A 120,687-nucleotide genomic window follows, 5' to 3' on the forward strand; every position below is an offset into this window, starting at 1 on the left:
TGCTCCGGTTGGGGATGATGCCCTTGTCCTGCTCCTGCAGGTCCCTGCTCATGCGCACAGCCAGCCAGCTCCCCAGCCTGCCCTGGTACATGGTGTCCAGCACATGGAAGACGTCCCCACGGACGAAGCTGAGCCCCGATGGTGTGTCCTTCTCAAAGTCAAAGTGTGTCCGGATGTAGAATGAGTCGCCCACGTTGGACGAGATCATCTTCCTGTAAACTGGAACCCAGGGTGAGAGGGACCATCAGGGGAAGAGGTGGCCGAGAAGGAAGATGCTGGAGAAGAAGGTTCTGGAGGGATTTGGGAAGCTGGAAGCCAGGCTGACCAGGAGCCTCTACAGTCGGCCTTGCTGCTAAGGAGGGCATTGGGGACACCTTCTCCTCCCATGGCTCTCTCAGGCATATCAGGAACAGCAGGACCTGACCCCCCAGCACACATCAGCCTCTCCAGGCTGAGCCACGGTGCTAGAAAGCCCCTGTGCTCCAGGATGCTGAGGCACAAACAGGGCTGGGATGGTCTGGTCCCCTCCCATCACCTCTCTGGAGGAGGAGGAGGCGGGTGTGGGGAAGGAGGACCACCCTGCTGGGGCAGAAAGGGCCGTGGCAAGTCCAGCAGCTCTGATGCTTGCTCAGAAGAGACAGAGGATGGAGAGGCACAAGCCCAGGGTGAGTCCGGTCATCACTCACTGTCCTGCTTGCTCTGGGTCCACAGCGTGATGTCCTCGCCTGGTGGGAGCCTCATGAGATACTCCACGGCCTCCTCGCGGGTCAGGTTCTGAAAACTGGTGTTGTTCACCTGCCGCAGAAAAGCGCTTAGACGCGGCCGTGCTGGTGGGACAGAGGGCACGGGTGCCAGTGGGGGTCCCAGGGACAGCGGTGCCCAGGGCAGGGTGGGAGAGGTAGCTGGTCCCTGTCACCCAAATGCCTGCCACAACCCCCAGTAATGCTGGGGAGGGCCTCTGGGCCAGCTGAGGTGGTGCCTGGCCCCTGTTGGGTGTTAGCACGGTGCCGGCAACAGGACCGTCCCCTCGGGCACTGCCCGCAGAGCCAGCCCAGTGGGTACAGGCCATGGGCACCAGCACTGACCCAAAATGATACCCAGCAGGAGAAATCCAAGCCCCGGGGGGGTAACAGACCCAAGAGAGATGGGACCAGTCTGGGTGCAGAAGCATTTGGAGCCATTCCCAGCCCCGGGTACCTGCAGGATCTGGTCCCCTTCCCGGATGTCCTGGCTGTCGGCTGGGCTCCCCTCCTGCACGCTCGACACGAAGATGCCCACGTCGTTCCCACCAGCAAGCCTCAGCCCAACACTCTTGGCCTTCACGAAGTGCACGACCCTGGAGTCGGCGCTGTACCTGCCACGGGGGAAGTCGCGGTCAGCCCAGCGGTGACATGCTGGGGACAGCACAGGGGATCACCAGCCCTGTGACCCCAACCCTGGGCTGGAGTAGCTCCCCATCTCCCCCAGCCCTTCCCCACCGCCTCTCGCAGACGCACCCGTCCTTGCGGGCAGCTTGGGCAGCGGGGCTGGTGTGGGGGTTGTGGCAGCCATCCCCCTCCACGGCTTCCAGCAGGTCTGCGGGGAAGAAGGGCTGGTCCAGGAGGTGGCACTGGCTGCACCGCTGCCGGGGCAGCCAAGGCACGGGTAGAGCCAAGGCACGGGGAGAGCCAAGGCATGCCAGGGGAGTTCAGGCAGTGGAGACGCACAGGAGCCGGGAGCTCCCTCAGTGCCCTTAGCTCCCCCGGCCAGATCTGAGCTCACTCACCAGGGCCCCGAGCGTTGTCCACGATCGTGTCGACCGCAGGGTCCCTGTTCGATCGTCTCCTCTCCCTGGAACAAAGTTGGGGCAGGATTTAGGCAGGTCACAGAGGCAGGCGCTGGATGGGCATGGGCAGGCAGTGCCAAGTGGGCAGTGCGACAGTGGAGCAAGCTGGGGACTAAATGGCAGTCCCACCTCCAGGGTGAAACGGCTCAAGGATGGAGGAGAACCAGCCCCTCCAGACAGGCAGAGAACGCAGGGGGATCTGACGGGGGAAAGCGGGGCTCATAGGGACAGAGCAGGGCTTACGATGGTGAATTCATCCCGGCACCAGCTGGAGGTTGCGGGGAGGTCTCAGGGGATGGCAGATGGGACAGTTCAGAGTCGATGTCAGAGATATCTGCAGCAGCAGGAGAGAAAATGCATTAGTGACTGTCCAGTCCCTGTGCTGTGTGTTTGGTCCCCGGCCCCGTCACCATGTCCCCTCACCATCCATCCGGGAGCTGTCGCTCTGGTCGTCTTCTATGTCGGGGATGTTAACCAGGAACTGACGGTGGTCCCGGAGGATGAGCAGGGTCAGGGTCCCCTCCGTCTGCTCGATGAGCTGCTGGGTGTCAGCCAGGGACATGTCCTCGCTGGCCACCCCGTTGATCTGGAGGGGGCAGAGCGGGAGGCCTCAGGGCGCTCGCTCCTGGGAAAGCCGCCCCCAGGAAAGCCCCACTCAAAGGGGATGCTCCGACCGCGCCTTCCTGGTCCTTTCCCAGCCCCTCCAGCCCGGCCCCAGCTCGCACGGCTTGGCCTGTCCTGGGCTGCGTTCCCGTTCCTGGCTGCCTCCCAGCAGGGCCTCATCCTGCACACAGGAAACAAATTAGCGAGGCTAATTAACTCCCACCTTCAGCTGCAGGGGGGCCCTGCACAGAGGCAGGAGCTGCAGAGACCCACTCAGACGCTGTCTGAAGCTCAGTTTTACTTTGACCTTGGCCCAGTGCTGTCCTTCCACGCACCAGACTGGTGCCAGGGAGTCAGGCCCCAAGCAGACCATGGGGTTGTGATCTTTCCGAGGTGCAGCGGCTTTTCCCACCAGATTACTGGGATGAAATCCCTCCTGTTTGCCCCAGAGCCGCTTTGGCCCCAGTTCCCAGCAGCCATGGGTCTGCCCAGCCCAGGTGCGCAAATGAAGCATCTCCCTCCCTCTATTTCCTCCTCCCCAAATACTTTAAGCATCATTTCACCTAACATACCCTGAACACCTGAGCTCCTTGGGTGGACTGCTCCCCCAGCGGGGACACGCACACGGCAAGGGACCACACGCCCTGGGGACAGCGGGGTGGACGCGATCCCACTGTGGCAGCAGGACAAGCCACCGTCCCTGATTGAATGCCACGGGGCTGCCTCAAGCAGACAGCCTCGGCACTGCAGGGAGCCGGTCCCCGAGAGCCCATATGGGGTCCCTGGTGACGGCTGGGGAGGTGGGGCAGGGTGCGGGCACCAGCCGGAGCTGCCTCCAGCCAAGCTGCCATCCTTTGCAGGCAGCCAAGAGAAGCACGCTCTTGGCTTGTCCCCTGCAGTGACACTAGCCAGGGATGAGCCACCCTAAGATGAGATCCCCAGCAAGTGCCGTGCGCCCTGTGGGCCTCTGTACCTTCAGGATGAGGTCTCCCTCCTGCAAGGAGCCGCCCTTCGCCGCCAGCCCGCTCTCCACTATGTGCTTGATGAAAAGCTGACTTCCCAGCTTCAGGCCATACTCTGCACCAAAGAGCCCGTGACAATGCCGGAGCCAGGCAGATGCAGGACCCCCTCGGGGTCTCCCCTCGCCACCATCCCCACAAGCCCACCCCGGCTCCCCTTGGGCACTAGCAAGCCCCAAAGCTGAGCTCTGCAACCCTGGGCTGAGGCCAGGCGTGTTTGGTGCACCCAGCACGGCAGGCACTGCCCAGTGCACCCAGACCCTGGCACCAGCCCTGCCATCGCCTCCTCCCCGGGGGACGTATGGCCACAAATCAGGCGACAAGACCCAGGGACAGAGGAACTGGGAGGGCCTCACCTTCGTTCTGCTTCCTCTTCACCAGGACTGACGTGATGGGCTTCATCGGCACATCCTGGTGCGGCAGACGCTTGAAGCCCGACACCAGGGCCAGCCCATTGGTGTCCCCTTCATGGCCGAAGCCATTGGCAGAGTGGTGCCGGCTGTAGCCCCTCCGATCTGAGCCGCTGCCGGGGCTCTGCCTCCAGTGGCTGCTGTCCTGGCTTCGCCTCCGGTTCCGGGACACCGACTTGTGGTGGCGGCGGTCGTCCCGGTGGTGGCCAGAGCTCCTCTCGCTGGACGAGTCCCCGTCGTAGCCCTGGCTGTGGTCCAGGTCATCCCGGGAGCGGTGCAGGGCTGGATCCGCACCATGCAACCCGTAGTCCTCGTCCGAGTCATAGCGCCTGGGCGTGGTGGGGGACCCGGGGCTGCTCTTGCTTATAGGGAGGTGGACTTTCTTCGGTCTTTTCAGTGTCTGCAGGTGGAAAGTGAGAAGGAGAGGATGGTGGGTGCAGCCCTCTCTGCCAGGAGATGTTTCTACAGCAGCAATTTCCAAGCCCCAAATGGGAACCCCGGGGTGTGTGGGACAGGGGAGCCGGTACGGGGACAGGCACAGTGTGGTCCCATGCATAACACCGGACCCGTCCCACCACAGGGCACACTCACAATGTTGGCGATCTTGCCACAGGTTTTAAGTGTCTGGATGGCAAAGGAGGACGAGACGTTCTCCATGGAAAGGCCATTCACCATCACGATGTGATCCTTCCTCCTGGGAGGGAAAATGCAGCCGTGGCTCTGCCCCAGGTGCAGCCCCCAGCCAGGGGAGCTGGCGGGGTGGCGAGGGGACCTTTGCCCCAGGGGGACCCCATCCCAGCTGGGCAGGGTGGCAGCGGTGCTGGCCCTGTCCCAGCAGAAGCAATTTGCTGCCCTTCCCGTCCCCACTGGCAGCGAGCACCCCCCATGTCCCCACGTCCCCGTGCACTCACTGGAGCCGGCCCACTGCTGGTCCCCCGGCCACGACATCCGAAACGACCACCGCTGTGTCCCCGGTCACCCTGTTGGGACGGTCCCGGCCTCCGGAGACAGCAAAGCCAAAGCCCCGTTGAGGGTCCTAGCAGGGACGGGCAGAGGGGTCAGGCAGAGCCAGCCCCACAGACCCCCATTCCGTCCCATGGCCACCTCGGGCCGCACTCACCTTGCTCAGCGTCACCGTCTGCTGCTCCCAGATCACCATCTCCTCCATGGTGGCCACCCGCCAACGCAAGCGAGGGAGGGCGACTGTGGTGGCCAGCTGGCGTGGCAGCCCCTGCCCGGCGGCCGGGGGCGCGGACTGGCTCCGCCTCCTCTTTGCAGCCTCTGTCCCCCTCCTCAGTCCCACTTCAGGCTGCAACAAAGAGCAGAAGCAAAGCTGAGCCGCAGGCACTGGGGACCACGAGGGTGCAGGGGACAGAGCCCCCCACGGTGCCCGGGCACCCACCAGGGGCACCAGGATTTGCAGTTGTGCGCCAACCCCGCGTGGGAGCTGGCTCTGAAACCCAGAGCTGCCTCCATGCAGCGTGAAATCCCCCCCTCGGGAGGTTCACCTCCATCCCCTCAGACGCGTGTCCATGGAAGGGGAGGTTTTATGCAGGGCAAGCAGGTCAGAACCCATCTCCGTGGCTGGGACCACCTGCCCACACTGTTCTTGTGGTCCCACTCCCCTCCCTCCTCCCAGGAGCCGGCAGACCCTGGGGCACTGCTTCGGGCAGCATTTCGGTGCCCTCCCGCCCACCTGCTCTGGGCTCCAGCACGATGGCAGAGCCGGCAGCTCTGCCAACTGCTTTGGGAGCACCAGTGCCCCAGCTTCACCCTTTGGTTTCCTCGGGTTTTCCCCAAATCCAGCGTTTTCCACCTAGGACAGATGAGCCTGACTGACAGGGTGACATCCCGTCCAGGCTGAAATGCCTGGGATGGGCACGGGGGTCCTCTCCACCGGCTCCTGGCTCGCTGGAGAAAACATCAGCGTGAAGCTGGAGAGACATGGGATCCCTGCATGGGGGACAGTGGCCCAGAGCCTTCCGCGACTTCCCATGGGGCAGGACAGGAAGGAGCCGGTTTGACCAGGGACTCAAAGGGTCCGGGTTTATCTGTGCCATTGCATATGCCAAGGGAACCCCAGTGAGACCATCAGGTCATTCCCCAGGGCGATGGGGACGGGAAAGCCAACAGCCCAGTGCGATGCCACCACCACCGCCAGCTCCTCACCGCTCCAACCGGTGCAGGGACCGGGGAGGACAGACCCACACCAGCCCCGAGCCCACGGCTGGAGGGAGGTGAAACACCCCCCCAGCCGGGCTGCCCCCGACGGCGCGTCCCACTCCAGCCCCGGGCACCCCGGGGCTGCCGGCGCCCATCCTGGCCCCACCCACGGCACAGCACAGGCGCAGCACGGCCACGGCCACGCGCAGGCATGGACACGGCCCATCGCGGGCATGGCGGGCCGTGGCCACGCCGGCACTGCCAGGTCTGGTGCAGGGCTCCCTTGTGCCGCCATCGAGCGCTGGCCAGCAGCTCGGCTGGGGGAGATCCCCCCAGTGCTGATTGGCTGAAGCTGAGGCATGGGCACTACCCCCTGGCACTGATTGGTTGGCAGCTCTGCCATGGCAGGACCCCAAGATCCAGCTGGCCAATGGCTCTGCCACCACAGGTCTCTCCGGGCACTGATTGGTTGGCAGCTCTGCCATAGTAGATCTCTCTGATCTGCGATTGGCCAACAGCTCTGCTGTGGCACATCTTTGGATTCTGATTGGCTGATATCGGTACCATGATAAGTCTCTCCAGGATCTGATTGGCCAATGGCTCTGCCACAGCAGATTTCCAGGGTCTCCGATCGGCCAATGGCTCTGCCGCGGCAGATTTCCAGGGTTTCTGATTGGCCAATGGCTCTGCCGTGGCAGCAGCCCCCAGTCCTGGCCGTGCTGGCCCTGCTGCCCACACACCCTGTCCCGTGGCACCCGCACCGCCCCGTGGTGCCCGAAGGCTCTGGGACAGCTGTGCCGGGGCCATGCTGGCTCCCCAGCGCAGCTTGGCCCCCCCCGAGCCCGGCCAGGGACCCCCACGTCGGCACCAGGGAAAGCTGGAAACCTCCACAGCCCCTTTGGGAATCGGCCGTGGGGCAGCTTCGGTGGGACCAGGGGGCATCAGAGACGAGCGCTGGCGCCCCGCAGGCGATGCCATAGGCAATGCCGAGCAGGGACCCCGTGGGGAAGCTGGGGCTGGCAGGGGGCAGCCAGCTCCAGGGCAAGCACGGAGGCTCAGCCCCAGCACAGGGGCTTTCCGTGGCCAGCCCCCAGCCGGAGCCACACCGAAGCAGCCGTCTGGGTCCCCAAAATGAGACGCAGCTCACAGCAGCCCTGGGCAGGGATGGTGTAATCATTCACCCGGGCCTCAGAAATAGCCCCAGCTGGCCAGGCTGCAAGCTGCCGAGCACGGAGGGCAGAGTCCGGGTTTTCACTCTGCATCATGAGCCACCGAAACCAGCCCAAGTGCCCACCCGCTGCTGCTCGACACACAGGGACACGTGTGCCCGGGGTGGCTGGGGCTGAGCAGGACCCCGGTGTGGTGGCACCCACAGTCCTGTCCCGGTGCTTGTAAGACTGGTAATAAGCAGCAGACCCCAGCATGTGGCGGGGTGGTTTCCTGCTGGATCAGTGAGCTGAACTGGTGGGTCCCATCTCAGCCATGTCACCAGTGTCACCCGGTGAGTGCTTACGGGCTCCCTGGACACCCGCAGATGACATGACGTGAGCCACAGGTCCCAGAGACCCCGATCATGGGGCAGCCAGAGCATCCCCCTCCTCTGTGCCAGACCCGACCCCACTGGCACCCAACACAGCCTCTCACTGTCCCCAGCCAGCTCCCACTGCTGTCCCCTCACCAGGCACCACGAATCGGCCACGCACCTGCGTCCCACTGCTGCCCGTGGCTCTCCGTGGGCAGCAGCAGCAGTCTGGAGCAGGGGGGACAGCATGGGGACGGCAGCAGCTCCCGTCTCGCCAGCCGGCACAGGCAGCGCCCACAGTGCCGCCAAGCCGCAGTCCTGTCCCCGGCCTCCCCCGGGGAACCTGGCGTAGGGCCTGCCCCAAGCCAAAGGCCGAGGCTGGCAGCCGGAGGAGCCGGCTCAGCCGGTTTCCAACAGAAACCAGCCCGCACCCGAAATGGCCCCGCCGGGAGAGGCAGTATCTGGGCAGAGCTGACTGCAGCCCAGCCCGACGCGCCTGGCACCGGGCACTGGCAGCACGGGGATCCCCACACGCCCCACTCTGCCCCACGCGTGCACCGTGGCTGGCATCTCCCAGAGTTTTTAATGCCAAACAAAGCCCAGGCTGTGCCAGGGCAGCTCATCCTACTACAAGGTCCCTGATTCGGGGCTGTGCCTGGCCCCGGGTGACACTGCCGGCAATGCCCACCCTGCAGAGAGCAATGGGTGAGGAAGGAACACTTATCGGAAAGCGACGCACCCTGCCCACCCCAGCCTTGCCCCACGGCCATCCCCACCACCCATAACCTGTTTCCCAACCCCCCTGCCAACGGGGGTCCTCAGTCTGGGACCCCAAAGCCTTCCCAGGATCAGCGAGGTCTCTGGTCTCAGCCAGTGCTGCAAAAACCACTCGTCCCTTGTCTGGTCCTGGCCATGCAGGACCGGGGTCCCAGATGCCCCCATAAGCTCCTCTAACCCAACCCCACCCACATCGTGATGGGTTGATCCTGACCCCCTGCTCTGGGAAAAGGGTCTCTGGAAGGTCTGACCCAGCTGGGGTGTAAATCAGTGGGAAAGGAGGCATGGGGACGGAGCCCTCGGGGCATGGAGCTGTGACAACAGAGTCCCAGGATCCCCCCCCCGGGTCTCTCCCCGCCATCGGGGCAGGACTCCAGGAGGGTCACCGGGTCCTGCAGCTACCCAGCGAGGGACAAAGCATGGCCGGTCCCCCAGGTGAAAGCAGGGCTGGGTCCCCGTCCCCAGACGGGAAGCGGGGCCAGCAGATCCCAGAGGACAGGGTTAGGCACTCACCAAGCCTCCGATCCGACCAGGAAGGAGCTGAGCTCCCAGGCTGGTGGCAGTGGTGTCACTCCAGGGTGCCTTGCGTAACCCTTTACGGGCCAGACGCTGCCTGCAGGAGGGAAGGAGGAGGAAGGGGGTCCCGGGACAGCTTCCCGGGCACAGCGGGAGTCACGGGGCCTGTCCCTGTTATCCTCCATGGTGCTGGTGGTTCAGCCACATCCACTTGCCCCCCACCCAGCCCTGGGCAGGGACAGGCTCACAGGATGCTGAGGGTGGTGGTGCCTGGGGACAGGGATCCTTCCCACCCAGTCCAGCCCTCCCCAAGGAGCTGGGGGGGCTCTGCAGCAACACACACTGCCCCGGACCCCCAAACCCTCCCAGCAGCCCTGCTCGGGAGTCCCCGGGAGGACCAAATGGCTTCACCCAGTGCCCCAAGAGGAGATGGGGATGGCAGCCAGCCTGGGGCTCCAGGTCCTGGGGGTGTGGGGGAGAAGGTGACCCTGCTGATGGCTGCCATCCCCTCTCCTCCCCTTCCCCTTCCCTCTGCCCCCCACCTGGGGACCAGCCCCGCGTCATTCCTCTTTCCGTGGGGTCGCTTTCCTGCGGTGACGGAAATCAGCTCCACGCCTTGGCTCTCCGCCGAGGGTCGGTACTGCTGCCGCAGGAGGAGGTCACAGCCCTGCGGCGGGGCGTCACGGGGGGACCAGTTCCTCCTGAACCCCCCCGCCGCCAGCCGCCACCCCGGAGCCGGAGCCATGGAGCCGCCGCTTTCCCCACCGCTCGTCAGATCGGCAGCAAGCGGCTCCTTCTCGCCGAAGCCCCCCGCCAGTCCCGAGGGGAGGACGGGGCAGCTCCCACCCGGGCGGCCACCGCTCCGCGGGCCCGGCCGCAGCCTCCCCAGCCGCTCCGGGGCCACCGGCTGCCCTCCCGCGCCGGGACGCGGCCGGGAGCACCCGGGGCGGGGGGACGGGGACGCCGCCGAGCAGCCTCATTAGGGCCGCCGGCATCTTCCCCGGCCGCGCCGAGGGCTGGGCGTGAATGCCGGGCTGCTTCCCCGGCTGGGGCTGCCCTGCCCGTGACACCTTTGTCCCCCGGGGCCGGAGCACGCCGGCGTGGCGGGATGGGCCCGGGAGAACCGGCGGGGCCGGCCGGGCTGACCCGCGGCCGGGGGCCCACCGCAGCCCGGGGCCGCCCCGCCGGGCGCCGCGGTGCCACCAGACGGTGCCAGGGGCCGGGCCGCCGCGGGGCCGGGAGGAGCCGGGCCGCGGCCCGGGGTGGGGAGCGGCGGCGCCGAGGGGGCCGGGGTGGCCCAGCCCCGGGGCCTCTCGGAGGGAGCGCACCCGGTGCCCCGCGGCGAGGCGGGCCCGGCCCGGCCCGGCGGCCTTCGCGGCTCCCGAGGGATCTCGCTGAGGGGGAGGGCGGGGAGGCGGCGCCCGGCGCCGGGAGGGCCCCGCTCCAGAGCGGGGGGCACCGGGGCCTCCGCCGCGCCGGGGGCGACCGGGCCCGGGGTCTCGTGGCCCCGCGGTACCGGGGTCTGGGCAGGCCCCGCCCCCGCTGCCATGGCGACCGGCGGGCCCCGCCCCCGGCGCGGCTCTACGGTGTCTCCCGCCCGCTGGAGAGGCCGGGGCTGGCCCCTTCTCTCCGCCTCTCGACGGTGCGCGGGGCCCCGGCCCCCTCCCCGCGCCTTCCAGCCGGGAGCGGCCCCCGTCCCGCAGCCCGCGGACTATCGCGACAGCCGGCCCCCGCGTCGTGATTAATTCCGGCGGAAGGCGGCCGCTCTACTTCCGGTGCTGGCCGCGGCCCCTTCCGCCCTGCGGCGCTGGGCGTGTCTAGCCGCGGCGCCTCCCGCGCTCTATGGTCCCCGCCGTTCCCAGTCTCCTCAGCGGCGGCGGCCGGAGCCGGGAGGAACGCGGAGGCGGCGGCGGCGGCGGGGGGCGCGGGCCTGTCCTGCCCCGGGCCTGCCCTGCCCGCGGCCTTCGTGGCGGCCATGGAGCTGGAGGCGCCCGAGGAGGCGGAAGGCTCGGCCGTGGCGGGTGCCGGTGCCATCACCCCGGAGGCCGGCGGAGGGGGACTGGACGCGGCAGGAGGTAACGGGCTGCGAGCACCGGGCGGCCGGCACCCTCGGCCGGGCTCCCCGGCGTGTGCCCCCGGGGGAGCGCTGTGCCTGTGTCCCGTCCCCCCTCGGGCCCAGAGTGGTTTAGTCCAGTTGCACCCCCCGGGAGGGGGCTGAGTGGTGCCTCCCGGCCGGGCCCCCCGCACTGTGCCTTGTGCCCCCCGGGGGGGCTCGGAGTGGTTCAGTCCAGGCCCCCCCCTCCCCGAGTGTGCCACCCCCGGGGCACCAAGTGGTCCCGTCCAACTGCCGCGCCCCCTCCCCTCCCCCCCCCCCCCGGGCCCGGAGTAGTTCCGCCCCCGGGCTCCCGCCCCCCGCCCGCCCCGGCCGGTGCTCGCTGGGGGGGGGGGGGGGGGGCAGCCGCGGCCCCGGGGCAGCGTGCGGGGCACCGGCCTGCCCGGCTCCGGGGCTTCTCCCCGCCGCCCTCCGGCCCCCGGTACCGGCCCCGGGCGGTCGGGGCGGGGGCTGCGGCACCCTCGGGAGCGGGTCTCCCCTGCAGCCCCCACCCGCCTGCCCGGCCGGCGAGCAGGGCCCCGGGCCGCGCTGCCCCCGCTCCTCTCCGGGGCTGGGCCTCGGGCGTCCCCGTCCCTCGGCGGGAGGGGGCCGGGGGGTTGCGGGGCGGGGGTCCCGCTTTGCTTTGGCGCGTTGGGGGCTGCGGCGGCTCCCGGCGCTCCCCCCGCAGGCTGGGGCGGCCGCTCGGAGCGGGAGGGCGGCTCTGCCGCCGGGCCCGGGGCCGCCGCGGCGGCGGGGGGCGAAGGGCGCTTCTGGGAGGCAGGGAGCGGGGCCCGGGCCGAGCGCCCCGCCGGCAGCCTGAGCGGGGGCTGGGGGTGTCTCGGCCCGGGCCGGCAGCCTGAGCGAGGGGCTGGGGGTGTCTCGGCCCGGGCCGGCAGCCTGAGCGGGGGCTGGGGGTGTCTCGGCCCGGGCCGGCAGCCTGAGCGAGGGGCTGGGGGTTCCTCGGCCCGGGCCGGCAGCCTGAGCGAGGGGCTGGGGGTTCCTCGGCCCGGGCCGGCAGCCTGAGCGAGGGGCTGGGGGTTCCTCGGCCCGGGCCGGCAGCCTGAGCGAGGGGCTGGGGGTTCCTCGGCCCGGGCCGGCAGCCTGAGCGAGGGGCTGGGGGTTCCTTGGCCCGGGCTGAGCACCCTGCCGGCAGCCTGAGCGAGGGTTGGGGGTTCCTCGCCTGGCAGGACCAGGTACGCAGGGCTGTGCAGGCGCACCTGCCCCCGCCTTTGCCGCCCAATAATTTATAGCTCGTTAACAACCTCAAAATTGCCAGCTTTAGTTTTGCACGTGACAAGTTCCTTTGTGGGCCTGACGCGAAGCTCCCGAGCGCCGTCTGAGCCTGAAGTTTATTCAGAGCCTGCTACGACGTAGATGGGTTTTGGCCGTGTAATGACAGCAATCTCCTTGTCTTCGGGCCTTTAAATGAGGATCATTAGATCTTCTAAAAGCAAACAGATTACAGCGGAAGCTGTGATTATTTCGAAGGTGTCATCTGCCGCGTTGGGGAGGCTGGATGTAACGTGTAATTTTTGGTAAGGTGCTGAGATTTAGGCAAGTGGCAAGCTGTCCCCAGCCTTCCTGCTTCGGTTCCTCGGTGCTGCAAGGAAAATGGAGGGGCTGGCTGCGTGCAGCTTGCCTTTCCCGAGGCTGCTCGCGGCGCTCCCCACCCACTGCTCGGAGCTCTTTTTCGGGAGCACGCTCCCAGCACAGTGTGGTGTGGCTGGTGGACTTCGAGCCTGTGGTGCTGAGGGAATGAAAGAGAGAGCCTCTTGCTGATGAACAATTAAAATATTGTTTATCCTTCTGATTTCTCTGTCACCTTTCTGCTTTTTGGGGAGGGTAGAGGGTTGTCGCTCGGGACAAGACAAGGTGTCTGCAGGGACTGTTGCTCAGGAGGGGTTTAAGCAGGGAGTGTGTGTTTTTCTTCCCTTTGCAAGTAAATCTGAATTTACGAACCTGTAGGCTGTCTTACCTTACGCTGGTAGTGAAAAAGATGAAACAGAGCCAGTAATCTCACTGATGCTTTGATTTTTCGAGTCAAGTTGCTTACCCCTCACTTGGGTAGCGTCCAAATTGTGTCACTCGGCCTCGGCCACGCTTGCAACTGGAGCTCCCAGGAGGGCTGGGGACAACATGCACGACAGCTGACGAGTATTTTCTGGAGGAGAACAAAACCTGGGGGGACTGGAGGTGGCCCTCGGTGGGCCGTGCACAAAGGCACGGCTACACCCGCGCAGGGTGGGCTGTGCTGCAGGTCTCGGGTCGGGACTGCCAGCTGACGGAGCACGTTGATGTGCTCTGTGGTCTTCCTTGCAGCAGACGGGAATACTGTACGCCAGAGCGATGTGCCTGGGAGCAGAGGGGGTTTGTGCTGAACGCCGTCCTGTTTTGTTGGCTGTTTCAAAGCTGATGGTGACAAACCCAATTTAGCACACGCAGCGCTGATGCCTTTGCTGCTATTTGGAGCAGCGATGGAGATAGTGAAGTACTTTGTGACCCACCTACACAGGTGCTTTGTGCCACTCACCTTAATGCTCGTGCCGTTGATGAAGGATCAGCAGTGTAGCCGAAATCTGCTCCCCGGGCCTTTGCCAGACAGCGAGGATGGCTGTGTGCTGTGCTCTTACTAAACAAACGTGGTGGGGTTAATCCAGACCATGGTCAGGTCGGCAAAGACCTTCCCTAAGTGCTCAGTAAACATCGAGAGGGGAGCTGGTTACTCTGGTACAGGAGTAAAACTGGATGGAGGAGAGGGGCTGAAAGTCAGAGAAACCTTGACAGTAGGTTGTCTTAAGGCATGGAGAGTCTTCTGAAGGGAGCTTTTGTAAGTCTCATAATGTGCTTTGAGGGAGAAAATCTCATTTAGTGCCAACAGCTGGGCACATACATGAACACACAGGCCCAATTCGTCCCTTTCCGAGAACCGAGCTTTGAGGTTTTTAAAAATTCTGTAACCACCGTGGTTGAAAAGGGATTTTCAAAATGTGACGGGTGTAAATGGCTGCTGTGCGTCCTCCCGGAACCTGCATCCCCTTGACCTGGGAAGGGGCTGCAGGGAGCGTAAGGGGCGGAGAGCAGAGCTGTCAGCAGGAGTGGTGCCTCCCACCGCGTGTGTGCGGGGCGAGAGGCGAGCACCAGCATTGTTCAGGCTGGGGTGCCCCGACCCCAGAAACGGTTGGGTGAGGAGAGGGCGCGTCACCATCTCTCTACCTGGGTGCAGCCCCGAGGCAGAGGGCCTTGAAACCCCCTTTTATCCAAGGGGGCTCAAGTTGCTGGAGAGCTGTTGGTACAAAGCTGATAGCAGAGCTGGTCTCCACCATCTCATTGCAAAGGTGGAAATTCACGGCCCAATGGGGAAGTAGAGCTGATATCCGACTTCCATTTCTCACGTCTCCTGTTATCTGGGTTGCGGTCTGCCCATCATTTATGGTTTAGAGCCTGGGCAGAAGCCTCCAATGTGTTCTTCAGGGTTGAATTCCTCTGCTTTAGGGAGCTGAAGTGATTTAACAAGTATTTATGCTCTTGTTCAACAGTTGTCTCACTGTACCCAGAGCTGGAGATAGCAAAGCAGAGATCCTGGCCCCAGCCAGCAGTGCCGAGGTTGCTGGATGCTGGCGGCACCTGTAAGGCCATCTGCAGAAAGCACTGGGAGAGCGTTGATTGCGGCAGATGAAGAATGGTATTGCATCTTTGCAATGATAACTTTGAAGTGACTTTTGAAGGGTTGCTGGAAGCAATTTTTTCAGTGAGCAGATTAGAGTTAAGAGAAGAATTCCACCCCGTGGGGCACGAGCAGTTCAATCCATACCAACGTGATGGAGAGGAAAATTGGAGAGAGCTTATCAGCTTGAGGAAAAATCAAATGTAAACATCATCCCCAGCATGATTATGGTTCACAGCTTAGTTGGATGTCACATGCCTCTTTCCCGTGAAATGGTGCTAGCGAAGATGATGACAGAGGGAGTCAGCTAGGCAAAAACACAGAAAAACACCCTGCGCCTTGAACTTTTAAAGACCCTGCAGTTACTTCACAGTCAATAAGTCACAGCTCAGCTGCAGGGAAGGAGGAAGGTAATGAAAATAGAATTCAGGCTGCTCTGGCAAAATAGTTGTCCTTTAAGACGTGAATCGGCTGGAAACGAATAGGGAAGCTGGGATTATGGGGCCTAGGAGCTGGAAAGGGCAGTATTTGTATGGCAGGGAGATCTGGGCACTGCCCCGAAGGACGCTGAGTCCGTCTGTATTGGTGTCAGGGCAGGCTGGAGAACGAACCCCCGAGAACCCAGGAAGAAGAAAGATTAATCTAATTTTCATTAACTAGCATTTGGCATTGACCTGTATATAATAGCCCGTTACGCCGCTGCTGGATCTGCGGCTGGCAAGGCTGCTGCCGCTGCCGTGTCCCACTTGGGAAGCTCGCTGGGCCTCTCCAGAAGGGCTCCTCAGGGAATGACCTGAGTGGATTTAGTATGAGCAGTGCGTAATTTGGGAACGATTATTGAAGTGATTCACTGACATGACCATTATGGGCTCTCGCCAGATGCACAATCTTATTAAATATGATTTTCCCATATAAGGTGGTTGCAGCCTGAAAAGCAGCAGCAGGAATTCCAGTGCTCGCTTTCTTCATGAACGTGTCTTTCAATTGCAGCCGGTCGAGTCCAGAAATAGGTCTGCCACGGCTGTGCAATACCCTTACAAAAGCTCGGAGAGCCCTTCTCATCGCACGCTGCTTACATCTTTGTCACATTTGATTGTTCCCGTCCATCTTCTCAGGCTGCCAAGCGTATTCCTGTAGACCAGGATTAATCTGTAGAGGCCTGGCAGGTGCCTCGCTCCTGACATGGATGCGGTACCCGTGTGCTCTCTGGGACCTTACCGGCATGAGATCGGTTCCCATCTGTGCGTATGGGAACTGCAGACGTTACGTGGGTATAATAAACTTGCGGCTCGCCAGTCAGAAAATGTTGCACCTTTTGCACCACACTGGGGGATGTCAGAAGCAGCGTTGGAGGGGGAAATGTTTGGTAGCTCCCAGTGCAAGGAGGGTTTGGCTGTGTTTAGGTGGGAGCGACCTTCAGCAGGCTGGTTCACATGCTCCACTCCCACCAGCAGCGCCGGGACAGAGCTGCTGCTCGTGTCGCTTGCAGGACATGCTCCCTCTTGCAGCCTGGCTGTGGGAACACAGGAGCCAAAGTGGGTCTTGCCCTCCCCGGATGGTCTGATCCCATGGGTGCGCCTTCCCTGATCCCCCCCGGAGCCTGTGGTGCTGGGGGAGCTGGCAGGAGCAGCAGATATCAGAGCAGGCTGCCACTTCTGAGGCACGCTCTCTAGACCCTGGAAAGTTTAAAGTGGAGGCCTGGGCACCTCCTTTTCTCAAAGATGCTTGTGTGGGGAGAGGGGTGACTGTGTATGTTTGAACTCAGAATAGCAGAAGGCCTAGGTGGGGTTTTTTGTTTCCTATTAAGTCTTTCCAGGCCTCTAACCAAAATTTCTGATAGTCCCCTTTAAATTTAATTTGTTTAATAACCCAGTTGACAGTGTCGCCTTCCTTCAGCTATCCCCCGAGCTGTTGCCTTCTAGGCCTGCAAGCTGGGTCGCCTTGTGAATGTGCCCATGAACAGAATTTCTTAGTCACGTTGGACTGGATGTCTGTGATCACATCCGTGGGGCCGGGCAGAAGCTATTTTTAAAGCATTATGCAGATGCAAAGCCCTAGTTGTTTGGTGTGGATTCCCAATGAGTAGCTATTTTTGGGGCAATACCTCCGTGTGGTATTTTGCCATTTCTAAATCCATCTGTGGCTGGTGCAGACACTCAAAGGAGCAAAATACTGTTGTTTCCTGTAAGTCTTCAGCAAAGCAGAACTCCTGCCACAAGCACCCTCGCTGCGTTTGCTGCCCAGTGATGGTGCACCGCTCCACGTTTGTCCCACAAACAAGCGCAGCTGCTTGCATTTTCCTCTAACGGGAAGGATGCTGTGAGGAAAACGCGTGCCGTGCCCTGCTGAGCCCCTGCCTGCCCGGGGCTGCCCATCCGTTCTGCTGCATGAGTGCACTCACGGCAATGAAACGACAGGAGCGCAGCAGAAAGGTAAATCAAGGCACTGGAAACAAAAGGCCATTTAATGCTGGAAGGAAACAACAAAAATGCAAGAAAGAAGAGGGTCATGTAGAAAAAACAAACTGGTGGCCTGTGTGAAGTGAGTTTTGCCTTGATCCTTCTCAGTGCTGACCTTCTCAGCAGAGCAGCCTGGCGTTGCTCACCTGCCTGCCTGGGGAGCTGTGTGCCAAAAGGAGAAGCATCTGCTGGCTTTCCCAGGCTCTCCACCTCCTCTCTGGATAACTAGCAGACTGAGTCCCTGGAAGCCTGGCCTTTCCAAGCAGCCCTAAAAGAGCCAATGATAGCAAGGTAACGTTGGGGTTTTTCCTTCTTTAGGTAGGTCTTAGAAATACTCTGTTCCTAAGCAGCTTGGCACTTGTTTGTTTGAGTTTTTCAGTGTTGCCAGTAGCTGAGTTAACCTCAGGACTTTCTGGGGAACATTTTCTGTAATTAAAAAGCTAAAAGTGAACGGAGCAGCTTTTCTGTCACTTCGTCTCTTCTCACCCACATATTAAGCAGAAAATGCTGTCAACCCCTAATTAAGTGTCGTCTTCTTCCATCATGTGCTCTTGTGGCTTCCCCAGCTTACGTGTGGGTTTTTGCACTGGCTTGCGGTGAATAACCCAGGCTGAGTCAGAGTACATGCTGTGGCGGTGAGGAAATCTGGAGGCTTCAACGTGTTCGGTTGCCCCGGTGTTCACGGCCTGTCCGATGCCGCTGGTCACTGCTAACCGTGGCTTGTTTCGTCATCTCGCAGTGCTGAGGAGAGGCTGTGAGGCTTTCACCGTATGAGTTAGTCCCTTTGCTTCTCTTCCAGCTTTCTTTGAATACAGCATGCCCACCGCTTTCCCTAATTCTGTTTAAAAAATACAAATGCGTACAACTAGAGTTGTTAGTATGAGTTAGCCCCTTTGCTTCTCTTCCAGCTTTCTTTGAATGCAGCAAACCCACCAGGTTCCCTAATTCTGTTTAAAAAATACAAATGCGTACAACCAGAGAGTCTGTGTCTAATATGAAGGGTTCTCTTAAATATTTACTCTAATACAGAAACAGGCTGGAATAGTTGATATTTGAAGAATGGTGGCATTATTTTATAGCATGGAGATTGCATATTCTGTACAGTTGCATCTCTGGCAAATGACTGTTACTAGAGCTGTCCTGCTGGATAATTGCACGGCTTCGCAGCCGTTAGATCTGGAGTTGTGGAAAACAAACCTTGCAACATCCAATCACTGCCTGTATGGTTTGCGTTCAGCGTCAGGAGTGTCAAACGCTTTCCAGACTCATCAAGGGGGCACAGTCCTCATCTCCTCTGTAATTAGCAGAATCTGCATGTTCTCTTTACAGAATTTGCTATTGGAGAGGGTGGGGAAGACTTCCTGGGAGAAAAGAGAAGTTGGAAACGGGCCGTTTGCTTCGCTGGTGTCTTCACTGTGGCAGACCTGCCTGTTGCATGAGTAGCATTTGGAAAGGAAGGGCCTGTGCTCCTGTAGCACACCTGCAGCTGCTCTGCTGCACGAGGCGCTGGTCGATCCCGCAAAGGAAACTGGGTCACAGCCCGGGGTTTGTCACAAGACCAACCTGGGCAAATACGTTGCCGTTTCTGAAAGGGCCTGGAGATTAGCTGAGCATGGGAACACCACATGCAACAAGCTCGTGTCTTTGTTCTGTGTGAAATAGCTCAAATCTCCTGAATTTGGAGGAATTAACAGATTATAAGATGAGGGCAGCTTTGCCTTGTTTGCAGTCATTAAAACGTAGCAGTGCGCTGTTGGGACAGTGCTGTTAGTGACGTGCGCTGTTGGGGAGCCTGGTACTGGTCAAACTCCAAGTAGCTCAAACGCTGCTTTTGACTTTACTGCATAACATTAAATCTCTCCCAGCCGTGCAGGGGAATGATGTTTAATTCAGCTTCTGCCTTGTGCCCCAGCTGCCACTGTTAAGACTTTACTGCTTCTGTGTTCTGGATTTGCAGTGGTCCCATTGGTGCCTGTGGTAGCTGTTGCTGAGCGATGCTCTCACATGGGGCTCGGTGGCTCCTGCAAAATTAGTTCTCTGTGCTTTGAGGGTCCATGTAGCCAGAGTAGCTGTTAACTCTTCACTGAAACTTGGCGAGACTTTCTCTGATGAAGCTCTGTCAAACTACTGACTCTTCAAATTCTCTGTGTTCCTGTACCATGGTAGACGCCTCCTAATTTTGTCTCCAGAAGATCTGGGAGCTCTTCAACCTCAACCAGCACTGAGCTTGTGGAGGAAAGGCAGCTCATCAGCAGAGGAAGGGGAGTGCTGGGCTGGGAGCCAGTTGGGTCCCTACTCTTTCACTGAATTTAGTAATTCAGAGTGATTCCACAGCTGTTTCATGTTTTTTCTGTAGGAAGCAGAGCGACCTGCTGCTTTTGAGACCACGTAGCTGGGCTCATGCAGTGGTTTGGCAGGGCTGGTGTTGGAAGCCTGTCCTTAATGTAACTCCAACTCTGGACACATTGGGATGCTGCCCTTCCAAATGAGTGTCTTGAATGTGTCAGACCATGCTAGTGACCACGTTATGATTCTGCAAGAGTAGAATTAGTCAAGATTATTTTGCCCTTTCATTTGCTGCCTGGCAAGATGATGTTTAAATTGCCAGTTATACTTTTCTTCCCCTTGGAGTTTGCCATTCTCAGTTGCTGCTTTATATTCTGACACCCCAAGTAAGTTAAGGTCCAGATTGCCAGTGGCTGAGACGGCCACTGAGACCAGTGAAGTGCAGCCTGATGGAGGTGAGGACTGGTAGGAAAAACGCTGAGGACTGACACAAAAAACCGCACATAATCTCCCTTAAAAGAGCATCACTTGCAAAGTCTCTTGTGAGTTCAAGCTTGATGCACAAACTTACTTTCTGCCTCCTTGGTTAAGGCTGGGCACACTCCACCTGCGTGTGTGCCACCTGAGCAGACGCTGTCTTGCTCAGCCCCACGTGGGGCAGGAAGGATGGGGAGGAATGAGGTAGGTAGAATAAAAGCCATGCTACCTTATATTTAAAGCAGGAGTGATGTAGGTCATCTTAACCTGCTCTCCCTCCATCCTGCGGGAGGGGAGAGAGTCCCAGCCACGTGCGCTGCAGGGCAAGAGTGAGGTGGGACAACCTTCGCTTTGCTGCTTTCTACCTTTGGAGCATTTTGTGATCTTTGCAGGCTTTTCTACTAGTTCATTACCTACAAAAAAAAACCCCAAAACAACCAACCCAAAAAACCCAACAACTCTCCAACAGTAGAGCAGAATAGTGTTCTTTCTGTGCATGAAATGAATGGCTTCAAGGTGTTCCCAATTATTTTTTAAGGTGGAATTCCTGATTTGTGGGTGGAACTGATTTTGTTTAAAGGGCAAGTTAACAGCATCCTCCTGAGCTCTTGGATATTTACTTGGGTTTTCTTCAGTTGAAATTGGGCAGCAGCGCAGTTACCGTACTGCTTCAGTTATTGTGTGAATACCTGCATAAACACTTTTCTAATGCTAGTCCTTTTGGCCCTCCAGTGATCAGACTTTGGTTCAGAAGGGCTGCGTATGGATTCTCATTTTGCATTCAGGGCTGTACGAGCTCAGGTAATTAAGGCCACTTTTCTCCAATCTGAGCAACTTGAGTGTTGGGAGCAGTTTTGGTTGGCATGTCAATACAGCTCACAAAGGGTTTGGGGCACTTGAGAAATATTTTTATGTAATTGGCGAGTTTTGAGAGATTTTGTGAAATCTTTCCAAAGCTCAAGACTCACCTCTGAAGTACTGCAAGGTTCACGGCAGTCCGCTGTACCTTAAAACGGACAATCTTCTCAATGCGCACATCAGCAATGGAAACACCGACACACCGACACCGACGGTGTGTACCGCTCGCTTGCTGTGTTGACGCAGTCAATAAGATCTTGGGGTTTACAACAGCTGAGATGAGACACGGCTGGCTTTTCTGTTCTTGCAGCCTGCTTGGTTTCGTTACTGCTTTGTCCAAAGTGGGTCAGCTTCTGGCACCCAGAAGCTAGCAGCCCAACCTTGGCGAAGTGTCGTCTCTGATGTCCATTGATTTTGCTCAAGCTCCTGAAGAGCTACAGGATTGAAGAAAAACCTTCAGGCTTGGCATAAGGCCTAGAAACACAGGTTTCCATTTTCCAAAGTAAAATGGGATCTGGAGTCTCCCATTGCCACCGGTCAGGTGGCCTGGTTTCTTCCTGCAGGATGCCCGGCCCTCTTCTGAGCGTAGAGTTGGGAACTGAAGTTCACACTGGCTTTGCGACACTGATGGCGTTTACCCTGCTAGTTAATGGGTGGAGAGGGAAGACTAATGCAAGGCAGAAGCGATGGTACTTTGCTAACTGCTCTAAAAAGACGGGGAAAATTTGCTCAGGTCTTAACGCTTGCTTGTCGTGTTTGGCGCTTTCCATGACCTGGGCAGTAGCACAAGCAAAATATTACCAAAGCCTCTAGTGTGGGCAGGATACAGCAGCTGATGACAAAGATGCTGCAGTAGTTTTCTTTCTATAGTATCTCTGCACATCTGATGGACCAAATTTTGTGGATTTTTCAAGGCAAAATTGTCCATTACTGCATTTTTCAAAGGGAGGCAGCTGGCTAAAATAATCATCTGGCTGAGTGCTCCTTCCCTGAATGTGTGCCTGATGGCACTTCACATAGTCAGTCACTCCATTTAGATGCTGATGTGAAACTTGGTTCTCTCTCCGATTTCTTGATTTCGCAGTTTCTGTCCATGCAGCCAGTTCTGCAGCGCGTGCATCCCCACGCCAAGAGGAAGGGGTGATGCGATCAGAAGTCCTACGCGCTGCCGAGAGGGCAGATGTAATACCTGAAACCGCTTGTCTTCTCTTTAAATGTCACTTTTAAATGGGTGTCATCTTTAAAATGGCAGTTTTCCTTTCTGTATGTATTCGGTGCTGCTCTCACCATCTGTCTGGATGCGTGTTGATGGGGGCAGCGTACAAAACGGCATAGAATTTGCTGGCAGAAATGCAAACTATAGAGATGTAAAATAGTCCCTAACTTCAAAGCTGGAACAAAGACAGCAGAAAATTATACCGTCTTGAAGCTGTACTTGTCAACGTTAAATGACATGCTCTTCAGTTACAGGGCAAACACTTGCCTAGGTGGAATCCAGAAATAAGGCAAAGTTTTGCAGTTTGGCCTAACAGGTGGTGATTATTTGTGGGTTTAAATAGCACATGTTATGGGGATAATTTTTGTGTTGGTAAGGACTGTTTGTTCAGTAATCAGAACTGAAATCTGGAAGGCTAACAATTGCCTTTGCTTAATTTACTACTTTTTTTCCCAGTAATGCTAACTTATGTTACACGATAATTAAGTGTTTCCAGGGGGTGCATATTGTGCTGCATTTTGTAGCTTTTGATACGCATACTGTTTTTTTTTTAATTCCAGGATACTTCCTCTCAAACCGGCATCTCTTCAGGCTTAAATTAATTTTGATGGAAGAGAAGTGATGACATAGTGTTTCTCCACCTTAGTCTCAGAGGGTTGGATGTTTGTTTTCATTTCGGTGTTAAGTAGGAGTCACTGGTGGATTAACTATCTAGGACGCTCTTTTGAGAAAGAGGCTTCTAGACTGGTAATGCCAGAAAATGCTTATTAAAGAAATTGAGAAACTGAAGGAGTGAACATCCTGAAACTACTAATTGCTTCTGCGGCTTGTTCGCGGACCGGCCCCATGCGTTTCCTGTGTATAATGGCAGTCTTTGCTGCAGCTCCCTTGCAGGGAGCCTCGGAGTCCTGATAAATGTGGGTCTATCTTTAAAACAAAGCAAAAAGGACTGTGTGCTTTGTCAGACAAGACAGTGATATTTCAGTTAAAGACAGCAATTGCCTTACCTGTCTCACTTTGGTGTAATAAACCGGGTTGCCCATCATATACCAGATGCAGAGCTGGCCAGTATAGGATGGTATTAAATTGAAGACCATCCCAAGATGAAATGCTGGTAGTGGACTGCTGGTCCGGACTCTGTCAGCTGCAAAGAATGTGGCAATTTGGGAGGAACTCCATTTAATACATGCAGGCTCTGGTTTTGTATTGGTACGATGGCAATGCATGAGCTTCCATGAGGTACTAAGATTTAAGGTTTATAACTGATCTTGGAGAGATGCTATGGCTTCCCAAACTCCCAGGTTTTAAAACACAGAGATTGGTTTTATTTTGAATCTTTTTTTCTAAACTGAAAAGCAGGAGTGCAAGAAGGCTGGAAGTGACCAGCATGAAGAGCAAACTGTAACCTAGAGGCATGAGGTGGGTTTTTACAGTATCTGAAGAAATGACATGTAAATGCAAGTTTTCCTGTGAGGTGGGATGAAAAACAACTTAATCTGTAAGGGTGAGGTGGGGTGAAAAATGACTTAATCCAATGCCTGTGGGAGGGATAAGATGTGCCTGAGTGGCAGCTGTTCATCTAAAGGAAAAAGGAATATATTACAGGCAGAAGTGGCAAGTGCTGCCTGTTACTTAATGGTTTTCTATTAGAGCTCCTGCTCTTGGTTGCTTTGACTTGCCAAGATAATGGTCTCCAAAAGTCCTTTGCCTTATGGCTGGCCGTTAAGTTCTGGCAAAACCGACGCGACCGTTTCGGTGAAGAGGAAGCCAAGAAGTATTGCCCCATCCAGAACTTCAGAGCTTGGTCAGGTCCATCCTTAAATGGTGTTGCAGTATCTGCAGGATGGTTGTACTTCATCAGATCTGCCTTTTCTCTTCCCCTGGAAAGCCATCGGCACCTGACTTTCTAAGCCTTTTCTAACTTCCATTTTCTGTGCTTTGTAAAAATAACTCGCCTGTTAAAATCTCCCTGGGCTCACCGGTGAGGCTGGAGGAGTCCTGCTGCTCAGTGGGTGCGGATCGATAGGCTTGAGCCATCTGGCCTGGAAGAAGATTAATGGGTTGGGAGCCAGGAAATGCAGAGTTTAAGCCATGGGACTTCCCATGTCAGCCCTGTGTATCTTACATTGCCCATCGAGAGCTGTTAGGTCGCTGTTGGCCAGCATTACTGTACACCTCTGCGTCTCTTCCTCCTGCCCCACAACACCCACCACCATCACAAAACAGAGCTGGCAGCTCCCAGCTGAGTTGGGAGGGGAAACCTGAGTGAGAGGCTGGGTGGTCTTCCTGGAGATGCTTTTCAGAGTGAACGCGTGATGTGTGCATGCCGGGCTGTGGTTTCTGTTTCTCTCCAAAAGCAGGAGCAGATTGTGCTGTCCCCCGCTCCTTTGCAAGTCAGTGGCAGTGTGTGTTTGGCTGATCCAGCCTTGCAGTGTTTATGGTTCAGGGAAACTTCTTCATTTCTGGTTTTATTAAAGTCTTGGCAAAGACTATTAAAGATCCTGTGAGATTCTTCTGTGTAGTTCAGAAATGCTAGTCTGAAGTTCACTCGATGCTGCTGTCTTGAATTACTTTATTCTATACCTGTTCTTCATAGGGCATCCCCAGTTTTTCCTTGTATCGGGCAGATGTTGAATAAAGCCCTGAGAAGGGCTCAGGAGTTAACTTGTTCCTGGTTCAGGACTCTGGTTCAGGACCTGTGTGACCAGAAGTTGTTCCCAGCTGCACCTCTAGCTTACGCAGTTATATCAATGCATGCGTATGAGCCATGTGGCCAGCCGGACCAGGCTCTTCCCGAGATGCTCACTTGTCTTTGCAGCCTGATGTTCTTCAGTTGTAGCTTTCTGTGTTTAATGAATGCCTTTCATTAAAGCAGGGCTGGTCTGAAACCCACAGCCCAAGAGCTGGGGGCTCTGGAAAGCTGGGAAAAGAGCTGCCCCAGCTGGCTGTGGTTCGGCTCCATGCTAACTTTGTTTTCTTTCACCTGGTAACAGTCTGCTGTCAAACACATCCTAGAAACCACAAAATCACCTTAGAAAGACCTTGACCACTCCTATATCCCGTGCAGGTGGTGTAAGTGCAGGGTACAAAGGGTAAGCACAGCACTTGCCCGGTACGCAGCTTGGCAATGACCGTGGTCTCCGTTCTTCTGAATCCCAAACAGTGCTGCTGCTTGCAGAGGGGCTTGTGGCTCAACTGGGTGTGAATGTGCGGAAATCTGAAGTGTCCTCAGCACCTGGGGTGCGTTCGGGAGTTTGGTGATAACTGGTGCCTCAGTTCTGCCTGCACAGCACTTTGGGAGCCTGAGTGCTCTTTTGGATTTTGCTCTTTGTTCTTTTGCGTCTTTAGTTTGGACACGTACCTGTACAGAGTCTGGAGCAGAGCTTGTTCCCAGATGAGTAAATAAATGGACATAGCTGCACTTGGTTAAATAGAAGTAATAAATGCCTGGCTCAGCCTCCAAGTGACGATCCTCCAGGCTGGGCTGGAGAAGCTGCTTTACTGACCTACCTTTTGAGCAAGCTGCAGATCTGTGCCAGCAGCCTGTCCTTCAGCTTGTGGTTACCTGCACTGGAGGAGGCTTTCTGTGATCGTCACTGCAGTGCAGCTGAAACATCCTTGTAGCCCAGTGCGGTTCTCTCTTCCTGCCATCTATCCGTGTCTCCCCTGTTTGTATTTACTACTAAGAACTCTAGAAGTGTTTTTAAAAATTTAATCATTTTTTTAGGTAACTTATTTTCAGCTGATAGCTGAGTCACTAGCTGCCATGCTACAACCAGGATCCCAGGGAGAGAAGAGACTACTTGCTGAAACTGAGTTACGATTTTTGGCAGCACACTTCATCTTAGAGCTTGTTCTGCTGTGGCTTGTTTTGTTCCATCTGTTCAGGTGCCTTTGTTAGAGCAGAGCAGGAGCACCCAACCGAAACAGTCTAATCACAGAGCAGAAGTGGCCTTAACAAGGCTGGTGGGTAAAGAACCTGGTGGTGAGCAATAATTTAAATTTATTCTTAACCTACAGCCCCCCATGCCTTGCGGCAGGAGCTTTTGCCCTCGAGGTTTTCCTCAGTCTCACAACACAGGTACGCGGTCTGTCTAGAGCGGCTGCTGCTGCGGGGGACGTTTGCTCACAGAGCCCTGATGGAGGAGAGGAGGACTGGAGGCTTGGTGCCCCTCCTGGGTACCAGCCCCCTCGATCGCGGGGAGAGAGGAGGTGTTGGCACATCCAGGGAGGGATAAGATCCACCTGGAGGAAAGGATTTGCAGTAGCTGGGATGGATTAAGCAGAGTTTGCTCCTAAAGAGCTGGCTAGCCCTCACTGTGGCTTGCCCTAGGGTTTGGATGGGTTGTGCAAGATCTGTGTTGCCTGTGCAGGAAGAGGGTGCAGGCAGCGCGGGTGGCAAGGCGCTGTGATGAGGGCAGAGGACACACTGATGGGAAGCAGCAAAACGCCAGCCAGACCTGGCCTTCTGCCACATGTGAGTTGGGGTGGTTAATTTTGAATGAGCCCAAGAAATCACTGATAGCTTGGTGCCTAACAAGCTCAGATGAGATATGCATGCAGCTGGAGAGCTTGAATTTCTAGTTGTTACAGCAGCAAAAGCTTAGATTTATTTAGAAGCAGATCTCTCGAACAACGATGTATCACTGGTCCGCTTTTCCTGTCGTGTCTTTTTAACTGCATGTTTTTAGTGTGACCTGGTCAACGTGAAGACTACGTCTGAATTGCATAGAGGGCGTGCTCTTCGAGGGGCTGTATCACAAACCCATGCTCTAAAAACAGGTCCAGAAATTCAACCTGATGCTTTTACCTTGACATCTGTTTTTGAAACAGGTAGAAGTTAGAGATGTCCCCCACCTCCTCTCCCGCCCAGACCTTGTCCTCAGCATTGTGATGCAAATCTGTATGTACTTGTGCATGTTGCAGTGCTGTCCACAGCACCCATGGCAACCTGGAAGTGTTTCGTGAAGGTGAGTTTACTCAACCTGATGTGAACAGCCTAGCTTTATACCCAGTGACACATGTTGTACATGACCCCCTTCTGAAATCCCCTTTCAGGTCTTCAGTGTTTGAACACTCCTGGAAAATCTGTCAAGTGACATTAGCAAGAGCGGAATTAAATCTTAGAGGATTTAGCCGAGCAGCTTTGGCTACGGAGTAAATCAGGAAATACCCCACTCATTAAACATTCAGGTGCATCTTCAGGATGACTTGTGAAGGGTGGCCTGCAGACAAAACAACTGTTTTCCCTTTGGAGTTTGCTGTCGGTTGGGATGCTGAGCTCCCACAGGCTTAAAGTTGTGCTTTCTGTGGTAACTTCTGTATATCCTGGTGTTGTGGTAGGTGGTTATTGTGAAACTTCAGCTAGGTTTCTTTACCTGCTGTGACTGTAGTAACTGGACTTCAACATATCTTTTAGAAGGCCAGAAAATGGAAAACTTGGAGTCGGATAACTTTCTTGAGTTGTATTCTTCTATTTCAATGTAATTTAGTCTGAGAGTAATTCTTGATGGTGAATGAGCAAGGGGAGTAAGCTCTCCGTCAAGTAGCATCTATAGGAAGATACTTTTAAATGGTGGAAGAGATAAACAATCTGGCCCATCCCTCCTGGATCAGAGGTGCCGACTTTGTTTAGCTGCAGAACCCTCTGTGAGAAAGGGCTGAGAGGTAAAATAGCGGGGATAGTTTGGCACTGTCTCCTACAGCTTGCAATCCAGCACTCTTTGTATCTGCTATGCTGCTCCTACAAGCAGCTTGAATGATTTTTTTGACTTGCCAGTGCTCTCCCAAGACAGGTTGAGGTCCTTCGGAGGGATACCCAGAGAAGCAGTATTGCAAAGGGAACAAAGCTGACGTTGTGCCAAGGCATCCTCCTGCTCTGTAGTTAAAGGGGTTTTGCCTGCTCAGTGACAATATCCTGTGATATTTATGAGCTTAAGAAGTTTTGGGATTGGCTACAGTGAAATGGCTTTTTCCAGCCACCGATTCCTTGTCCTGGGACAAGGAATGTGCCAGGACCAGCCTTGCAGGTATCCTCGCAGAGATGGCGAGTTGCAAAGGGAGCTCGTGAAGGTTGGATGGTGGCAAAGAGCCTCCAGCAGCGCTAATCCCTGCCTGGCCGGGGGGTGCTGGGGTCTGACGTTAAGCCTTGCGCGGCTAAAGCACTGAGCCATGCCACACTGCAAACCCGGTGTGTTTGGGGCAAAATAACTGCTCTGGCAAGCAGTGTGTAACCTCGGATTAGTCAGCTCGCGCTTCTCCCCCTTTATTAGTGGCACTTGGAGGGTTAGTGGCATAATGGGGGATGCAGCTGAGAATCCTTCCCCTGCACAGAGGTAGGACACTGCATGTGTTAAAAGTGCTGAAGCCTGTTTCTAGGCAGGAGCCTGCAGGCAGGGAGATGGCGATGCTCAGAAAACAAAGGAGGGAAGTGAATTCTGGACCCAGCTTTCGCAAACCTGTCGTGTCCTTCTCTGACCGGGGGTTGGAAAATGGCTCTCTGGGGCCTTTTGGCAGCTGAAAACTCCATCTGAACACACAAGAAGAGTCCCAGGGGCTGCCTGGGGTCATGTGCTACGTTCAGGTCCCCAATGTTTTTTCCAAAGCGACTAGAAAGGCAACAGGTTCTCCGTCGTCTTGCTGCTGAACTACAGTTCTCCCGGCAGCCAGGAGATGCTCCAGTGAGCACTGTCGGTGGGTTGGGACCCTCTAGTAGGGGATGCGAAGCTTATCCTACCCCTGAGCAAAGGTAAGGGGGCAACTGGATGTTGCTCTAGCTCTTCTGGATGATTGTGAGGAACGTGACTTCAAAGCCCTTCCGCCATTTAGGGCCCCAGTCTAAATTGGCGTCGTGGTTTTAATGTGGTGCCACTGTGCCTGGATGTTGTCACAGGCGCGGAGAGCTGGCCCTGTCCTGGAGAGGTTACGCTTCCTGCTGCGATGTTTGCTGCCTCTAATTAATCCTCATCAAGCTTTGCTGTGAATTCTGGTAGGCAGATTTGGACTTGTAGGTTGTAATAAGGAGAGAAGCCAGAGGCTAGGAGGAGGCTGGCACCCCTAATGCTGCTGTCAGGGTCCCTGACCTTGGGACCATCTCACCTTTCTGCCTCCGCTGCCCACGCGGGCCGCGGGGATAGCGCTCGGCCGCTCTGGACGTGCTGGGGAGCGTGCGTTGTTCCGCTCCGCAATCCTCCTGTGACCGGCGGCGTGGAAGGGAGCAGGAACACTGTGTTCAGATAAGACTGCACCTTTCCCATCTAGCAGATGTTCGCCTGAACATCCCACTGGATTGCATAATTACAGAGTTGAACGTGGAGCCGAATGGCTGCAGCCTTTTCCGCTGCTGGGTGTCAGCTATTGTGTGCTCCTCTTGATGAGATTTTTGTTTTGCTTTTTTTGTCAGCTGTGTCACACAGTTCAGGCTAGGCGCTCCGAAATTGTCCTTCTTTCTACACGCAGCTGATCTGAGACAAGAAAACAAATCAGTTCTTTTTAAATTTCATTTCCCCGGTCTTGTCCTGCTCATTCCCCACTGTAATTGGGCTTCTGTGCTGTAAGCGCTTTTCTGGTGAGTTGTCAAGGAAACGTTTTAGCATGGCATGTCCTGGCTCAGCAGCGTGGCTCCCCGAGGAGGGATGCACCCAGGATGCGGTCCCGCACCTGCAGCTGAGGGAGGAATGCGTTAACTCCCCGCCTGCGTCTTCAGCTTCTGCCTTGCCTCCTGAGCTGGGATAAACAGATTTATTTCTGAGGCAGAAAGAGTTTCTGCATGAAAAACAAAAATAAAATAGGCTGATAAGTGCCTTTACTGCAGAATCATCCCTTTGTGGCAGTTCGCTCGCAGTGGTGATGCTCCCGAAGCCGGATGCTTCGCTTTGAGCAGCCCTAGCTGGGCTCTGTAATACAGGGCATGAATTGCTTGGTCCATGGGGAGGTGCTGGCAGGGGAGCAGCGAGAGCGCTTCTGGGGTTTGGGGTTCAAAACCCTCAGGCAGAAACCTGGAGGGGGTGGCTTTGTACAAGGCATGCCATTCCTTTCCCTAACGGGTTTATGCTCAAATAAACAAGACAAAGGGCATGGGAAAAGAGCGCAGCGCATGGAGTTGGTGCGGCAGATCATGGTTTGCAAATGTCATCCTCCCTCCGCGAAGTGGAGGTGGTTCCTGTGTGCTTGAAACGGCAAAACGAGGCGCAGAGCTGGTGTGGGTGGCGAGCGGGAGCCAAGGACGGGGAGGAGAGCGCGGCGGCCAAGCTGGGATTAAACGGGATTGCTTATCGCTGGCTGCTCCTCGTAGTCCAGTTTGAACACTGCCCAGCGCTGCCAGCATTTCTATCTCTGCAAATAACTGCTGGACTTTGGATGGTGACTAAACTGTCCTGCGGAACGTGGAGCTACCTGCGCTGCAGGTGCATCGGTCGGAGCCGGGCCTCTCCTCCCTCTTGCTGTGCTCGCCCGTAGGGATGGGGCGAGCCTTGCCGGAGCACTGGGCTGGACGGGGCTAGCTGGTGGAGAGAGGGCTTAGGCTGTTTGTGTTCAACCAGCGCGAGTTTGTGTAGATGATCCCCAAAATCATTCATTCAGTCAGCAAGTGCTCCATGGAAAAATGGATATGTTTTGGTATCAAAGGCATACATAGAATCATAGATTTTATACAACAAGCAGAATTTACTCAGATTGCTTTATTTCCTTATTATTTCTCCAAGCTCTCCAATGGCAGAAGCAGCTATCTGTGCCCAGGGTGCAGAGCGGTTGGCTGCAGCTCTTTCTGCTGAGAGGTGCTGCATTTAAGGGGGAAAAAACCCAAACTTTTTATTGAGTAATGTGGCTCACTTGACGTTTCTCATCCTAATCAAATTGTGGTGTTTTATAGGAAGAAAATGTGTTTAATGATCAGAAGTAGGTCATCCTGGATGCCTGGGAAGGGCAGGTTGTGAATAGCTGCCTTCTCCAGGAGCTTGCTGAGAGTCTGGCTTCTGCTCCCTGTCGTGTCTCCTCCTCTCACGACCGCCCGGGGCTGCTGTCCTGCGTGCTGCTCGCTGGGAGCTGAAGCCGCGTGTTCCGAGTGCGAGAAGAAATTCGAGGTTGCTTTCTGCCTTTCCCTTTTGATACGGCCTGATGCTTGTGCCGGCTCCTCGGGAAGCCCCGGCTGGCTGCCTGCGCTCGTTCAGATGCTGCTTCTCAGCTGAGATGTGTTTTCTGGCATCTTCTATGAATTGCCTCCCTACCCCCACCCCAATTTTAATTTCTTTTTATCAGCAGTCCCTTATGGGAAGTAACAGCTGTCTCTTTTGATGGATGCGTTTCATTTCCAGCCTTTCTCTCTGTATTTTGACTGGAACACATCTGCTACATGAGTATAGCCTTTAACTTTTACAGCTTGTGCCTTAGCACTCTGTTTCTTAATGCTTTTGCACATAGTGTATTGACCGGACGGGGCTGCGTTTAGAGTGGTCTGATTGAACAATAAATCATAGCATCCTGGTTGCAGTCTTCACCTCCTCTGATCGTCAAAATGAGTTGCTCAGGTGTGTCATGTTGTCTTGTTCTCAATCAAATAAGGGTAAAATTAGATCCAGACCTCCTTCGGGGTGCGTGTGACTTGGCAGAATGTCACAGCTTTCTAGCCGATTACACTGGGTTAGTATTAAATGTCAGTTTTGCAAAGGCTGTTGTCAGCTCAGTAGTTTAGAAACAAAGAACAAATAAGAAACCCAACAACAACAAATATGAACTGCTGATCCAGCGCTTTTGGAGAACTGTACTTCGAAAACTAACCGTGTTTGATTGCAATTGCTGCTGCCCCGCGTGAGAGCGAGTGGCGAATTGTGAGTCTCCAGTGCGTTGCGTTTTTGGAGGGGTCAGGTTGGTACAGCCTCCGGCCGACGAGCTTATGTGGTGTTTATATTCTAACTTATTTTTAGTTGCAGTCACATTGTATAGCTCCTGGTAAACACTTCAATAAAGTGAAGCTTTTATTAAAGATGCAGCACCATCTCTGACTGGAGAAAGGAGTCCAGATAAATCTACCAGTTATTCAAATTTGCTTTGACTTCTCTAGAGCATCATAAAGCATCAAATATGTGTGTGTGTACAGATCTGTAAAAATGACTTCTTCATTAGGTCTTAAACAAGGCTTCTGTTGGATGTTTGTAAACTTTCTTAAGAAATTCCTTTTCAGTGGATAGAAGCCTCTCGCAGCTCTTTCCGGGTTTGTAATGAAGGTGGTTTGCTAGTCAGCTTGCCTTAGCTGGTTTTGAGAGATCCAAGTGACTTTTTTTTTTCCTTGATTAGATCTTAAAATTTATTCTCTGCACATAAATGAAAATTAAACCCCATGTTTTTAACTTAAACTCATTCTAAGTTGTGGACAGCAAGGGCAATATTTTCTGGATTTCATGAAGTTTGCTTTTAAGCCCAAAGATTTGATGATTTTTTTTTCCTTTTAAACTTTTTAACTTCTGACATCACTTGCATTTCCCTGATGACGGCATCTAGAGAGGGTGCGGGCTGGAGAAGCTGAGGGAGCTGCTCTGATCCCAACCCTGCGCTATTTTGTGAGTTCAGATGCGCCGATGAGGCCGCCGAAGCTGGTAACGACGAGGGTTTCCTTCGTGAGCGGGAGCCCTCTGCCAGCCCGCGCTGTGCTTCGCTTACTGGGAGCGAGTGATCAGGCATACGTAAATGGGGGTGAGGGGCCTGAAAAGGTCTGAACACCAATTTGCTGATGCAGCATTCCGTGTCGGAGGAGGGATGGGTGATCTCATCTTGCGCAGGCTTACACTCCTCTGGTGTGGTAGAGCTAAAACTCGAGAGTCCTCTTCTGCGCCGGACTGTAAATGTGCAGAGGGTTTCTGGGAGTGGATTCATCCCTGTCCTGCGGGGTGTGTGCGTCGTGGCGGGGATGGGCAAGGCGGTTGTGGCTGTGAATAGAGGCACGTGAAAAAAAAAAATGTTAAATCAGAGATGCGAATTGCTGAATGCTACAACCGAAGCGTTCATTTCTGAGGCTCTGGAGGAGCTTGAGCGTTGGGATAGGGTCGACTTGAAGCCGTGCAGAGATGAGAAGAGGAACTGAAGGCAGCAGGTCAAGCGTGCGTGAAACATACTGCAGAACCCAGGCGCAAGCTGGAGGCAGGGCAGAAAGCTGGGGTTTCATCCCGGGGTTCCCCTTCCAGAGCCACCCATCACGTTTCTGAATACACCGTCACTGAGCTGCAGCAAAGCTGGTAAGAATTATCTCAGTTAGCTTGTTAAGTATTGAAACTTCCCACAGCAGAGCTCCCGTTCCCCACAAACCCAAGTGCTGTCTCTTGTGGCTGTATAACCCCCGAAGCTGGAGTTAAATCAGTTTTCGCAAGGCCATCTGTCAGCTTGTTTGAGATGAGCACAGCCGAGTGCCATGCACTGAGTAGCCAGTTGATTTTTTTTTTTTCCATTTTCTGCCTAAACAAGTTGATTTTTATAAAGCGCTTTTTTTGGGGGGGTGGCAGTACTGGTGATGCTGTTGTCCACCTGAAGCATCATTTCTACTAGAGATCTGCAGTTCCTCACCTCTGGTACCTTTCCTTCGTGCGGGTGGTTGGTGTTGATTCCACATTCGGTACGTGTACAGCAGCAGACACTTAAAAGCTGGGAATGAAAGCGGCTTGTGGTAATTATCACAAAATTAAAGATAATCTCCTGCTCTGGAATTGTGACAAAGTGCAGAAAAGAGATTAGTGCGGTAGGAGAGCGGTCTCGGCCATGGCAGGGAGAGTGCAGTCTCCCTGCCCAGGGGCCCTCTCAGCCGTGTTGTGTTCCCAGCGATTTCCAGTGCTCAGCCTGGAGCAGCATTTGCACCTTTGGGTTCCTCTGTGGTCTTGAGTGGCTCCGGCTCGTGCCCTGGAAGTTCGTTAGCCAAATGCTTGCTTAGTGCCACATCTGCTCCCTTGGCAATTGTGGGGCTTTTTGTTGAGTGATCGTAAAATTGTGTTGTCTTAGGCCAAAGAGTTTTTCAGCACAAAAGCTGATGTGGAGTTTGAGCTAGCGGTGGTCCTCTGAGCTGTGTGCTGGTGCAGTCCCGCAGAGCTGGAGGGAATGACGGGGTTTCACGTCACCCATCGCGCTTGGCAGTGGCCCCTTGGCTGAGGGATGCGCAGCCCAGGTGGGTGATGGAGGGGAGCTGCTCTGCGCCCGTGAGGGGTTCCTGCTCCGCTCGCCCCCCTCCGCCTGTTTGAGATGGGATTGTGTGATGCGGCTTGCATGGAGGGAACAGGATTTCAGGCCTTTGCTGCAGTCCCGTGATTCCATTCCTGATGTGAAACTTGGGCACTAGAGAGCACGATTTAAAGCAAAACAGCAACACGTGAATCTTCCTGTGCCACTCTGGCTTTGCAAGCATGGGCCAAGCTGTAGGGCTGGGGCGTTGCACTGCAGACGGTTCGAAGTGCCACATCGACAAGACCCATTTTGCACCAGGGGATTCCCAGTTTGCTGAGACTGGACGATGAGGTAACCTCAGTGCTTCTGATTGAGAGCAATTCATCTACTCTGTGACCACCAAGGGTTTTTGTTGCGTTTGTTTTTTTGCTTCCCTGTGTCTGAAGTATTTCCTGAAATATAACTGAATCGTGTGCTCTCCTAGTGCTGTTGTCATCTGCAGAGCACTGCGCTCCTGTTATGCCCAACTTCTTGCTCGGGCTCCTTTTGAAACAAGCCCTGAAGCATCGCTGCTTGTATTTGAGGAGGTTGAGCAGTTACCCACCTAGACCATTGCAGTTCCCCCTTGGCCAAATGGGGAAGATGCTGAAGCAACAGCGTGTTGGGCTGGATCACAGAATCATAGAATGCTTTGGGTTGGAAGGGACCTTGAGAGATCATCTAGCCCAACCCCCCTGCAGTGAGCAGGGATCCTCTGGGGCTTTTCCTGCTTTCCAGCCAGGAGGGCTGGACGTGTCCCGCTCCCCCTGGAGTGGGACCACAGCCCCAGCTCGAGCGTAGATATCACTCGAGTCGCAGGATTTGCGCACTGGCAGGCGGTTGTGTAGTCCACCCATTGCCCTCAAGTGGGGAAAAGTTGAGGGCTTGGAAGAGCCTTTCTTCTTCACAGTCAAAAGTCTCAAGCTCCGCTGGATGGTCTCTTGCAGAGTTAAGCCCTTGCTAAAGGACTGTAGGTTGCTTAATGATCTGTGCTTGTAGGAACACCTCAGACAGGAGCAGGGAATGGCAGACTCGTACCTGGAAACAGACAGCCTTAAATCTGTCGCTTGGGTTTGCGTTCTTTGCAAGCGGGCTTCTCTCTTAATAACTGGGCTCTGCATGCAGAGGTGGTTGGGGGAGGCTGGGGAGCTGCCTTGCAGGGGACGCTGTGCTGCCGGGATGGGGTGGGGAGCTCTTCTTAAGCAGCTCCTGATCCTTATTCATGGCGGCTCTCCGGAATCAGCTGGGCTGGAACTTATGGTGCCAAGTGTGAGCTCTCAGCAGGTCAGCGAACACCTCATGGGACCAACAGCAGAAGAGCCTCCTGTTCTCACTGTTGCCTAAAAATAAGGAGCTCCTTGCAAACTTGGGCTTGTGCTAGGAAATGGAAAGGTGGCCTCATGTTAGAGGAGGGTTTGGGCCCGTGTTTCCAATTCCATATATCTAAAAGCTTTAGGCAAAATCCTAATTTCTCGTTGTTCACTGTGGTGGAGTAATGGTGGCTTCTCCCAAAGGCAGTTAGAGATAAATGATGCATTCATTTTTGCGATATATTTAGACATTGGAGTCTATAAATAGGTTAAATTATCAATATAGTTTGTCAAGTGCCTTCTGAGTGGCTGGAAAGCAGCCTCATAAGTGTCTCTCTGGGCTTCTGTATGTAACCGACTCTTCAGTGTAGTGTGGGCCTATTACTTACAGTGCAGCAGGGATTTACAAGAACAATCTCTACTGAAGCCTCTAGGAAACATTATCGCTAGGAAAACATGTGCCTCTGCTGCTGAATATGAAATTGTTTGGGTGACCCCTATAACTTCAGACTCCTGCACTAGTGAAACTGAAAACTGAGCTGCTTTTAAAGGCTTTCCAGCTTGCTTGAAAGAGCAAGCATTAGGCTATTTTCTCAGTGGGGTTTTTTTCTGATGTCCCTACTTTTACTGATGCTCCTCCCTTCTCTCCTCAGGTCTGGCACCGAAGAAGGCAGCCATCACAGAGGTGAGATGTGTAAAGCTGGCCTTGAAAAATCCTGTGTTGAGAAATGAGAACACAGAGCTCGAAAACACTTCTGCCTGACTTTTGACCAAAGCTGGATTTCAAAATACATTTAAGATTACTGAAAATTTGGTATCTGTTATTTGGGAGAAAGAAAATTAGTGGCAGGTCTCTGGAGTCCCTGTGTTGGCATCACCGGTCACAGAGGGGATGTGAAGGGATTATGCCCACCACATGGCCGATTTTAGCTGCGTGATCCACGATGTCTGTGAGTATGTGGCTGAGGGCACCCTTTCCACACCAGAACCTGAAGATGATAAATGGAGAATCTGTGTATTTGACATCTCCAGGGCTCTGTGTTGGGTCTCACCTGCTCCCGCGAGCAAGTCAAGGAGGCTGTAATTTGTGAAGCCATAAAACAGGGGAACATCTCAAGGGACTGATCTTCCCTCACACATAATCCAGGTCGCAGGTTGCTGAATCACTGTTACCTTCTGGAGCAAAACTCTTCACAGTTAGCAGCAGAGAATCCAGTAGGAGGATCTGTGCCTGAAAGCTGTTCCCTGAAGCCCACACTCTTGGTTTAGGGCACCATGTTCAAATGTTTTTTGTTTGATATAACTTTCTGACATACATTACTCACCTGGGACAATGAATATTTGCATACCTGGATAGCAAAATCTTCCCATAAAACTGCCAGGAATGTGACACTTGATTCTTTTTGCTTCCCCAGAAATATGCATAGTAGGAAGCTCAATTTCTGTGAAAGTTGATTGCTTTGCTCAATGCTCAAATAACCCCACTTTTTCTTGCCCTGGAAGCACAGTCACAGGTAGAACAAGAGATTGTGGAAGAGACTGTTGTTACTGCATATCATATGATAGCAATCTCTTAACCAATACGTGTGTCTGTTAATCACTTTGAGAGGATGATGATGAGCCATGTGGCAAGGCAGGACGCTACAGCTTGAGCTTGCATGTAATAGGATCCAGCTTGTTGGTTAGAAGCTGCAAGGAAAGGATAAGCTGTACTGCTAATCACGACTGCTTGGAAGCAACTCTGGCTGTGCTAAATAGTTAAAACAGAGTAGGAAATAAGATTTTTTTGAAGGAGAAATCAGACTGCTCCTTAGTACCAGAAGTACAAGCAGTTTGACCAGAAATAGCTGCAAGCCCTTGATTAAAAGCTAAAACACAAAGAACTTCTGTAGTCTGAACAAAATTATACATTGTCTGCTGTAGACATCAGTTCTGAGAGATGGGTCTGTGCAGCACTTGAGAGAGACAGTGATAGAGTATTGTCACTTGGGAAGTGACCTTGGGTCTCTCTGCACGCTGCTTAAAGGAACATCCAAAGCCTGGCTGTTCTTTAATGTAACAAACCCCAAATGTGGCTGGTGGCTCACCAGCAGTTTTAGCCATCTGCTCTGCAATCCGCTGGGGTGGCGGGAGAGCTGGGGAGTAGGTGAAATGTTGCCCTGTGGCAGAGTATAGAGGCCCTGTGCTTGGGGTTGCAAAAGGAGCTCTGTCGAACTTCACAAACATGATTGTGTTGGCTTGTTAAAAGGTACAGCCACAATCTGCTCCCTCCTGGATCAGCAAAAAAAGGCCCAGGCAGACTCAGAGGTAGAAGAGGAGGAAGATGGGATAGGAGTAGGTTTGTTCTTGCTCTGAAGTCCTGGCAGTCCTGTAGTGTTTCTGTAAACTCTTTGCAAAACTTGAGGAAGAGCTGTTAGTGCAGTCACCCTGTGTGGGCTCGTCCTTTGAATTGTAAACAAAGGAGATTTTGCTTAAATGGATTATCTCCATGTGAACGCAGGAGTAGGGTTGTGTTGTCCCTGTTATCTGTCTCTTATTTCTCCAGTGAAGCGCAAGGCATTGGTATGACACCTGAAGGCATGGGATTTTTAAGAATAGACTTCTCTCACTGTTTGATTCAATACATCACTATTTTAAATCAATGAGAAAGCAGTCAAGCAACTGCTGCGGAATCTTGGCAGCTGGGAAGCAAGCGGATCTTTCCAGGGCTCAGCATCTTTGCTGAAAGCTCTGCCCAGTTAGTACTGAGGGTGTCAGATGGAGTGGTTGGGTATTCTAACTCTTCTTATCTTGAGGGATGGATGTATAATTCAAACAGCCTTGTTTAAGGCTTGCTGGTGCCAATTATACCTGTTTGCACTCTGCAGATCTTTCTCCAGTGGTAGAGAGCGATCCCTCTGTCCTCTACAACTGTGATAGCGTGGTTGTGCCTGTGTTGCTCTCCTTGTTCTTGTTGGCCAGGTCAGCTGCTGTTCTGGGCTTTAGCCATGCTCTTTCGTTGCAGGGACCATCACTACCAGGACAGCCTGGCCAAGCAAAGAAGATAGGTCATCGAGGCGTTGATGCTTCTGGTGAAACCACCTACAAAAAGGTTTGGTTTTGTGGAGTGGGGACTGGCAGTTACGTGTAGGTGGCAGGCTGAGAAGAGAAGTTGGGGCCCAAGGTTAGCAATGGCACAGCTGAGCTTTCCTGGTTCCATTTGTTAATAGCTACCAATCTGATTTAGATTTTATGCAGCACCCTTGTAGTGCATAATCTTGCAAACAGCAAACCTTCTGGAAACCTTAATCCATCTCTTCAGCAGCTGGTTGAACTTGTTTAGCAGCATGTAGCGCCCGAGATGACACCATAGAAGTCAGACACAACTGTATTGTAATATAGGGGATGTTATTACAATAATCTGCTGTGAAATGCTCACTGACTGCTCTTTTCTTTCTGCCAGACCACCTCATCCACTCTGAAGGGGGCCATCCAGCTAGGGATTGGATATACCGTTGGCAATCTGAGCTCCAAGCCAGAGAGAGATGTCCTGATGCAGGACTTCTACGTGGTGGAGAGCATTTTTTTCCCAAGGTAAAGGAGACAGGGGAAACAAAACGAACAGATGAGTTACTTCTTTTCCTCTCACTGATTTTTCAAGAGAGCGTCCATCTGTCTTCAGATCAGAGTTGGATGCTCTGAATGTTTTTAATATGCACCCATTGGATACAAACGTAACAGTGGGAAGTGTTAGATTCTGCAGTACACTGGCTTGCAAGGACGTAAATGCAAGATGCAGTACTATATGCTTGAGTTTGTTAGCCTTCCTACGTGCTTTTCTTCCTACCTGTCTGTCTAGAATTTCTTCCACGGATTATACCATGTTTGAGATGGAAGAAACCCATTCTGGGAGCAATTTAACTCTGTGAATAAACAAAGCTCATGAAAGCTGTATTCTCTGTGTAAATATATTCTGCTTGGCCCGTGGTTGTTCCTTGTACTCTTTGGAAATAGATTTTGGCAGATAATTTAAAACCTATTTTCTTCTTGTCCTGCCACAGAAGAAAGGTATTTCTTGTTGTTGTTGTTCCTGTGATGTCTCTTTGCAAGGCTCACTCAATTCATCCTTAAATGTACAGTAGCCTTCATGTGACTATACATATCTGGCTAATGGTAATACAGAGGCCCTGCTCATGTGATGTCTGTTCTGTGCAGCGAAGGCAGTAATCTCACCCCGGCTCACCATTATGCTGACTTCAGGTTCAAGACCTATGCACCAGTGGCTTTTCGATACTTCCGAGAACTCTTTGGGATTCGTCCAGATGATTATTTGGTATGGATGGATTTTTGGATTTCTCTGTCTTTCCTCCTTTATTTGAGATAGTCTAGAGTAACACAAGAAACTTGTCCCTAAATCAAGGCAGTCAGCAATTCTTGTCTAAAAGGGACAGAAAAGAGTTGAGGAATCGTCCTGATCCCAGCAAGGAGTGGGAACAGGCTGAGGATTTAGGGACTCTGTTCAGTTTTGGAGGAGATCCAGTGACAGGCCCAGCAAGACCAGCACCACTCAGCCCAACCAAGTCTTCATTTGCAAAGAGGTAGCTGCTAGCTCACACTGGAAGGAAAGGAAATGATCTGCATATAGTGTGTGCTCTATAAGCTATGTGATGGGGTTCCCTCTCTGTTGCTTGTGGTGACAATAACTTACTGTGTTTACAAGCAAAAGGAGTTGTGTTCTGCTGGGTGTGACCCTGTAATGTCCCCTGGGGCTCTGAGGACAAAGACGGGAATTTTTCCTTGTGTACTCACTCAAGAGCTATGTGAGTGTAGTTATTTTAATCATCTTACAAAGGCAGAATAAAATACAGCTTGTTCTTGTGCTCAGAAAGCTACTCAGAGCTGGAGAGGCTGCTTTTAAAATACCTAGTAGTACAAACTGTCAGAGCTTAGAGTACACTGGGGTTGAATTTGGTCCCTTGCATGTATGTGATGTCCTGCTCTTTAGAAAAGGACATTTGTTGAACCGGGGAAGGGAACACGTCCAAGTAAGTGCATGCCCTCCCCCTTTTTTAATAGCCCTTTTTTTTCCTGACTTCAGCTGTAGACGGGGGTAATCATAGCTCAACACCTACAAGTAGAAACAAATCTGTGCCATTGCACGGTTTGACAGTAACAGTGGTCCCCATCTGTGCCATCCAAGATAATGCTGCCTGATTTGATGAGTGGCTCAAAACTTGGGTGAGGCAAAGGGCAAAGAGCCTGCCTCAATTGCAAAGGTCACGGCTCTGATTTGTTGCTTCTGCTTCCCCTGATTCTCTTGCCTGCCACAGCAGCAAATGCCTTTAATTATGCATGAGATAATTAACTTGATAAAGTCTTGGATCATTAGTCTGTGCAGTGCTGAAAGCTGTTTTCAGTACGTAATGATGAGCATTTGATTTATTGCTCTAATTCTGTCCCTTACATACCCTACCTCCCTCTCCCCATCTTACCTCTTGCCGTGGCAGCTCTGACATGATGCTGCCTTGAACCCGCTCAGAACCCACTTGACCTACGCAGTTACCTTGGGGTTGGTACTTAGCTGCAAAATGCACGTGCGTGCTTGCGCTTTCTTCCTTTTCTTTCCTGCTGCTAGGCATGTCCTCATCTGAGGACCTGCTATTTGCATGCTGATGTCCAGAAACGTCCTTCCAGTTCAGTTCCCGATGCAGTACCCCTTGCTGTGCTGACACAGCGCTGATCCCCCTCTTCTTGTTTGGACACCTGGTCTAATACTTTTCATGTGTTTCTAGCAGGATTGAGGGGGTGAGATGTGGCTGTAAAAATCCTCTGTAACAGGGGAGCACAAGGCCAGAGGAGGCTGCTGAGCACAGCTAGTGCACTGTGTTCCCTCCAGCACGGTGATGTGTGGTACCCTGAGCAGACTGTCATGTCTCTTAAAATCCTATCTTTCCATCTGCGCTTGCGGTAATGTGCTGAAAGGAGCCTAAATGTGATGCACACGTACACGCACAATGGGAAAAGATAAGATGTCATTACGAAGCCTCGATGTTACTGAAAGCAGATTATTAGCTTGATTCTGAGCAGCTGGGATGCTCTGAACTGTACTCTTGGTCTCTAATTGTAAATTGTCCACTAGCTTAGTGGACACTAAGTAGTCCACTGCTTAGACCTAACCTCCAATGAAAATAGTTCTCACTTAAGCTTTGCTACCCCTTAATGTCACAGGGAGACGGCATGCTGGGGAAAGCCCTCAAGGGCGTAGAACTCAATGTGCAATGAGTGGGGGCTAAAAACATCATCTTTGTTTTCTTTTTCTCCCTAGTATTCATTATGTAATGAGCCTCTGATAGAGCTGTCGAACCCTGGTGCCAGCGGCTCCCTCTTCTATGTCACCAGCGACGATGAATTCATCATAAAAACTGTGATGCACAAGGAAGCTGAATTCCTACAGAAGCTCCTTCCTGGCTACTACATGGTGTGTATCACCCAGCACCTTGGACCCGACTTGGGTTCGTCGTGGCAGCTTTTCTGTCCAAGGCATCGCACAGGGCATGTCCCTCACCTGGGTTTCTTGTGGCCTGCCCACCCTGTGCCGGGGCAACTTTAACACTGTGTGTCACGAAGCCAGTCCCAGAAGCACAAATCCTGCCAATTATTTGCAAACTCCACGGGTAAACCTGAAGCAGATAATTGTGCCTGTAGCTTGTGGGCGTGTTCTGGCCTGGAAATGGCTTCCCAGATGTGTGTTTCTGGGTGTCCTTTTCCCAGCACTAGTTAGTTCTTCTTTGGTTGGGCACCGTGCACCTGCCTCAGCCTGGCTTTGAGGATGGCTGTTGATTGCAGTAACACAGCCACCTTGGTTTTGCGGGGAAACTACTGCAGTCCCTGGATATCTCCCATATCTGCTGTTTAACAGAGTTACTCTGAAGGCAGTGGCTGGTTGTCCTGGCTCCCACTGGCTGCAGTACCAAGCTAAAGACTCCTGCGGTACCTGCTAGCTTTGCACATCCAGTCTGCTGCAGATAGCTGTTGCCTAAATCTTAGGGCTATCGAGGCAATATATTGAGACCCAGAGGGCTTACATGTGGTGACAAGTAGTAAATTGGAACCAAACCCAGTGCTTTGGTGTGTAAACCAGGAGCTGTTTGCCTGGCTAGCTGTGGTGAAGGGTCCAGCTCTATAGATGAGGGCACTGAAATTCAGTTAGAACCACCCAGGGATTTGTTTGCCGTGGAAATGCCGAGGAGAAGGCGGTGGCAAGCAGTGTTAATGCTGCCCCATCTGCGTGCATGTTGCAGTGGATTTGATTTATGTGATCATACGCTATTTTTATGAAAATACTTGCCTCGCTCAAGGGGAGTATTTGCCAAAGTGAGACAGGGTCTTGGGTGTCTGTATATAACTGACAGCCAATTGCTTGCTTTTGCAAGTGACAGTCAAGTTCCTGGACAGGATGGGCTTTCTTGGAAAGTGTTGGCTGTTGCCTAATGTATGTAGTAAATCAGGTGGAGGGTTTTGAATGGGAATGGAGTTGCACTGTTGTCCTGAATTCTGCAGTTGTCCTGGCTAGCAATCTGTGTAATGAATTAAACTGAACTTACCTGTCTGGTGCAGAGTTATGCGCTACTTGTTCTAGCGTTCTTACGTTTGTGGGTTACTGTGGTGCTAACACATGATCTCTTCTGCTGTCCTTGAGAAACCCATGCAGTTTAAAAGGAGTCAGTGGAAAGGAAGCAGAGTGGCTTCATCTTGAGTTACTTTAAAGCTGGGCAAGTTCTGTTTGCATTTGGTCTTGCCTGCCTCTGCTTTTCGCTTGCACCGTGTTGAACAGCACAGTAACAAAGAAGGCTTACTCGTTTGCCATTTAGGTGAGATGAGGAGGGGCATGAAATTTTAATACAGTCATGCTTCTGCCGTCTGTCAGAGAATCTGTCAGGTCTGCCCTTTCTTTTGTAGCAAGCAGAGATGTTCTGTTTCCTTCCCAAATTTTCCCAAAGCTGAACAAGCAAATCATGCCTGTCATGTCATTCCTAATAATACCGCTGCCTAAAAAAAGGACATGATAGCAGAGCAGGATATCCGTGCTCTCTGGCCAACTGTGTTTTATAAAGCAACTCTGCAAAAAGAGGAGAAAATTGATGTTGTTTTGTTTAAAAAAAATACCATGTCCATAGTTTATTCTGGGCCAGAGAACGGCTCTTGATTTCTGACACTTCAGAAGAGACAAAGATAGCTGTTCTTTTTTAACTTGAAGTTCCCACTTACTGTGTTTATTTCCCTTCCAGTTTGCTTTACCGTTTTTAGCTGCTGTTGATGGGGAAAGCAGGGAATTTCCGGACTTGGTTGTTTGCCCAGGGAGTGCTGTATGTCTCATTCCCTGTATTCAAGGCATAGTGGTATTTTCAGGTCCTAAAGCCAATGAAATGCAAGAGTTTGTCAGACGTGTACAGTAAGCTCTCATGTAAAGTTCAGAAAATGTCTAGGTGAAGAAGCCCTAGTCTGACTGCTCCAAGATCTGTTAACATGCTTTGTGTTGAACACAGCAAGAGTCTTCTGCCAAAATTACCTTTTCCCATGCTTTTTTTCCAACCCCACCGTAGAATCTGAACCAGAACCCACGGACACTGCTGCCGAAGTTTTATGGACTGTACTGTGTGCAATCAGGAGGCAAAAACATCCGCGTGGTTGTGATGAACAACATTCTGCCTCGCGTGGTGAAAATGCACCTGAAATTTGACCTGAAAGGCTCAACCTATAAACGCCGGGCATCCAAGAAGGAAAAAGAAAAGTCCAGCCCTACATACAAGGATCTAGACTTCATACAAGACATGCCCGAGGGCCTGATGTTGGATGCAGACACCTTCAGTGCATTGGTGAAAACGTTGCAACGAGACTGTCTGGTAAGGGGGGGTGTGTAGCTTGGGGAGCAAGTTAATGAAATTCTGTGGCTCCCAAGCATGAGGAAGAGCAAATGATTGAGAACCTTGCTAATGTGTTAACCCCAAAGCAGGATAAATCCCTTTTACTGCCCTTTTCCCTGAAAGAAAAGCAGTGGAGTTGGATCTCACGACAGCCTGTGAGGACTAAGGCTGCATTCCTTTGCCCGGTGCCTCAAACTGTGGCATCCTGCTCCACTTGTAGCTGGGCTGTTGGGACTAAATACCTTTTTCCTATACAGTGTGCAGCAGAAACATGGTATAACAGTGTTATTTGCAAGCCTTCAGCCCTTTGGGTTGATTGTGGGATGGCCATACCTTATGCGATCAAGTCCAGAGATGACTGTTCAGAAATGTTCAAGCTCTGGCAAAGGAGTTGTTAGTGGGAATATGGACAGGCTGTTCCATGCTTTGGGATCTGTGCTGTATTTGAGCTGCTGGCCTGATATTTTGTCTTTGTTCTTAAACTCAATACTAATCTGTAGGTGTTGGAAAGTTTTAAAATCATGGACTACAGCCTCCTGCTTGGGGTTCATAACATAGACCAGCAAGAGCGTGAGCGACAGTCTGAGGGAGCCCACAGCACGTCGGATGAGAAGCGTCCTGTGGGGCAGAAGGCACTTTACTCCACGGCCATGGAGTCCATCCAGGGTGGGGCTGCCCGGGGGGAGTCCATAGACACAGACGACACGTAGGTGAAAACCTGGTTCTCTTGGGCTGCTGGGAGGGGCAGAGGTGGAGGCTGGAGTAGTAGATCCCTACCTGAGGGCCACATGAACTGTTAGAGTGAGCAGCTCTCCTGGGGGTTATGGCACGGCTGCCAGTGAAGCAATGCGGTGCGAAAGGGGGAAGCTGGGGTAGGAAATATTTCTGTAAGACTCCAGCCTCACAATGATCTCTCTTCTTAGGCCAGTCTGTAGGTTGTCAGCTCCTGTAACAGCCTCTAAACACACACCCATGCTCTGAGGAGGAGAAACTAGCTCAGTTCTAGCTCAGCATCCAAATACTAGAGTGGAAGTAGGGATCAGCCTGTCCCTAGGAGCTTGGAGTTTGTTCTCCATCACCCCATCTGTGGAATCCCTGACAGTACCCCGAGATCATCCCAGTGTGGTTAGCAAACACCAATGTAGCCAAGTGTTGGAGTCACTGGTGGACCTGTGGGTTGGAGGGGGTTGCCCAAAACCTGTCCTGTGCTGTGCCCGATCTGCGGCTCTTGGGCTGCAGGTGGCTCTTGTGACTTTGTTTCTCTGGCTCTGTGGGCCAAGCTTGCTAAAAAATCATGGAGTTTGCTGTTTGTTGCTGTCTGAAACCGCCTGCTCCTGTTTTGATGGAGGATCAGTCATGGTGGAGCTGGGATAATACTTTGGTGTTTCCATTCTTTCAAGTAGCAGCATTAACTGTAGTGGCCTGCCTGATACCTGCATGCTTTTGTTGTGTGCTGGTGTCTGTGGTTGCTGCACCTTTGGCAGGACTGATATTAGTGTGGATGGGACCAGAAATACCCTCGTCCTTAAAGGTTTGCTGTCCTAATAGGCAGACAGCTCACACTGACCTGAAAATAATCTGATCCCCAGAATAAAATGTCCTGTAGCTAAGAAAAAACGATGTGATGCTTTCTGGCCCAGGCAGAGCTGTTGCCACGCGACGCAGGTCCTGTCCTGATAGTTGGTATTTGGCGATCCAGGCAGGCAGTAACCCTGGGGACACCTCGTGTGAGATGGCCTAGGTCAGTAGGTGACTTCCCATGGTTGTGCACAAAGTGACTTCACAGGTTTTGTGTTGTATCTGACCACCGCATCAGAGCCCTCTTTTCAGTGCTGCCGTCCACCCTTCCGCAGGTCTCAGGGTTATTACAGCTGCTCTTTTTGAGGCTGCGCTTGCTGAGGTTTTGTTTTACCTACAGGATGGGAGGAATCCCAGCAGTGAATGGCAAAGGAGAGCGTCTCCTGCTACATGTAGGAATAATAGATATCCTTCAATCATACAGGTAGGTAACTTTGCAGTTGTCTGTCCTTTAAGCGTGTTAACATCTATTTTAATACTGAATGAAATCAGGAAGATTTTCCTCTCCTGAAGAGTTTGTTAATGAGTAGGCAGGCTGCCTAAAGCTGTCTGTCGATGCATGTTGGGGGCTGTGGATTTTTATCCTGTCCTTAGAACAGCTGGTGACACAGAGCCATTTTTCTAAGATATAATGAGTTGCTCGTAAAGAAGATTCCCGTCTCTGTGCCTAGGATGGGTAGCGTATCTCCAGGGATGGAAGGTGATTTACTGCCCGTCTTCCAGCCCAGCTCCTCCTTCCCTGTAGGGTTCCCAGGCAGTCCTGACCTGACTGCAGAGATGCCAGTGTGCTCAGCTGACCTCTCTTGGCTGGAGGAAAGCTGCACTCCAGATGAAGGAGGAATTGTTAGCAGCTCGGTGATCTCTCCTGTGTGGGGTACGAAAGGTGGCTTAGATATAAAGTACGTGCCTGAATCTGTGTCTCTCTTTTTCTCTCCACTTCTCCCCTGGAATTAGGTTCATCAAGAAGCTAGAACATACCTGGAAGGCCCTTGTCCATGATGGGGTGAGTGCCCGTACAGAGGCAGGAATCGTCCAGGTCTCATCAGGATTACCTGCCTTAGCTTCATTTATGCTAGTTGGTGCCGATTACCTTGCTATTTATAGTGCCTGAACCGGCACAGTTGAAGCTGATGAAAGGAATAGTTCTTGCCTCTTATGCCTCCACAGTGGTGTAGTGCCACTTATTCCCAGTAAGATTTTTCTTGCTTGCTCCACCTCCTCGCATGTTTGGCTGTTGTGCTACCAGCTTTCCTCCTCTGCTCCCATCTGTCATTTTCATCCTCTCCATGATACCAGGAGCTGTACGCATATTCATGTATGTGTTGGAGCCCTGTGTTTGCTCTCTTTGGTGATTGACTGTGTTTCCACTTCAGTAAGCTATCTGTTAATAAATCCCTTTCAGTGTTTCCCTGCTGTCTTGTCTCCTGCAGCAGCCAGGTGCATGTTTACAAAAGAGCAATCTTGGATGTGGAAACTATTTTTCAGCATTGCATATCCTAGCTTCCCTTAAATAATAAGGCAAAGGAAACGTGTAGATGCCAAGTTCATAGTAGCACAGTTGAACATCAGAAGCAGACACAGCTTCAGTTTTACTATTTTAAACAAAAAGTGCAAAACATTTGAAAAGTATAGAGACCTTTGGCTGAATTTTGGTGTCCATGTCATACGCAAAGGTATGCAGGTGTGCTTTGAACGTCAGCCAGCAAAGCCAGAAGAAATTTCATGTATGTCGTCAGGTCAATATTTGAAAAACCCAGGAAGTCTACAAAGGAATAAAATCACCAAAATCCATTATAAAATTACAGCAAGAATATAATCAAATGCAATCAAATCAAAGGCAATGCTTCAGGCTTATTTATAGCATTAATCAGATCGTTTCAGTTAAGCCTTTCCATTTTAAGGCTCTATCGGTGCTAAATGTTGGAGTAAAAAAGACTGCATTGGTTGTTACAGAAGTTCTGCCTTGAGGAATAATTTTAAAATTAAACAGTTGCTTCTTGCCTTTGTAGGACACAGTGTCAGTACACAGACCCAGCTTTTATGCAGAGAGATTCTTCAAATTCATGACCAACACGGTGTTTCGAAAGAATTCCTGTAAGTACCTAGTCCAAGAGCTATTGCCCTTGTGATGTGAAGCAAGCCTTATCTCAGTCTTGCTGCTTCAGTCCACATGGAGAGTTTCTGGCCGGAGTCTGAGCAGGCTTTTCCACTGTAATATAGAGCAAAGCTGGGGAACTGCAAAGCCTCCAGGTTGTTGCGGCTTGCTTTGGTCTGCTCAGACTCCCACCCAGGAGCTCTCCCTGCAGCCTGACTCAGGCTCAGTCTTTGGAGATGGCACTTAGAGAGTGGGTGTGTCAGAGGGCAGAGGCCTCTCCATATGAAGGGAAAAGTGCCTTTGGTGTGACAGTAGTTGGTGGTGATAATTTTGTCTTCTCTTTCACTCTTCTCATCCAGCTCTGAAGTCATCTCCCTCAAAGAAAGGGCGTAGTGCCTTGCTAGCTGTCAAGACAGCCGGTCCAACAGCTGCATTTTCAGCCAGCCAGCTTCCATCTGAAAAGGACGAAACACAGTATGATCTTCGTGCAGCCAGGAGTTACCCCACACTTGATGATGAAGGTAATGGTCTCGTTTGGTGTCTGCTGGCTGTGTGATTACCCTCTTTCCTAGCAGTTCCTTAGGATCCTCCCCTGTTCTCGTCAAGTTCCCCACTGTGCACCGACCACATGTCTTCCTTGATGGATAGCTCTTCATTGCATGTCTTGCTGTGCTTTGCAGGTGCTAAACTTAACCAGGACAGGGGAGAAGGTAAAAGTATATTGTTTTGTCGCAGCACCAGTGGTTAGTTGATTGGGGAGGCAACGCCTCTGCATCGAAGAAGACCAAATCCCTTCTTTGCAGCACTGTATGGTTCTGCAGTAAAAATGGTTGCTTTGCATCACTGCTGCAAGGCAGCCGTTGACAACTGGCACCAGCAGTCATAGCCCAAAAGCGATCAGAAAGTTGAATTTTCCACCCTTTTAAAAAAACAAAAGAGCAGGGGGGGAAACTGGGAACTGCAGTACTCAACTGTCCAAACACTGTCCTTAATAAGGGGCAAGATCTTGCCATTGAAAAAAGGATGAATGGCCTGGTTCTGTGCTGGCTTTTCATCAGTTCCATCTGGGCTGGATTTACAGATGAGTGGTGAAGGACAGGCTCTGTGAGTCCGCAGGTGTTAGATTTTTACCCATGCAAAGCAGCAAGCACTCAATTCATCTCTTAATTCACTTGGGTACTTATCTCTGGTGATCCAAGCCTTTAATCCAGCTTTGGTTACCAGTGAGATGTCTTCATTGGCATTATGTTTCCTGTAGTGTCTGTCTGTGATGTTGGAAATGGTGCTTACTGGCTCTGTCTAGAGGGTGCCTTGGGAGAAGCTGTTGTGTTCATACAGCCAGCTAAACTTCTTGCCCGTTTGTGATTTTAAGTGACCAGTCCCAGTGAGGGTGTGCAGGTTGATGGTGGAACAGCTTCACACAGGGCTGGTGTAGGTAAGGTGTTGGTGTTTGACCTACTCATCTTTTTCTTCCTGCACCTCTCCTGCCCTTCCTCCGGGCCAGCAGGCAGGCCAGACCTGCTACCCTGCACACCTCCTTCCTTTGAAGAAGCTACCACAGCCTCCATAGCCACAACACTATCTTCAACATCTCTCTCTGTTCCTGAGCGATCCCCTTCGGAGACCTCCGAGCAGCCCAGGTACAGGTGAGGACAGCACTCATCCCCTGCTCCCACTGGAGTCAAGTGGCTGCCGTTCCTCTTTGTGCTGCAGATCTCAGCAGGCTGCCCTGTGCTCTGGAATGCTAATGACCAATTTTAATTAAATCTCTCCTGGGAGCAAGCAGACACAGCTTTGATGGGATTAATTATTGCTGGGAGAAGTGTCAGCTGTTAAGTAGAACGTCTCTCTCATGGGGTGGGGGCAGTGTAGGATTTCTGTCTTAAATAACCCCTCAAACTCTACTGTTCTGGTTTCTTTCTGCAGGAGGCGCACACACTCCTCAGGGCAGGATGGCAGGTGAGAAAAGTGTCATCTCTTCTTGCACTGCTGCACAGAGACCTCGCGTTTGTCCCTGTGCAAAGGTCTCTTGGAGGGCTGAATGTGAATCTCAGCGGCCCCAAGATTTTGGCATGGTCCTCTGCAGGATGATGAGCTTCTTCCTGCAATCAGTTGATCCCTATTTCATATGCAGAATTTTCCTTACAAGCAGACCTCTCGGTGCTTTGCAAGGAACCTGAAATATTACCCCTGTTATTTGATGGGAAAGGGGATAACCAAGTTGTCCAAATTTACCCACCTAACCATCACCAGAATCAAGGAGGGTCATTTATGTCCCCCACTGGGTAAGCGAGCCTTAACAGCAGGAACATTCCTCCTCCGTGCATCTGCCCGCTGCCTGGGTGCGGTGGGTGTGCCTATGGGAAAGGGCTTTTACTTTGTGAGGTACTGAGCACCCTTAGTCCCCAGAGAAGTAGCTTCCAGTGTTTTCAGAAACTTGGGTACTTTGAGCGTTTTATTTTTTTCCCTCCTGTGGTGATAGGTGGCTCAGAGCCAAGGGCAAGGTAGGACAAAAATCCCCTACTGCATAGGGATGTCTGGATTTAGAGGCTCACATCATATAATTATCTTGCGTATTTTTGCACCAGTAAAAATGACCCCATTGCCTGTGTCAGCGGGATCTGCGTGAGGAGCCGTGTTTGCTGCTGACTCTGCCCTAGCTTTCCGAGACATCTTGTAAGTGTTGCAGGCACAGACTTTGAAATGCGTGTCAGAGACTCAGTCTTGGGATATGCCGTTAGCCAGAGGAGCTGCTGGACAGGCTGATGTCCTCTCTCCCTGCAGTCAGTGTCTGGTGCTTCAGAGGAAGACAAGGACTTTGGAAGATGAGGGTTTCCACCATCTTACAGGCATCTCCACTTGTTCCTGGCTTTTAGTGATTTGCTGAGCTTCAGACCACATACACTGTGAAAAAATCCCTTTCCCTGGTATTTCTTAATGAAAGTACCTCTGGATGCTGCATGTCGCTGAATCTTGGTAAATTCCTGTCACTGGAGGGTGAGGACCTACTTGCTGTTGATTTGCAGCTCCTGTTGAAGTGTCAGGGACCTGCGAAGCACCTCACCTCCTGCAGAATTTATTGTCTGAAATTGCTGAAAATTGGAGACTTAAACTCGGGCAACCAGTGGTGGGGACCCATTTGGCAAAATGCAGTGACTTTGCCCGAGTTACTCCGGATTCCATTGGTACCTAATGGAGGGAGTTGCTGTGGGATGTGACTACTCATCCAGAAATAGGTCAGGTGAATTGAAGTGACTGTCCCTGGACCATACAGGGAGCTTAGCGTCTTGGTCAGAAGTAGATCTGTCTGTCACAGATTTGCCACAGTTACAACCACCCCACACAAGTGTGGCCTTCTTTGCTGTTTTTTGCCTAATTTTTCCATTTCTGGTGGTGGTGTCTCAGTGTGCCCTTTCTAGGGGAGCAGGGACCTGTGTATTTGTAGAGCACTCTGTGATCCCCTGGTGAAAGCCAGTGCAAGAACAAAGCTATTAAAGCATGCATTTACATTCCTGAGCTGAAATGAAAAATACCTTATCCAGTTTGCTCAAGAACATGTCACACCTCTGATTATTCTAATCTGCTGAGGAATTCCCTCTGGGTTTCTGAGACCCAGCCCTGCCAGGAGGAGAGGAGCAGTTCCCTGCACCGAGCTGGGCAGGAGTGCCGCCTGCTGGCTCTGGCCCCCAGCCAGGGCAGCGCAGAGCAGGACGACGCTGCCCGTGAAGCCGGAGCTCATCCCTTCCCCAAGACTGTGTCCTCGGCTTGGCAAGCGCCTGCTCCTCCTTCCCATGAGGACTATGGAGCCAGCCCCACTAGCACAAGCAATTACTTTAGTAGCATGAGGTATTAAATTGAAGACTGTCACAAACAGCTCCTGAGCGTGCAGATAAATCTGATGTTAACCCTGGAGTGCATTTGAGCAGCTTTGGTGTGCTGGGAGCCTCGGAAAAGGTTGGAGGCTTTGGCCCGTGTGTGGTTGATAGATAATGCCAGGCTAACTCTGGACACAGGTTTTCCCTGGAGGCCAATTCTCCTCTTCCCTCCTGTACTCCATTTGACACTGCCTGTCTTTTCTGCAGCACTGGCTAATTAATCCATTTCCTCTTGTCCTCTTTTCCTACCTTGTTAGCCTTGAGCACTGCAATCTGACAGGACTGACTCTTTTGCCTGGGAGTTTTGGTTATCCAAATCCTCCGTTCTGGGAGGTCTGACAGCTCCCTCTGAGCCAAAAGCAACAGCTTGGTCCGTGCCAGGAGCTCGGTGCTGCGAGTGGCTGGCAGCAGGCAGCCATGTGCTGGGGCAGACCAGCGCAGCTCGCTCCTGTGGGAGGTTGCGGTGTGAGAGGCTGGGCTGACTCAGGACTGATTGAGGCTGACCTAAAATTGAGGACTGTGCATAAATAGTGCCCAACCAAGCCTTTGGGCCTGTCTGTCTTTGGTTTCCAGGTCACACGAGGAGGTGCGGGTTGAGGAGGAGCTTCAGCAGATCAGTGTCGAGCTGGAGCCCAAGTGTGACGTGGAGATTGTAGCTCCCGAAGAAGATGACAAAGAGTGAGTGTTTCAGAGCATTGGGCAGCTTTGCATTGCCCTGCCTGGTGTCACTTGGTCTGTGGCAACTTGTGCTGGAGGCTGAATTTGTAAGGCACCAGCTTTCCTGGAGAGAGAGGTGCTCCCCCAGACAGTGAAGCTGAGCACTGTTACTTCTGGCCTGACCTGATCTTTCTGGATGTGACAGTGGAGCGTCTTCAGCTCCTCTGTAATAAATCATACAGTCTTGCTCCTTTTCTGATCGCAGTGACTAGACTCTTCTCATTTATTCCCCCTCCAGAGAGGCGGCTTCTTCAGCCTGTGCCATCGTAACATCCACAGCTACAATAGAGGTGGAGACAGCCAGCCAGGCCTCCGAACCAGCCAGCCAGGCCTCGGATGAAGATGACGTGCCAGTCACAGACATATACTTTGTAAGACACCTTCACCTGGCCCATTAGGGTGTGATGGGAAAGGTTGGATGAGGCTGTAATAGTCTCGATTTCAGGCAGTCGGGTGCAGGGCAGTGTCTGCCCCGTGCCATCTTCGTGTTGAGCACCTTGAGATCTTAACGCTGGATGGGTCTTTGAATGCAGGGAACTGGATTAACCCTTGGAGAACTCAAACCAGCATCTAGTGGGGCTCAGATGGGTGGCACTGCTGCTGTGGATGTAGCTGTAGGTGTGCTGCTCTACTTCCAAGCACAAGTGTTGAAGGGCTTATCTAGGCCAGTGTGTTCACTCCCAGGACAAGCCAAGGTGAATGTAGATGCAACTGAGAGGTGGTTCTTTCCTCAGCCAGAGCACCTGGCTGCTTTCCTGAACACAAATGTGCCACAGTGGCCTGGAGCCAGAAGGGAGGTGGTTGCAGCAGGGGTGACCTCGGGCTCTGGTGAACTCTGGCTTTTCCTTTCCCTGCAGGCAGATGCATTAGGTGATGCAGTGAAAATCTAGTGCTGAGACAGGGAGTAAGTGAGGTGGTTGCTGGTTGGCAGCAGAGTGCCGTGGAGCCTGGCACTGTGTTCCTTGGTCAGCTCTCGCAAGGTCTGGGCAGCTTCTGCAGAACAGGGAAGAGTTTTTTAGCAACATGTACCTGCCCCATGGATTCCCAGAGCAGAGCTGAGGATCTGACCCGTGAGAGCTCTCCCCCATGCCTGGGCACTGGAACCTTCTCATTAAAAGAGGTGCCCAACTCCTCCCTGCTCCGACTCATTGCTGTCGCTTATATGGCAATGGAGATGAGCTGAGCCCCCGTGATAAGCTCCTTCAGGCTAACCTAAAAATGGCAACATTTGCCTTTCCCTGTGCTTGCGTGACTCTCCTGCAGAGCTGCTCACTCGTTGCAGAGTCATTCTGAGGCTCGTGGGAGCGGTGGAAGGAATCAGCTCCATTTTAAAAGCTTGTCTGTTTGGGTTTTTATGCATGCTGTTCAAAATGCAAACAGCTCCCTCTAACACTGGCTGCTCTTTCTTTGCCTGTGGATGGCAGCTGTGTGCAAGCTGCCTGCAGATACTGCCTGCTCCACTGGCAAGTGTCTTCTGGCAAGGGTCAGCTCCTCTTCCTCCCTGTCCCTGCACATATGGACTCCCCCCAACTTGAGGGGCAGCTCTCTATCCGGAGGAAACCATCTGTGTGCAGTGTGTGCTTACCGAGACTGTGACTGACTGCTCATCAGCATTTCTTACTTCATCTAAGTCCTTGAGTTTTGCATTAAATGTGTGTCGTGTGCTGTGGAGTGTTTGTCACTGCTGGGATGAAGGGAAAAGCTGATTTGGGTTCCCACGGGCACTCTCATTGGAAAACCACTTGAGCTGGAGCTCAAGTGAGGCTGCACCGGAGTGCAGCGGGCTTGGACCACAGCTGCTCTGTTGCCGGAGTGCTCCAGGGGGTGATGGTCAGTGAAGGGATGCTGTGTGCAGAGGATGATTTGTCAACTCCCAGGAGACTGATCTGATCTTTAGACATCTGCTCCTGAAAGTGCTCTCCACTTTATCCTCCTGTTTACCCCCAGGGGAATAAAAGTGCAGAGAATGTGGCAGGGCATGGGTGCTGCTGTTCCCACGCACGGCTTTCCTGCCTGCTGATCCGTTCAGGCCCAGAGTTGCCCAACCTCTTGTTTTTTGCTTTCTCTTTCATCCTGTCTTTCATGTCATCCTTTTTTCCTCTGTTTCCTTTCTCACTTCACTTGCACTGGGGCCATCCAGTTCACAGATGGGAGGTACTGGATTTACTCTCCCCGCCAGCGCAGACTCCGAACCACCTCGCTTTCCTCTGGGATTGTAAGTGAACATGCTAGCACATAAGGGAGCAGAGCTGCAGCTTTGAAACACTGGGGCCAGCACTCCATTTCCCTTGGATGCTGTGGCTCTGTATTGTGTGGCCATTAGAAACCAGGGAAGCATATCAAAATCACACAAATGGATCTCCCTGTAGGATCTTGCAGAAACGCATGCTCTGCCCTGTTTTTCTGCAGGCTGGTGACACAGCTGTGCCGTGGCGTGGGCTGCAGTGTCACCCCACCCTTGGACAAACTTGCCAGCACCAGACCTGGACAGAGAGGCACCTGAGCCTTTGTAGGTAATATTAGGCTCGGCTCCCTTGGCCCAGGAAGCTAGATGGGGTTCTAAAGAGACCATTAAGATGTTTTGAAGCTGCAAAAAATCCAGTTGCAAATATAAGTTTTTAGGCTTGTGGCTGGGACAGTGAGCAACTCAAAGCCAAATGGCTTAGGAATTGCTGTGGGGTTAGGGATGGTTTCTGCTCTCCAGCCCTTCTCAACATCACTGATGTGCTCCCTCCTCGCTGCAGGTTTTCTGTGAGCAGTGAGGGTTTTCCTTTTCTTTCTGAAAGATGTAGGGAAGCAGTTGAGCATTTAGGGGCTGAATCCAGAGCTCAGACTGCTCTGGGTTTTAGTATTTCCCTTCTCAGGCTTTGGGAGCGCTCATGTCCTCAGAGGGTAATGGCAGTGCTGTCAGAACCTTGGCACAAGCATTTGTGTAGCGTGGTCCTCCCAGCACCTGCCTTTACCAGGCAAGGGAGCAGTGGAGAGGGTGTCAGGCAGGGTGCATGGGGAAGCAGGGGCTCTAACATCCTCCTGGCCTCGGCTGATGGCATGAGGAAAGTGCTGCACCTACGTGGGCAAACGGGCAACCTGTCCCGGCAGCTCCTCCTGCCCCCTTGGCTGGGTTTCGCTGCCCCAGCACCGGGCGGGTTAATACCAAGCACCGGATGCTCCTTTATCTCCGCTCCCTGCATGCGTCTGAGCTCCTAAAAGGCTCTGAAAGAGGCTGGCTGGAGCATGTGGTTCAGTCATGATGGTTGAAAAACAGGATGTGGGGCAGGCTTTATGCAGCATTGAGCTTTCCTGCACCTCTAGCAGAGCCCTGTAAGAAGCTCCAGGCAAGGGTTTCTCTTCCTTCCTGACAGCGGTCTCTGCTAATGTAGCTGCAATTATTGATGGGTTTCATCATGCAGAGCCCAGTGCTTCAAAGCTCCTCTGGCTTTTTGTAGTTTCTTTTACATTGTAGACTGTTACACTTGGTTCCTGGGCTGGGAACCCTCGCAGGCTTCTTCCAAGTATCCAGTTCCATTTCTCTTCCTTTGCAAACCGCAGGCTGAGTCAAAGGGGACAGTCTCCCCTGTCTGGGAGCGCCTCTGGAGCCAAAAGAGCCTATTTGCAGTGGAAGTGGGGCCCCCCCCGGGAACACTGGAAGCAGACACCAGCCCTTGAATCTGCCTGGGCTTCTCTGTGCGGTGTCAGCAGCAGAAGTGTGTTTTGTCACACTGGTGCCCAGTGCTGTGATAACCGGCTCCCTCAATGCATGTCTGCTTCCCATTCTTTCGAAGATCCAGTTGTGTTTTGCCTTCCTTGTTGTACTTGTTCCCATCACCCCACTGTCTCCAAGACTCTAGGCGATAACTGTTTCCTTTCTGTGGCCACCATCCACCATGGCCTAACCCACCCATCTGCTGCCTTGCTTGGCCTGCAGGGAAGGGGAAGGCACGGCAAACCAGATCAGGTTTTGCTGTAAAAGCCCTCCTGGACACCAGAGGTGCCAGCTTGTAGCATGCACAGGGCTTGGGAGATGGGGTTGAGAGCTGGGAGTGGGGAGCAGGAACAGAGCGTGCTGTCACTACCCTTAGGTAAGTCACTGCCCCTGTCTCTCGGTTTCTCTGGAGCCGGGGTGATGCTGTCGCAGGGAGCTGAGGTTTCCCTGGCATCTCAAAAGCTCTAAAAAAATCTGTCCCTGCAAGAGAAGAGGTTGTGCCATCCCCACTGCAGCTGGAGCAGGGTCCAATGTCAGCTGCTGGCGGGCTGCCCCATGTCCCAGCTGGTAGGGAGCAGGTATGTACCGAGGATGAGGAAGGGCTCCTCCGCCGAGACCTGCCGCTGAGCTCGGTTCTCTCCCTCCAGGCAGACAGCTGTTCTTACTGTATTGTTTCCTACTCTTTTTATTTTCTCCTTTTATTTTTTCCTCTTCTCTCCTTTGCTCCCTGCTCTGCTGCTGCTCTCCTTGCATTCTCCCCGCCGTCTCTGTCCACTCTGGCAGCCGACAGACGAGAGGAGTTGGGTTTACTCCCCGCTCCACTATAGCGCTCAACTCCACTCTGTCTCCGATGAGGAGAGCGATACAGTAAGTGTACAAGAACGTGTGCCGGGTGCCCGGTGGGTTGAGGTCGGAGCTTGTGCTCCCCCTGCAAGGTCAGCTTGCAGAGGGAGCTGCTGTGGCCTCTGTGCAGCAAGGGGCTCTTGCATGGCTGCGGCAGAGCCCTGCTGCATCTCAGATCAGCTCTGTGGCAGCAGACGAGATCTCCTGTGCTGGCAGAGACCCGGTCTGCTCAGCAAGGGTTGTGGCTTGTTCCAAATCATTTGGTGCAGTGAAAGCTTTGGGGAGCTGAAGTTCTCCAGTCATGTTGTCGTTACTGGAGGATGCAAAACAAACAGGCTTCTCTCTTCACGCTCGTTTTGACTCTGGGGAGTTGGCTGGGCTCAGACCTAACTGAACGCAAGGCAGATGCTTGGGTATTGACTCTGTTTTCTCTGCCTCTTGCAGTAATCTCTATGCAGACACAGAAGCCCCAGAGAGCAGTGATTCCCTCTGCAGGTCGATGTGTTCCCTTTTCGTTGATGCAGCCGTTCCAGTGGGATGGGGAAGAGCTTGCTGACACCAGTATTGCTGCACTGCAGGATCCCAGGCACTGCATTTCAGAACGGAGCAAAACTATAACCGTGTATTTCTACTTATCCCAGACATGGGCAGCAAAGAAACCACCCACTCACCCGCAGCTACCAACGGAGACATCCAGCTGGGTGTAGAGAATCCTGGGTAGTAACACAGTGTTTTCCAGACGTGCACTACCGTAGCTACCTATCCATGTGTGATACTGTGAACCTTTTTAATTTTTTAATCATGTATTTATTTCTTTTATCTTTGCACAGAGACAGCACAAATGTGCTTTTTTTTTAAACATTTAGTTTACTGCACTTTTCTTTTTGTTGTTGTTGTCATATATTTGTGCATCAGAAAGGAGTGTGAGACCTCACTGGAGAATTGGTAGGAGCACGTTGCTGGGGAGGGCAGGGGCCGGAGTGGCTTCATTTGAGGCAGCAGCGTGGTCTAACCAACTGATGGAGTCAGGAGGTTTAAGGCTGTCCAGACTCTGCCACGGTTCTGCCGAGTGACGTAAGGCAAGTCACTTAACCACTCTGTGCCTCGGTTTCCCCCGTGCTAATGGGTGTACAGTACCCACTTCCGTTAAAGCACTTAAACCCTGGGATGAAAGGTGCTATGTAAATGCAATGTATTAAAGGCCATTGAATAGAATTGCTCCCATGTTACAGTAGTCCAAAGTAGCCATGCCAATTTACTTGGATTCAAAAATCGCTAGTGACTTCTCTTGATCTGTAACACCGTGCGGGGGAAGCAAACGATTCCTGGCGACAGTGACATGGTCACCTCGGCTCTCCTCCGGACATCGCGATGGGTTCTTGCCTTCACCATGAGCTGCACTGCTGCGTCACCCCCTCCCTCCATGCTTGGATTCCACGCTTCATCGTACCGGCTGCCACACTACCGCCTGCTCCAGACAGGAGGCATGGACAGATGAGAACTGTGCACCTCCAGGGACCAGCCGCACCGGAGTGCGAGTTCCCCCGTCTGCCCGGCCCCAGGTGTGGCTTGTCCGGACACTGCATCCTACTGGAGCCACTTAGCACCTTGCATGCTCATGGGTGTATCTGACCACCCAGTACTTGGGGGTCTTGAACGTTGGGTTCACACGTATCCTCCGTACCTCAGGGCAGTCAGGGAGGTGCGTGCACGTCTGCACACACTGGAGGCAGAAACAGAAGCTTGGTTCTGCCACCTAAGTGTGCCAGGCGGTGTTGTGTTCACAGACTCTGTTGGACAAAAAGCTGGGTGACTGGAATGTTGCCTGTGGTAACATCTGCTATTGGAAATTGCTGCTTTGGATGTCTGAGACAGTTTTCTTTTTGTGGGCTGCAGGCTTTAGGTGAGAGGATTTGGTGTCACTGGGGTAGTGTTCAGACGAGGCTCATCCATCTCTCAGGAGGACACACACCATAGCAATTGTCTTGAACTCCAGCAATCCCATCCTCATCTCCCAGAGAGAAGAAAGGAAAACCTTTAGACCAGAGGGAGCCAGGTCTTACTCGTGCTTTATGAGCCTCACTTGAGAAAGAGGGTCAAAATCTCTTTATTCTCATTACAGTCTTCAGACTGTCCTTGGGATTCCTTGTAGTGGAGTGGGGAAGCAGGACCCTTCTCTCGGGGCTCAGTCCCCCCAGTCTGCCTTCATAGCAGCACTCAGGATGGGTTAATTCAGGTCCCAGAAGGTAACTGGGCTGGTGGGAAGCTCTTCCCCTCTGCAGTGTGCTGAACTCGGTGAGGATCTTCATGAATTGACGTTTTCTTGCCTACAAGTACAGGACCCAGACTTCCCGCCCCTTGCCTGCAGATGCTGAAGGGTGTAAGGTGTGCTTCTCTTGAGAGCATAGGCTGGGGGTCTTGCAAGCTGCTAACATCAGATGTATTCATGTATTTACCAAATAATCTGTCAAAAGTCTTTCAAGACACTCTCTCCTTTCAGTTGCTACTTGACAGCTCGTTCACCCCCTAGTAGCGTTGCTCCATGGCAGCCCCTGCAGTAGGCTGGGGAACGGCTCCTAACCCACCCCCATCTGCTTGTGCCAGTCCCGCCTGGGCGCCGCAGGCTGCGTGGGCAGTGCTACGGGGGCTCAGCGGTTTGGCGGAGGGGAGACGGGAGGAGTGCAATACCTAGAGACTAACCTGCCTCTGGGCTTGAAAGCAAGAGGCTTCAAAATGCTAACAATTCAGCCTTTGGGTTTTTCCCTCCAGAAGCGTGTTGCCATGCGTAGAGGGGCCAGAGGGAGCCACATCCCTTCTGTATGTTCAGGTGTGGCTCTTGGGAGCTGCGCTGGAGGAACATAGCTCTGGGAGGTTGGGCTTGGGCTGTCTGACCCGAGGCCCAGCTGCCCTGGTACCACCTTGTTCGTGGGTTGGTGGGTTTAGCCTCGTCGGGACTTTCCAGCCAACTGAAATCAAGCATCTTGTGTAAGATGGTTTAAGCATCGTTGATGAAGACTTTATTCCTTCCCCTCATTTTGGGGGTCTCTAAAGCTGCTTAGCCTCTGTGCAGGGAGCATCTGAGCCCCGTCTTCATGGAGTACCTCAGTGAATGAACTTGGCAAGCTGGAGCTGTGCTTGGCCCCAAGAGATGTGGGGAAACCCAGCCCTTTTGCAGCATGTTCATTCTAAGCATCATCTTTCCTCAAGTGTTCAGGCTTTTTGAGACAATCCTTGTGCAGTTCTGTAGCACTGAACCCTTTGGAGCGAGCAGGTCTGGGCACGGAGGGTTGGTCCTGCAAGAGGACGTGCAAAGGGCTTAGAGCAACTTTGTCACCGTGAGGGGACAGGAGGAACCTTCCTTTTTGGAGATGCTGATCTGAAATGGAAACTGCCTGTTCCCAGGCTCACACACACTCCCTGCTGTGTCACCTACTCCGGTTAGCTCGGTGCTGGAGAGCTGCTCAGCCTCTGCTTCCCATGGAGGCTAAAAGGACCTTGGAGTTTAAAGCTTGCTCTTAGCCTACCTCTCTGCGCTGTGCTGCAATGTGCGGAGTCAGAGGAGGGCAGGACGAGGTCTGGCCCACAGGGAAGAGCATGGGCCCTTTTTTGGGGAAGAGAACCCCCACCTGTCCTTGGTCTGAATGTCCCTCCAGCTGTACTTCCAGCTCATCCGGGACGTAAGTTGCCTGTACTTTCTCTGTCAGGGCTTTCTCTAGTGACACAGCAGCTCGCTGGCAGGTGCTGTCCCTGTAACCCCCCCGCTCTCTCCATCGTTAAAAGGAGGCACCGTGTTTCTCTGGCTCCTCTGGGATTTGAGCAGAGCAGCCCTGCGAGCCAGCTGGTTCCCATGCAGCCACTGCTCTCCTTCATCCCCATCATCCCAGCTCAGCTCTGCGGGACATGCCCTGAACATTGCCTGGTGCTGAGGCTGCTGGTGAGCTTTCGGCTCGGGCTCTCGCCAAAATGCAGGCGGCTGCTGCCTGCCAGGTGTGGATTTGGCAAGAGAAAAGTGGTATCTCTCTATATGCTTGCCGTCAAGCTCCTGGAGAGGCTCTGCGCTTCGCAGGCATGTGTAGAGCAGAGGTGTGGGGCGAACCGAGGAGCTGGTTTAGAGCGCCCTGAACGCTCACGCAAGGGATCCAGCTTTTGGCTGCTGCGGTCTCTGGTGAGCGGCTTGGCCACGTGTGCTGAAATTGCGCTTTGGAAAGTTTTTTAGTGAAGCCAGAGTGCTTGGAGGTCTTGGCACAGGGCTGGCACAGGCACCGCGGGCTCCATCACCCTGGGTCCTCGCCGAGCTCCGAAAGCACGGCCCGGCCCGGCGTTCCCCCTTCTCTCATTCCCAGCCACTGTCGTGCTCCAGCTCTTTTGGAAAAGGACAAGGCGAAAGCCACGGCTCAGGCGTACCGAATCATGTCTGATTTTTCTTTCTGTTGATGTCTACATTAGACCCGAGTATGTTCTATTGGATGTTCATATTCCCACTGATTTTCCGTGTCCGCTCTGTGCGTGCACCATGTAACGAATGTATGTAAGTAGGGGGGTGCGGGGGCTGGCGGCCAAAACGTGATGCCAACCCGTGGGTGTTGTCATGTTTCTCTTTTTTTTTGGGGGGGGGGTGAAATCATGAGTGCTTTATTTCTTTTTCTTGGTTGTTTTGAGGGTCCGTGTCCCCCCCCCCGCCCCCCCCCCCCCCCTTCGGGAAGACCTTTTTCCAGAGAACTGTAAATTGATGCTATCTGTCCTCGGCTCTGTGATAAAGCATACTGTAGTCTGTGCTGTGCTCACTGCGGGCGGCTCTGCCTCCTCTCTGCTGCGCCTCGGGGGGGAAAGGGAGAAAAAAGGAGAAGGGGAGGGGAGGGGAGGGAGGGGAGGGGAGGGGAGGGGCCGCCGCGCTCCCCGCCTCCCGCCGGGGCCTCGCCGCGGAGCTGCCCCGGCCCCGCCTGCGGCCCAGGCCCCGGCCCCGGCCCCGGCCCCGCCAACCTCGGGGGCGGCCGGGCAGTGGCGGGGGGCGGCCGGGCCGTCAGGCGGGCGGGGGGCGGGCGGTCGGTCCGTCAGGCGGGCGCGGAGGGCGGGGGGCGGTCGGTCCGGCCGTCAGGCGGGCGCGGAGGGCGGGGGGCGGTCGGTCCGGCCGTCAGGCGGGCGCGGAGGGCGGCCCTGCGCGCCGGGCGCTGCCGCAGGCCCCCGGGGCGGAGCCGCAGCCGGAGCCCATGGGCTCGGGGTCGCGCAGCCCGGCCCGCCGGCGGCGGTCCCGCTCGCCGCGGCGGGGAGCGGGGCCGGGAGCGCTCCGGCAGCCGGGAGGAGCGGCGGCGGCGGCGCAGCCGCAGCCGGAGCCGGGGCCGCCGGGAGCCGAGCTCGGGGTGAGCGGCACCGGGAGGCGGCCGGGCCTCGCCTGAGGGGGAGCCGGGCCGCGGTGTGCCGGGCGCGGGGGGGGGCCGGCTCCGCTGTGGCCGGGGGCTCGGGCGGGCCAAGCCAGGCCCCTCTCCCCGCCCCCGGTGCCCGGCTGGGCTGAAGGCGCCGGGGGAGCGCGGGGAGAGGCCGCGGCCGGGCCCAGCCCCTCGGGGCGGTGCGGGGGGTCCCGCCGGGCCCGCGCTGAGCCGCGGGGCAGCCGCGGGCACGGGGGGACCGGGGGAGGCTTGAGTACGCCCGGGCTGAGGAGGGGGTTGAAAGTGGCGTCCGCGGCACAAAACCAGCCCGTGTGGGGTTTTGCTGGGGGGAGGGGGGTGGGACAGGGGGGCAGGTACTGCCACGAAAGCGCCTTTGGGTTTTCTCGGCTCTGCTGGTGGCTCTGGACGCAGCTTGGGTCGGTTCTCACCGCACCTGCAGCAGGGGAACGTGCTCCTCTCTGGAGCGCCCGTTGTCCGACACGCAGCCAGTAACCATCTCCCGACTGAAGCACGGCTTTCCCCCCACCCCAGCTCCAACTCTGGCGATGAGAGACAGAAATGGAAGAAGAAGAAAAGCAAAAGCAGGGACCAGCACCATAAAAGCCAGAAGAAACACCGCTCGCGGTCCCGGGGTCGCTCCTCTGGCTCGAGCTCAGAGCGTGAACGAGACAAGAGAAGAGCCCGGAGCAGAGAGCGGCGGAGGAAGAGAGATGGCTCCAAGTCTTCTGTGTCCTCCGTCAGCTCTCCCTCCCCGCCGCGCTCCCGGGGCAGGGAGGAGACGGGGCAGCAGCTGAGCCTCCAGGAGCGCTTGAGGCTGAAGGAGGAGAAGAAGAAGCAGGCTGCGCTCATGAAAGCCTTGGAGACGCCCGAGGAGAAACGGGCTCGCCGGCTGGCCAAGAAGGAGGCCAAGGAGAGAAAGAAGCGGGAGAAGATGGGGTGGGGAGAGGAGTACATGGGTTACACCAACACCGACAATCCCTTTGGGGACAACAACCTGCTGGGCACCTTCATCTGGAGCAAGGTGAGCTCTCCTCTGTGTGTTGTAGGAGGCTGTTGGAAGGAGCTCGTGCCCCTGCGGCCACCATGGGACAGGACAGAGGAGCAGTGGGTCACCGGGGGGGGACCTCTGCTTGAGGCGGGAACCTCTGTAACACTAAAAGCAGCCACATGAGAGCAAAGCGCTCACCTAGGGCAGCAGCTGGGTGTTTCTGATGAGCTCAGTGGGGTTTTACCCCCTTTCTCTTGAAGACCCAGGTCTGTAGCCAGGGGTGTGGGATGAGGAGGTGCATCAGGGTGCAGGAGAGGGACCCAGACCTGCTGGGAGCTGCCAGCTGAGTGCTGGGCAGTGTTTACTGGTGTGTTAGCGCTTGCCAGGTCGGGTGGTCTCCCTGGGCTGAGCCTGGATTTTGCTGAGGGGCTTCAGGAGTAGGACTTGAGGGGTTTGGGGATCTTTGACAGGATCAGAGCTTGCTGGAGCAGCAGAAGCGGGTGGATGTGGTGGCATTTGCTGGCTGGTGAGAGACTGTAGAGGCTGCTGGGTTTCACAGCTTCCCTTGGCCACTCTATTTCAGGCACTGGAAAAGAAAGGGATCAGCCACCTGGATGAGAAGGACCTGAAGGAGAGGAACAAGCGAATCCAGGAGGACAATCGCCTGGAGCTGCAGAAGGTGAGATCAGAAGTCCCCTCCCTCCCACTGTCTGACAGAGAACCCTGTGGACAGCACAGTTCTCCCAGTCACTCGCCTGAAAGTCCCCTTGTTCTTCTCACTGGGGGTGCCCACAGGCTGTAGGATGTAGGATCGGGGGGACCGCAGCGTACTGACTTCTGCTATTGCAGGGTGAGAAGACTCCTCTTGGGGTTGAGTCCAGCTCAGGAGGTGCTGAGGAGGACAAGTGCCAGGTCACGGCACTGAGGCACTTGGTTGTGCTTGTGTCCCGTCCTCCAAAGGGCTGGCAGCGAGCAGCAAGCACCCGGCCCCACTGGCCCACGCTGGCTCTTCTGCATGGCTCCTGGCTCCCTGGGGGGCCTCGGGCCGATCGCAGGAGCCAAGGCAGCTCAGTGAGCAGGGTTACGGCTGCATCCTCAAACAGGTGTCCTGCATGGGTGCCCCATCCACAGTGGCCTCACGTCTCCCTTCACCCCGGGCAGGTGAAGCAGCTGCGCCTGGAGCGGGAGCGGGAGAAGGCGATGCGTGAGCAGGAGCTGGAGATGCTGCAGCGGGAGAAAGAGGCAGAGCACTTCAAAACCTGGGAGGAGCAGGAGGACAACTTCCACCTGCAGCAGGCCAAGCTGCGGTATGCGTGTGGCTTTGCAGGGACGGGCCCCCCCTAGGGAGCAGAGGATGGCAGGCGCTGCTCACTGTTCCTCTCCTCTTACCCAGCTCTAAGATCCGGATTCGGGATGGGAGGGCGAAACCTATTGACCTTCTGGCCAAGTACATCAGCGCGGAGGACGACGACCTGGCTGTGGAGATGCACGAGCCCTACACCTTCCTGAACGGCCTGACTGTCTCCGACATGGAGGATCTGGTGGAGGACATCCAGGTGCCAGCTCCGCCGCCCCTGTGCCAGGACTGGCTGAGGGGCCACAGCTCAAGGCTTCCCCCCTCAGCTCTGCTTCCCTGCCCATGGTGCCAGAGCAGATGCCTGACATCCTGCTTGTCACCTGCCTGCAGGTTTACATGGAGCTGGAGCAAGGGAAGAACGTGGACTTTTGGAGGGACATGACCATCATCACAGAGGATGAGATAGCCAAGCTCCGCAAACTGGAGGCCTCTGGGAAAGGAGGACCCGGTAAGCGGGAGGGCAGAGCCTGGTGTGGGTGTCAAGGGGAGCGTAAGCAGGGCGTAGGGTCTGCCGTGTGCGCGCAGGCTCAGAGGGGTTCTCTGGGATCTGCTGGATGGAGGGCTGTGGATCTGGCAGCCATCCCCTGCTGCCGGGTGCAGCCCAGGAGGAGCTGGGTGAAGGCAGGCTGAGCGCTCGGAGACTGACTGGCCGCCCTTGCCTGTCTGTTCAGGGGAGCGTCGGGATGGCGTCAATGCCTCTGTCAGCTCAGACGTGCAGTCCGTGTTCAAGGGGAAGACGTACAACCAGCTGCAAGTGCTGTACCAGGGCATCGAGAGCAAGATCCGGGCAGGAGGACCCAACCTTGACATTGGCTACTGGGAGAGCCTGCTGCAGCAGCTGAAGGCTTACATGGCTCGGGCCAGGTGAGAGCAGGGACTGTCCCCTGGCCAGGGCTGTGGAAAGGGGCAGCACAGACCCCGCCATGAGCAGAGATGGGGAGGCACAAACCCGAAGTCGTTGGTGGAGGAGTTTTGTACCTTTTCTGAGATGACTGGTTCTCCCAAGAGGGGAGAAGGGCTGGACACTCGGTCCCTTCTCCAGCAGCAGTGTTCAGCAGAGGTCTCCAAAGAGAGAACCAAACTGGAGGGTTATTCAGCCCAAAACTGTACAAAACGCAGCAGATTTCTACCTGATGTGGTGGGTGTCACAGCTCTGTGCAGCATGGGCATGAGATGGTTCTGCTGGGTGGGACTTGATGGCTCATCTCCTCTTTGCAGGCTGAGGGAGCGGCACCAGGATGTGCTGCGCCAGAAACTGTACAAGTTGAAGCAGGAGCAGGGTGTGGAGAGCGAACCGCTTTTCCCCATCATCAAGCGGGAGCCAGCCTCCCCCAGCGACAGGTACGCAGCCCATTCTTTGGGGAGCGCAGCCATCCAGGCCTCTCCCATGAGGCACCCAGGACAGAAAATACAGCCTCGTGCTCCTGTCCTTCAATAGACAGCCCTCAGGTGAGCAGAGAACAAGGGTACCATCCCCGTCCCAGTTCCCTCTTCTCTCTTCCTTGCAGGCTGGACCCAGAGGAGAACATTGTGGTACAGCCGGGGCCGTCCTCGGAGCCAGAGGCCGAGCAGGACACAGAGGTCAAAGAAGAGGCCGAGGGGGAAGCCGTGCTGATGGAGGAGGACCTGATCCAGCAGAGCCTGGACGACTACGACGCGGGGAAGTACAGCCCCCGGCTGCTGGGCACCAACGAGCTGCCCTTTGACGCCCACGTGCTGGAGGCCGAGGAGGATACGCATCGGCTGCTGCTTCTGCGTCAGCAGCTCCAGGTCACGGGTAGGAGCCCCGCGGGCAGGCCCTGCACCCGCCGGCCTCGCAGCCTGCCTGGCGCGGAGGGTGCGCCTGTGCTTCGGGGTGCGGGGCTGGAGGGGGGCACTGCCCTCAGAAGAGGGCGAGTAAGAGCTGGATCTGGAGCATGCACCCAGAGCTGGCCTGGCAGAGGGATGCCCCCGGGCAGCGAAGGGCGCTGTGGGCTGGGCAAGAGCAGGGAGACAGGGCTCAGACCGCTGGCGTTCCCTGCGGGTGCCTGTGTTGGGTCCTTCCCCGCTCCCAGCCACACCACCAAGCTCTTTGGGCTGCAGACAAGTGGGAAGGGTGTTTTGGATGAGTTTCTCAGCACAACTCAGCCCGGCGCCCACCTGGAGAGCGCAGGGCAGCGTGCACGTCTCTGTGTCCAGCTCCGCATCCCCTGCCCAGCGTCTGCTGCTCCTTCCCTCTGCACGCCTGGGAGCAGTGTCCCCACAGCCCGGGCCTGGCTGGCACTGCAGGACCGCGTGTCATCTCCTCCCTACAGGTGATGCCACCGAGAGCGCCGATGACATCTTTTTCCGTAAGGCCAAGGAGGGCATGGGCGCGGACGAGGCGCAGTTCAGCGTGGAAATGCCCCTCACGGGCAAAGCCTATCTCTGGGCTGACAAGTACCGGCCCCGCAAGCCCCGCTTCTTCAACCGGGTGCACACGGGCTTCGAGTGGAACAAGTACAACCAGACCCACTATGACTTCGACAACCCGCCACCCAAGATTGTGCAAGGTTACAAGTTCAACATCTTCTACCCCGATCTCATCGACAAGCGCTCGACGCCCGAGTACTTCCTGGAGGCCTGCCAGGACAACAAGGACTTTGCCATCCTGCGCTTCCATGCCGGGCCGCCCTACGAGGACATCGCCTTCAAGATTGTCAACCGGGAGTGGGAGTATTCCCACCGCCACGGCTTCCGCTGCCAGTTTGCCAATGGGATCTTCCAGCTTTGGTTCCACTTCAAGCGTTACCGTTACCGCAGATGAGGGACTGCTCAACTCCCCTCCAGACCCCTGGCTCAGGGGGGTGGGCAAGGGGGGTCTTGTCCCCCATCGCAGGCACTGTCCCACGGACATCCCCAAGGCCTGGCCCAGCACAGGGCCTATTCCTGAGGGTTTTCCCTGTCGTTGCTTTTATCCTGAGGGACTCCGAGACTTTGGTACAATTAAATAGGGGTTGTTTAAGCCGTGGCATCCTGTGCGCGGGCACCCCTTTCCTGCACATCACCAGCCAGTACCACGCTGGGCCAGCACTGGGAGCTCCCCTGCTCCTCTGGGGGCTGGGTAGCGTTGGGGGTCTGTCATCTCCCCGCGTGCTGTCAGCCCTGATCGCTCCCATCACCTGTTCCAGCCCCATGCGCTCCCCATTCCCGCACCGGCCCCCTCCATGCGCTCCTGTCACCAGTGCCAGACCTGCCCAGCCCAGATGCTCCCCAGCAGGGGCTGCAACGCCCTTTGCTCCACCTACCCCAGCAGTGCTGCTGCTGCGGCCCCCCCAGGCCCGCCGCCCCCATTTCTGGCACGTTTCCCCCCCAGGGATCCAGCTTCCCCAGCCTGGGAAAGCCACCGTCTCCCTTGACCCTGGCTGTGGGATGAAAGGGTTCAATGGCTGCGAGGCAGCTGCCTCTGGCGGGGAGGAGGCGAGGGGCATTGGATGGGATATCTCCTTACAGGGGAAAATCCAATTTCCATGGCCTGCAGTCCCTCCCACGCAGTGCCTGAGCGGCTCTTGCTGCCCTGGGCCACGGGCAGCCATGCTCCCCAGACCCCCAGCGCTGAGGTGGGGGTCCCCGAGGGCGTTGAGCGACGCTCAGCAGGTTTCGGGCACCTTGGGGAGTGCTTCAGGGCTGAGCTGGGACTCACTGGCGCCGGTCCCTCCGGGCGGTGGCCATGGGGCACAGCCACACTCGTCTGGGGTTGCCCCACATGGCCCCGTCCCCACCAGCTCCCGAACCCACCGGGTGTCCCCGCTCTGTGCTGAAGCGGGCAGGAGGGGAGGCCAGTGCGTGGTTAATGCCCGGTAGCGCAGCCTCCAGGAAACCTCTGTCTTTGCCATGAGCTATTGCAGCAAGGTTGTTTCCTCTCCGCAGGCCTCGCTGCATCCTGCCCCCCGGTACAGCCCCACGGCGGAGGGGCTCGGGGGCTGCCCAGGTCCCCCAGCACCAGGGCAGAGCTGGCCCTGCTGCGAGGGGGCTCCCTGGCCTCGGGGGCTGCCCCATGGCTGCCGTTTCCCCCCTAGCTCAGGAGGGTCGCCCTGTCCCGCTGCTCCCGGTGCCGCTGGCAGGATCCAGCCCTGCAGATGCCGTGGGAGCTCCTGCTCGGAAGGCTCCCACGCCGGCCGCAGCCGCCCCACGTGTGCCGGGGCGCAGCCTGCCCGGGGATGGGGGGATGGGGGAGACCCCAGCCGCTGCTGTCCTGCACGTGGGTCCCCCCTCCCTGCCCTGCCAGACATCCCCGGGCTGGCGGCTGGGCCGGGACACATCCCCCGGCCTCTCCTTCCTGTGCGTTATTTAAAGCCGTTGAGCGGCTGCTTGGTGCAGGGGGGTTTCGGGGCCTGAGCTCAGCGCAGGAAGCGTGTGAAGGCCCAGCCAAGGATGGCTTTGGAGGAAATAGGAAAAACTAAAAAAAGCCAGTGTTTGGGTGTTCTCCCTGCTTAACTGCCTGGCAGAGCCCCCCTGCCCACAGCCCCTCTCCCTCCTGGGCATGGGCACACTGCAGGGGAGGGGGCGGACTCCCCCAAAAACGTCCCACTGTGCCCCCAGCCTGGACAGGGTCCGTGTCCCCTCTCAGGCGCTGCCTTTTCCCCGCACCCTGACGTCGATCCCCGGACAGAGCCGCTGACCGGGCACGAGAGCCTGAGCCCCGGGAGCCACTGCAGCCGGGCACCCGCCATGGCTGGTGCAGGGGCTGGATCCAGCTGAAGCCCAGGGTGTTTTTTTTCCAGCCCTGGCTGCTCTCAGTGCTCCTCTCCACATCTCCCCGGTGTTTCAGGGGGAGCCAGTTATGTTCCTCTGCCTCGTGGTTTGCCACAGCACAGCCTTGGGTGAGTTTGGGAGGCACAGCTCTTTTCCGCTCCCAGAGACAGCGGCAGCAGCCGGGCACAGCGGCCGGGCTGGGTTCATGGCAGGGTGGGGCGGGTGGGTGCAGAGCTCCAGCAGCGCCGTGCCCACATCCTCTGTGCGCGCAGCCGTACCCCGTAGCAGGGTGGCGGGAGGGTCAGCACAGGCGAGCAGCATCCAGGCACAGCAGCCGGCTGCTGAGCTGGGTTCTGCTCATGGCAGGGCCGCTCCTGCTCCCGGCACGCTCCCCTGCCAAGGCCGGCTGCGTTCCAACCAGCCGTCACCCTCCTCCCAGGCTTTTGCCGTGACAGTCTTTGCTCCACACCAAGGGATCGAGGGACGGGGTCTGCAGCCCGGCAGTGCCAAGGCGGGGTAGCAGGAAAACCTCCTGCTCAGGCCTCTGAGCATCGCCCGGGTCCCGCACGCCCCGGCCTCGCTGGCGTTGATGGGATGCTGGGTGCATGGGGTGTCCCTGTGTCACCCGTGGTCTCAGACACTCCCAGTGCTTTGGGGCTGGATGGAGACGCTGGCACCAGGGATGGGCTCTGCCCTCCCCGGCGCAGCACGAAGAGCAGCGGCAGAGGCCGTCACATCCCCTCCTGTGGCTCCCACGCCTCAGCAGGACGGTGCCTAGGGCCGTGCCACCCCAGCGAGCCTGGCTGGCCACCACTTTGGGCAGTGCAGTCACACACTGAGCTCAGAGCATCGGGCTGGGAAAACCCCCAGCGTATGAAAACCTCCAGGCTGCGTCCGGCCTCATCCGCCGGGGTAGGGACCACCGGGGGTGTGGGGGGCACCCAGGGACGCTGCTGGGCACCCGCTCACGTCCGCGTGGCACCTCAGCCCCCCTCCACCCTCCTTCCAGGAGCTGCTGCCTCCCCCTTTCCGGGTCCCAGGGCTGGAAGGACGAGGCCCTGCTGCGGTGCCAGCCCGACGGAGCTGTGCTGATGTGGGTCCCGCTGGGACGGCGGCGGCGGCGGCGGCATGGCAGGACTGACCCCCATGCTGGACGCAGGAATCCGGCTTGGGTAAACAAATGAGTAACCCGGATAAGAGCAGGGCCCCGCTAAATATAGCCGGGCTGGCGCAGGGTCGGGGTGTCCAGCAGCAGCCCGTTCTCACAGCCGAGTGGGGACAGGTGAGGCGGGGGGACGCGGCCCAGCGCGGGCCACCCCTGGGTGCTGGCGCCTTCGAGGCCGCCGCGGGCCGGCGGGGTGCTGGGTGCTGGGTGCCGGGTGCTGGGTGCCGGCACGGGGGGCTCAGCGCCGGGGGATGCTGCGGGGGTTTGGGGGTGCAGCCCGGTGCGGCCGGACCCAGGCGGGGAGGTGGGCGATGGGGCCGGGGGGCCGGGGCGCGGGGGGGGGGGGGGGGGGGGTCAGCGCGGGGCCCGATCCGGACCCGGGGCCGGGGGAGCGCGGGGCGGGGCCGGGGGCGCTGCGAGCCCGGCCCTTCCCCCACGCCCTCCCGCGGGGCCGGGCTGAGCCGAAACGAGCCGAAACGAGCCGAGCCGGGCTGAGCTGAGCCGAGCCGGGCTGAGCTGAGCCGAACCGAGCCGGGCTGAGCCGAGCCGAGCCGGGCTGAGCCGGGCGGGTCCCGCCGGCAGCGAGGTAGGGCCCGGGTCGGCGCGGGGGGCAGCGGCTGATGGAGGGGCCGGGGGATGCACGGCCGGGGGGGGGGGGACTGCCGGAGGGGCTGAGAAGGACAAAGAGCCCACAAGGCTGGGATGGACGGACGGAGGGGGATGGACACACAGACCGCAGCGCTGGGGTAGACGGACAGAGAGACTGGGATGGACGGATGGGGCGGCTGGGACGGACGGACAAACTGCGGGGCCGGGCCGGGCCGGGGGGGCTGCGCGGGGCGGCGGGGCCGGGCCGGGGCCGTAAGGGCGGCTCAGCCGCCCGCTCTGCACGGAGGAGCTGGCGGTGGGGGGAGCGGTGACCCCATGGGGGGGGGGCCGTGGTGCCCCCGCTCCCCCCGGCTGTCTGTCCCCGGGGCTGCGCGTCCCAGGCTCCCCCCGGCACCGGGATTCGCTTTCGGGGCTTCCCCCGCCGGGGCGGACCCTGCCCCTCCGAGCGCCTCTGCCAGCGCAGCCCCCGCCCGCCGCCGCCCGGCAAAGTTCGCCGCCGGCTCCCGGGAAGGGCCGGGAAGGGCCGGGAAAGGGCCGGGAAAGGGGCTATTTTGGGCGGGCGGCCCGGGGGCAGCTTCGGAGCCCTCCAGACGCCGCGATGCTGCGGCCGGGGGCAGCCGAGGGGCGGGGGGGCCCTGGCTGCCGGCCCCCCCCAGGGCTGCCCCCCCCGGGCACAGCGCTGCGCTGCCGAGCCCCGGCCCTTGCACCCAAGGGTGCCCAGGGCGATCCCCCGGCCGCCAGCGGGGCCCCAGGGACGGGTTGGGCCAAGATGGGACAGGGACGGTGCTGGCTGTCCCCCGGCCAGCCCGGAGGGTGAGCGGGTTGGGGACCCCTGCCACGGGCCGCAGCAGGGACAGGCGAGGACGGCTGCCGTGCCTGGCAGGGACCATCCCCGTTGGTGTGTCACTGCTTCCCGTCAGTGTCCTCTGTGCTGGGTGTCCCGGGGATGTCCCTGCTCCAGGCCAGCCCAGCTCCCCAGCAGCGGGTCCCTTTGGCGGCTGTGGGTCCAGGGTGCGACGCCAGGGCCCCGCCAGGTCCCCATCCCCATGACGTGGCCGTTGCCTTTCCAGTCCCAGCTGATGGCCTGGAGCTGATCCGCTGCCCAGAGAGCCCCTGCCGCGGGTGTGGCTGGCGGTGGGACCGCGTCCATCCCCGGCAGGGACGGCTGTGCCCGACGGCATCCCGTGGGACCACCTGCACAGGGGACATCAGGCTGGAGAGGCAGAATGGCTACGGCAGAGAAAGTCCTTGTCCTTCCAGGACAAGGTGGGATGGGGCTGTCCCTGGAGAGGGCCAGCAAGCAAAGAGGAGGGACTGGACACGAGGGACAAATGCAAACACCCTGCAGCGTCTTCTGCAGCCAAGCACCACATCTGGGTGGCAGAGTCCAGGCCAAGGGGGCACGTGGGGGGTGGGGGGGTGTTGCTGCTGCCCAGTTTGGGGTCCCTTTGCAGGTGTGTGGTGCCCCACTGCCCAGCAGACCTCCCTACCCAGCACCCCCCAGCCTGATCCTGCCAGCCCCATGCCCAGCCTGGCCTCGGGAAGCAATGGGCTGGGGCAGGAGCTGTGCTAATAAGGAGCGGGCTCCTGCATTCCCCATTAGCCTCTCGCCTTTCCCTCGCTAACCTCGGATGTGGCCAGGGCAGGAAGCGGCACGCAGCGAAGGCAGGGCAGCCTGCAGTGCATCTGTGGCATAACGCTGACCCATGGGCTTGCGCAGTGCCAAGAGCCCCATTAGTGCCCATGCCGGCCCCTGCTGCTGCCTCTCAGCCTCCAGCAGCCCGTTTCGGAGACAGCTCCTCTCTGCCGGGATTTTACCCCAGCACCCTTTGTCTTTACTCACGACCAAACCCTCCCTCCCATGGGATCTCCCTGGGAGGGTTTTGCTGGATCCGGTAACCCCGAACCCAAGCGCGTGGGTTTGTCAGGGACAGGCACTGGGCTTAGGGTGTCTCCTGCACAGGACCTGCCATCCCCACGCGCAACCTCCTGCGGTGGCCACCTGTGATGGGGGGAGACAGTGAGTGAGGAGCCCCGGCCTCCACATGAACCCCTTCCCGTAAGTGCCTCTGCTTTGCTCTGGCGCGCGCGGGGTTCAGCTCGCTCCCAGCTGTGCTGGCGCTAAGTGGCCCCTCTTTAATATTTGATTCCCTCTAAGTGCTGCACAGTCCCAGGCTGGCCGGCCGAGGCAGCTCTGTGCGGGGCGGCACCCGGCTGCTCGGCCCCTCAGCCCACCCCAGCATCACAGCCGGTCCTGGGGCAGAGCCCCCCTGTCCCTGGCCCTGCCAGCAGCGGTGGGTGAGGGTCCAGGTCATGGTTGCGCTGGGGTGGGAGGGGAGGACAGGGAGGGGACATGGCTGATGGTAGGGTTTGGGGTGTGCAGGGCGGAGATGCCGGGGCTGGTATATCCTTGCCCAGCCATGGTGCCACCGTGGGGAGATCCCCGCTCTGGACACTGTGGGGAGAGAGGTCGGATCCTGCCGCACTGAGCCGGTCGGTGACAGCCGTGGCTGTGAGTCCCGGGCGATGGGGGCAGCAGGACGGCATCGCCCCGCGGGCTCCTGATCCCCAGCCACGCTGGAGCGAGCGTAGGGAACACCCCGGGGCGGCGGGGGACACACACTTGAGGACGGTGCCCCGAGAGCATGGGCAGGCAGGTGGCAAGGGACAGCTGGAGCAGGACCTCCGCGCCATGGCACCCACGTGGCATCACTGTGGGGCAGAGGGGGGAATTTGCCACCTCCCAGGGAGGGGAATCCCAGGGGACACGGGAAAGGCTGGTGGTTCCTTGGGGACCATGACCTGCCACACTGAGGCCTGACCACATGTCTCAAGGGGACTGTCACCTTTGGGGCTGCCACAGCCATCCCTCTAGGACTGGAGAAAACAAACAACAGCAAGTTTTTGCTCTTGTCTCATGGAAAAAGCTGGGGCCGTCCTCGCGCTGCGGCAGTGAATCACCGCCACGCTCTGCCAGCTGCCTGTGCCGGGACGGGGAAGGGGCTGTGCCCCCGCTGCCATCCCCAGCACCTTCCCTGCTCCCCAGCGGCCGCCGGCGCAGCCGGCGATGGGGGCGAGGGCAGGGGTGCTGCTGTGCCAGATGGGTGCCAGCGCCCTCAGCCCTGCAGCCTGCCTGGATGCGGCCCTGGGGGAGGATGTTGCAATGCCTGGCGCCATCCCAGCCCCAGGACTGTGGGATCGGCGCACGCCTCGGGTGTGCGCGGCGACTCCCAGCCCTGTGGCTGCTCTCGTGCCGGGGGCCGGAAAAGGGGTGGCAAGTTGGGGGGTGCCAGGCTGCGGGACACGGCACAGGACTTGCCGGGGTCGGGGGGGATGCAGAGCGGAACCAGATGCAGGCCGAGCCGCTGGGTTTGGCCCCGATCAGGGTTGGCTTGAGGTTTGACTTGGGGACAGAGGGCAGGTGGTAGTGCCACCCTGCACGAGGGGGAGGCAGGGGTGCCGGGACACCCACGGCCGGGGGGCACTGCAGCGGGGTCTTTGCAGAGGTGGTGGGCCGGGGATACAGCTGGACATCCCATGGAGCCAGCGGGCTGGGGACGGTGTCAGCCAGCAGTGTGGGGATATGGGACAGATGGGGTGGCAAGGACATCCACAGCCCAGGAGAGGAGGGTGCTGGCCCTGGGGTGCCTGGTCCCCACTGTTGTCATGCCTCTGCCATATCCCACATCACCTCATTTGCAGCCTGGACTAATTAGCGATGGAGGCAGCAGCCCTGGGGCTTCCCAGGCGCTGGACCGGCCCTGGGTCACTGCCCAGCAAGCCAGCGTGGCATCAACCGGGCTGCCCACGACCGCAGCCGTACTCGTGGACCCTGCCACAGCCACTGGGCCAACATCCCGGTGACAAACCCTCGACTCCAGCTGCGGTGGGGCCGGCGGCAGGGAGAACAGGGATGGCACATGTGTGAGCCGGCTGCGTGCCCCACGGCTGCGGGTTGGCCGTGGTGCCAGCACTGAGGGGCACAGCACACGGTTCCAGGCATGGCCATCACATCCCGTGCCTCAGTTTCCCCACCGCACTGCGGGAAGGGGGGCTGCCCCCATTGAGCTGAGGGTGCAGGGGGGGGAAGGCGCGGGGCCGGGGGGGGGGGGGTCAGGGTGCAGCCGCCCTGTGCCTGCACACCCCATCGGGTCCCCGCCGCCGCAGCAGAGGGTGGATGTTGCCGGGGGTGTCTGGGCCCCCCCAGGGTAGGAGGGAGCTGGTGCCGTAAGAGTTGAGCTGCCTCTGCCGTGCTTCTCCCAGCACCCACCACGCCGATTAGGGCCTTGCGGCAACGGCCCCATGTGGCTCGCAGCTGGGGATGGTTAATCCCAGCCAGCGGCGGGGCTGGGGCCCTGTCACGCACGGCCGCTGCTGTGCGAGAGCAGTGCCAGCCTGGCACACGCTGTGGTCCTGGTGCGGTGGCCCCCTCCGCCGCCCATGGGATGCCCCACATTTGCAGGCTCATGGTGAGCGATGGGGGGCTTGGGCATGGGGGACCGGCCCTAAAACCCCCTCCTTGCTCCCGCAGGGCGAGGCGGGATTAGCGCCGGCACCGGCGGGGACACGCCACGGAGCTGAGCCAGGAGGGCGCCTGAAGCCACCAGAAAGAGCAGGATGGGGTGGGGGGATATGGAGCCCCCCAATGGCAGCACGGCCGGCCGCTTGGACACATGCTTCGGGGTGTTCAACGCCAGTGACGGCCACAGCAACGCACAGACCAGCATCACCTCCCCCTGGTTCTCCACTGCCTTTGGCCTCATCGGCCTCTGCTCCAACCTCTTCGCCCTCTGTGCCCTGCTCAGCTCCTCCCGCAAGCTCTCCAGCCGGGCCCGCTCCTCCTTCCTCATCTTCCTCTGCGGGCTGGTGATTACGGACTTCATGGGGCTGCTGGTGACAGCCTCGGTCATCATCCCCTATCACTTCATCAAGTTTCCCTGGGCCAAGGTGGACTCCAACTGCCACCTCTGCAACTTCCTTGGCTTTTCCATGGTCTTCTTCGGGCAGTGCCCGCTGCTGCTGGGGGCCACCATGGCTGGCGAGAGGTTCTTCGGCATCAACCACCCCTTCTCCCGCTCCACCAGCATCTCCAAGCGCCGCGCCTGGTCCATCGTGGGGCTGGTGTGGGGCTTCTGCTGCCTGCTGGGGCTGCTGCCGGTGCTGGGGCTGGGGCGGTACACGCTGCAGTACCCTGGCTCCTGGTGCTTCCTCACCCTCCTGCCCGACACCGGCAACATCATCTTCTGCCTCCTCTTCGCCCTGCTGGGCATCTTCTCCGTGCTGCTCTCCTTCATCTTCAACACAGTCAGCGTGGTGACACTCTGCCGTGTCTACCATGACCGGGAGTCGGTGCAGCGGCGCCGGGACAGCGAGGTGGAGATGATGGTGCAGCTCGTGGGCATCATGATCATCGCCACCATCTGCTGGATGCCCCTCCTGGTGAGGACCTGGGTCTCGGTGTGTTTCCCCCGCCCACCGTGCTCCTGGTGAGGCCCTGGGTGTTGGTGTTCCCACCCTGCCATGTCCCGCCTGGGTCTTGGTGCCCCCTCACCATGCTCCTGGTGAGGTCCCAGGGCTCAGTGTGTTCCCCCGCCGTGTCCCTCCCGGTGAGGCCCTGGGTCTCACTGTCCCCCCACCACCCCCTGCATGCTGCGTTGGCACCTGGGTGATGGGCTCTGGGGCTCAGCACTGCTTGCAGGCAGAGCGGGTGCTCCCCAGTAGCAGGTGCCCCAAACCAGCCTGGGACCCCTCTCCAACAGCCTTGATGCCCAGCCTGGACCCTCATCATCTCCCGACCCCGGCGCAGCTCATGGCCTCTGTGTGGACCCCCTGCTGATGCCTTGCCCCCTTCCCCCCTCACAGATCTTCATCGTCCAGACGGTCCTGCAGCAGCTGCCAGCCGGCGGCCAGATCCGGATGCTGCCCACGGAGACGCAGAAGATGCTGCTCATCTACATCCGCGTGGTCACCTGGAACCAGATCCTGGACCCCTGGGTCTACATCCTCTTCCGACGGGCCGTGCTGCAGCGTGTCTACCCCAGACTGCGCCCCCAGCCCTCCATCCTCTCCCTCTACCCCGTCCTGAACCCCTCCCTGCGCCACAAGCTCACCGCCAACTCCGTCAACTCCGTCCTGCAGTAGTGGTCCCCAGGGATAGGTACTGGGGGGGGACGACAAGGCACCCCCTCACCCCCCCCCAGTTAATTAATTGTCCCCATCACCTGCATCCATGGGCTCTCCCCCCCCACCACCACCCCACCCCCCCGAGCCCAGTACCCGAGGGGGTGGCAGAGGGCACAGGGCTGTGCCCCCATCCCCATCTGAGTGACCCCCCCCCAATAAAACACAGCTTGTGCAGCTCTCCGTGCCCGCTGGGGGTGAGCACCCGGGGGGACCCTGGGGGGGCCCAGCCCCGTTGCCAGCCGGAGCAAAAGCCCTTCTCCTCCAGTCTCTGCTTTAATGAGCCATGGCCATTTCCCACCATGTTTTGAGGGTGCACGAGAGGGATCTGTGGCGGGGGGGGGCTGGGTGCCCTGCTGCCCCCCAACACAGGGGACACAGCTAGGTGCAGCTCAGGAGGGTGCAGGGGCAGGATGGGGACCCCCACTGGCACCACCAGCCCCTGGTGGGGTGGGGACATGGGGAGGGGATGCAGGGGAGGGGCCCCCCCACTACTCCTGCCCTGCCTTGGGTTGGCAGACGGCTGCCCACACCTCGGCCACAAACTCCTGGGGAAAAGCAAACTCGCCCAGCACCAAGTCCAAGCCACGGGCGAGCTGGGCCGCGCCAGGGCTCTCCTTCGCGGCCTCCACCATCGTCGAGGCTGGGGAGGAGGAGAGGCAGGGTCAGCGGCGGGCGAGGGTCCGGGCTGGGCCCCCCCTGCCCGCCCTGCCTGCTCACCCAGCTCCCTGTCGCGGATGCCCATGTAGCTCTCCAGCAGGTCGTCCACCCGGCGGGCAGCTTCTTCCTCGAAGGGGCTGGGCTGGGGGCGAGAGACCCAGGGGGTGGGGGCACGGCCCAGGGATCCCCCCCCAGCTCCCACGGAGCCATGCCCATGGGTGCTGCAGAGGTGGGCACCCAGCAACGCAGCTGGTGGAGGCACAGTGCAGGGTTCACCCAGGGGCATGAGGATGCTCATCCCCACCCCGGGCATGGTGCGATCGGCCATGGGCTCAGGGTGGGGGGCTCTGGGGATGTCTTACCCCCTCCTCCAACGTGGCCGGGCCCTGTGCCCGCAGCCGCAGCGTTTCCTTCCCACTGGCCACTCTGCCCTCGCCCGGGGACTTGCTGCTCCGCGTCCTCTGCCCGATCATGTCTGCACCCGGGGTGGGAGGGGTGAGGGTGCAGGCAGGGCCTGGCACCTCCTGCCCCTCGCTGCCCACCGCCCCAGCCATCACCCATGCGTGTGCCAGCACCCCGGGGGGCACCGCAGGGTGAGCCGTGCGTGGGGAGGGGGTGCTCGTGGGCAGCATGGGCGTAAGGGCCACCTACGGGTGCAGGGTGGGGACACACACGGTCACAGCGTGCTCATGGGTGCCCAGGACAGCACACACAGAGGAGTGGGGGGTGCCCACGAGGAGCACAAGTGGGTGCGGGGACCCCCTGAGGACTGCCCACATGGGTGCCATGCAGGGGTGCTCCAGGGCTGCGGGGTGCACACAGGGTGGGGGTGCAGGGCAGGGGTGCACACAGGGGTGGCAGACCCTGGGAGGGACCCGGTCCCTGGGGAGAGGGCTGCAGGGCAGGAGGACCGCAGTGTCCCCATGTTCCTGCCGGGGTCCCCAGGGCGAGAGCAGGGGCACCCCTCAGACTCACCAAAGGCCTTTTTGGGCTGCACGAGGCGGAGGGTGAAGGGCTGAGCCCGGGGCAGCTCCCGCAGCATCCGGGCCACCTCGTAGTGCCGGCAGCCCACGATGGTGTGGTCATTGATGGCCTCGATGCTGTCACCCACGCACACTGTCTGGATGCGGTTGATGATGCTCCCCTCCTTGATTCTCTGGGGACCGGGGACACACAGTGACAAGGTGACACCATGGGAAGGACAGACAGACCTAGTCCCCATCCCCCTGTGCAGAAACACCTCCCATGGTCCCATGTCCTTTAGCAACTGGGTCAGGCAGGGAGGGTCTCCCCACCCCCCCCCAAATAGCCCTATGGTGGAAGAGACCCCCCCCAGGGCTAGGGTAGACCTGGGGGGGACTGATGGGGGGGAGTCAGGGAAGGAGCAGGGTCCCAGGGACAGGGTGCCAGCAGGGGATTGTCACCCTGCGGGGCCACAGCCCCCAGGGCTTCCCCCAGCCCAGCCCCATGGCGGGGTTCACCTTGATGAAAGCATAGCCAGCCCCGTTGTCCGTGATGGTGAGGCCAAGCGCGTCCTCTGTCTTGGTCACCTCCACCTCCTTCGTCTCGCCCCGGATGTGGGCAAAGATGAAGTCCTCCAGGCCGATCTGTCCCCCCAGCAGCTTCTGCATGTCCACTTTGTGCGTGTTGAGCGTGCAAAAGAGGATCTGCCCCAAGGAACCCCGTCATCAGGGGCTGGGGATGACCTGGCAGTGCTGGGGGGCATCGGGGGTGCTGGGGCAGGAGCCAGCCATGGGTGGATCCGGCCAGGTCCGGGCACTACCAGAGAAGAGGGGTCCAGGGACACCCAGCCTCCCCGGGGACGCAGCGCCGCACTGTCGCCATGCGCCTTTCCATCGCTCCAGGGTACGCGGCAGCTGGCATCGGCCAGGGAATAGGCAGCCCCAGCTCCCTGCCTGCACACCGGGGGGGAAACTGAGGCACAGAGCCACCCAACCACTCCCCAGAGGAGACAAGACAGCCCTGAGATTAAAATGCTCTTTTCTAGGTCATTTTGGGGGCTGCATTTGCAAGCAGCTGGGGACCCACAGGAGCACTGGCCAAGGACAGTGCCACAGGGTCGGCGTCCCCCACTTTGAGTGCAAAGCCCCCTCCCTGCACCCCGGCAGCCACGGCCCCCTCACCTCGGTGGGCGAGATGCTGAAGACCTCAGCGATTTTGGCGTAGAGCTCCTTGACGTTGGTGAAGCCCTCGATGCGCCCCGTGGGGCTGCCGTGGGCCAGCTGCGTGTGAAACACCAGCCGAGGGCGGGCCCGGGGGGGTCGGGGGGCTGGGATGCCCTCAGTGGCAGGCAGCTCAGGGGGTCCCGGCTCCTGCCCCACGCCGTTCTCCATGGGGCTGCCCTCCTGGGCCTGCCTGCCGCGCCTGCCCGCCCGCCGCATCCCGCTGCCGACACTGCTGAATTATAGATGGGTGCTGGCTCCCGGCTTGGCCGTAAGGTGATCCCCAGGCCTGGGAACCCAATCCACCTGGGATCGGGTGAGCTCTGCCATGTAGGAAGGGCCCCAGCCAGGCTGGAGGAGGCGGGAGAGCAGCCGGCACAGAGCCGGCTCCATCGCTCCCTGCCCAGCTGGCGTTGGGGGCTGCAGGGATGAGCTCAGGGCCATCACCCTCGCTCCACCCCCCAAGGCCCCCAGCATCAGAGCCAGGAGCAGCTCCAAAGCTGCCTCGGAGCATGAACACACAGAGTCCAGGCTGGTTGTTTTTCCAACATTTATTTGCTCCCATCTCCATCCCAAGCCAAGCGGCCACCAGGAGATGGCAACCAGGAGACTCAGCTACAGAGCACAGACTTCGCAGGCAAGAGATGAGCGGTTGCACACCAACCCCGAGTTAAACCTAGGGCCAGATCAATGTAGTGCTAGTAAGAAAATAAGACACTCTCTAATTACAGTCTGAGATTAGTGACAGGCAGCCCCGGGGACTGCTGCTGACCCCAGCAAGGCACAGCCAGGAACGCAGCTGCCGTCATGGTGGTCCCATGGTGCAGGACAGGCTTGGGCAGGGAGGCAAGGAGCCAAAAGCCTGCGCACCACCCCGCAGGCTCCCCGCCATGGGGAGGAAGGAGTCTGTCCCAGCTCCCCCTCAGGCATGAAGATTTTTTTTCACCGTCGCTGCTGCAGGGGGTAGGAGCTGCCCTGCCTGGTCCCAGAGCCATGGGGGAAGGAGAGGTGACAGGCAGGGCGACACAGGCAAGGGGCTGAAGGCACCCATGGGGGAGCAGCGAGGGGAAGCAGGAAGATTAAATAAAGAGGTGGGGGGAAGGAAGCCTGCCTCCTCACCCGCTGCGGGATGGGGACCAAGAGGCTCCCTGGGCGGATCTAGGGGCCAGGAGGCAGTGCTGGGCCCCGGGGGCTCCCCAGAGAACCCAGCTGCCTCCTCCCCATCGCGGGCCGGTTCACAGCAGCCCCTGGGTCACCCTGGAAGAGGCTGATTCACGCCAGGCCAGTAACCCGCAGGCACCTCATCTGCCACCAGATAGCCTTTGGGGAGTCCCTGGTTTAGCAAGGCAGAGCTGCAGGAGCTGACAGGAGAGCAGGGGGGATGCTCATGCCCACCGCTGACCACCTTGCCCAGCACCGCGCTGGCTGGGGTCTCAGCCCTGCCACCGCTTGGTCCCCAGAAGCTCGAGGTCCTCGGGGATGGCGCAGCGGCAGGGCTCAGCCGCACCGGGGCTGGGAGGGGGGTCCCAGCTCACTTCTCCAGTGAGGTGCGTGGGGTGGAGGGGGAAGCAGCCGGACCACCAGCAGAGACTGTCCCTCGCATGAGCTCCAAGGGACAGGGCCGTGGTCCGGCCGGCCCCGGGCTCCGGGAGGGACTGGTCCTCTTCACAAGTGTTCGCTGAAGAGGGAGGAAAGCAAGGCTGAATTACAGGGGGTTGGATTCTCATTCCCACAACCGCCTGAAGCAGCTCCGAGCCCCTCTCTGCCCACACACCTTCCCTGCTCGGCTCCCGTCACCCACCCTGCCACGGGCTGACCCGGCAGTCCCAGTGCGCGCTGGGACACGACAGGCCCTGGGTGCCAGCCCCGGCCAGCCCTGCCCAGCTCACCTGGCTATCCGGGAGAGGATCTCCTTGATGCGCACCACCAGCTTCTCATGCTGCAGTGGGTTGCTCTCGATGGCGCTGTGCAGTTTGGCCATGTAGAAGTCCAGAGTGCTCAGCGTGGGGGTTTCCCCGGTGCCTAAGAGGTGGCAGCCCAGTTAGCAGGGCCAGCAAGTCCCCACCCAGCCCTGCCCATCGTGCTGGTGACTGAGGAAGGGACCCTGAACACCAGGTGCCATCTCCTGCAGCAGGAGAGCCCGCACCGACACAAGCCCAGGAACAAAAGGATTTGGGCTAATCTGTGCCTTGCGGATGCAGCCATGAACACAGCTCGAGAGGAGGACAGTTCCCAGCCTGCCCTACCCCAATATAGGGGAGCCAACTGGCTGTCGCATCCCTGGGCGCCCCGGAGAGCTCCCCAAAGTGCTCCAGGATCCCACCCCATCAGCAGAGGAGCGTTCACCGCTGCCCCATTGTCCCGACTTGCACCATGTGCAGAGCCCCAGTGGTGCCCCTCCGCGTGGCCACCAGGTCCCAGCAGCAGCTGGTCCCCACGGCTGCCCCAAACTCACCGGGGATGGGGAGGGAGGCGAAGCTGGCGGTGAGGGCCTGCCGCACGGACTGGAGCTGCTGCTGCAAGGCCAGGGTCTGCCTCTCCTCCTGGGCCAGCTCCTGCTCCAGCTTCTCCTTGGCACAGTTCATGCTCTCCGTGTGCTTCTGCAGAATGGCGTTCTGCTCCTCAAACTCCGTGTTCATCTTCCGCAGGCGCCGCAGCTCGGCCTCCCGGGCTGCCGGGACCAGATGGCGTCAGCAGAGGTGACCCCTCTGACTCTCCTCCATCCCAAACCCAATCCCTTCCCCCGCCACAACTCTCCCGGGAGGCTCAGCGTCACCAACCCCTGGGCTCCAGCCAGGATCCGGTCCCTCTGTCCAACCTCACCAGGGACCTTTCACAGCCCAGATCTCACACCCAGCGCCAGCCGCGGTCCTGCCCCACAGGCTGCTCTGGCAGGGGCATTGCTGGCTGCAGCAGTCCCCTGAGCAAGATGCTGCAGCGCCGGCAGCCCCCACCCCACAGCCCAGCCCCTCACCTTTGTTTTGGTCCAAGAACTCCTCCGTGAAGATGGGCACGTCGAAGGTGGAGAAGGTGTCGCCGCACTCGCCAGCCTGGGGACAGGAGGGGACAGATCAGGCAGGGCCGAGCCCACCGAAGGGGACCCCGTCTCCTTAGGGCTGGGCAGAAAGGAGGTACAGGGACGGGGCAAGGGGGGGCCCTGGCTGGGCAGGCAGGGAGGACAGGCAGAGGATGGCTACGCTCTGCCTCCTGCCACGCCAGGCTCTGCTTCAACGGGAAGTTGGTGCCTAGAAGCACAACCCGCGAGTCTCCCTCTGCCCAAACCTGCAGCCAGCCTGGCTCCCATGGGCCGAACCCAGCGGCACCACGTGCCTCAGTTTCCCCACACGTGGGGAGACTGCCAGGGCCTTACCTTGTGTGGGTGCCCGTTCAGCAGGGTGTTCACTGCTGCAGAGCCCGTGTCCTCTGGAAAGGAGGAAGGAGGTTACCCTTAGGAGCCAGCCCAGCATCCCTCGAGAGGTTCTGGCAGCACTTGGCCAGATCCTGGCAGCGACACCAGCAGCCACCGCTCCCACAACTCACCTTTTTTGATCTTTTTCTCCTGGATCTTCTCTGTGCACATCTTGTAGGCCTCTGACTGCTGGTATTCCCGCAGCTCCTTCATGTACTGCTGCTTCTCCCGTTCCGCTTCGTCCAGGTACCGCTATGGTCACAGAGGGTCCTCAGCCTGTCCTGGCCCCAGGCTCCCCGGGGGCTGCTGACCCCTCCCCACCACTTGAGGCCCAGCAGGAGCTCACCAACCCGCCAGTATTGGGACAAGCTCCCTTTGTGGAGCTGCAGCCAGGCAGCGAGCAAAGGGGTTTGGGGTGCAGGCTCCGGAGCATGTTGCCCAGCCCCAGGGGTGGGGGTCTCTCCTCGGGGCCAGTACCTGCTTCTCCGAAAGCTGCAGCTTGCTCCACTCAGCCCCCAGCATCTTGGTGATCTCCGGGAAGGGCAGGTCAGGATGCTGCGTGCGGATCTGCTCACGCCGCTCATTCAGGAAACGCACATAGCCCGTCACAGGGGCTTTGGGGCCGTTGGGAAGGATCTTCTTCCTCTTCTTGCCCTTGGGCCAGCCCCTCTTCTTCACCGGCTGGCACCCAGCAAAGGGAAAGGGACAACCAGCAATGGACAAGAGTGCACGACGCCATTGTGCCAGCAGGACACAGAAGCAGCCTGCAGACCTGCCTGGGCCTCCCACCCCTCGAGGGAAGGTCTGGGCCTTTCCGTGGGCCATGGCTGCAGCCATGGGCTTGCCCAGCTGTGCCTGGGCTGCTGAAGGGCAAGTGGAGGGAGCATGCAGGGAGGGGTGTGGACACCAGAGCTCACCTCCTCCTCGCCATGTGGCTTCTCGCCACTCGCCCGTGCCGACTCTCCCTTCTCCTGCTTGATAGCCACCAGGAAGTTTCCATGCTGAGCTTTGCCCGTGGCATGTCTGCACCCAGAGAGTACCCATCAGAAAGGGCTGGGAAACCACCGGCGCCGATGGTGACACATCCCCCAGCAGCGCGGACTCATGCTCGCCAGATCCCCCAGCTCCCACACACCCAAAAAGCCCCCAAAACCCACTACCAGCCCTGGAGGCCCTGTTCCCCTGCAAGGGGAGGCCACGGTTGAGCAATGGGGCTCAAGCAGAACCCAGCACTGGGTGAGCAGGGCAGCCCTGGGCACACAAAAGCTGCCCCAAGTTCCAATGACGACCCTGGGACCTTTCAGTGACATTTGGGCTGGGAGCTGCCGGTGCTGCTCTTGGGGGCAGGTAACAGCGATGGCCACATCCCCGCGTGCCACCAGGTCTCGGGCGCACACCTCCGCAAGGAGTCCCAGGCAGCACAAACCAGTTGATCCTCCTCTGCGAGGGAGGAGGAGCAGCAGGGGTTTGGATCTTGGCTCCAGGGGCACCTCCTGGAAGCACCACCCACACCCTGGACAAGCGCTGCCAGGGATAAGGAGAACCCTCAAGGCGGAGGACGAGGGCAGGGCACCGGCTCGACCCGTTCCAGCCGCAACCGCTCCATCAGGTTCCTGCCACCTGCGCCAACACCGAGACACGCCGAGCCACCTCCGAGATGCACCGAGTGGCTCTAACGCAGGGCTGGCGGCCCTGACTCCCGCCCTCCAACTTGCTGCTTCGTCTTTACAGATCAGCACCTGCCTTCAGCGGAGGACGCGGGTCCAGCAGCCAGGTCGGCAGAGCCTCCCTGCCCCGGCTGAGCAGATGCAGCCTCACTGCAGCATCACCCTGGGCCTCCCCCGAGCCTCCCCGGCCCCTTCTCCAGCCAGCCCCGTCCCACAGCACAGCCCCTGTCCCGCTCGCACCCTTTGGTCCCCCAAAGCAGCTCCTGCTCTGTCGGAGCGCATCTGCTGGCAGAGCACGGCCGGGCCCCCTGCGTCGGGGGAGCCATGAAGGGCTCAAGCGTTGCGGCAAGTGGCGCTAGCTTGGGTTTCGTCCAAGTCACAAGACATGGTAACTAGCACAGGGCCAAGCACAAGCCCCAGCAAAGAAAGAAAATGTGCTGCGTGCCAAAAGCCAGACCGATCCTGACCCACTCGGGATGCGCCCCAGAGTTTCTCTCGCCTGTTTGTCACATCATGTACCTGGTGTAAACCCAAATCCCCTCAGAGACCCCAACCTACCACTATCAGGTTATCTATCACCTGTACGAGCCACCCTTGCAATTAAGTTGACGGGGGCCCTTTCTGTAAGCCCCTGGGGACACCACCTGTAACTGCATCGGTCCCTGCGGATGGAGCAAGTGCCCAGCACAAGCTCTTCCCACCGGGAGCTGAGCCTGACCAGCTGCCCTGCACCCCCACGCTGACACGAAAGCCTATGGGAAGGTGTGAGACCATCTCTTCTTCCGTCTTCTGGGGGGAAAAAAACATCCCTGAGGCTCCGCACAGGCACGGCCAGCCTTAGGCTTTCTTTATCAGCTCTAACAGAAATATTCCTGGTGATGCCCACACAGTATCACCGCGCTCAGCCGCCACGGCTGGGAACGTGCTAACACCCTCCGCCACCAGACGCCGTATCTCTGCCTCCGCCCTCCGGATTCCTCGCGTGCCTAAGGATGCTTTAAGAAGTAAAGTTATTTCAGGCAAGATCCCTCCTCTTATCGGAGCCTCCCTCAGTGGGTTCGCCCCAGCATCCACCTCCCTCCACCTCGGAGACGCTTCCCCACCCGCCTGCCCGCGGCCGCGGCGCTCCCGCTCCTCTGCCGGGAGGGACGGCGGTCGACGCCAGCTCAGGACAGCACGCGGTTCGCCCCCGTCAAGGAAGACCTCGCTGTCCCCGACCTCAGCAGAGGCCTCTGGGCCCCCACCTCCGCAGAGGCCTCTGGGCCCCCACCTCCGCAGAGGCCTCTGGGCCCCCACCTCCGGCCTGCGCCAGTCACCCGGCCGGCCGCGGGCTGAGCGAGCCCGCAGGCGAGGGGAGAGCGGGGCCGCCCGCAGAAGGGGCCGGGGGTCGCCGGGGCACGCAGAGGCGCCGCAGGGCTCGCCCGGCCACCCTCCAGCAAGGGACAAAGGGCCGGGGCAGGGCGGCGCGGCCCGCGGCACTTACAGCATCCCGGCGGGCGGCTGCTTGGCGCTGTGGGCCATGGGTCCGGGGCCGCGGCACCGCGCGGGTCAGCGCCCCTGAAGGACAGAGCCGGAGCTGGCACCGCGGGGGCGGCGGCAGCCCCGGGGGGGGGGGGGCGACCCCCGCCCCAGGCCCCCCGGGAGAGGCCTCCCCCGCGGGGGCACCGCGGCCCCCCCCCAGGCGGCGGCGCCTCCCCGGCCGCCCCGCCTTGGCCTCTCCGCGCCCCCCGGCACCGCCCCCGGCCCCCCCGCCGCTGGGACCCCCCGGCTCCCCCGCCCTGCCGGGCCCCCCCCCCCGCCGGGCCCCCCCGCCCAACTCCCCTGGCGCCGCCGGCGCCCCCTCCGCCGCTCTTCCTCACCTGGCCACGCCCCGCTATTATTATGCAAACCAGGAGCCCGCCTCGGCGCCTCCCGTTGGCCGCCCGCGCCCAGCCGCGCCGCGCGCAGCCTAACGCGGATTGGCTGGGACTGGTCACGTCACAGGCAAGCGGCGGAGAAGGGGCGGGGCGAGGGAGGGGAGGGGCCGGCCGGCGCGGCGCGCGCGCGTACGTTGGGGCTCGGCGCGCGCCGCAGGCTGCCCGCCAATCAGCAATCGGCGTGGGGACGGGGAGGGGCTGTGGGGAGGGCAGCGTCTTAAAGGGGCAGCGACTCGGCGCGGGGGGGGCATCGCAAGCCACGCAGCGTGGGGGCCCCCAGTGCCCACCCCGGCGTCCAGGGCGGGGGGGCCCCGGGAGGGAGCTCGGGGGACTCCAGTGGCGCCAGGGTGCCCGCACTGCTCCCCGTGCCCCCAGTATCCTCCCATTGCTCCCAATAACCCCAGTGCCCACTTCAGGGCTGTCCCAGTGACTCCAGTTACCCTCCGCCACCGCTCCCAGCAACCCCAGTACCCCACGGCTGCTCCCAGCGGCCCCAACGCCCACCCTTGGGGTCCCTATGGCCCTGAACGTCCCCCCACCCAAACGCACACACTGCTCCCAGTGACCCCAGTGCTCCCTCCCAAGGGGGACCCACTGACCCCAGTACTGCCCGTACTGGTCCTAATGACCCTGGGTACTGCCCATACTGATTCCAGTGACCCCAATATGCACCCAACTGCGGGTCCCCATGATGCCAGTAGTCACCTCAGACTCCCAGTGACCCTAGTACTCCCCTCAAGGAGGGGTCCCAGTGACCCCAGTACTGCTCATACTGGTCCCAGTCAACCAGTATCTACTCAAGAGGAGGTCCCAGTCACCCCAGTACCCCCACATTGCTCCCAGTGACCCCAGTATTCAGCCAAGTGGTGGGGTCTCATGACTCCAGTAGTCACCCCAGACTCCCAGTGACCCCAGTACTGCCCACAATGGTCCTAGTCACCCCATTACCGGCACAAGGGGAGGTCCCAGTTATCCCAGTACCCACACACTGTTCCCAGTGACCCTAGTACCCACCCAGGCAGGGCGTCCCCATGACCCCAGTAGACACCCCAGCGTCCCAAGTGCCCCCCCACACAGGGGGTCCCCATGACCCCGGTAGACAGAGCAGTGCCCCAGTGATCCCAGTACCCCCACACACAGGGGGTCCCCATGACCCCGGTAGACACTGCAGTGCCCCAGTGATCCCAGTACCCCCCCACACAGGGGGTCCCCATGACCCCAGTAGATGTCCCAGCGCCCCAGTGACCCCAGTACACCCACAAAGCGGGGTCCTCATATCCCCAGTAGACACCACAGCATCCCAGTGACTCCAGTACAGCCCCAAAGGGAGGGTCCCCATGACCCCAGTAGACACCCCAGCATCCCAGTGACCCCAGTACAGCCCCAAAGGGGGGGTCACCATGGCCCCAGTAGACACCCCAGCAACCCAGTGACTCCAGTACCCCTCCACGCAGGGGGTCCCCATGACCCCAGTAGACACCCCAGAGTCCCAGTGACCCCAGTACAGGCTCAAAGGGGGCTCCCCATGACCCCAGTAGACACCCCAGCGCCCCAGTGACCTCAGTACAGCCCCAAAGGGGGTTCCCCATATCCCCAGTAGACCTCCCAGCGCCCCACTGACCCCAGCAGCCCCCCAAAGGGGGGTCCCCATGACCCCAGTAGACACCCCAGCAACCCAAGTACCCCCCAAAGGGGGGCCCCCATGACCCCAGTAGACACCCCAGCGCCCCAGGGACCCCAGCAGCCCCCCAAAGGGGGGTCTCCATGACCCCAGTAGACCTCCCAGCGCCCCAGTGACTCCAGTACACCCCCAAAGGGGTTCCCCATATCCCCAGTAGACACTGCAGCACCCCAGTGACCCCAGCACTCCCCCAAAGGGGGGGTCCCCATGGCCCCAGTAGACACTCCAGCATCCCAAGTACCCCCCAAAGGAGGGTCCCCATATCCCCAGTAGACACCCCAGTGCCCCAGGGACCCCAGCAGCCCCCCAAAGGGGGGGTCCCCATATCCCCAGTAGATGTCCCAGTGCCCCAGTGACTCCAGTACAACCCCCAAAGGGGAGTCCCCATGGCCCCAGTGGATGTCCCAGCATCCCAAGTACCCCCCAAAAGGGGGTCCCCCATGGCCCCAGTAGACGTCCCAGTGCCCCAGTGACTCCAGTACACCCCCAAAGGGGGGTCCCCCATGGCCCCAGTAGACACCGCAGTGCCCCAGTGACTCCAGTACACCCCCAAAGGGGGGTCCCCATGTCCCCAGTAGACACCCCAGCATCCCAAGTACCCCACAAAGGGGGGTCCCCCATGGCCCCCGTAGACCTCCCAGTGCCCCAGTGACCCCAGTACCCCCCCAAAGGGGGGTCCCCCATGGCCCCAGTAGACGTCCCAGCGCCCCAGTGACCCCAGCAGCCCCCCAAAGGGGGGGTCCCCATGACCCCAGTAGACACCCCAGCATCCCAGTGACCCCAGCACCCCCCGCACTGGTTCCAATGCCCGCCCCCAGCAGCCCCGGCGCCCCCCGCCCCCCCGGGCACGGCTCGCCGCATCTCCCGCGGCGCGGGGCGGGGGCAGCGCCGGGCTGGCGGGGGCCGGGCAGCTCCGCAGCTCCGCCCCCCCCCGGCCCGGGCCGGCCCGGTTGCTGCGGCCGGCGGCGCGGCATGGCGGAGCCCCCGGCGGGAGCGGGGGCCGCGGGGCTGCCGCTGCGGGCGCGGCTGAGCTTCGCGGCCGGGCACTTCCTGAACGACCTGTGCGCATCGCTGTGGTTCACCTACCTGCTGCTCTACCTGCACGCCGTGCTGGGCTACGGCCACCGCCTGGCCGGCGGGCTGCTGCTGGCGGGGCAGGTGGCCGACGGGCTCTGCACGCCGCTGCTGGGCTACGAAGCGGACCGCTCCGCCGGCTGCGGCCGCTACGGGCGGAGGAAGTCCTGGCACCTGGCCGGTGGGTGCTGGGGGGGCCGGGGGGGCTTCGCTGGGGTGCCCGGGGTGGGGAGGGACGGCTCCGGGGGAGCCTTTCTGGGGTGCTCTGGGTGGGGAGGGATGGCCCCGGGGGAGCCTTTCTGGGGGAATGGGAGCAAGGGTGCTTTTCTGGGGTGCTCTGAGTATGGGGGGGGGGTGGTGTCAGCCCCGGGGGAGCCTTTCTGGGGTGCCCTGGGTGGGGCAGACCAAGGGTGCCTTTCTGGGGTGCCTTGGGTGGAGAGGGATGGTCCTGGGGGAGGCTTTCTGGGGGAATGGGAGCAAGGGTGCTTTTCTGGGGTGCTCTGAGTATGGGGGGGGGGTGGTGTCAGCCCCGGGGGAGCCTTTCTGGGGTGCCCTGGGTGGGGCAGACCAAGGGTGCCTTTCTGGGGTGCCTTGGGTGGAGAGGGATGGTCCTGGGGGAGGCTTTCTGGGGGAATGGGAGCAAGGGTGCTTTTCTGGGGTGCTCTGAGTATGGGGGGGGGTGGTGTCAGCCCCGGGGGAGCCTTTCTGGGGTGCCCTGGGTGGGGCAGACCAAGGGTGCCTTTCTGGGGTGCCTTGGGTGGAGAGGGATGGTCCTGGGGGAGGCTTTCTGGGGGAATGGGAGCAAGGGTGCTTTTCTGGGGTGCTCTGAGTATGGGGGGGGGGGTGGTGTCAGCCCCGGGGGAGCCTTTCTGGGGTGCCCTGGGTGGGGCAGACCAAGGGTGCCTTTCTGGGGTGCCTTGGGTGGAGAGGGATGGTCCTGGGGGAGGCTTTCTGGGGGAATGGGAGCAAGGGTGCTTTTCTGGGGTGCTCTGAGTATGGGGGGGGGGTGGTGTCAGCCCCGGGGGAGCCTTTCTGGGGTGCCCTGGGTGGGGCAGACCAAGGGTGCCTTTCTGGGGTGCCTTGGGTGGAGAGGGATGGTCCTGGGGGAGGCTTTCTGGGGGAATGGGAGCAAGGGTGCTTTTCTGGGGTGCTCTGAGTATGGGGGGGGGGGTGGTGTCAGCCCCGGGGGAGCCTTTCTGGGGTGCCCTGGGTGGGGCAGACCAAGGGTGCCTTTCTGGGGTGCCTTGGGTGGAGAGGGATGGTCCTGGGGGAGGCTTTCTGGGGGAATGGGAGCAAGGGTGCTTTTCTGGGGTGCTCTGAGTATGGGGGGGGGGTGGTGTCAGCCCCGGGGGAGCCTTTCTGGGGTGCCCTGGGTGGGGCAGACCAAGGGTGCCTTTCTGGGGTGCCTTGGGTGGAGAGGGATGGTCCTGGGGGAGGCTTTCTGGGGGAATGGGAGCAAGGGTGCTTTTCTGGGGTGCTCTGAGTATGGGGGGGGGGTGGTGTCAGCCCCGGGGGAGCCTTTCTGGGGTGCCCTGGGTGGGGCAGACCAAGGGTGCCTTTCTGGGGTGCCTTGGGTGGAGAGGGATGGTCCTGGGGGAGGCTTTCTGGGGGAATGGGAGCAAGGGTGCTTTTCTGGGGTGCTCTGAGTATGGGGGGGGGGTGGTGTCAGCCCCGGGGGAGCCTTTCTGGGGTGCCCTGGGTGGGGCAGACCAAGGGTGCCTTTCTGGGGTGCCCTGGGTAGAGAGGGACGGCCCCAGGGGAGCCTTTCTGGGGGAATGGGAGCAAGGGTGCTTTTCTGGGGTGCTCTGAGTATGGGGGAGTCAGCCCCGGGGGAGCCTTTCTGGGTGCTCTGAGTATGTGGGGGGGTGGTGTCAGCCCCGGGGGAGCCTTTCTGGGGTGCCCTGGGTGGAGAGGGATGGCCCCAGGGGAGCCTTTCTGGGGGAATGGGAGCAAGGGTGCTTTCCTGGGGTGCTCTGAGTATGGGGGGGCTGGTGTCAGCCTCGGGGGAGCCTTTCTGGGGTGCCCTGGGTGGGGCAGACCAAGGGTGCCTTTCTGGGGTGCCCTGGGTAGAGAGGGACGGCCCCAGGGGAGCCTTTCTGGGGGAATGGGAGCAAGGGTGCTTTTCTGGGGTGCTCTGAGTATGGGGGAGTCAGCCCCGGGGGAGCCTTTCTGGGGTGCTCTGAGTATGTGGGGGGGTGGTGTCAGCCCCGGGGGAGCCTTTCTGGGGTGCCCTGGGTAGAGAGGGACGGCCCCAGGGGAGCCTTTCTGGGGGAATGGGAGCAAGGGTGCTTTCCTGGGGTGCTCTGAGTATGGGGGGGCTGGTGTCAGCCTCGGGGGAGCCTTTCTGGGGTGCCCTGGGTGGGGCAGACCAAGGGTGCCTTTCTGGGGTGCCCTGGGTAGAGAGGGACGGCCCCAGGGGAGCCTTTCTGGGGGAATGGGAGCAAGGGTGCTTTTCTGGGGTGCTCTGAGTATGGGGGAGTCAGCCCCGGGGGAGCCTTTCTGGGGTGCCCTGGGTGGAGAGGGACGGCCCCAGGGGAGCCTTTCTGGGGGAATGGGAGCAAGGGTGCTTTCCTGGGGTGCTCTGAGTATGGGGGGGCTGGTGTCAGCCTCGGGGGAGCCTTTCTGGGGTGCCCTGGGTAGAGAGGGACGGCCCCAGGGGAGCCTTTCTGGGGGAATGGGAGCAAGGGTGCTTTTCTGGGGTGCTCTGAGTATGGGGGGGGGTGGTGTCAGCCCCGGCGGAGCCTTTCTGGGGTGCCCTGGGTGGACAGGGATGGCCCTGGGGGTGCCTTTCTGGGGTGCCCTGAGTATGGGGGGGTCAGCTCCACGGGCACCTTTCTGGGGTGCCCTGGGTGGAGACGGATGGCCCCGGGGGAGCCTTTCTGGGGTGCCCTGGGTGGAGAGGGATGGCCCCAGGGGAGCTTTTCTGGGGTGCCCTGGGTGGAGATGGGTGGCCCTCGGGGAGCCTTTCTCGGGTATGGAGTCAGCTCTCAGGGTGTCTGTCTGGGGTGCCCTGGGTGGGGGACACCCGGGCTGCCTTTCTAGGGTGCCCTGGGTGGAGAGGGATGGCCCCAGGGGAGCCTTTCTGGGGTGCCCTGGCTGGGCAAACCAAGGGTGCCTATCCAGGGTGCCCTCTGTGGAGATGGGTGGCCCTGGGGCAGCCTTTCTGGGGGTGGGGGTCAGCCCCAGGGAAGCCTTCCTGGAGCCCCCTCCCTGCCCAGAGGGGGGAACAGCCCCCGTTGCAGTGAGGTGGGGACTGGGTCCCCCCCGGGTGGAGAGGGGCAGCCCCAGGGGTGAGCAGAATTGGGTGCCCTGGGGTGGAAGGGAGCAGCGCTCCCATGGAAGCTGCCCTGGGGAGGTTTTCCTGCGTGCCCTGTATGGGGGTGAACCAGCCCCAGGCAATATCAGGGCTGGGGCGGCAGTGCCGTGGGTGGGGGGAGATGGGCCTGGGGGTGCCCTGCGTGGAGGGGGGGCAGACCGGGAGGTGCCTTTCTGGGGTGCCCCATATGGAGATGCAGCATCCCCCATGGCAGTGAGGTTGCAACTGGGGTGCCCCACGTGTAGGGGACAGCCCTGGGGGCCACAGCAGGGTGCTCCGGGATCCCCCAGGCATGGGTGGCTGAACCCGGATGGGGAAGGGGCACCGCAGTGTCCCCGTCCTGCCTGGGCACCGTCCCCATCCCGGCGGCCCGTGCTGCGGCGGTGGGGGCTGCCTGGGCACTCACAGCCCGGGGCTCCCCGCTGTCCCTTGGGCCATCCCGGTGCAGCGGGAGGGGGCTGCAGGCTGTGCCTCCGTCCCCCCGCGTAGGGGGGCGTTGGGTCAGGGCGAGAGCTGTGTGCTTAGCCAGTCAGTGCTACAGCAAAAACGAGACTGACAGTAAAATCTGGGCTTTCCCGGGAGCTTGGGGTTTTATCTGGGACTTCCCTGGGGCCAGGCAGCTCTCTGTTATCCCCGTGGGTTACCCTGGGGTGTGGGGCCCCTTGACTGCGCTGGGCTGGGCACCCCATGTGCTGCGTTTGCAGCCGGCACCTGGTGAGTAAGGGCCCCGTGGGGATGCGGAGGAGGCACCGTCTTGGTGTGAATTATTAACAGGCGCTTGTCTTGTGTCATGCCCTGGAGTCAAAAAATGCCGTGAAGTGCGGGGGCTGGTGAGGACTCCTGTGTTGGGGTCCTCTGAGGGGACAGCGTGACCTGGAGAAGGGTCCTCGGTGCCACGGCCGGCGCAGGAGCCTGTCCCATCCCCGCTGACCTGGCGTTGGGGAATGGGGCAGTTAGCGTGAAGAAACGTCCGTTGACAGCCAGAGATAAAGACCCTCGGTGCTTCCTCCCACTAGCAGCACAGTAACACCCGAGCGCCAGCTCGCCTGGAGTGGACAGGCGCGGAGAGAGGACGGTTGTAGTGTGGGTGCTCTTATCTTGATTCCGAGTTTATCTCGGCCAGCCGCTTTGTGCAACCGAAGGATAGCCTGATAAGGTGGCTGATCTCCCCAGAGTTTTGCTTGGCGAGTCAAGGAGGGGGGCAGCTTTACCCCCTGCTGCGGTGTCAGCTAGATCCGCACCCTAGATTTAGGGAAGTGGCTGGAGCTGTGCTTCCCCCCACCCCCGGCAGGTCCGCTCCAGCTGGGTGCTGCCTAGCGTGCACTGAAGGGGAAGTCCTGAATCACATCTTGCACAGGGGCTGCAGCTGCCCTGGCCGGCTCCGCTCCCTGCTGCGGGGTGCAGAGCACCCTGCCCGGCCCTGCCTGCTTCAGCAGCAGGGGTGGAGGCTGGAGGCATGGATGGAGGCTGCGTTTCCCAGCCGGAGCATGGGTTATTCCCTAGAAGGTGGGGGCCACCCCACCACCTCCCTCGGCTGACCATGGTGTGACTGAGCGGAGCCGGCAAACCTGTTGGAACCAGCTGTGCCAGCACCTCTCTTGGCTCAGTTGGTCACGCTGCGGTGAGATGTTTCATGTGGGAGCGGGGCGGCTCGTCTGGTGGCAACTCGTGCTCAGATCAGAGGAAACGTTGTGAAACCGCAGCCTCAGGGGTAGGGGGAGAGACACCACGAGTTGCTATCGGTGGCATCTCCCCACCGCAGCGCCGGGCTGCCAGTGCCAGCGGTCCCGCGTGGCTCGCCCCGCACGCCAGCCCACCTGCTCACTGGCTTTTTCTGGGGGCAGCTTCCTGCTGCAATGGGGTGGGAAGGATGAGCAGCTCTTTGCTGCCTGTCTGAATCAGTCTGGCAGTGCAGCACCAAATTCCCTGCCTGGGCTGCCTGTGCCGTGCAGCCTGGCATTCCCATGATCCTGCCCCGCAGGGCCTGGAGATGAGAGCCTGGACCTCTGCTGCCTGCCTGGGGTGCTGCAGGGATGGGCAGGGTGGTGCTGGGGGGCTCCCATGGCCCCGCTTGGGAGAGTGGGGGGTCCCCATGACCCCTCTGGCTCACAGTGAAGCCACGTTCGCTTGGGCAGAGCCAGGGATATGCAGGTGTCACGATGCAGCTCACAGCCCCACGCCAGAGGAGCATGGCTCCTTGGGGGTGGCCGGTGGGGTTGGCCTCGGTGGTGGGCGCTGCCTGTCCCTGGGGGCCATGAGGAGGAGGGAGTGACAGGAGTCTCCTGCGTGCGTGATGGCAGCGATGGCTCGTGGGTGGGCGCAGGGGCAGACACGGAGGCTGCAGCAGCCTGGGGCCCGCAGCTCCTGCCCCGGCGCTCCCCAGGGGACGTGGGCAAGTCCCTCGCAGCCCTTAGGGGGCTGCAGAGCCCGACCCTGCGGGGCCTGGGACTGGGGAGGGGGCAGAGGCTCCTCGCTCCTCCAGATGGGGCTTGGTTAAAACCGACAGCCCTGTAACAAGGGAACAAAGGAGGTCTGGTCTGGTTTGAACCTTCTTGGACCCTTCCCATCCCCGTGGCTTGTCTGGGACAGAGACACCACAGTATGCCCAAGTTCCCTGTCCTTCAGGGAGCTCCTGGAGCCCCAGAGCTGTCTGCGAGCTGGTGCAGGGCAGCACCCAGCACCCTCCCGGGGTCCTTGCCCAGGGTGGATTGGAGCCGGGCTGGGATTGTCACTGCCTGCCCTCAGCACAGGGAGAACAGCTTTGCCCCGGCCCTGCGGCAGCTGGGTGGCTGTGCAATGTGAGAGTGAGGAGGGATTTCTCATGAGGAAGAGGACCTTGCAAAGTTCCCTGGAGAGGGGACCTTGGGGAGGTGGCAAAGCAGCTGCAGATTCCCCTTAGCTATAGGAACAGGTTCCCATGGCTCTTCGGCAGCACCCAGCGAAGCTGGGGACACGCAGCTCAGGGGATGCGGCCGTCTCCGCGTCGGCGCCTTGGCCTCCGGAGCAGCCAGCGGAGTAACCCTGTGAAAGGGAAGGGAGAAGCCAGCCTGTCCCTGCCTGCTCCACGCAGGCGTCCCCACGCCGTCACGCTGCAGCAGAGGGAGGAGCCTGGCTCTGCTGTCCCTGACTCAGCTGGGACCTTCCTATGGCTCGGAGCCTGGCGTGGGGCGCAGATCTGCTCCTGTCCCCACCCCGTTGCGCTGGAGGTGTCCCTGGCCATCGCTCTGCGGGTGACTTCTGCAAGCGTGGGGGAAGCGTGGCTCCCTCTGCCAGCCCCATGGGAGAAGGGACAAGAAGACGGACGAGCTGGCCCTGCGCCCGCAGGACAGCCTGGAGCCCTCCTGGCCCTCAGGGTGCCTTATCGCCCTCGGGCAGGTAGCAGGGCGGCGCGTCTCCCTTGGAGCCGGTTATCTGCAGGCTGGAGGTGGGGAGAGAAGCCCTTGGTGGCTGCGTGCTGTGATGGCATGAGGGTCTGTCCTCGGCGTTTTGAGTGGGACAGAGCAGGTGCGAGATAGCACTGCACTTTGCGGGGGGAACTTGACTGGGGAGAAGTCTGCTGACAAGTGTCTGTCTGTCTGCCTCACCGCTGGGTGCGAGAGGGAAGGACATCAGCGTGTGCAGGACAGGGTGAGGAGAGGTCTGGGGCTCCATGTGTCTCACCTGGCTGGGGGAAGGGGCCCACCTCCCTCCCCGGCCCTGGGGGGTAGGACCTGTCCTAGCAGACGGCTGGCTGTGTCTGTCCGTCTGTGTCTGAGCCAGCTGGGGCTGTAGGGGTTCCAGGGAAACAGGGCTTGCAGCCTCTCACCGCTCCACTCTCTTCCCAGGTACCACCTGCGTCCTCGTGTCCTTCCCCTTCATCTTCAACCCCTGCCTGGGTTGCAAGGAGAACACACCACAGTGGGCAGCCTTCATCTACTACCTCCCCTTCATCATCATCTTCCAATTCGGCTGGGCAGCCACACAGATCTCCCACCTCTCCCTCATCCCCGAGCTGGTGACCAATGACCATGAGAAGGTGGAGCTCACAGCTTTCAGGTGAGCGCAGCCAGGCCTAGGTGTCCCCCGAACCCGGGGGAGCAGCCCTGCCTGCGCTGGGTCCCATCGCTCGTGTGACGAGAGGTCCCCTGGGTGCCACGGGTCTGATGTCCCCTGTGTGCCGTGGCACACTTGAGCCCTCGGTACAGCAGGACTGGGACTGGGCTGTGCATGTCTCCTGCAGGATGTGTCCAAGTGACACTGGTCTTCTGGGTTGGTGGCCCAAACCCTTTGGTGGCAGGAGAGAATGTCCTGATGCCAGGGATGTTGGTGACGCAGCCTGTGGGGCACTTCCCTGAGCTGGGGGCCCTTCTCCTTCGGGACTGGAGGGTGATGCTCACAGGGGAGGAATAGACACCCCCTGGAAGCCCCCAGGGAGAGCTGGGCACGGCTCTGTGCGGGCTGTCCCACGCACGGCTCTGTGCGGGCTGTCCCACAGGTTGGGGTGGCCCCAGGGCCAGGCTGGGCAGCGTGCGCAGTTCCGTGCGTGGAGCCGGGCTCGGTGCCGCTTATCTGGCAGGATCAGGCTGCAGGAAGGAGTGTTTATCAGATGGAGCAGGGTTTGGTTATCTGCCCGGGTGGGAGGAAGTACAGGTGTACAGGGACCGCAGCGCAGCCGTGCAGGGAGGTTGTGGGGCAGTGCTGGGGTAACCCTGGGGCCAAGGGGGCCAGCTCTGGAGCACTGGGTCAGGCAGCTCAGGGCATCCTTGGGGCAGAGCTGAGCTGTGACTGGAGGGTGGACAGGCTGGGACGGGGGGATCTTGCTTTCCTCCCAGTCGTGCTCAGAGGCTTCGACTGGGCATGCTGGGAGGTGCACCAGTAAGGCTAATGCCTGGCCAGATGCTGTGTGCTCTTGGAAGTGTCACCTCAGCAATGACACTGGGACGCAAAGCTGGCTGTAGCACGCCTGCCTTGGAGGGCAGCCTTGGGTCGAGGTGTCCCTGCCGTGCCTGGAGCTGTGCCTATCCCTCTGCATCACCCTGAGGTGCTGTCTCCCCCCCAGGTATGCCTTTACTGTCATGGCCAATATCACTGTGTACGGCCTGGCCTGGCTTCTGCTGAACTTCCAGGTGGACCAGCCTGACCACACAGAGCACCTAGGCATCCAGGATGTCCCTATATTTCGGGTAAGTGGCAGTGCTCAGTCCCTGGGGTCCTGTCTTCCCTGGGTGGGACGTGGCTCAACGGGGGAGGTACTGGAGGGAGCGTAATAGCAGTGCCCTGAAATCTCACCTACCGCACTGGGCAGGGGCCACATGGAGCTCTTCCTGGGTTTTTGGGAACCCCTCTATCTACCAGACTGCTGGGGGGTGGACGATGGGCAGGGAAAGGGCACCTCCTGCTATGCTCACCCCCTCTGCCTCACCCAGAACCTGTCCCTCATTGTGGTGGGGCTGGGGGCCGTGTTCTCCCTCATCTTCCATGTGGGCACCAAAGAGAAGCCGTACCCGCCGGGCTCACTGCCCCAGCTGGAAGAGAGCACGCGCCTGCTGCAGAAGGAGCCTGTGAGCCCCCCGCGCCCACTGCTGATCTGGAAGGACTGGCTGCTGGAGCCTGCCTTCTACCAGGTACGGCTGCAGGCGGGGCTCGTGGCGCCTGTCCCAGGCTGCTGCCCTGCCTGGGTGCTGTGGGCATCCTCTGGCAGCGGGACGTGCCACTGGTGTGGGTGAGGATGGAGAGATGGGCTGTGCTGGGCACCCGCCTGCCATGTCAGGGGGGCTCTCCCCTTCCCAGTGGGCATCTGTGCCATGACAGGGTCGGGCATGGAAGGTGCCAGCCTACCTTCCCTACCTCAGCGTGGGCTGAGCGGTGCTGCCCTGTCTGTCCCCTCACAGGTAGCAGTGCTCTACATGTCCACCCGGCTCATCGTCAACCTGTCCCAGACCTACATCGCCATGTACCTGACCAACTCGCTGCTGCTGCCCAAGGTGGGCGCAGGGCAGGTCCCTGCCCGCGTGTCGAGGTTGTGTGGGCAGGGGTCCTGTGCCGATGATCCGGAGCTCATCTCCCTGTCCTCGTCTCTTGCAGAAATACATCGCCACCATCCCCCTGGTGATGTACATCAGTGGCTTCCTCTCCTCCTTCCTCATGAAGCCTGTGAATAAGTGGATAGGTCGAAATGTGAGTCCTGGGGGCCTGGTGAGGATTGAGTTAGACCCAAGGAGAGGCCCAGGGGCCAGATCCTGACTGCACAAGGGAACAGAGCAGACCTGAGCCTGGCTGGCGAGCAGGGACCCCTCGTGCATCCTCTGCAGATGACCGCCTGCTGCAGCATGGGTCCCGCTGGGACAGTGCAGGTGGTGGGCAGTGTGAGGGGGCATGGGCCTATCCTGCACATCTCTGAGGTTGGGGAAAGTGATGCTGGTCCAGAGTCAGCCCATCTTGTGCAGCCCTGACTGGGCTGGGAGAGCCCCATGGTGCCCGTGAGAGGCAGAGGGAGGGTTTGGCTGAGCCAGCCTGGGCAGGCATGGGGCGTGGGGGTCTGCAGTGCCAGCAGGAGGGGGCTGTCCCTCCAGTGCATCCCTCTCCACACTGCAGCAAGCACCGGTCCCCAGTAAGCCTCCACCTCTCCTGCCGGTTGGGTGTCCCCGTGCAGGCACCCTGCCTACGGCTCTGCTGGGGGCTTGGCTCTTAGGCTGCAGCCACCGCTGTAAAACAGCCTGGACCACTGTAAGGCCCTTGCTGCTTGGGGGCTCTTTGTTTAAAACCAGCTGGGAGTGAGCTACGGCTGTCCCCCGTGGGTCCGAGGCAGCAGCTGGCCCCCGTGCCCTCCCCACTCACCCCCGCCTTGCCAGGTGTCAGCCGAGACAGGGTCTGAGCTCTCTTTCCCTTCTCCCTCTGCTTGTCCCCACGCTGGCCCAGAGCAGCTGACCTACTTCATGGGCATCCTGGTGATCTTGGCCTTTGCCTCCTGGGTGACTCTGGCCAGGCAGATGGGAGCAGAGATATATGGGGCGGCCGTGCTGCTTGGGGCTGGCTCCGCCACTATCCTGGTCACCTCCCTCTCCATGACAGCAGACCTCATCGGCACCAACACGGTACGTCTGCTCCTCCCGGCCTGGATGGACCGGGGTGTCATAGCGGGGCTCGGAGCCCGCGGGCTGGGGCGGTCCCTGGCACGGGATCGGGGGGACACGGAGCCCCCTGCGAGGGGGCTCTGCTGTGGGGGTGCGGGCAGCCCCGTCCCCTGTGCCAGGGCTCTGCTGTAATATGGGCTCTGCCCATGAGAGGGCACAAGGCTCTCGCTGCTGGCGCCCGCTGGGCCGCGTGGCAGGGCTGGCCTCGGCACAGCGGCCGATGAGGTTTCCTCTCCCCTCGCAGCACAGCGGCGCGTTCGTTTACGGCGCCATGAGCTTCACGGACAAGATGGCCAACGGCCTGGCTGTGATGGCGATCCAGAACCTGCACCCATGCCCGTAAGCGTCCCTGTGGTGCGGGAACCCTCCCAATGGCAGCTCCCACCACATTGCCTCGGGCTAGGCAGCAAATATGCCTCATTTGGAGCAAGAGACACGGGTGAAAACCAGCTCCGATCTGTCTTAAATCCTTCCTTGACTTCTCTTCTGGCCTTAGAAGAGGGCTGCATCTCTGGGATGCACGAAGGGGCTGGGGATCTCGATGTCCAGGGTGCTGCCCCTGTCTCCTTGCCCTGGACCTTTCCCTCATGTCCCAGTGTGAACCAGTCCTGACACCAAGGATGTGGGACCACTGTCAGCAGCCCCAGGGCACTTGCGCAGCACTGGGCCAGGCTCCAGCCCTGGCCACCAAGCCACGTCCCTGCCCTCTCCCTGCAGGACTGAGCTCTGCTGCCATGCCTGCATCAGCTTCTACCACTGGGTGATGGTGTTGGTCACCGGAGGTGTTGCCATCGCTGCCATCGCCTCTCTGTGCTGTATCATGGTGTGGCCCATCCGTGTCCGCTATCGTGAGTGGGGCTGGGGGCACTGGGGGGGGGGGGGGGGGCTAGCCATGGGGCTGGGGGCACTGGGAGCCCCATGTCTTGTGCCAACCCGGGGCTAAAGCAGAAGTGTCTTTCCCGACGGCCCTGGCTGCGGGGAGGCGGCAGGAGCCCTGTCCCGGCGGGAGATGCCATGGCAGGGCTGGCTGTGGGGACACTTGCGGCTCTGCCCGCCGGGGGACCCTCATGGTAGGCACACGGGGCAGGGCCACCATCCCGCTTCTGCCGCTCCTGGCCCCGGAGCCAGGGGCTGTGCCTGCTTGCTGTGATCTACCCCTGCCTGGCCCTGCGATGGCCATGCTGACCCTGGCACCCTGTGGGTCACTGAGGGGTGGTGGGGGCTGCTCCGTGTGCTGGTAGCCAAATGTGGGGGCAGGGGTTGGGGTGCCCCTTGCCAGGCTGGGGACCCCGGCACCAGCGCTCAGTGCCAGTTCAGCAGCTGCCTCTGCCCCAGATGGGTGCCTGTGTCTTGCTCTGGGGAGAGAACTGACCCTCCTGTGCTGCCCTGGGGACGTGCTAGGGCTCCCCGTGCCAGTGGCAGGAGAGTCCAGAAGGTCCAGGCCAGCACGTGGTGGGTCACCCCAAAAGCTGCAATGGCTCCTAACCTGTCCCTTCCCTCCCGTCCCCACAGATGCTGTCCGCCTGGAGGGGCCGAGCGGGCCGGGGACCCCCTACGGTGCAACGGAGAGCATGGAGGGAAGGATCCAGAGCAGCACCGTCAACTGAGCAGGGCCTGTGTCCTCAGCCATGGCGGCGTCCACGCTGCTGAGCTCTGCCTGGAGGGACCCCCGCGGCAGGGGACGGCGCGGGGGCACTGGGCTCCGGGGGGGTTGGCCCCTGCCCTGTCTCCCTGTCACCTTGCACAGGACTCGTGTCCCTGTTGTCTGTGAGTCCCCCCCCTCGCCCCCGTGTCCCGCCTGGGGACCCGTGAAGGATGTCACCCTGTGCTTGCACAAGTGTAACACTAGAAGGCCCTGGGCCAGGCTGCGGGGGTCAGCCCCAGCACTGCGGATGGGCACCTGGCCCTCGGTTTTTACTTGCTTTTCTAAGGTCAGTATGTACAAATAGCACTTTTTAAAGGAGGAGAAAAAGGAGAGGGAAAAAAAAAAAAAAAGACAACAAAGCACCACTAACTGTGGACAAACGTCCTCGGTGTCTTCCCTGGGCCTCTCCCCACACGGGCAGGACCCTCAGGGCCTGGGCTTTGCTCCTGGGGGTCAGGGACCCCCATGGCTGGGGGGACCAGGAGCAGTGTAGGTGGTTTGGGGCGTGCACAAAGGCTCTTGGGGTTTTGACCCAACGGTGCTCCCCCTTTCTCCTTTATTCCTCCACGGAGAGGGAGGTCCCAGCACCGGGGAACTGGCGGGGGGGTCCCGCAGACGGAGGGAGGGAGAGAGGCCCGCAAGATGGCCGCCCTCAACAACGATGGCGGCTGCGCCCGCAAACAAAATGGCTGCCGCGCAGCAGCGCTGGGGCCTAATGATTGGCTCCTGTGCGGCTGTCCCGCCTCCCGGGACAGGACAGCCAATGGGGGCTCTCCTTGCCTTAGCGGGGCCGGAGCCGCGGAACCGGCCGCGCCGCTCCCCGGCTGCTCCCGCCCCGCGCCCGCCTGGTGCCACCGAGGCGCTGCGGCAGGGGGGGCCGCGCCGGGCCGCTGGGCGCAGCCCGAGTCCCCCCGCCGCTCCCGGCACCGGAGGCTCCGGCCGGGGCCTCCCCGTTCCCGCTGAAGTGAAACCGGGAGCCCGGGGTAAAGGCCAGGCTGCCGTAAAGCGCGGGTGCGTTACGGGCCGGCTGTCACGCAACGGCGCATCCCTGCCTCGGGCTCCCCGTGCGCCCTCGCTGCCGTCCCGGGGCAGCCCGGGGGCTGCCGGTGCCTGCTCCCGAGGGGCCTGGCCGCACCGGCCCCTGCGGCCTGCTGGCGGGAGGGCGACGCGGCTGCTGCCGCCGCCGCCTGTGCTGCGGGCATCGCCCGGCTGCCGTAAACCCTTCGCTGGGGGGAAGCGGGGAGCGAGGCGCCTTCTCCCCGTTGGGAGCGGGAGGCCCCGCACCCGGCCCACCGCCGCGTGACCGTGGGTCACCCCGCGTCCCCCGGGCCGGAGGGGCCGGGACGCGGCAGCCGGGCGCGGGCCGGTGTCCGGCGGCGCCTGCTGGCCCCCGGGGCTGAGGAGCGAGGCCGCCGCAAACCAGGAGGCCGGGGGGGACGGCGGCGGCTGCGGGGGGGCTGCCGCAGCCCCGGGAGCGCCCCGCTTGCCCGCGGGCCCCGGCCGGGCCGTGCTGCGGGGAGCCCAGCCCGGGGACGGCGCCGGCACCGAGCGGCTCTGCCCCGGCTCTGCCTCGCCGGGGGGCCCGGTGCCGCCCTGCGTCCCCCGAGCCCTCCCGAGCCCCCTCCCCTGCCGCACCGCCTGGGGCCGGGCCGGGTGGGCTGCGTGCGTGTGCCCACGCGCGTGCGCCGGCTGCTCGCACGCGCGCGTGCGTGACGTGTGCGCGTGGGGCGGGTCTCCGCGTGCCGGGCACGTGGGTGTGGGGTGCGCAGGCGCGGGGCTGCGGGGAGTGGGGACGGGGCGGGGCCAGGGCTGCCCGGAGCCCCCGGGGCGGGGGGGGGGGGGCGTGTGTGCAAGACTGTGCACGTGGGTGCACGCCGGGGTACGTGTGTGTGTGTGTGTGTGCAAGACTGTGCACGTGGGTGCACGCCGGGGTACGTGTGTGTGTGTGTGTGCAACACTGTGCACGTGGGCGCACGCTGGGGTACGTGTGTGTGTGTGCAAGACTGTGCACGTGGGTGCACGCCGGGGTACGTGTGTGTGGGTGCACGCACAAGACTGCACGTGGGTGCACGCCGGGGTACGTGTGTGTGTGTGTGTGTGTGTGCAAGACTGTGCACGTGGGCGCACGCCGGGGTACGTGTGTGTGTGTGTGCAAGACTGTGCACGTGGGCGCACGCCGGGGTACGTGTGTGTGTGTGTGTGTGCAAGACTGTGCACGTGGGTGCACGCCGGGGTACGTGTGTGTGTGTGTGCAACACTGTGCACGTGGGCGCACGCTGGGGTACGTGTGTGTGTGTGCAAGACTGTGCACGTGGGTGCACGCTGGGGTACGTGTGTGTGTGTGCACGCACAAGACTGCACGTGGGTGCACGCCGGGGTACGTGTGTGTGTGTGTGCAAGACTGTGCACGTGGGCGCACGCCGGGGTACGTGTGTGTGTGTGTGCAAGACTGTGCACGTGGGTGCACGCCGGGGTACGTGTGTGTGTGTGTGTGCAAGACTGTGCACGTGGGCGCACGCTGGGGTACGTGTGTGTGTGTGCAAGACTGTGCACGTGGGTGCACGCTGGGGTACGTGTGTGTGTGTGCACGCACAAGACTGCACGTGGGTGCACGCCGGGGTACGTGTGTGTGTGTGTGTGTGCAAGACTGTGCACGTGGGTGCACGCCGGGGTACGTGTGTGTGTGTGTGTGCAAGACTGTGCACGTGGGCGCACGCTGGGGTACGTGTGTGTGTGTGCAAGACTGTGCACGTGGGTGCACGCTGGGGTACGTGTGTGTGTGTGCACGCACAAGACTGCACGTGGGTGCACGCCGGGGTACGTGTGTGTGTGTGTGTGTGTGTGCAAGACTGTGCACGTGGGCGCACGCCGGGGTACGTGTGTGTGTGTGTGCAAGACTGTGCACGTGGGCGCACGCCGGGGTACGTGTGTGTGTGTGTGTGTGCAAGACTGTGCACGTGGGTGCACGCCGGGGTACGTGTGTGTGTGTGTGTGTGTGCAAGACTGTGCACGTGGGCGCACGCCGGGGTACGTGTGTGTGTGTGCACGCACAAGACTGCACGTGGGTGCACGCCGGGGTACGTGTGTGTGTGTGTGTGTGCAAGACTGTGCACGTGGGCGCACGCCGGGGTACGTGTGTGTGTGTGCACGCACAAGACTGCACGTGGGTGCACGCCGGGGTACGTGTGTGTGTGTGTGTGTGTGCAAGACTGTGCACGTGGGCGCACGCCGGGGTACGTGTGTGTGTGTGTGCAAGACTGTGCACGTGGGTGCACGCCGGGGTACGTGTGTGTGTGTGTGTGCAAGACTGTGCACGTGGGCGCACGCCGGGGTACGTGTGTGTGTGTGCAAGACTGTGCACGTGGGTGCACGCTGGGGTACGTGTGTGTGTGTGCACGCACAAGACTGCACGTGGGTGCACGCCGGGGTACGTGTGTGTGTGTGTGTGTGCAAGACTGTGCACGTGGGTGCACGCCGGGGTACGTGTGTGTGTGTGCAAGACTGTGCACGTGGGCGCACGCCGGGGTACGTGTGTGTGTGTGTGTGTGCAAGACTGTGCACGTGGGCGCACGCCGGGGTATGTGTGTGTGTGTGCAAGACTGTGCACGTGGGTGCACGCTGGGGTATGTGTGTGTGTGTGTGTGCAAGACTGTGCACGTGGGTGCACGCCGGGGTACGTGTGTGTGTGTGCACGCACAAGACTGCACGTGGGTGCATGCCGGGGTACGTGTGTGTGTGTGTGTGTGCAAGACTGTGCACGTGGGTGCACGCCGGGGTACGTGTGTGTGTGTGTGTGTGCAAGACTGTGCACATGGGCGCGCGCCGGGGTACGTGTGTGTGTGTGTGTGCAAGACTCTGCACGTGGGTGCACGCCGGGGTACGTGTGTGTGTGCAAGACTGTGCACGTGGGTGCACGCTGGGGTACGTGTGTGTGTGTGCACGCACAAGACTGCACGTGGGTGCATGCCAGGGTACGCGTGTGTGTGTGTGTGTAAGACTGTGCACGTGGGCGCACGCCGGGGTACGTGTGTGTGTGTGCAAGACTGTGCACGTGGGTGCACGCCGGGGTACGTGTGTGTGTGTGCACGCACAAGACTGCACGTGGGTGCACGCCGGGGTACGTGTGTGTGTGTGTGTGCAACACTGTGCACATGGGCGCACGCCGGGGTACGTGTGTGTGTGTGCAAGACTGTGCACGTGGGTGCACGCCGGGGTACGTGTGTGTGTGTGCAAGACTGTGCACGTGGGTGCACGCTGGGGTACGTGTGTGTGTGTGCGTGTGTGTACAGGACTGTGCTCGTGCGTGCACGCCGGGGTAGGGGGGTGTGTCGGTGGGGGGGAGCGGGTGGTTTGTGCGTTGGCATGTGCGCAGGGGGCTGAGCAGGTGTGACGGGCGGGTGTGGACAAGCGCAGTTGGTGACGCAGCATGTGTGCCCGCAGCGCGGGGTGCTGTTGTGGTTTCGGCTGGAGTAGAGTTAATTTTCTTCCTAGCAGCTGACACAGTGCTGTGTTTTGGGCTTAGTCTGCGAAGGAGAAGGGCAGTCGAGTCAGTCTGTGGAGGTGAGCGCCATCCAGCTGGCTTAGATACTGCTGAAGGAGAAGAGTGGCCGGGACTTTATCTCAGTACTGACTCATGGATGGTGGCAAATGCCCTGTGGGTGTGGGGCGCAGCAATGGGAACAGAGCGACTGGCAGCGCAGAGGCAAACCCATCCGGGCTGCCGCGTTGTGGCAAGATATTGCTGCCCGGGTAGAGAACCTGGTTGTAAAGGTTCGTCATGTAGATGCTCACGTACCCAAGAGCCGGGCCACTGAAGAACATCCAAACAACCAGCAGTGGATCAGGCTGCTAAGGTTGAAGTGGCTCAGTGGATCTGGACTGGCAACATAAGGGTGAATTATTTATAGCTGGGTGGGCCCATGACGCCTCAGGCCATCAAGGAAGGGATGCAACATATAGATGGGCTCGTGACCGAGGGGTGGACTTGACCATGGACAGTATTGCACAGGTTATCCATGAATGGGAAACATGCGCTGTGATCAAGCAAGCCAAGAGGTTAAAGCCTCTGTGGTATGGTGGGCGATGGCTGAAATATAAATACGGGGAGGCCTGGCAGGTTGATTATATCCCACTCCCACAGACCCGCCAAGGCAAGCGCCATGTGCTCACCATGATGGAAGCAACCACTGGATGGTTGGAAACATATCCCGTGCCCCATGCCACCGCCCAGAACACCATCCTGGGTCTTGAAAAGCAAGTCCTGTGGCGACATGGCACCCCAGAAAGAATCGAGTCAGACAACGGGACTCATTTCCGAAACAACCTCATAGACACCTGGGCCAAAGAGCACGGCACTGAGTGGGTGTATCACATCCCTTGCCATGCACCAGCCTCCGGGAAAATCGAGCGATCCAATGGATTGTTAAAGACTCCCCTGAGAGCAATGGGTGCTGGGACATTCAAACATTGGGATACGCATTTAGCAAAAGCCACCTGGTTAGTCAACACCAGGGGATCTGCCAATCGAGCTGGCCCTGCCCAATCAAAACTTTTACGTGGTGTAGAAGGGGATAAAGTCTGGGTGACTTCCCCCTCAGGCAAAGGCAAACCCATTCGTGGGATTGCTTTTGCTCAAGGACCTGGGTGCGCTTGATGGGTTATGCGAAAGGATGGGGAAGTCCAATGTGTACCTCAAGGGGATTTCATTTTGGGTGAAAATAGCCAATGAACAGAATGGTATGATGTTAATTGCTATATAGTACTGTATGTCATCACTTTTATGGTTGCTATATGCCATATCAGTGTTATTACGGTAAGAATCACCCAAGATTAATGGAGAATGAACTTTAATAAAACCGAGCAAAGTGCAGCGTGATGGAACCAGAACTGGCCTCAGCATGCAACAGTCCAACACCGCACACCATCTCTCCTGCCCTGAAGGACTGCTGTGGGATGGAGCCCAAAGTCGTGGACTGAATGAACTCAACGGATGTTTTAGAGGGATGGCCCACAGACTAAGGGAATGATATCTGTGTGTATATCTCAAAAGACAGGAAAAGTGGTGGTGATTAATTGGAATGTATTGGAAAGGGTAGGACCTGGGCATGATGTAGATAGTATGGAATAAGGGCTGGATACTGTCCTTCGGCTGGGATAGAGTTAATTTTCTTCCTAGTAGCTGACATAGTGCTGTGTTTTGGATTTAATTTGAGAACAATGCTGATAACACGCTGATGTTTTAGTTGTTGCTAGGTAGTGCTCACACTAGTCAAGGACTTTTCAGCTTCTCATGCTCTGCCAGGTGCACAAGGAGCTGGGAGGGGGCACAGCCAGAGTAGTTGACCCAAACTGACCAAAGGGCCATTCCATACCATACGATGTCATGCCCTGTATAGAAACTGGGGGGAGTTGGCCTGGGGGGCAGCGATCGCTGCTCGGGGACGGGCTGGGCATCGGTCAGCGGGTGGTGAGCAATTGCATTGGGCATCACTTGCTTTGGATGTTATTATTACTATTGTTGCTGCTGTTATTATTTTCCCTTCCTTTTCTGTCCTATTAAACTATCTTTATCTCAACCCATGAATTTCACTTTTTTTGCCGGTCTCTGCTCCATGCCACTGGGGAGCGGGGGCAGTGAGCGAGGCGGTGTGGTGTTTAGCTGCCGGCCGGGTTAAAGCACAGTGGTCCTTTTTGGCGCCCAGTGTGGGGCACGAAGGGTTCAAGATAATGACAGATCTGACCAGAGCGTGTTAAAACAAACTTGTGATAAGCATTCATTATATTAGTTTAACAGTCACTGATCACAATATTGATTAATTTGCTCTGAGTTGTGCTTGTTCTCAGAGTTGTGCTACGTAACACCTTACTTGCCATATGCACGCCCTGTGGTGCTATTTATCACTTCTGGGAGCTGGGTTAAAGTTACTGCTTTGCTGTACTGTGTAACACTGACTTATGGTATAATAAAATTATCAGTCATGAGGTTGTACTCAGCATTACCGTCATCCCCGTGCTTCAGGAGCCGTTTCTCAGAAACTATAATAATTACACTTTTTATCTCTTCTCCTCAGAGAACCAACCTATGGGGGAGACAGAGGGGGACACTTTCCCCCGCTCCTTCACCATCCCTCTCCTTGAGGCTAGTTAGAACAGCTCTTGAAAATTTTTAATATCCTTGGGATGTTCAAACCAGCATCTTCCTATTGCTATGTCTCCTGAATGTGGTTCAGGTCTTGTTTAGGGTTAAACAGCTATTTAAGAAAATCACGGAGAGATCAGCCCCCATGATGGGCACTGCGGCCACTCCAACCCCCACAGCGGGCACTGCAGCTACTCAAACCCCCGCGACAGGCAATGCGGTTGCTCAAAACCCCGTGACATGGACTGCAGCTACTCCAGCCACTGCGATATGCAATGCATCTACTCAAACTTTGGCAACAGGCGATGCGGTTGCTCAAAACCCCACAATGTGAACTCCTGTCGGCCCTGAAGGAAAGGTATCCCTTCAAAGAAGATGTTCTATGTCACCCAGGCAAGTGAGCTACCGTGGAGAGAGGCATCCAGTACCTGAGGGAATTAGCCATGCTGGAGGTGATTTATGATGACCTGAACAATGAACAGTTATCCGAAGATCCAGATGAAGTCAGGTGCACACAACCCATGCGGTGGAAGTTTGCATGGAGCACACCTTCGTCGCTTGCCAACTCATTGGCAGTAATGACCTGGAAAGACAGAGAGGGATCAACAGTGGCCAACTCCGACAATACAGAGAAAGTCTCTCTTCCTCCCTACGGGCCTGTGTCTCGGCTGTGGAAAGACTGTCCAACAAACTGTCCTGAGAGTTCCAGCAACTCAAAGAGGATATGTCCTACTCCCCACCTGTATGGCCCAGTATCTCAGCCATTAGACGCAAGCATCCCTCTACTCAAGAGAGAGGATACAGTGGCTCCACACCACAGGCCACCCTGTGGTTTTACCTGCGTCACCATGGAGGGGACATGAGGAAGTGGGATGGAAAATCTGCCTTGACCCTAGAGGCATGGTATGTGAGTTGCAAGGAAAAACAATCACAAAAGGCGGTTCTTCCAGGAAAATTGCTGCTTCAGTTTCCAGTGGGCAATTCCCCACAGTAGAAGGGATGATCTCACCCCTGATCTCAATGAAGGGGCTTCTGATTCATATTTATAAGAAGTGAACAGCGAATACTATGACCAGTACTAGAGGGGCCCTGCCTCCAGCCAGGTGGAGGAACGGGACAACCGGGTTTACTGGACTGTGTGGATTCAATGGCCTGGCACATCAGACCCACAAGAGTATGGGGCTCTAGTGGACACTGGTGCACAGTGTACCCTAATGCCATCAAACTATAGAGGGGCAGAACCCATCTGTATTTCTGGAGTGACAGGGGGATCCCAACAGCTAACTGTGCTGGAAGCTGAACTGAACCTAACTGGGAATGAGTGGCAGAAGCACCCCATTGTGACTGGCCCAGACGCCCTGTGCATCCTTGGCATAGCCTACCTCAGGAGAGGGTATTTCAAGGACCCAAAAGGGTACTGGTGGGCTTTTGGGATAGCTGCTTTGGAGATGGAGGAGATTAAACAGCTGTCCACCTTGCCTGGTCTCTCAGAGGACCCTTCGATTGTAGGGTTGCTGAGGGTTGAAGAACAACAGGTGCCAATCGCTACCACAACTGTGCACCGGTGGCAATATCGCACCGAGACTCCCTGATTCCCATCCATAACCTGATTCGTCGCCTGGAGAGCCAGGGAGTGATCAGCAAGACTCGCTCACCCTTTAGCAGTCCCACATGGCCAGTGCGAAAGTCTAATGAGGAGTGGAGACTGACAGTGGACTATCGTGGCCTGAACGAAGTTACACCACCACTGAGCACTGCCGTGCCAGACATGCGAGAACTTCAATATGAACTGGAGTCAAAGGCAGCTAAGTGGTATGCCACAATTGACATCGCTAATGCATTTTTCTCCACCCCTTTGGCAGCAGAGTGCAAGCCCCAATTTGCTCTTACCTGGAGGGGTGTTCAGTACACCTGGAACCGACTGCCCCAGGGGTGGAAGCACAGCCCCACCATTTGCCATGGACTGATCCAGACGGCACTGGAACAGGGTGAAGCTCCAGAACATCTGCAGTACATTGATGACATCATTGTGTGGGGCAACACAGCAGAAGAAGTTTTTGAGAAGGGAGAGAAAATAGTCCAAATCCTTCTGAAGGCTGGTTTTGCCATAAAACAAAGTAAGGTCAAGGGACCTGCACAGGAGATCCAGTTTTTAGGAATAAAATGGCAAGATGGATGTCATCAGATCCCAATGGATGTGATCAACAAAATAACAGCTGTGTCCCCACCAACTAGCAAGAAGGAAACACAAGCTTTCTTAGGCGTTGTGGGTTTTTGGAGAATGCATATTCCAAATTACAGCCAGATCGTAAGCCCTCTCTATCAGGTGACCCAAAGGAAGAAGGATTTCAAATGGGGCCCTGAGCAACAACAAGCCTTTCAACAAATTAAACGGGAGATAGTTCATGCAGTAGCCCTTGGGCCAGTCCAGACAGGGCAGGATATTAAAAATGTGCTCTACACCGCAGCCAGGGAGAATGGCCCTGCCTGGAGCCTCTGGCAGAAAGCACCAGGGGAGACTCGAGGTCAGCCCCGAGGGTTTTGGAGTCGGGATACAGAGGATCCGAAGCCCGCTATACTCCAACTGAGAAGGAGATATTGGTAGCATATGAAAGGTTTTGAGCTGCTTCGGAAGGGGTTGGTACTGAAGCGCAGCTCCTGCTGGCACCCCAACTGCCGGTGCTGGGCTGGGTGTTCAAAGGGAGGGTCCCCTCTACACATCATGCGACTGATGCTACGTGGAGTAAGTGGGTTGCACGGATCACACACCGGCCTCGAATAGGAAACCCCAGTTGCCCAGAAATCTGCTGTCCTGGTTTCTGCTGGGATAGGTTAATTTTCTTCCTAGTAGCTGACATAGTGCTGTATTTTGGATTTAGTCCGAGAATAATGTTGATAACAAGCTGTGGTGGCTTGACCCTGGCTGCAAACCCAATACACACGCTGATGTAGTTGTTGCTGAGCAGTGCTCACGCCAGTCAAGGACTTTTCAGCTTCCCGTGCTCTGCCGGGTGCACAAGAAGCTGGGAGGGGGCACAGCCAGGAGAGCTGACCCCAACTGCCCAAAGGGCTGTTCCATACCATATGGCGTCGTGGGCAGTATAGAAACTGGGGGGGGGTTGGCCGGGGGGCATCACTGCTCGGGGATGGGTTGGGCATTGGTCGGTTGGTGGTGAGCAATTGCATTGTGCATCACTTATTTTGTGTATTATTATTCATTATTATTTTCCCTTCCTTTGCTGTCCTATTAAACTGTCTTTATCTCAACCCAGGAATTTCACTTTCTTTTCCAGTTCTCCCCCCCATGCCACCGGGGAGGGGGGGCGGTGGGTGACCGGCTGTGTGGTGTTTGGCTGCCTGCCGGCTTACACCACAAGCACCCCGCGTGGCGCCGTCGCCCGTGCCGGGCTGTGTGGCACACGCTGGGCTTACGGCTCTTGCCAGCCGGGGCTGCGGGAAGGGCCTTATCCGCCCCGGTCCAGAAAGCAAGGCCTGAGCCGGGGTGGGGGCCAGGGCTGGGGCCGGGTGGCCTTGGCACAGGCCCCAGCGCCCTGCGGGGAGGGTGAGGGCTTCTCCCCAGCTGCCGGACGCTTGGCTCTGCTCAGCCCCCCCCAGCCCGGTCTCATCCCCTCTCCACTTTTCTCAGCGCTCTGCCCGCAGCCGGGGCTCAGCCTCTGGGGACCACCGCCGGCCCCGCCGGGACGGGGTGCGAGGGAGCCTCTGCTCGCGGGGCTGGAGGTGGGGAGCAGGCACGGGCGGGCGATGCTGCGGGGTGCCCGGAGGATCGCGGGTGTGCTGCGGGGTGCCTGGAGGATTGCGGGCGATGCTGTGGGGTGCCCGGAGGATCGCGGGTGTGCTGCAGGGTGCCCGGAGGATTGCGGGTGTGCTGCGGGGTGCCCGGAGGATTGCGGGCGATGCTGCGGGGTGCCCGGAGGATTGCGGGTGTGCTGCGGGGTGCCCGGAGGATTGCGGGTGTGCTGTGGGGTGCCTGGAGGATTGCGGGCGATGCTGCGGGGTGCCTGGAGGATTGTGGGTGTGCTGCGGGGTGCCTGGAGGATTGCGGGTGTGCTGTGGGGTGCCTGGAGGATTGCGGGCGATGCTGCGGGGTGCCCGGAGGATTGCGGGTGTGCTGCGGGGTGCCCGGAGGATTGCGGGTGTGCTGTGGGGTGCCTGGAGGATTGCGGGCGATGCTGTGGGGTGCCTGGAGGATTGTGGGTGTGCTGCGGGGTGCCTGGAGGATTGCGGGCGATGCTGGGGGGGTGCCTGGAGGATTGCAGGTGATGCTGCGGGGTGCCTGGAGGATTGCGGGTGTGCTGCTCTGCCTGCCAGCTCTGCCCGGGAGGGGGATGGATTTGCAGATTGTTTTGGGGGCAGCTGAACACCCCTCCCCGAGGGCTGTGGTCCCAGAGGTGCCTGCGGAGCAGCACGCTCGCACCCACTGGGTGCTCGCTCGGGTGCTGCGTGGCCCCAGGTGAGGGCAGCACAGGCAGGGGACACGGGACAGGCAGCTCTGCCCACCACAGCCGCACCGGGGGGGGGTTCGCCCCCTCCCTGGCCGGGGTCCCGCACACACCGCTCCAGAGGACGCAGAGGGCTGCGGCCGGGGCGGGCATGTCCGCAGCGGCGGGGGGGGCCGCTCAGTGCCCCTTCCCAGCCCTCAGCCGCCCCGCGGGGCTTCCACTGCCGGGGGGCCCGGGGGCTGGGGCCAGCCTCACCCCGCCGGCGCTTGGCACCCCGCGGGGCTCCCCGTGCAGACCCCCGGCGGGGCGGCTTCCCGCGTCGCAGCGGCAGCCGGGGCGGGCGGCCCAAGCCCCGGCCCCGCCGCGCTGGTGCCCGCCCGCCCCCGTGCAGCCCCCGGGTGCCCCCGGTCCCCCCCCGCCTGCCCCCGGCCCCCCCCCCCCGCCTGCCCCGGGCTGGTGTTTGCTCTGACACCTCCCTGCAAACCTGCTGCGGCCGGCCCCGGCCCCGCCTGCCCGCCCTCCCTCGCCCGCCGGAGGAGGAGGAGGACGAGGAGGAGGAGGAGGGGGAGGCAGCTGCCGGCCGGGACGGCTCTGGGAGGAGGTGAGCGGGAGCGGGAGAGGAGCGGGACCGCGGCGCAGGCGGGACGGGACGGGACGGGACGGGGCGGGAGGGCTCGGCGGTGCCGACCCCCGGGCACCGCCTGGGGTGGGCAGGAGCCGCCGCGGCGAGGGGTCCCCGCTGCCCGCATGCGGGGCCGGCAGCGGAGCCGCGCTCCCCGCACCCCGGAGCCCGCCCGGCCCCGCTCCGGGCAGCGGGGGGGCCCGGGGGCTGCCCTGGCCCGGCCCCGGCCTGCGAGCGGGGAGGGGGAGCGGAGCCGGCCCCGGGGGCCCGCCTCGGCACGCGCCGTGCCCCCTGCGCGGGGGGAACCGGTGGCTGCCGGTGCTGGGCTTGGGGCCCGGGCGCCGGGCGCTGACCGGGGTGCGGCTTTTCCCGGAGCTGGCCGGTGCGAGGGTGACCGTGCCGCTCCCTCCGGGGCCGCGGGCAGGGACTAAGCACGGCCCCGCTGCCTGCGGGCGGCCGGGCAGGGCCGTGGCTGCGGGGGAAACTGAGTCCCGGGGGCAGGCGGGGGCCGGGCAGAGCCGCGGTGCCGCCAGCCCGCTGCCTCTCCCTGCAGAGACGCTGGGGGGGGGGGGGGGGGGTGCGCCCCACGGGAGCCCGGAGAGCCCGGGGGGGCCCCGGGGGGGCCGCCCCAGCCAGGCGAGGGGAGCCCCGCGCACCGGGCAGCAGCCGGCGGCGGGAGGAGCGCTTGTGCGACCGGGTGGGCTTTGCTCCCCTGGGCCTGGCAGGGACTGAGCCCTGTCCCCGTGTCCTCCCCGGGGAAAGGACTGGCTGGTGACAGCGCCGTGGGAGCTGCTGGGCTGCGGGGGCCGGCAGCATGGGGACCGTCCCCCCTAATCTGCCCCCTGCCCCCCAGCTGCGTGTCGGACTCGTCCTTCATGTCGGGGATGCTGAGGAGGAGCGGAAGGGGGGTGCTGGAGGAGAAGCGGTGGCAGAGCCTGGAGGAGAGGGGCAGCGCAGGCACCCAGCTGGGGCACCCCGTGCTCACCAGGTGGGTGCTGCACCTCGCCGGGAACACATCCCCACACCCCAGCCCTCACCTCCCACCAGTCCGGCACGGCCGTGCCCCCGAGTGCTCTCGCCCGGGTGAGAGGGCGCGATGCCCGTGCACGTGCACAGCTGGGTCTGCAGGCAGCCCCACAGCTCACCCCTGCCTGCTGCCTCCTGCCAGGTCCAAAACCTGTGACCCCTACTTCTGCAAGGAGACAGAGCAGGCTGCAGCGGCCACGGGCAGGCAGGGACACCCATCCCCGTCGGTGAGTCTTGGGGCGCAGGAGGGGGGACCCCAGCCCCAGCATCCCGCAGATGCTCTCTGCAGGGCAGGTGTCGAGGGAGGGCCTGTCCTGGTTTTGTGGCAGGGGGGCTGCAGGGTGCCGGTGGTGGCAGGGCTCTGCCCCACACACCACACCGTGCCGGCCCCACACCCCGGCCTCCCCTGCAGCTAAACAAGCACAGCACCAGCTACTGCAAAGCCTTTGGGGAGCTCCCCGAGGGGGAAGCGCTGCTGGCCTGCTTCACCTGCGCCTGGCAGAGAGAGGTGCCCTACCACGGCCGCCTCTACATCTCCACCCACCATGTCTGCTTCCACGCCAGCCTCCTGCTTAAGGACATCAAGGTGGGCTGGGATTGGGCATGGGGGCAGCGGCTCCAGCGGGGGCACGGGCAGCAGCCAGGGACAGGGTGACACTGCCTGGTCCCCCCGGCGCAGGTGGTGGTCCCCGTCGCCTCCATCTTGGTCCTCAAGAAGACCAACACGGCGCTCCTGGTGCCCAACGCACTCAGCATCCGCACGACCGAGGGGGAGAAGGTGAGAGTGGGGACAGGGACAGTGCTGGGGGGCAGCTCAGCCCGGGGCTAGTTGGGGCATCCTGGTCCCCATGTCTGATGGCCTCTGGGCCACGACTGAGGGAGCAGCTCTGGCGCAAACCCTTTTCCTGCTCCCTGGCAGTTCCTCTTCACGTCGCTGCGCCGGCGAGAGGCCACGTACCAGCTCCTGAAGTCGGTCTGCAAACACCTGCAGGTCTGCACTGCGGCGGACGGGGGGCTGGGCACGTGGGGGCTCTGTCCCCCCCATTGCAGGGCTGTGGGGGTGGCTGGCATCCACCGACACCCCTCTCCATCCCTCCTTGTCCAGGACAATGGCTGGAGCCCTCTGGCCTCTCTGAGCAACGAGGAAAGCCTTAGGACACCTCTGGTAAGGCTGCAGACTGGTCGGCAGGAGGATTTTGGCAGAGGGGGGTCCGGCCCCCTGGGCTGGGCTGGAGGCAGTGGCAGCAGCCCACACTGCGTGGGTGCCTGCCCCCCGAGACTGCTTTTGGGGGGAAGCGTGGAGCTGAAAAGCCCCAGCCCAGGGCAGTGCAGACCCCAAGACCCTCAGGGCTCCCTCCTCAGGGCTGGCATGAGGCCCATCGGGTCCCACCCATGTCCCCATAGCCGTGGGGCAGGTGCCTGGGGGACGTGCACCACGGCTGGGGCTTGTCCTCTTTCAGACCTCGAGCCCATCGGACCTGGAGCAGAGCACCCTGGAGCCCGACAGCCTCCAGGAGCCGCCGGGTGAGTGGCCACCCCGCAGTCCATGCCCCCCTCGCACGCTCACAGCCCTGCTTGTGCCGGCGCGCACGTCCTCACTGCATCTCTGCCCCACTGACAGCGCTGGGCTCTGCTCCCCCTCCCCAGCCGCACGCGGGCCAAGAGGGACCGCACAGCCCTCAGCCACCTAAACAGTATCGCCCGCAGTATCAGCTCCTCGTGTGTGCCCCGCTGGGTCCCCAGGACCCCCCAGTCCCCTCCCCAGTCCTGGTGTGCTCATCGAATGTCTCCCGGTTGCACGCAGATGGGCTGAGCCCGATGCCAAAGCAAGCGGAAGAGGAGGATGAAGAGGTGGTGGCGCTGGCTCTGAGCAGGGGTGAGCGGGTGCCCTTGGCAAAGCCGTGCAGCCGCTGGGGAGGGGGATGCTGCTGCACCTTGACCCCAGGGCTGGCCCCCAGCACCGGGCAGAGCCGACCACGGGTGCCAGGCTGAAGCTCTCAGCAGCTCCATAGCTGACACCACCTCATCCTGGCAGGGGGACCCCACACTGTGCTATGGGCCTGGACCACCACGCACACCATCCTCCTCATCTACCTGCTGCTGTGAGTCCCTGGGACCCACTCATGCACCCTGGGGCTTCGGGACGCCCCGGGGGTTCCTGCCCCCAGCAGGCTCTCCCGTGCGGCACTGGCAGCCAGGGATTCCCCAGTCCCCCTGCACTGGCCCAGGCACCGCGGCCCCGGGGCGAGCGCACAGGAGCCCGGGCCATGGTGCTGTTCCTGCCCCGTCCCCCCCAGCTGTGACCCCCCCACCTGACGCTGGCCTGTTCCCCAGGATGGTGGCCCTGCTGCTGTCCTCCGGGTACATCGGTCTGCGCATCGTGGAGCTGGAGCAGCAGCTGGCATCCGTGGGGGCTTGGCCGGACCTCAACCTGTCACAACAGTGAGTGGCTGGGGCCGTGGGCCCCTCTGTCCCCAGCGCAGCAGGGACCCCCACTCACCCTGCCTCTGCCCCCCAGGTACAAGACGACGTGAGGCCAGCGAGGACCCAGCCGTCGTCAGGGCATCAGCCTCGGCCCCAGACTGGGGACAGGCTCAGGGGCTGCTCCGAGCCCGTCCTCCGCCTCTCAGGGATCGGCCGGGGCCTCCCCACGCCGGCTGTGGGGCTCCATCTCGCTCCCCCCACGTCGCCCCACCCTGAGCAGCAGCAGGAGAAACCCAGGCAGCTCATGGGGGCTGGCTGGGGTCAGGCACCCACCACCCACCCCAGCCCTCCCTGCCAAGGGGGGCAGGCAGAGGGGGGCCCAGTACTGGGCAAGGCAGGGATGAAGGGACACGGACTGTGTTATTAATAAAGATGTGATCCCACCCCTCCGGGGGCACTCTGGGCTGGGGGGGGCCACATTACCCCTTCCCCAAGGGGACATGGCAGCCTTATTCCTGAGGACAAGTGGAGGGAGGCTGTGAGCTCCCTGACCACAGGCAGGATCGGGGGGGGCACAGGATGAGCACCAGCCGCTCCCCCCACCCTGCACCCCCCCCACACCCCCATCCCCTCCCTGCTCCCCAGGAAGAGGCCCGGACAGCAGCAGGACCAGCGACTTTTCCTGGCGGGTGGGGGGCTGGTGGTGGGGGTGGCTGCAGGTGCTGATGTCCCGGGGGGCGATGGCAGAAGGGGAGCGCAGGGACACCCCCCAAGCTGCCCCCCAGCACCCAGGGCTCTGGCTGCAGGTGACAACTGGGGAGCAGAGGGGAAGGGGGTGAGAGGGGGCAGAGCTGGGCCGAGGGCCCCGCAGTCAGCCAAGCCCCCCAGCTCCTTCCGCGGGGGGGGCGGGTCTCGCCTGCCAGAGGAACAGGCCCCAGTGGGTGCAGGGTCCCAGGCACACGGCGGGGACAACGGGGTCCCACCAGGCCACCGCCCGCAGGCACTGGGTGTAAGCTGGGGCGGGGAGCAGAGCTGGGGAGGGGCACAGCCGGGCCCGCACCCCACTGCAGGGTCCTCAGCCCAAAGCCCTTGAGCTCAACCCTGGCTTGGTCTGGTTGAGGTGTCCTGGGGCTGCCCCCCCCACCCCCAAGGTGGGGAAACCGAGGCACTGACAGCTCCTCGCCCCGCTATTTTCACCTCCTGGTTCCCCGTGCCATCCCTCCCCCAGCCCAGCTCCATACCTGGGGGCAGGGGATCCCACTCCCCCCGGATGCTGTGGGCCCGCTGCCAGCGACGAGGGTGCACCAGGGGTCCTCCGCGTTCTCATCAGCCCCCGGACCAGCTCTGCAGCACGGTGTCCCAGCCCATGGGGTGGTCTTCCAGCGCAGAGCCCACTTCAGTGGGGGGGCCTGGTACAGCCCCCCCGGCGCTGGGTACCTGTTACCAGGGGTGGTAGGGAGCTGTCAGGGCCCCCAGCAGTGCCCCAGGGCTCAAGCAGGGCAGGGGACATGCTTGGGGGGTACAGGGCTGTGCACCACTTGCAGGGGGTCCTTAAAGGCAGCGGGATCTGATGGGGCTGGAAGGGGGGCTGGAAGGAGGGCTGGTAGGGCTGAGCCAGGGGGGCAGCAGAAGAGCTGCCACGTCCCCCCCACAGCCAGACCCCCGCTGGCAGCCCTCCCCTGCCCGCACCACCCCAGGGAAACCGCGGCACAGCCAGGCCGGAGGGGCCGCGGCCCAGGGCTCCCCAGGCAGGGGCAGCCCTTTCTCCTGGGGCAGGCGAGGGTCCCGCCTGGACCGAGGCAGCAGGAGCTCCGCTCTGCGGGACCAGGCTCTGTGCTCCCCCAGCTCCATGCACGGTGCTGCCCACGGCCTCACCGCAGCCACCCCAGAGCGAGCAGTGCCAGAATTGGCACCAGGGAAACGTCCCACACCAAAGGGGGGAGGCCGTGGGGGGCTGCGCCAGGGCAGGGGCACCTTTGACCCCTTCCAGCCCTGCAGAGGGGAGCAGGGGCAGGGCAGGGAGGGCCAGGGCTGCGCTTCCCTGCTTTGCCAGCAGCAGGAAAAGCAAACACGAGTGGGCAGGAGGCAGCAATAAACCGCGTGCAAGACCCACGCTGAGAAAGCTGGAACCTCCAGAGCCGGGGGCAGCTGCTGCGGGACCCTGGGGCGGGCAGCTCCGGAGCACTCGGGGACTCACTGCACCCCTCGCCTCACCGTGGAAAAGCAAAGTGGAGCCACCAAGCCCAAGAGACGTAAATTCACAACTTGTTTAATGCCAGTTAGATTGCTTTACATGGAAAAGTTACAATGCTCTCTATATTTTTTTTTTCCCCCACCATATGATGCCTTATATATAACAATGCCACAAGGTCGCAGACGTTATCACACAAACTCTGGGAGGACCCTTTGCTCAACCCTCCTGCACAGTTCAGTGCTTACAGATCACACACCGAAAACACAAGCTCACATTAGCTTTGCTCTTTTCCCCACGAACGCCGCAGCACGCTCCAGCCAGCGCTCGCCTGCGGGAGCCGAGACGCACGCACGCACCTCCACGCACTCCTGCGGCGGCAGACCTGCGGAGAGCACCCCTGCGAACGCCACTCCTGCCTCGGCAGCTGCGAGCGGGGCGGGGGAAGGCGTCTGTGCCATGCTTTAAGAGTCAGGTCAACCTGAACAGCTCATTCTCACCATGCTCGCCAGCCAACACTCAGCCACGGAGCGGCCATGGCTTGGAACTCGCTAGCCCTCCCTGCCAAGCGTGATGAGAGAAGTCAGGATGAGCCAACCTGCTCCCAAGGCCGCTCCAAAGCGAGAAGAGCGAGAGATGTGGTTTGTGAAAGTCCCTGGCAAGGGAGGAGCACCATGCA

At 59.1% G+C, this 120,687-nt stretch overlaps 7 protein-coding genes across 8 annotated transcripts in view; 4 read left to right on the forward strand and 3 right to left on the reverse strand.

Annotated features, from left to right (window-relative positions):
- Nucleotides 1-5,040, reverse strand: part of TJP3 (tight junction protein 3) — a 7,863-nt gene extending 2,823 nt beyond the window's left edge. Inside the window, exons 1-12 of the mRNA XM_075723462.1 lie at nucleotides 4,978-5,040; nucleotides 4,769-4,893; nucleotides 4,449-4,551; nucleotides 3,804-4,257; nucleotides 3,402-3,505; nucleotides 2,249-2,411; nucleotides 2,069-2,159; nucleotides 1,766-1,830; nucleotides 1,497-1,575; nucleotides 1,198-1,354; nucleotides 687-795; nucleotides 1-219 (exon numbers count right to left, since the gene is read on the reverse strand). The exon at nucleotides 1-219 is cut by the window's left edge and continues 1 nt beyond it. Of these exons, the coding sequence (XP_075579577.1) occupies nucleotides 1-219; nucleotides 687-795; nucleotides 1,198-1,354; nucleotides 1,497-1,575; nucleotides 1,766-1,830; nucleotides 2,069-2,159; nucleotides 2,249-2,411; nucleotides 3,402-3,505; nucleotides 3,804-4,257; nucleotides 4,449-4,551; nucleotides 4,769-4,893; nucleotides 4,978-5,025 (1,717 nt within the window). The 5' untranslated portion in view covers nucleotides 5,026-5,040. The remainder of the gene's footprint in view (nucleotides 220-686; nucleotides 796-1,197; nucleotides 1,355-1,496; nucleotides 1,576-1,765; nucleotides 1,831-2,068; nucleotides 2,160-2,248; nucleotides 2,412-3,401; nucleotides 3,506-3,803; nucleotides 4,258-4,448; nucleotides 4,552-4,768; nucleotides 4,894-4,977) is intronic.
- Nucleotides 5,041-36,297: 31,257 nt separating this feature from the next.
- PIP5K1C (phosphatidylinositol-4-phosphate 5-kinase type 1 gamma) lies at nucleotides 36,298-58,660 on the forward strand. Its single transcript, XM_075723463.1, has 16 exons — nucleotides 36,298-36,324; nucleotides 38,379-38,465; nucleotides 38,817-38,947; nucleotides 39,569-39,686; nucleotides 41,679-41,831; nucleotides 43,957-44,256; nucleotides 44,778-44,983; nucleotides 46,196-46,279; nucleotides 46,810-46,858; nucleotides 47,865-47,949; nucleotides 48,310-48,471; nucleotides 49,458-49,596; nucleotides 49,877-49,909; nucleotides 52,399-52,503; nucleotides 52,781-52,913; nucleotides 57,533-58,660. The coding sequence occupies exons 1-16, from the start codon at nucleotides 36,319-36,321 to the stop codon at nucleotides 57,533-57,535; spliced, it is 1,794 nt and encodes a 597-aa protein (XP_075579578.1). The 5' UTR covers nucleotides 36,298-36,318; the 3' UTR covers nucleotides 57,536-58,660.
- A 3,635-nt stretch (nucleotides 58,661-62,295) lies between these two features.
- On the forward strand, nucleotides 62,296-67,794 carry CACTIN (cactin, spliceosome C complex subunit). Its single transcript, XM_075723588.1, is given in 11 exon segments — nucleotides 62,296-62,334; nucleotides 62,336-62,445; nucleotides 63,004-63,493; nucleotides 64,044-64,139; nucleotides 64,622-64,767; nucleotides 64,854-65,016; nucleotides 65,148-65,265; nucleotides 65,489-65,681; nucleotides 66,036-66,158; nucleotides 66,326-66,594; nucleotides 67,112-67,794. Coding segments are annotated over 11 exon segments (2,238 nt in total). The 3' UTR covers nucleotides 67,603-67,794.
- An 8,127-nt stretch (nucleotides 67,795-75,921) lies between these two features.
- TBXA2R (thromboxane A2 receptor) lies at nucleotides 75,922-77,445 on the forward strand. Its single transcript, XM_075723836.1, has 2 exons — nucleotides 75,922-76,743; nucleotides 77,167-77,445. Exons 1-2 carry the CDS (start codon nucleotides 75,922-75,924, stop codon nucleotides 77,443-77,445), a joined length of 1,101 nt encoding a protein of 366 aa, XP_075579951.1.
- Nucleotides 77,446-77,975: 530 nt separating this feature from the next.
- Nucleotides 77,976-80,546, reverse strand: GIPC3 (GIPC PDZ domain containing family member 3). Its single transcript, XM_075723759.1, has 6 exons — nucleotides 80,289-80,546; nucleotides 79,626-79,811; nucleotides 79,120-79,300; nucleotides 78,507-78,619; nucleotides 78,205-78,286; nucleotides 77,976-78,127 (listed from the first exon to the last, which is right to left on the reverse strand). Exons 1-6 carry the CDS (start codon nucleotides 80,544-80,546, stop codon nucleotides 77,976-77,978), a joined length of 972 nt encoding a protein of 323 aa, XP_075579874.1.
- Nucleotides 80,547-81,813: 1,267 nt separating this feature from the next.
- Nucleotides 81,814-86,924, reverse strand: HMG20B (high mobility group 20B). 2 transcript variants are annotated; one of them, XM_075723490.1, is made up of 9 exons: nucleotides 86,887-86,924; nucleotides 84,654-84,759; nucleotides 84,214-84,417; nucleotides 83,868-83,988; nucleotides 83,698-83,750; nucleotides 83,302-83,377; nucleotides 82,783-82,998; nucleotides 82,217-82,349; nucleotides 81,814-82,005 (listed from the first exon to the last, which is right to left on the reverse strand). In XM_075723490.1, exons 1-9 carry the CDS (start codon nucleotides 86,922-86,924, stop codon nucleotides 81,993-81,995), a joined length of 960 nt encoding a protein of 319 aa, XP_075579605.1. In that variant the 3' UTR covers nucleotides 81,814-81,992. The 2 variants fall into 2 exon arrangements, with proteins under 2 accessions (XP_075579605.1, XP_075579604.1); XM_075723489.1 differs by lacking the exons at nucleotides 84,654-84,759; nucleotides 86,887-86,924 and having other exon boundaries at nucleotides 84,214-84,576.
- A 3,048-nt stretch (nucleotides 86,925-89,972) lies between these two features.
- Nucleotides 89,973-102,160, forward strand: MFSD12 (major facilitator superfamily domain containing 12). The gene is made up of 10 exons (XM_075723488.1): nucleotides 89,973-90,255; nucleotides 97,215-97,425; nucleotides 98,429-98,552; nucleotides 98,796-98,993; nucleotides 99,261-99,353; nucleotides 99,454-99,546; nucleotides 100,293-100,463; nucleotides 100,747-100,841; nucleotides 101,220-101,350; nucleotides 102,015-102,160. The coding sequence occupies exons 1-10, from the start codon at nucleotides 89,973-89,975 to the stop codon at nucleotides 102,107-102,109; spliced, it is 1,494 nt and encodes a 497-aa protein (XP_075579603.1). The 3' UTR covers nucleotides 102,110-102,160.
- The last annotated feature ends 18,527 nt before the right edge of the window (nucleotides 102,161-120,687 follow it).

This window comes from Pelecanus crispus, chromosome 20, assembly GCF_030463565.1.
Source record: "Pelecanus crispus isolate bPelCri1 chromosome 20, bPelCri1.pri, whole genome shotgun sequence".
NCBI lineage: Eukaryota > Metazoa > Chordata > Aves > Pelecaniformes > Pelecanidae > Pelecanus > Pelecanus crispus.

Coding starts and splice junctions, on each gene's coding strand:
- HMG20B (XM_075723489.1), bottom strand. CDS start 84,573: ATGGCTGCAGCCATGGCCCACGGAAAGGCCCAGACCTTCCCTCGAGGG. Junction 83,989..84,213: donor TGCAGCTTTCGGAGAAGCAG/GTACTGGCCCCG, acceptor CTGTGACCATAG/CGGTACCTGGACGAAGCGGA. Junction 83,378..83,697: donor TGAACGGGCACCCACACAAG/GTAAGGCCCTGG, acceptor TCCTGTCCCCAG/GCTGGCGAGTGCGGCGACAC.
- PIP5K1C (XM_075723463.1), top strand. Junction 41,832..43,956: donor TCCTTCCTGGCTACTACATG/GTGTGTATCACC, acceptor ACCCCACCGTAG/AATCTGAACCAGAACCCACG. Junction 44,257..44,777: donor CGTTGCAACGAGACTGTCTG/GTAAGGGGGGGT, acceptor ACTAATCTGTAG/GTGTTGGAAAGTTTTAAAAT.
- TBXA2R (XM_075723836.1), top strand. CDS start 75,922: ATGGGGTGGGGGGATATGGAGCCCCCCAATGGCAGCACGGCCGGCCGC. Junction 76,744..77,166: donor TCTGCTGGATGCCCCTCCTG/GTGAGGACCTGG, acceptor CCCCCCTCACAG/ATCTTCATCGTCCAGACGGT.
- MFSD12 (XM_075723488.1), top strand. CDS start 89,973: ATGGCGGAGCCCCCGGCGGGAGCGGGGGCCGCGGGGCTGCCGCTGCGG. Junction 98,553..98,795: donor AGGATGTCCCTATATTTCGG/GTAAGTGGCAGT, acceptor TGCCTCACCCAG/AACCTGTCCCTCATTGTGGT. Junction 100,464..100,746: donor ACCTCATCGGCACCAACACG/GTACGTCTGCTC, acceptor CTCCCCTCGCAG/CACAGCGGCGCGTTCGTTTA.
- GIPC3 (XM_075723759.1), bottom strand. CDS start 80,546: ATGCGGCGGGCGGGCAGGCGCGGCAGGCAGGCCCAGGAGGGCAGCCCC. Junction 79,301..79,625: donor CTGGCTATGCTTTCATCAAG/GTGAACCCCGCC, acceptor CCCGGTCCCCAG/AGAATCAAGGAGGGGAGCAT. Junction 78,620..79,119: donor GCAGCCCAAAAAGGCCTTTG/GTGAGTCTGAGG, acceptor CCCCGGGTGCAG/ACATGATCGGGCAGAGGACG.